The 144,179-nt window shown below is 40.1% G+C and overlaps 1 pseudogene; it reads right to left on the minus strand.

Moving 5' to 3' along the window:
* Positions 1 to 120,940: 120,940 nt before the first annotated feature.
* LOC127092863 (F-box only protein 8-like) lies at positions 120,941 to 122,434 on the minus strand (annotated as a pseudogene).
* Positions 122,435 to 144,179: the final 21,745 nt, after the last annotated feature.

A 144,179-nucleotide genomic window follows, 5' to 3' on the forward strand; every position in this document is an offset into this window, starting at 1 on the left:
GTGTCATAAATGCCAGATTTATGCTGACAAGGTGCACGTGCCTCCAAATCCGTTGAGCCTAATGTCGTCTCCGTGGCCGTTTGCTATGTGTGGCATTGATATGATCGGAAAGGTTGAACCTACAGCTTCGAATGGGCACAGATTCATATTAGTGGCTATTGATTACTTCACCAAGTGGGTTGAAGCGGCCTCTTATACGAACGTGACGAAGCAGGTCGTTGCCAGATTTCTCAAGAGAGACATCATTTGCCGATACGGGGTTCCCGAGAGAATCATTACTGATAATGGTTCTAACTTGAATAATAAGATGATGGCAGAGTTGTGCCGGGAATTCAAGATCGAGCATCACAATTCTTCTCCCTATCGTCCGAAGATGAATGGGGCGGTTGAGGCAGCCAATAAGAATATAAAGAAGATTGTGCAGAAAATGGTGGTAACCTATAAAGATTGGCATGAGATGTTGCCGTTTGCATTGCATGGGTATCGAACGTCGGTGCGCACATCTATTGGAGCAACTCCTTTCTCATTGGTATATGGGATGGAGGCTGTGTTACCGGTTGAGGTTCAGATTCCCTCTTTGAGAGTCCTGATGGACGTAAAGTTGCAAGAGGCCGAATGGGTAAGGACCCGGTATGAAGAGTTAAGCCTGATTGAAGAAAAGAGGCTAGCAGCCATCTGTCATGGGCAGTTGTACCAGCAGAGGATGAAACGTGCTTTTGACAAAAAGGTGCGACCTCGGGTATATCACGTAGGTGATATGGTGCTGAAAAGGATCCTTCCTCCTCAAAACGATCGAAGGGGCAAATGGACACCGAATTATGAAGGTCCATTCGTGGTCAAGAAGGTTTTCTCTGGTGGAGCCTTGTTGTTAACGACCATGGATGGTGAGGATTTTCCATCCCCTGTGAATGCAGACGCAGTTAAAAAATACTTCGTATAAATAGACCCGCTGGACGAAAAGAATAAAATAGTCCAGGCAAAAATGGGCATCCCGGCGAACCGAAAAACAGAAAGAATGGTTCGGGCAAAAATTAGGGATAAAAATGAAAACTGTACACCCGGCAAGTCGAAAACCTGAAAAGGCGACTTGGGCAAAAAAGGGTATCCCGGTGGACTGAAAACCCGAAAGGGCGGTCCAGGCAAAAGAGGGATTGAAACGAACAACTGCGTCTAGCATGATCGTTTGCGCTTTGGTTAAAGCATCATGGATAATACCCGGTAGGGATCAATTGGAATCGTCCTGTTCAGAAGGCAGAAAGCACGGAGAGTCTGAAGACATATGGGGTGTAATCGAGTTGGAACTCGATGAGATCACGGGTTTCACATTGCCATTAGGATAGATTTTTCCTTTTGTGCAATTACCTCTTTTCAGGAATTGCTTCCTTTGTATTGCTCAATTTGAGCCACACTTTTTCAATCAATAAAATGCGTATTCAGTCAAATAATTTTGTTTTTGTTTTTCATTACCGCTTTGATTGCAAAAACATCCAATATTTTTGATAAAGAATCTTGCATTTTAATACATACAGGTTCCTTCCAATGCATGTTTATAAGATTGAAAACTGGAAATCTTATTTGGAAGGTGGAGTGACCCAAGTGTTGGAATCTTGACACGCCTGGGGCACGGTTTTATCTAACGATCTGTTTTGCAGGAACTGTTAGGTATTTCCATTCACTTGCAGGTTGTGATGTGGAAGCTTTTGACGAAACAAATCCCCAGAGAGTTCGCTCAGGAACAAATGAATATGAAAGAATGACGAATACGTTGAGACGTACGGCGATCCTTGATTTTAATCAAGAAGACTCTTCAAAATTGGAAGATTGGAAAGTCTGTAGAAATTCCTCGCAGAGTCCGACCAGGGACGAGTGCATGAAGAAAGGACGGTAGGAAGAGACGACGCGAGACGTCCGACGACCTTTGAAATTAATCAAGAAAACTCTTCAAAGTCGGAAGATTGAAAAGTATGTATAAATCCCAGGAGTACGTTTCTCGTCGAGCACGGAGCGATTTGGAATACAAGATGATGGAGCAGAAAAGGTCCAGACGAGTCTGGGAGTTCTCAAAAGTGGAAAGCTGATACGAGATTAGGAGGTGGATACCATGGTTCGACGAGTCGGTGGGTGTTCTGAACCAACTTTTCTCATTTCCACAGCGTAGTCCCCAAGCAGAATCAGAGGACTAGCTCCCCAGCAGATCCAAAGTCTGTGATTTCCCCAGCCGAGTCAGGATGGTTATGCCAGGCAGGTTTTAATGGTGTTTCCTCGGCAGCCAGGCCAGAAGGTTGCTATTCCCCGAGTGGAGCGGGTTTCAATGAAATATATCTCCAGCAGTGTCCATCCTACCAGTGGATTGGGTGAGTTCCCGTAGCGGACGGATATTTGCATCCCCAACTAAGTTGATTCTACCTATGGATTGCATGGGTTGTCCCCAGCGGAGTGGCATTCGCTTCCCTAGCAGGGTCAGGATGGTTATCCCCAGCAGGTGTCAAATCAATGTTTCCCCAGTCGCCAGGCCTGGAGGTTGCTGTTTCCCCAGAGGAGTATCTGTGAGTATTTCCCCAGTAAAGTCAACAGGTATCTGTGAGGGTTTTCCGAAGCAGAGTCGGGATTGATATCCCTGGCAAGTCAAAAACTGTTGTATCCCCACAGAGTGTTGGTGGTGCTTATCCCCAGCAGTTTCTTGAGCGGATGGGGTGCAAAGGAGGTTCTTCCCCAGCAAGGGTTGCCTTATTCCCAGCAGCAGTGCTTGTTCCCCAGCAGGGTGGAGATCGGAGTATTGACGAGTTCCTCAGCAGAGTGTCTCGTGCTCCCCAGCAGAGTCCCCTGAGGGGGATACCTCTTTATACATTCATCATGTAAAAATAGCATAGCATGTTGCATAGAAAAATAATAAATAGCGTAGCATTTCCATGATTATGGAGCATTACGTAGAAAAATCAATCATGCATCATGGTGCAAGCATAAGCTAGTCTCAAACCGTGGTTACTGTTTGAGAGGTGGTTTTATCCGCAAAGCAAGATGTCACTCCGAGGAGTTCAGCCTCATGATTTGATCAAAGGTATTTCCCCAGTAGTGCGATACTGGAGGAGGTTTTTTCCGTCGTACAGAGATGGAAATATGATGCGATCGGCGCGACTCAAGCCGTGGTTACCGCTTGAAGGTTTGGTTTCGCCGGGTGGTGAAGATGTTACTCTGAGGAGTCTAGCATCATGACGTCAGATCAGCAGTGTTCCCCAGTAGTGCGATATTGGAGGAAATGTTTCCGTCGAACAGAGATGGAAATAAAATCAGAGGACGTTACGCGATCAGCGCGATTCAGGGGTTCAAATGGAGAAAAGGAAATGCTGAGGTATTTTCTGGGGTTCAAATGGAGATTGGAGTTGAAGATTATATCCTGGATGAGGTCCGCAGGATTATCTTCTGTTCATGTGTTACCTTAGACTCTGGCTGAGGCCAATGGAGGTCGTTATAGGTGTCTTCTGAGGAAGAGATACACATGTTACCTTCCTTTGTGAAGGTATACCCTCTGACATGTCGCCCTCAGAGTGGTGTTTGGTGTTATTTCCGACGTTGCCAGCGGAATTATCACGAGAGATTGGAGATCGGGGTTCAAATGGAGAAAAGGAAATGTGGATACATTTTCTGGAGAACGGGGTTCAAATGGAGAAAGGGAGATGTTGCGGCATTTTCTGGAGAACGGGGTTCATATTGGCGATCGCGAGTTATCGTCAGGCGACTGGGGTTCAAAATGGAGAATGGGGTTCATTATTTGGCAAATAGGAGAGCGGGGTTCAAATGCGGTGATCCGAGGATCATTTGCGCAAGAGAAAATTTTGGGGTTCAAGAAAATGGAAAAAATAGAGAAAACTTTGGGGTTCAAGAAAAGCATAAAAAGAAAAAGAATAATAATCCCGAGTGGATGTGTGGTGTTCAGGCCATGGTTATCCCTGTGTTACCATTTATTTTGGTATCCAGGTCGACAGTTGTTTCGGTGATCAGGCCGACTTTCTCCGTTCCAGACGGATTTTTCCTTCAAGATTGTTTCTTTGCCGGTTCTGACAGGCATTGATTAATTATTTTCCCATCAGAGTGCAAATTGTTCGTCTGTTCTTGGTATTCAATCACTCTTCATCCTGATCATCTGAAAGCCGAGGCTATTCATATCGACAGGTTCACAGTGGATTGAATAGGGGCAGCTGTAACACCTCAAAATCTGCCCTCCTCTCTTGGGACTAGCATATCATGTTGCATACCATTTTTAGGTCATTAGGCATTGCATATTGCATATCATGTGGTTACATTGTGCAAGTCATCCTCCTAAGTCTTGATCAGAAGATAAAGAGGTCATGTGCAAGCTAGGGTTTTATGGGACTGGTCATTAATCATCTGAGGATGTGGAGGTCCAAATTAGGGTTTTGTGATTCTCAAAGGAGATTGGTCTTCATCTTGTTTGAAATGATTCCTCATCATCATCATGGTTTGTCATCAGGAGATTCAAGTGTTGAAGCATATTCCTTGAGATTAGGGTTTTGACCACTGGTCAACCCTAATCAGTTGCATTGGGCCAATCAGGGCATGATCAGGAGATGGGATCTATGATGTATGTGGGGATCATTTTGTGATTATATTGAGCTTATGGAAGCTAGGGTTTCATCATTGAGCCATTTCATCAGGAGGTTGGGGCTCAGATTGATCAGTGCATTGCCAAATTCATCTATCAGTTGAAAAAGTCAACTGTGGTCAACTGTGCTTGATTTAATGGATTTGGAGGTGAAAATGAGTTGGATACACTTCATTCATGTTGGAACAAGTGTTATTTGACATTTCAAAGCTCAAGAGTGGAGAAAATCAAGTCAGACAAGAAATTGCCAAAAATAGAAAGTGACTTGTAATGGAAGTTTCCAAAAATGGAAAGTTTTTTACCTCAAAATTACATGTCCAAGGAAGCTTCAAATGAAAATTTGTTCAACATGAAAGTTGTAGATCTTGTTCCAACCTTTCCAAAAAGTCCAAGAACTTGAATTTCCCATGTATGGTTGGCAAGTTATGGTCCATTCAATTTCAAAAATGACCCATAATCAAAGTGGCATAACTTCCACATGGAGTGTCCAAATTGAGTGATCTTTTTATGTGAAAACTCCATTTGACATGTACTTTCATGGTGCATAATTGGAATTCATCAAAAATGGTCAATGCAAAAAGTCAATTTTCAAGTGTACAGTTAAAGATCCAAGGGCAAAATGGTCCAAGTTGAGAAACAATGAGAATTTTGGCATGGGGATTTTTGCAACACCTCACAAATGCAATTTGAAAATGGTTTGAACTGTCATAACATGTTGAGGTTCATTATTTGGTTAAGTCACTTTTGAAATGCACTTGAAATTGTACAAAGTGCCATGACATGTGGAAAATGAAAATTACATGGCCAATCAATGTGGGACAAGTTGCAACACATCATAACTGATATTTAGAGAATGTGTGAGCTGTCATACAGCTGTCATGGGCCCCATAGTGAAAAGACATATTTGCCCTTGCTTAAGAAAATTGCATTTTGCTAATCACATGGCATTTGGTTAATTGGATGATTAGAGCTTGATTAGTTGGAAGTATTTAATCCTAATCCTAACTAACTCTTGATCAGAATCACAATTCACAAAATCTCTAACCAATTTTCCCTCCAATTCTCCAAAAGCTCAAGAACATTCATCAAGCAAAATTCAACAAAACTCTTCCAATTCTCCACCAAAATCCGAAATTCTTTTTGCTTCCTCCTCCAATCATCTTCCTCTCAAACTGTTTTGGCAAGTTGCATCAAGAAACCTCACGAATCTCAACTGTTGCAAAGGAGCTCATCAATGGCAAATTGCAATTTCTCTTGATTCAAGCATCCTCGAGCTGTTCTAACTCCTCCATTCATCTTCTTCAAGCTTCCTCTACATCTGTTTTGGATCATCACGCGCCAAGAACACAAGAACCAACACTGCCATCTCAAGGTACATGAAATTCGAATCTCATGATTTGATGAATGGTTATAGGCGTTTTGAAGTTCATTCCATGTAGATAATCATGCTGCAATTAGTTTTTGGATTGGTGAAACATAGGACGAGTTATTGTGATTTTTAGCTTTGAATGCAAAACCTAATTTGATCGATCCGTGAGCTGTGTTAGGAATTAGGTGAAATTGATCACGTAGTTGAGATCCTCATGCTCAAACCTTTCCAACCATATGCCGTTTGTGAGATTTGGTTGAGAAATGAGCGAAATCGAATTTGGAAGGGAAGAAGCACGTGAACGCGATTTTTCTGGAAATTTCCCCTGCGTTTGATCTTTCAATCTTGCCTGGCCAATTCAAAACATGTTTAGCGCCAATTTGGACCAATCGCGTGCTGACACTGGATAAATGAGGAACGATGTCGTTTTGCCTTGGCCAGGATTATTTACTGAAATGCCACTGAATCCATTTTAATTCAAATAACACTTAAATAATTATTTCAAAAATTAACAAAACTTTAAAAATTCATAAAAAATTAATGCTTAATCCAAAAATAGTGAGACTTTTTTTGATAGATCCCAAATTCTCTCTAGTTTTTTATAGGCATGGTTACAAAAGTTGTGCATGGAGAAATGTTGACCTGGCCTATTGATCTTTGACTTGTGTACATTTTTTGCATGTTTTGCCATAATCATCATGAAATGCTCATACATTTAAAGAAATGATTGAAATTTTTTGTGCTCATTCTGGACATGTTGATGGTGATTTCCATGTAAAGTTTATGATTTTTGGATACCTGATGATTGAGATATGATTTTTTGAATCTAGGTGTGACAATTTGTGTCACACCTAGCTAGGTCAACTTCATGGATTTATTTGCATGACCTATGATTGTTGGATTGGATTGAAATTTTGCATGAGTGATCATTGATGTGTTGAGATAACATGTGAATTGTTCTGGATTTTTCTATGGCATTTTCAAATTGATTGATAATTGTCTTCACTGTATGCTCATTTGGTAACCTTGTGTGACACATGTTGGTATATCTTTTGTAAAATTCTCATATGGTTTTGGATGAAGATGAAATTTGGTATGCTGATTGTAGACACATTGTAGGACATCATGCTTTTGGTCCCATTCATTTCTTAAATGTTCTCACTGATTTATGAATTTTTGAATTGAATGCATGTGTTGATACCTTGAATTGGCTTGAATAATTGTGTCTGGATTTCTTGATTTTCATTGACCTACTTTCTTTTGTCCAATTGAGCTGAAAATTGACATGCTATACCCTGAATATGTCCTGTTTAGGTGTGAATTATTTGAGGATTTTTGGAATTATTTTGGTATGCTTTTGATGGAATTCATTCTGTTTGGACATTGGATGTTGCATTTGACCTAGTTTGTGATGTTTTGGTCATGAAATGAATATGGTGAATGATATGAGCATGGGACCAATTGCATTGGCTTTCTATTTGTTTTAATTTGATTTTGGTTGAGAATTACTTGCGGTTTAGATTTTTTTGTCACCTTTGGACCCTAGGCTTGGCCTAGTGGTCTAGTTTCTCACATTTGGTGTGGATTTTCAGGATGAAATGCATAATGCTCAAGGAGAATGCTTCAAGTCAATTAAATTGAGATTGTTTGGTGTTGTGAACTAATTTGAATTTGTTTTGTAGGTTGTGAAGCTTGGGCTTGAGCTTATAGCTTGCACTTGTGTGCATTAAATTGTGTGGTCTGTATAGATTAACATTTGCTGTTTACTGTTTGTCTGTCTGAGTACTGATGATACTTGATTGATTTCAGGTACATTAAGTTGCTTATAGTTCTTTAAGAACTTGCTTGCTGCTGCTTGGTTTTTAAACCACTTGAGGTAGGACTTCTATTCTTCATGTAGTCTGGAAGACCTGGCCTGTTACTTGGCCAGGCAACTGTCTGAAGTCCTCCTTAAGGGGCGATGTTTGTGGTTGTTTACATTTGTGCCAAGCAGGTAAAGACCTCTATGAGGCAATTGGTGGATCAAAGGGATATGCAATCTATCCCCCACTATTCTGTGAGTCGTCCCTCTGCTCACACGGCTGTGTGTTGATGCATTGGGACACAAACCCAAGATCTTGTGCTGTTGCACGATCGAGTCAGAGTCTTTGAGCGTAGAAGGGTCCCTCCATTTTGGACCCACGCTCCTTTGTCTGAAGCTCTCCCTGGTCAGGGATAAGAGCTGTGAAGTCTAATCTTCACTCACCTTTCATCTGCTTCACCTTAGCCCCGCAATGGCAAGGTTAAGAGCGAATAATACCCATGTACAGATGACTTGCTTCGGTAGTCAAACCCATTGTTTGAGCCTCACTTGACTGGTTATAGTGTGTGGTATGTGAATATTTGTTTGAAATGCTTGTTTTGATCTGTATGCTTGTATGCTTGCTTTCTTCCTGGATAGGATTAGCTTGCAGTTGTGCAAGTAGGTAGAAACCTGAACATAGGGTAATGATGCATGACAACACTAGGCTCGAGTCCAGCTCCCTGGTAGTGTGTCTTCCCTCGGTTTCTGGCTAGATTTTCTTTCCCTTGAGGGGGAACTACATCGCCCTGATCCTTGTTCCAGACGAGGTATGTAGGCAGGAGGTCGAGCGAGACCTCTCCGGGCACTTTTTTCTTTTTGTGTGTGTTTACTTGTCATCTGTTTGTGTGTCAGGATATGGACGTAAGCCCAGCGATTGGCTGTACGTATCCTGATTGTGTTTGTTTGGTTCGGATGCTGACGTAATTCCATCGAGTGGTTGTCGGGCTCCATGTTTGCCATCTGTTTGTGTGTTTTGTGTTGTTTGGCGTGCGTAAGCCGAACTACAGTGGCTCTGATTCTCGTTCCAGACGAGATATGTAGGCATAGGATGCGATGTCCTATCGAGATCCCTTCTCCTAACCCCACCTGCGTTCTCTGTGTGTGTGTGATGTTTAGCAACCTATTCTTTATTTTAGAACGTGGATCCCGTCGAGTACGACGGACGTGAGGGGTGCTAATACCTTCCCCTTGCGTAACCGACTCCCTTACCCTTTCTCTTTGGTCGCGAGACCATTTCCTTTCCAGGTTTCTCTGAGCGTTTCCTTTCCCTATCTTGAGATAAATAACGCGCAGTGGCGGCTCTGTGTTGTGTTTTTATTTGAGTCCCGCCGGTTGTTTTTTCGCGGATGCGACAAACAGCTTACACACTTAACCGTGTTCCATCCAAAAGGGTTGAGAAGACACCATATGAAATATGGAGTGGTAAGAAACCACATATGTCTTACATGAAGATTTGGGGTTGCGAAGTTTATGTGAAATGACAAGTTTCAACTAAGCTTGAGCCCAAATCTGGCAAATGCTTATTTGTGGGGTATCCTAAAGAAACAAGAGGGTATTACTTCTACAATCCTTCTGAGGGAAAAGTGTTTGTCGCTCGAACTGGAGTTTTCCTAGAAAAGGATTTTATTTCCAAAGGAACCAGTGGGAGGAAAGTAGAGCTTGAAGAAATTCAAGAATCACAAAGCATTGATACACCTATGGAGGAATTAGAGCAGGAAACACAAATAGTTGTGTAAGAGCAATCTGCTCAAGTAGAACAAGACCATCATAGGTCAGGCAGGATACGTCACCTACCTGAGAGATATGGATATCTCATAACTGATCAAGGTGATGTATCACTCATGGATCAAGAACGAATATGAGCCTTGTGTCTACAAGAAGGTTAGTGGGAGCATGATCGTTTTCCTGGTATTATATGTAGATGACATAGTACTCATTGGAAACGATATCCCTACCCTGCAACAAGTAAAGTCTTGGTTGGGGAAATGCTTTTCTATGAAGGACCTAGGTGAAGCAGCCTATATATTAGGAATCAGAATCTATAGAGATAGATCACAAAACTGCTTGACCTAAGTCAAAGTACATACACAGACAAAGTGCTGAGACACTTTAATATGCATGATTCCAATGGTTATGTGTTTTGCTTAAATGGTGGCGCTGCGAGCTTGAAAAGTTCAAAGCAAAATACAGTTGTTGATTCTACAACCGAAACCGAGTATATTGCTGCCTCAAGTGCAGCAAAGGAAGCTGTTTGGATCAGGAAGTTCATTAGTGAACTTGGCATAGTCCTTAGCATTGTGGATCCCATTGGTCTCTATTATGATAACAATGGTGCTATCGCACAAGCGAAGGAGCCTAGATCTCACCAACGATCCAAACACATACTTAGACGTTGTATGAAAATATGTAAAGTACCTACACTTGACAATGTTGCTAACCCACTGACAAAGCCTATTGCGCAGCAGAAGCATGATGGCCATACTAGATCAATGGGCATACGGGGTATGCCTGATTGGCTCTAGTGCTAGTGGGAGATTGTTGGTGTAAGCCCTAGAGGCCAATACTTTTTGGTACTTGTATCGAATTAATAAAAGGCTTTTCTTTATTATGATAGATTAATAAAGTCCCTAGAATAGATAGTCCGTTTAATGTATTAAGTGTGACTTAATCATGAGAACACATTAAACATAAGGGCACTATTCTTAAAGTATCTGTAGTCGAGCTTTAATATGAAGTGGGATAACATTAAAGCATTAAGACTATTATGTTTGTAGACTGATGATCACATCTCATGGATCATGGATAAAGAGTTATCAAGTCTTAAACATAGGTATGAATATTAGGAGTAATATTTATACCGGATTGACCCACTATGAGAATACTATATAGAAAGTTATGCAAAGTGTCATAAGTTATTCTCATGGTGATAATAGTGTATTCCACTCTTCGACCTGAAACCACTATGGATCCTAGATGTAGAGTCGAGTGCTTTATTGCTGATCCAACATTGTCCGTAACTGGATAGCCATAAAGACAATTGATGGGTACTCCACGAAGCATGCTGAGGGACATGAGTGACCTAGATGGAATTTGCCCATCCTGCATAACAGGATAAATGTCTATGGGCCCAATATTGAACTGGACAAGGATGACACGGTCTATGCCTTGTGTTCAATATAGACATAAGGGCAAAAGGGTAATTATACACATAAGTATTATCACAGAAGGAATTGTCAGATCACATGACATTTTCGTGTCTTGGGTAGCAGTGATGTGTTGCTAGATACCGCTCACTGTTTATTATGTTAAATACGTGATTTAATATAATTGAAGCCCACACAAGTGGTTCTATAAATAGAACCCTTGTGCAGAAGCATTGATTGCGGTTGCATTATTTTTGTTTTCTCTCTCTCTCTCTCTCTCTCTCTCTCACTCAAAGACTTCATTCGTACCAGCTAGCACTGAGATTGAAGGAATCCATTCGTGTGGACTGAGTAGAGACGTTGTCATCGTTCAACGTTCGTGATCGTTTCGTGGATCTGCATCAAAGGGTTTTGATCGTTACAAGAGATCTGCACCAAAGGTTTCAACCGTCACAAGAGGTAAATATTCTATCACTGATCATGACCATTCGTAAGGATCTCTAAAGGAGAAATTTTAATTTCCGCTGCGTTTTGGGCCGCAATTCTCCTTCACATACCAGATGAGGTACGTAGGCAGGAGGTCTTCCGAGATCTCTCCGGGCACCTTTTTTTCTTTTTTGTGTGTGTTTGCTCGACAGTGGCTAGGCTCGAGTTCCCGACTCCTTAGAAACTTGTTGTTTGTTTGTTCTTGTTGTGTGCTTGGAGTCCGGTATAAGTCCATCAAGTGGCATCTGGTTTCCAGTGTGGGTCTGTTTGGTTCGGAAGCTGATGTAAGTCCAGCGATTGGCATTCGGGTTCCATGTTTGCCTGCTTGTGCGTTTGTGTTGTTTGGCGTGCGTGAGACGAACTACGGTAGCTCTGATTCTCGTTCCAGACGAGATACGTAGGCATAGGATGCGATATCCTAGCGAGCCCTCTTCCTCTTTCCCCCACCTGTGTTGTGTTCAGTGTGTGTGTGTGATGTTTGTTTTAGCAACCTTTTTCTTTCTTTTAGAGCGTGGATCCCGTCGAGTACGACGGACGTGAGGGGTGCTAATACCTTCCCCTTGCGTAACCGACTCCCGATCCCATTCTCTTTGGTCGCGAGACCATGCTTTTTCCAGGTTTACTCTGAGCGTTTCCTTTCCCTCTTTTGGGATAAATAACGCACGGTGGCAGCTCTGTGTTGTTTTTGTTTCAGCTCGCCGGTTGTTTTTCGCGGATGCGACAGCTGGCGACTCCACTGGGGACTTTAGATGTTGACCTGTGCTGGTCCATCTTCCCTAAGCGAGTCTCTCCTAGCGTTCTAGGATAGTTTAGGTTGCTTGTGTTGCTTTATTTATTGCATTTATTATTCTGACTGTGTATATATTTGCATGCATCATACTATCATGTTGCCATCCTCTGTGCAGGTGGTTCCTCTGTTTGGGGTGGGTGTTCTGAGTGGGGCTAAAACCCAGGCCCGAGTATACACCTAGGATTAGTGTGGTCTCATGTTGCCTCCTTCATGTTAGGTTAACATGTTCTTGGCAATGTGATGTACCACAAGCCAGACGAGGTCCATCTGAGAGAGTCCTTCCGAGTGGAGTATTCCACCTTGGTCGGGTTATCTCTTTTGAACTATTGACTCTGGTGACCGATCATTTCCTGGATCTTTGGTTTAGACGATCTTAAGGGAGCTACAATGGCACACCCGAAAGGGCAAACCCATTGAGTATCTCTGCCCGATTGTCGAGACTATTATCCGCCTTAGGGTGACCTGATTAGAATTTACCTGTGAGGGGAGGGTGATTCTTTCAGATGCATGATCAGATGGAGACTTTGATGGTGACTGATGGTTCCGTTGATCAGAGTCATATTTATGAGTCGGATTTATGGTCATTTATTGCTGAGACGCCGGAGTGTTGTCCGTGTTATTTATCAGTGGGGATCCGTTTATTTCAGGATTCCCCGGGCCGATTCAGAGGATTGTGGTTATCTGCTCAGAGATTGTCTGATGATGATGATGGTGTATCTTTCAGTTCCGTTTATTTCGGAATCCCTTGAGTCGGATTTGTGGTTACATATTCCTTCAGATGGTTGTGATCGGTTCAGAGACTGTGATTCAGAGCAATAGATGATCAGATGACTTGGAGGATGGCAATGCATTGCATTCATTCATCAGCATCATCATATCTTGCATTTACCTGCATCTAACACATGTTTATCCATATGCAGGGACATTTTTGATTGAGATCCTGGTTGAGAGACTTTCTGCTCAGATATGAGGACCAATTTGAAAGACGATGTTGTCTACAGCTTCTTTGACCCAGAGATCAGTGTGCTGAAGAATATGATAGCATTGATTACACCCGACCATGTAGGGATGTTTCGAGAGGCATACGGTGGTATTCTGAAGATGGTTTTCAGGCTCACTGACAGCGACAGAAGCGCCATTCATACTCTTCTCCAGTTCTATGACCCGGGTCTGAGATGTTTTGTGTTCCCGGACTATTTGTTGGGGCCTCTGATGGAGGACTATGCTAGTATATTGGGTATGCAGATCCGAGATCAGATTCCTTTCTGTGCCATTAGAGGAGAGCCTGACGTCCTTGGGATTTCCCGTGCTCTTTATTTGAGTCCGGAAATGATCAAGGAGGGTTTGAAGGAAAAGGGGAAATTACCTGGATTTCATTTGAGTTTATTGGAGGCTAAAGCCAAGGAATATGCGGCTGCGGGTAATTGGAAGACGGTTTGTGCTTTGGTTGCTGTAGGCATTTATGGTGTCATCATGTTTCCTAATCAGAAGAGCTTTGTGGACCATAATGCTATCAGATTGTTTATGCAGAGAAACCCTATTCCTACTCTGATCGGAGATGTCTATTACTCAATTCATAACAGGAATGAGAAGCGACGTGGGGGTTTGATCCGGTGCTGTGCTCAGTTGCTATTCAGGTGGTTTATGGGGTATTTGCCTTCCCGAGGTGCTTTTGCTCATCTTGATCCTACTATCAAGTGGTCATTCAGGTTGATGGGTTTGTGGGCCGCTGACATCGCTTGGACTCATAATGGTATGGCTGGACGGGATTTCATATGTAGTTGTGGGAGTCTACCCAATGTGCCTCTTATCGGAGTTCAGGGTTGCATCAGTTACAACCCGGTGCTTCTCAGGAGACAGATGGGGTTTGCTGTAGAGGGTCCTCCTCTCGGGCGAGAGATCCAGGAGTCCTTTTACTTCCCGATTGATGGCAATCAGGCCAAGCTAAGGCAAGTATTGGATGAGTGGCGCGATATTCAGAGAAAGGGTAAAGTTCCTTATGGCAAGGTCAACAGTCGGTATTTTCCTCTATTTGATGATTGGTTGCGGAAGAGGATAGAGCTCACACTTCTACCGTTTCCGGGAGGTGATCCTTGGTGTCCTATGATTGAGGGTCCGAGTTCTTCTGTCAGTATGGAAGAATTCCTCGAGATGAAGAGAGCCAGAGATCAGTTGCTTGCAGAGAAAGCGGAATTGGAGATGAGTGTTGCTAGGATTCAGACGGCTAACCAGGAGGTCAGAGTGAAGATGGAAGATCAAGACAAGCGACATGCCCTGGAAGCAAAGCGCTTTGAGATGGATACTGCCTAATATGGGAAGATCAGCCAAGCCTTAGCGTCATCCACAAGGGAGCACGACATCACTAAGGAGAAGCTAGCCAGAGCAGCAAAAGTCATTGAAGATGAGAAGAGGAGGCAAATCCTCGTGAGAGATCAGAGAGAGGCTAGAGCCAGAGTCCTCCCTGCAGAATGGGAGGCAGAGAAAGCGAAGATCATCGCCGAGAGAGATCATTACATTGCTGAGAGAGATCATTACTTCAGGCAAATGAAGATTCACCAGAAGGAGGTGGGGAGATTACAGCAGGAGAACACCGAGCTCAGGTTCGCCGCAGAGTTCGCGAAGATGGTTGATGAGATAGGGCCATCTGTGGGACCCTCGTCAGGCTAGACCTTTCTTGTTTGTGTGGATTACCGTCAGGCTTGTTGACGGAATTCATTTGCTTGTATTTCTTTCCCGATTCTGGAGACTTGTATCAGCTTGATGTATGGCTTTGGCACTTATTGTGCATTTTGATATGTGATGGTTGTTTTCATTCAGTGATTGATCTTCAAGCTTTATTTGCTTTTCCGTATGCACTCACACAAGCACACACATGGTTGGGGGTATTTTGCTAAATCATATATCTTTGGTTTGTATGATGAAATCAAACGTTGAATGCCAGAATGTTTCTGCCGGATTATTATATGTCTCGATGAAGCCAGGATCAAGAGACAAAGTGTTCCTCATATGGATAAACATTGCATTCATGCATGATCATAATAACTTGTGTTTTATTTTGCAGGTATCAGTTCTAACGTGCTTGATTGTTTCAGGAATCATTGCTCATGCTCGCAGAGTTGTACCTTTGCACTCAACCCGTCCTCACAGATACTTCACGCGACGTAATACTCCCAGACTGATGGATCTCCCGAACACAGATATCCTCGAGCTGAAGGACAAGATGAATTAGCTGATCAACATCATGCAAGGTTTTGCAGTTGGTCAGAAAGCTTTGGCTGACAAAGTTGAGAAGCTCGAGCGGGCTTCAGCGGCAAATAGTGGTGTTAACCTGGATGGTGTCTCCAACCAGGGGCTGGGTGGCTCAAGAGATGGTGGAAAGAGGACAACAGTGCCTGTGGTAACCAATATTGCTGGTGGTTTCGGTGCTGCTGGTGGTCAACCTGGTCAGAATTTGAAAGATAGTCTATTCCCTCCTTTCTTCGGGGCTGATGACGACAGAGAGGAAGACCGAGAAGCTGATCAGTTTTCCATGCACAATGAGCCGTTCGGTCAATACGGTGCCCCGCCACAGAACAAAGAGATACAGTTGCTGGCTGAGAAGATCAAAGCTTTGGAGAGCTATGCCACTCCCGGGGTGGTAAACATGTCAAATATGGGGCTAGTTGAGGGGATTGTGATCCCGCAGAAATTTAAAGCGCCCACATTTGATAGGTACAATGGGAGTTCCTGCCCCGAGACTCATCTGCAGGCGTTTGTCCGAAAGATCTCTACATACACCATGGACCAAACGCTGTGGATGTACTTCTTCCAGGACAGTCTGTCTGGAGGCTCCCTGGAGTGGTATACCAAGCTTAAGTCCTCATATATCAAAAGCTGGCAAGATCTTGGGGACGCATTCTTTAAACAATATCAGTTCAATGCTGATATGGCTCCGAGTCGTACCCATCTGCAGGGTATGTCTCAGAAGAATAATGAAGGGTTTAAAGAATATGCTCAAAGGTGGAGGGAGTTGGCTGCCAGAGTGCAACCTCCTTTGGTGGACAGAGAGATGTCTGATCTCTTCATGGGTACCCTGTAGGGGACCTTTGCTGAAAGGATGGTTGGTTGTCTGGTGACGAACTTTTCAGACATAGTGGTGGCCGGTGAAAGGATAGAGAGCTGGCTGAAGCTCGGGAAGATTCAGGGAAACGCTTCGTCGTCTGGACCGAAGAAATCCTTTGGTAATGGCCAGAGGAAGAAGGAGGGTGATACCAGCGTAGTCTATGCTCAAAGGGGACCCAGTAGGGATCGTTACTTCCAGCACACTGCTGCAGTAACTATTCCTGCTGATAATCAGCATCAGCCTGCACAGCAACAACAGCAATCACCGCAACAACAAAGACAACCATTTCAGCAAAGGCCTCAGAGGGCTGGATATCAAGTCAGGGGGAGGATGAGTGATCGGCATTTTGACAGGCCGCCTGTGACATAATCTTTCCTATTGAAGAAGTTGAAAGATCTGGGGCTGGTACAGTTGAGGACTTTGGCACCTATGAGACCTGATCAAAGGCCAGCCAATTTTGATGAAAATGTCAAATGTGAATTCCATTCGGGTGCTCCCGGGCACAGTGTAGAGGACTGCAAAGCTTTTAAGCACGTAGTCCAAGACCTGGTGGATTCAAAAGCAATCAACTTTGCTCCGTCTCCCAACGTGAATGCTAATCCCATGCTCGCGCATGGTCAAAGGGGGGTGAATGCCATCTCTGAGGAGAATAGAATTGGGCTGTCTGATGTTGATCAACTGAGGACTCCTCTGGCTGAGGTTAAGAGGCAGTTGATGTTGAATGGGGTTCATCCGGGCTGTGGTGATGATTGTACTGAGTGCACTATTTCTGTCAATGGATGTGAACTATTGAGAAAGACTGTTCAGGGTCTGATGGACGAAGGGACTCTCCGGATTGAGAAGGTTGATGGGGGGAAAGATGAGGTCTCCACCATAACGATTTATTTTGACCCGGTGGATTTGTCAACCCTGGCGGAGGCGGCTCCAGTTACCATCACGGTACTTGGACCAATTCCGTATGACAAAGATGATGTCGTGCCATGGCATTATGGTGGAGAAGTGTATTGCAACGGAGAGAAGGTGGAAGACCAGACTGCTAGTGAAACCACCGTTTCAAAGGTGGATAATGCCGGTACCAGTGGTTTCACTCGCAGTGGAAGACTGTTTGCACCTGACGCGTTGAAGAGAGAAGAAGGAGAAAAAGAGAAGAAAGAAAAGGCCGAGGCTTTAGCCAGGGTGAAAGGAAAACAAGTGGTGAATGATAGTACTCCAGTAGTGACACCGGCGCCTGTTGGGTGGGAAGAAAAGCTTGATGATGATGCAGAGGAATTCTTAAGGATCATCAAGAAGTTTGAGTACAAGCTGGTGGACCATCTGCAGCAAACTCCCTCCAAAATATCGATTCTATCCTTGCTGTTAAGCTCTGAGGGACATAGAAAGGCTCTGTTGAAGATTTTGAAGAAAGCCTATGTTCCTCAAGAGATAACCATTAACTAGTTGGAGACAGTAGTGTCCAATGTGCATGCCAGCCATGGGTTGGGTTTTACTGACATGGATCTGACTGTAGATGGAAGAAATCATAATCGGGCATTACACATCGCAATGGAGTGTAAAGGAGTTGTGCTTTCGCATGTGCTGGTTGATACCGGCTCCTCATTGAATGTGTTGCCAAAGAAGGCCTTGGCAAAGTTGAATTGTGACGGGCTGATTCTGACTCCCACTGATCTGATAGTGCGGGCATTTGATGGGTCAAAACGGGATGTATTCGGAGAGGTTGAACTTCCGGTGAAGATAGGCCCAGAGGTGTTTAAGTCGACTTTCTATGTCATGGATATTCAGTCGGCATACAGTTGCCTGTTGGGTCGCCCATGGATCCATGCTGCTTGGGCAGTGACCTCGACTTTGCACCAGAAGCTGAAATACATCTGGGAAGGACAGGTTGTCACCGTCTGCGGGGAAGAAGACATCTTTGTCAGCCACCTTTCATCATTCAAGTATGTGGAGATGGACGGCGAAATATGGGAGACGCCCAGCCAAGCATTTGAAACCGTTAAGGTGGAGAATGCTCTGTTTGCAAAGGAAGAGGAGAAACCGTCCATATCTTCGTACAAACAGGCCGCCGAAGTGGTGAAGAATGGAGAGGCTCCTGGTTGGGGCAGGATGATGGACATCTCCGCCAAGAAGGACCGCTTCGGAGTGGGGTATCAGCCGGGCCGAGGCTCAGGACAAGGCAGAGGACGCTGTACGTCAGTAACATTCACTAGTGCTGGAATGTTGGATCCGGATCACATCTGCATGATGAGTGAGGAGGCTGATAGCGACTGCGAAATTGACCAATGGATAAAGCCGTGCGCACCAGGGATGGGAATCCAGAACTGGAAGGCTGAAAAGATCATCCGGGTCACTCTGCTCGAAGAGTAATATTTTCCTGTTTTCAATTTTATATGCATGAAAGCCATACGTGTTGCCCAACACGTAACGGTTCATTGTAAGGGCCACCTCATGTTCATATTTGCAAGATTTTGCATCATCAAATAAAGGATGTTTTTCAGTTAAAAGCGGTGTTCCCTGTTTTTCACTTATTTTTGCAGTTTAAAAATAAAAACAAAATAAAAATGGCAATGTTTTCATTTTTTCTTTTTAATTTGTCTCACACCGGTTCTAAAGCAATGCATGAATCAACATTCATGCAGATGCGATTCCTCTCTGGATCTCATTGATAACAATCCTGTTACACCCTCATATGACTTCGACAATCCAATCTATCATGCTGAAGAAGAAGACGAAGAAGATTGTGAACTGCCAGGGGAATTAGCCAGGTTGTTGAAACAAGAGGAGAAGGTGATTCAGCCGCACGAGGAACCGATTGAGGTTGTGAATCTGGGTACCGACGAGGTCAAGAAAGAAGTGAAAATCGGGGCTGCTCTAGAGGAAAGTGTCAAGAGCAGATTGGTGGCATTGTTGAAAGAGTATGTCGACATCTTTGCCTGGTCTTATCAAGATATGCCAGGGTTGGATACCGATATTGTTGTGCACAAGCTACTGTTGAGATCAGATTGTCCTCCAGTGAAGCAGAAGTTGCGTAGAACTCGACCTGATATGGCGAGGAAGATCAAAGAAGAGGTGTAGAAGCAGTGGGATACTGGTTTCCTTGCTGTCACTAATTATCCGCCATGGGTCGCGAACATCGTGCCAGTCCCGAAGAAAGATGGGAAGGTGAGAATGTGTGTGGACTACCGAGATCTGAACAAAGCTAGTCCGAAGGATGATTTTCCGTTACCTCACATCGATGTGTTGGTAGATAATACAGCTCAGTTCTCGGTGTTTTCCTTCATGGATGGCTTTTCTGGCTATAATCAAATCAAAATGTCGCCAGATGATATGGAGAAAACAACGTTCATCACACCGTGGGGCACCTTTGGTTACAAGGTGATGCCATTTGGTCTCAAGAACGCTGGTGCTACTTATCAGAGGGCCATGGTGACTTTGTTTCATGATATGATTCATCATGAAATTGAATGCTATGTTGATGACATGATAGCAAAGTCCCAAACGGAAGAGGGACATTTGGGGGATCTGGCCAAGTTGTTCGACCGGCTGAGACAGTTCAGACTGAGGTTGAATCCGAACAAGTGCACGTTCGGAGTGCGGTCCGGTAAATTGCTGGGATTCATTGTAAGCGAAAAGGGAATCGAGGTTGATCCTACAAAGGTAAAAGCAATAAGAGAAATGCTTGAACCGAGAACAGAGAAGGAGGTTCGTGGTTTCTTAGGTAGATTGAACTACATTTCACGGTTCATATCTCACCTAACAGCCACGTGCGAACCAATTTTCAAGTTGTTGAGAAAAGATCAAACGGTCAGGTGGAATAATGATTGCCAAGCGGCGTTTGAAAAGATAAAAGAGTATTTGCAGGAGTCTCCGATTCTGATGCCTCCTGTGGAGGGACGACCGTTAATTCTGTACTTGACAGTCCTCGAGGGGTCTATGGGGTGTGTATTGGGGCAGCATGATGAGTCTGGTCGAAAAGAGCATGCCATATACTACCTTAGCAAAAAGTTTACCGACTGTGAAACAAGATATTCACTGCTCGAGAAAACTTGCTGTGCTTTGGTCTGGGCTGCTCGCCGACTAAGGCAGTATATGCTGGTTCATACCACTTTATTGATATCCAAGATGGATCCAATCAAGTACATCTTTGAGAAGCCAGCATTGACCGGACGGGTTGCGAGGTGGCAAATGATTTTGACGGAATATGATATACAGTATACCTCTCAGAAAGCAATTAAAGGGGTGTATTATCTGATTATCTCGCCCAGCGACCCATTGAGGATTATCAACCAATGAAGTTTTAGTTCCCTGATGAGGACATCTCGAGGTGCTCAAATTGAAAGATTGAGAGTAACCGATCCCGGAGGAGGGGCCGGACCCCGAATCCGAACGGATTCTGATGTCTGATGGGGAGAGTTTAAAGTGAATAAGTTCGTGCTTCCCCGATAACATGTGAATGCACCAACGATGGTGGCTGAGTACGAAGTTGGTATACTGGGTACCGTACTTCGGCGCGTGCATCTACTGGGGCAACGTTTTTCTCACTCAGGTATGGAGTGATATTACCTACTGAAGTTTAGGTCCCATCATGGGGAGTCCTGATGGACGTGAAATTGCAAGAGGCGGAATGGGTAAAGACCCGGTACAAAGAGTTGAGCCTAATCGAGAAAAAGAGGCTGGCGGCCATCTATCATGGGGCAGTTGTACCCAGTGGATGAAGCAGGTTATGGACTGAAAAGTGGGACCTCGTGCGTACCACGTGGGAGATATGGTGCTGAAAAGGATCCTTCCTCCTCAAGACGATCGTGGGGCAAGTGGATATACAGTTATGGATTCCATTCGTGGTCAAGAAGGTTTTCTCTGGTGGAGCCTTGTTGTTGATGACCACGGATGACGAGGTTTTTTTTCCATCCCCTGTGAATGCGGACGCAGTTAAAAAATACTTCGTATAAAGAGACCCGCTGGACGAAAAGAATAAAATAGTCCAGGCAAAAATGGGCATCCCGGCGAACCAAAAACAGAAAGAAAGGTTCGGGCAAAAATTAGGGATAAAAAAGGAAAATTGTACACCCGGCAAGTCGAAAACCTGGAAAGGCGACTTGGGCAAAAAGGGGTATCCCGGTGGGCTGAAAACCCGAAAGGGAGGTCCAGGCAAAAGAGGGATTGAAACGAACAACTGCGTCTGGCATGATCGTTTGCGCTTTGGTTAAGGCACATGGATAATACCCGGTAGGGATTGATCAGAGACGTCTTGTTCAGAAGGCAGAAAGCACGGAGAGTCTGAGGACATGTGGGGTGTAACCGAGTTGGAACTCGATGAGATCACGGGTTTCACATTGCCATTAGGATAGAATTTTCCTTTTGTGCGCAATTACCTCTTTTCAGGGATTGCTTCCTTTGTATTGCTCAATTTGAGCCACACTTTTCCAATCAATAAAATGCATATTCAGTCAAATAATTTTGTTTTTGTTTTTCATTACCGCTTTGATTGCAAAAACATCAAGATATTTTTGATAAAGAATCTTGCATTTTAAGACATACAGGTCCCTTCCAATGCATGTTTATAAGATTGAAAATTTGAAATCTTATTCGGAAGGTCGAGTGACCCAAGTGTTGAGATCTTGACACGCATGGGGCACGGTTTTATCTAACGATCTCTTTTGCAGGTGCTGTTAGGTACTTTCACTCACTTGCAGGCGGTGATGTGGAAGCTTTTGACAAAACAATCCCCGCGGAGTCCAGTCAGGGACGAATGGATGGAAGAACGGTGAAAAGACGGCGAGGACGTACGACGATCCTTGGAATTAATCAAGAAGACTCTTCAAAGTCTGAAAATTGAAAAGTCTGTATAAGTCCCAGGAGTTCGCTCTCCGTCGAGTACGGAGCAGTTGAGAATACAAGATGATGGAGCAGAAAGGGTCCAGACGAGTCTGGGAGCTCTTAAAGGTGGAAAGCTGACAGTGGAGTTGGATGGAGGAATGCCATGGTTCGACGAGTCGGCGGGTGTTCAGTACCAGACTTTCCTCAACTCCCTAAGCAGAGTCAGAATGACTATTCCCCAGCAGATTCAAGGTCTGTGGCTTCCCTAGCAGGGTCAAGATGGTTATCCCCAGCAGGTTTTAGATCAATGCTTCCCCAGTCGCCAGGCCTGAAGGTTGCGATTTCCCCAGCGGAAGTATCTGTGTGTGGTGGTGTCTCAAGCAGAGTTGGGATTGATATCACCCAGCAAGTCAAAGACCGTTGTTTCCCCACAGAGCGTTGGTGGACCTTTCCCCAGCAATTCCCCAAGCGGATCGGGTGCAAAGGAGGTTATCCCCAGCAAGGGTTGCCTTTTACCAGCAGCAGCGATATTCCCCAGCAGGGTGGAGTCGGAGTGTTGACGAGTTCCTCAGCAGAGTGTCTCGAGCTCCCCAGAAGAGTCCCTTGAGGGGGATACCTTTTTATGCATTCATCATGAAAAATAAGCATAGCATATTGCATAATAAATCGCATAGCATTTCCATGATTATGGAGCATTACGCTGAAAAAGTCAATCATGCATCATATTGCAAGCATAAGCTAGTCTCAGACCGTGGTTATTGTTTGAGAGGTGGTTCGCCCAAAAGGAAGATGCTACTCCGAGGAGTTTGGTACTGTATCAGCAGTATTCCCCCAGTAGTGCGGTATTAGAGGAAGAGTTTCTGTCGAGCAGAGATGGAAATGATTGTCAGAAAAGTTTCGGGGTCCAAAAAGAAAAACAAGGAAAACTAATCCCCAGCTAAACGCAAAGTGATTCGTTGGCTAGGGTTGAACAGAGAGTAGCCGGCTCAGGGCTTGTTATCCCCAGCATGGGTCGTTGTGGCACGCGTGCCGTCTCATGTGTCACTATTCCTTTTTGCCGATGCTGACAGGCATGGAAGTTTTCTGGTGTTCGGACCGAGATGGTAGTCAAACCAGTTTTTCGGGTATTCAGACCGATGAGGCACCCAGGTCAGTTTCCGATTTCCAGATCGAAGGAGTTCTCAACAATCAGGACGAAGAACTTGAGGCACCCAGGCCAGTTTCCGATTTCCAGATCGAAGGAGTTCTCAACAATCAGGACGAAGAACTTGTGGCACTCCGGCCAGTTTCTGATTTCCAGATCAAAGAAGCTCACGACGATTAGCTCGATGCAGCTTGTGGCACTCCGGCCAGTTTCCGATTTCCAGATCGAAGAAGCTCACGACGATTAGCTCGATGCAGCTTGTGGCACTCCGACCAGTTTCCGATTTCCAGATCGAAGAAGCTCACGACGATTAGCTCGATGCAGCTTGTGGCACTCCGGCCAGTTCCGATTTCCAGATCGAAGAAGCTCACGACGATTAGCTCGATGCAGCTTGCGGCAATCCAGCCAGTTTCCCGGTATCCAGACCGAAGTGGTATCCAGACCGAAGAGGTGTTCAGACCAAAGTGGCGTTCAGGCTAATTCCCCCAGGTGTCCAGGCCATGGTTATCCCTGCGTTACCATTTATTTTGGTATCCAGGTCGACATTTCTGTTTCGGCATTCCGGCCGACTTTTCTCCGTACCAGACGGGTTCTTCTTTCAAGATTGCTTCTTTGCCGATTCTGATAGACGTTGTTGATTATTTTCCATCAGAGTGAAAATTGTTCGTCTGTTCTTGGTATTCAATCACTCTTCATCCTGATCATCTGAAAGCCGAGGCTGTTCATATCGACAGGTTCACAGTGGATTGAATAGGGGCAACTGTAACACCTCAAAATTTGCCCTCCTCTCTTGGGACTAGCTTAACATATTGCATCTCATTTTGTAGGTCATTAGGCATTGCATATTGCATATCATGTGGTAACATTGTGCAAGTCATCCTCATAAGTCTTGGTCAGAAGATAAAGAGGTTAAGGTTCAAGCCCGAGGGTTTATGGACTGGTCACCAACCATCTGAGGGTTGTGGTTCAAATTAGGGTTTCATGATTCTTCAAGGGGGTTGAGCTTGATCTTGGTTGAAATGGTACATCATCATCATCATGGTCTTATCATCACCAAGAGATTCATTGTTCATGATCAGATACCTTGTGATTAGGGTTTTGACCTCTGGTCAACCCTAATCAGTTGTATTGGGCCAATCAGGGTTTGTCAAGGAGATGGGGTCTATATTGAGATTGGGGATCATCACATGATTATATTGAGCTTATGGAAGCTAGGGTTTCATGTTTGAGCCATTTCATCAGGAGTTTGAGGCTCAAGTTCAACAGTCAAGCTGCAATTCATCTATCAGCCAGAAAAGTCAACTGTGGTCAACTGTGCCTGAAATGATGGATTTGGAGGTGGGAGAGGGCAAGAGACACTTCATTCATGTCCAAAAAAGTTTCATTTGACATTTCAAACATCAAGAATGAAGAAAATAAAGTCAGATGGAAACTTTCCAAAAATTGAAAGTGACCTGTAATTGAAAACTGCCAAAAATGGAAAGTTTTTCACCTCAAAATTACATGTCCAAAAATGCTTCAAATGAAATTTTGTCCAACATGAAAGTTGAAGATCTTGTTCTCACCTTTCCAAAAAGTCTAAGAACATGAATTTCTCATGTGTGATTGGCAAGTTATGATCAAATCATTTTCAAGAAAGGTTGATTTTCAAAGTGGCATAACTTTTGAATGGAAAGGCCAAATTGGGTGATTCTTTTTTGAGCAAGTCACATTTGACATGTACTATCACATTGCATCATCACATTTCATCAAAAATCAACACATCAAAATGGCATTTTTCAAGTGAACCATTTAAAATTTGGTGGGAAAAATAGTCAATTTCAAAAATACAAGGAGTTTTCACACCAAACCAATTCCAACACATTCTAAACATCAAATATGACTTGTGTTGCATGGCATTTTTACTGTTGCATTGGCTGCATTGTGAAAAGGGCATTTTGGCCAATTGTGCATAAAACTTCATTTCATTAATCCACTTGAATTTGCCTAATCTTGATTAACACATTGATTAGCACACCATATAAAGTTCATAATCATAACTGTTTCTCCTAATCACAATCACTTTTCAGATCCAAACACAAAAAATCACAAAATTCTCTCAAATCCTCAAGAACTTTTCTTCAACTTTTTGCTTCGAACCTTGATTCTTCTGGTAGGTACTCTATTCCAATCACCAATTCAGGTGCAAGTGATGATCTGTTGAAGCATTTTTTGAGCAACATCATTGGAAATTGCAACTGTTGGAGCTTGAAGATTCACAAAACAGTTGGAGATTTCGTGGAACTGGAGCATAATTGAGTCATGATCTTCACTTCATTCATCCATTGAAGCATTAATGAACTTCTGTTTTCACCTGTGAAACTCTGAGATTGAAGATTCCATTGCTGCTGTTCTTCAAAGGTCAGATTTCGACTATTACAATTCATGCAATTAGTAGGTGCATCTTGTAGATCTCTTCATGACATGAACACTGAGCTTTGAACCTATTGATTTCATGCAATATTCAATTAGTTATGCTGTTTAGAACTTTGACCTAGGATTTTTCTTTTGCTCGATCTGTGAAGCATGAGTAGATTTAGGTTAAATGCTTGCTAGTTTGATGTTCTACATGATGTGATGATTCGATTGGTATATGGCATGATGATTTTTGTGATGAAATGTTCTTGTTGAATTTCTGGAGATGATGAATGTGATGAAGGTCTCAAGAACGCGTTCCAGAATGCGCTTAGATCCACAATGCCTGGCCTTGTGTTTGAATAGTTGTTTCCCGCGCCCTATAGCCTATCACGCGCTGACACATCACTTAGTGAAACGCAGCGTTTCACTAAGTGGCGCTCTATTTTGGTTTTGGACATGGTTCGATTCCGTGTGATGTATTTGTTTTGCATCATTTTTATTCACATGTCCATATGTTCATCACCTTTGTTTCATTTTTTTTATTTTCTCTCCATGATTAAAAATCCATAACTCCTTCAATTTTGATCCAACTTTGATGCAATTTTTTGTGCCATGCTCCTTGTGATGTGTACTATTTTTTGGTTATTTTTAATCATATTGTGCACGTGTGGAAAAATTAAATGCCTAGGGTTTGGTTGAGTGTGTCTTTTGTGCACCATGCTCACTCTTTCATTCATAAAATGATGAGACTTCATTAGAAATTTTTGAAACTTTGCAAGCATGTTCTAGACATCTTAGGGAGCACTTGGATATGTGATTTGTAATATTTGAGTTCTTGGATTAAGAGTTATGACATGATCTTTGAAGGTGTTACATTTTGTGCCATGCCATGCTTTGTGCAACTTCTTGATTTTATTTTCTATGCTTGTTGAACTTGAATTGAGCTGGATTTTTGCATGAGAATACTTGTGAATGTTGATAATACATGTGAAATTTTTCTGGAATTTTTGAGTCCATTTGCTATTTGATTGGGATTTTATTTGCTGTTTAGTCATTTCTTGACTTTTTATGAGACATGTTTCCATTTGATTTGTGAAATTCTGGTTATTAATTGGATGAATATGAAATTTGGCATGAGTATTGTAGACATCTTGAAGAGAATCTTGGCTTTGGTCTCATTCATTTATCATGTTTGATTGCTGTTTTATGATTGGTTGAAGTTGATGCTTGTTTTGATGCCATATATGAGCTTGCTTGAATTTGTGTTGACTTTCTGAATTTCATTGACCTACTTCCCTTGATCCAAATAAGCTGAAATTTGGTATGGTTGACATGTTATGGATGCTGTTTGATCATGAATTTTTTGAGGATTTATTGAAATGTTTTGGTATTGATTTGATTGTGATCATTCTGTTTGGTCCTTTGAGGTTCTAAATTGCATGTTTGATGCTTTTTCCTTCATGAAATGATAATGATGAATAATATGAATGTGGAACCACTTGGATTGGATTCTTAATTGTTTGATCTTGATTTTGGATAATTTTCACTTGCTGTTTTGAATTTTTCACCTCCTTTTGACCCTAGGCTTGTCCTAGTGGTCTTGTTTCTCATGTCTGAGTTTGCTTTTTAGGTTAAGAAGCAAATGCTTTAAGGAGATTAATGCAAGTTGATTGAGTTTGGTTGCTTGTTGTGAACTAACTTATTTGTTTTGTAGGATGCTTAGCTCACTTGCTTTGGACTTGTGCTTTGCACATGTGATTGATTGTGTTGTCTGTTGGCTCTTATGCTGTTTGTTTTGACTTTGTGGTTGGTATACTGATTATATTTGATTGATTTCAGGTACATTAGTTGCTAACAGTTATTTTTGAACTTGCATTGGCTATTGCTTGGTTGCTTAACCAATAGAGGTAGAATTCTCTAACTCCATGTAGTCTGGAAGACCTGGCCTGTTACTTGGCCAGGCAACTGTCTGAAGTCCTCCTTAAGAGGCGATGTTTGTGCTTGTTTATTTTTGTCCCCAAGCAGGAAAAGTCCTTTGAATAAGGCAATTGGCAGAACCCAAGGGATGTGCAATCCATCCCCTGCTATTCTTGTTGAGTCGTCCCTCTGCTCACACCACTGTGTTGATGCATTGGGACATTAACCCAAGATCTTGTACAGTTGTACAGTTGAGTCAGAGTCATGAGTGTAGAAGGGTTCCCACTTTCTGAACCCACACTCCTTTGTCTGAAGCTCTCCCTGGCCAGGGATAAGAGATGTGAGGCACACCCCTCACTTCCTATTTCATTAGCTTCACCCTGACTCTCAATGTCAGGGTTAAGAGCTAACTTCACCCATCACAGTTGGCTTGCTTTTGCAGCCTAACCCTTGTGTGAGCCCACTTTGTCTGGATATAGTGTGTGCTAATTGTGAATGTTTGCTTTGTTTTGATTGAGCTTGTATGCTTTGTTTGCCTGTTTAGGATTAGCTTGCAGCCTGTGCAAGTTAGCTAGAAACCTTGACTTAGGGACGATATGCATGATAACATCTAGGTTCGAGTTAGTCTCCCTAGTTGTGTCTCCCTCTGTTATCTGGTTAAGCTAGTCTTTCTCCCCTGTTCAGGGGAACTACGTTGCCCTGATCCTCATACCAGATGAGGTACGTAGGCAGGAGGTCTTCCGAGATCTCTTCGGGCACCTTTTTTTCTTTTTTGTGTGTGTTTGCTCGACAGTGGCTAGGCTCGAGTTCCCGACTCCTTAGAAACTTGTTGTTTGTTTGTTCTTGTTGTGTGCTTGGAGTCCGGTATAAGTCCATCAAGTGGCATCTGGTTTCCAGTGTGGGTCTGTTTGGTTCGGAAGCTGATGTAAGTCCAGCGATTGGCATTCGGGTTCCATGTTTGCCTGCTTGTGCGTTTGTGTTGTTTGGCGTGCGTGAGCCGAACTACGGTAGCTCTGATTCTCGTTCCAGACGAGATACGTAGGCATAGGATGCGATATCCTAGCGAGCCCTCTTCCTCTTTCCCCCACCTGTGTTGTGTTCAGTGTGTGTGTGTGATGTTTGTTTAAGCAACCTTTTTCTTTCTTTTAGAGCGTGGATCCCGTCGAGTACGACGGACGTGAGGGGTGCTAATACCTTCCCCTTGCGTAACCGACTCCCGATCCTATTCTCTTTGGTCGCGAGACCATGCTTTTTCCAGGTTTACTCTGAGCGTTTCCTTTCCCTCTTTTGGGATAAATAACGCATGGTGGCGGCTCTGTGTTGTTTTTGTTTCAGCTCACCGGTTGTTTTTCGCGGATGCGACAGCATGCAAATCCATAATCCGCAGGAAAGCTCATGAACACGTAGGAAAATCCGTAGGTACCGGTATGAAGGTCGCATGGAAATTCGCAGGTAATATGCAGCAATCTATGAACACGATGAAGATACTCATGATCTTCATCATCAATTTTCCAGAAAATTTCCAAAGTCTCCAGAAACACGAATTAAGCATGGCATCATGTAAATCTAACATCATACACTAAGAATCAACACACATTCCATCCAAAAACATTATAACATGCATGAATCGAGAAAAATAAGAATCATCAACCAAACTTCAAACTAACATTTCTCACTCAAATTGGCACGGATTCACACGATTCAAAGCTCACAATAACCAGCAATCAAAGATCTATCACATCATATCAATAAAAAGCAAAATTATGAAGGTTGAATTTATGACCTCTTGTAGAACAGTGCTGGAATTGGATGGATTCAAGGACTTGTGATGCTTGAAAACTCTTTTACAATGCTTATGAAGTTAACTGGATGAGAACTGGAGGCTTGGATGTGCACGAATCCTCAAGAATTTGGAGCTGCCATGGATGATGCAAAGCTTCCCTATGCTTTAATGTTTCTCGAATTCCACTGATTCTATGAAGGATCCTGCTCAAAATCAACTCAATAACTAGAATCAAACACGAAAATCCAATGGCAAATGAAGAAATTGGAAGAAAAGTTGAGAGAGAAAATTTGTATTCTAGATCTAGATCTTGAGAAAATGAAGTGTTGTTACAGAATTCTGTTATGTTTTAGCTTAAATACCCTCTCCTAATCCTGTTTAGATTAAGCTCTAATCAAATGCTAAGTGGATTAGGGAAATGGGAGTGTTTGGACAAATTGGCATTTTCACCTTTACATGGAAATGGTTAATGAACAGTGCACGAAATGTAAATGATTTTCACTTAAAAACACATTTTAGAAACAATGGCATTTGCAAAATATCCAAATTATTCACCAATTTTAAATTGTGAAATTTCCCTCCAATATTCAAGTGAAAATGCAAAAGTTCATGTGATGAGAAATGATGCAATGCAATGCAAGATTATGAAATTATAGGTCATGACAAGAATTTAGCAAAAAGAGCCACATGATTTGGAGCAATGGTTTGAAAGTTATGCACTTTTGAAGTTCCATCCACACTTGGCCATGTTTTGATCATATCTCTTCAACCACAAATGAGAAATTGAGGTTCTTGGATATTTTGGAAAGGGGAGAACAAGATCTTCAACTTTCTTGTTGGACAAAATTTCATTTGAAGCTTTCTTGATGATCTAATCTTGAGGAGAAAACCTTTCCATTTTTGGCAATTCCAAATTACAGGTCACTTACTATTTTTGGAAAGTTTTCATCTGACTTCAAATTCTTCATTGTTGATGTTTGAAATGTTAAATGAGGCTTGTATGGGCATGAATGAGGCCTCTCTAACCATCTCCCACTTTCAAATCCATGATTGAACGCACAGTTGACTTGTGTTGACTTTTCTAGGGTTTCAATTGACCTGGCTATGCTCAGATGAGATTCAAGCTTCTATCACTTGAGATCTTGATTCAAAATGATATCATGGTTCATATGAACTCTTGTGAATGATTATGGTGCCCTAATTCTCAAGAATGGCCACCATCTATTGCTCAATGAATGCCTTTGACTGCTTTGACCTAATATTGCTTCATCTGCAAGTAACAAGGTTAGATGACATATTTTTGTACTTTTGGTTAGTAAACAAATGAAAAGAAATGATATACATATGCCAAACATGCTTGGTGATCAAGAACCACTCTCAAAAGATAACCCACCCTTAGGGAAGAAGTCAAGGTGCACAAGGATCCTTGAGGCAATGATATGATATGATATGATGCCATGCGGGATCTTAGGGCCAAAATTAGGGTCTTACACTGTGCTCTGAGGCACACCGTAATGCCTTGTTGAAAATGCTGAATCTAGCTTACGTGCCTCAAGAGATCTCTGTCAACCAATTGGAGGGGGTTATTGCTAATGTGAGCACCAGGCATGGGTTGGGGTTCACAGATTTGGACCTAACGCTTGAAGGTCGCAACCATAACAAGGCCCTGCATATCACCATGGAGTGTAAGGGTGCGGTGTTGTCTCACGTGCTGGTAGACATTGGCTCCTCGTTGAACGTGTTGCCTAAGAAGGTGTTGACCAAGCTTGATGTTGAAGGGGTTGTCCTTACTCCGAGCGATCTGATTGTTCGTGCCTTTGACGGATCCAAACGGTCTGTTTTTGGTGATGTCACGTTGCCGGTGAATATTGGCCCGGAGGTATTTGATATCATCTTCTATGTGATGGACATCCAGCCAGCATATAGTTTCTTATTGGGGCGTCCCTGGATACACGCAGCTGGGGCAGTTTCGTCAACTCTCCACCAAAAGCTGAAGTATGTCTGGAACGGTCAGATTGTGACTGTGTGCGGTGAAGAAGATATTCTGGTGAGTCATTTATCCTCTTTCAAGTATGCGGAGGTGGATGGCGAGATCCATGAAACTCTGTGCCAAGCATTCGAGACCATGGATGTCGAGAGGGTGGCTTTTGCTGAGCAGAAGAAGCCAAGTGCCTCAATTGCATCATACAAGCAGGCTATGGAGGTTGTCAACTCGGGCAATGCAGAAGGTTGGGGCAAGATGGTTGACCTGCCCGTTAAAGAAGACAAATTTGGTATTGGTTTTCAGCCTCTTCAGGCAGAGCAGGATGTTCAGAAAGGGCCGAGTACCTTCGCCAGCGTTGGGCTGATGAATCATGGTGACGTCTTTGCAGCCAGTAGTGAAGACGGTGATAGTGACTGTGATGTGGACAACGGGGTTCGCCCGTGTGCACCAGGGGAGACGATCAACAATTGGACAACAGAAGATGTGGTCCAAGTTACTCTTCAAACAGAGTAATTTTCTTTTGTTTTTTCATTTTGTACAAAACCCTACGTTCTGCCCAAGGCGTAGTGGTTCATTATAGGGTCTCATCATGTTTTTCAGTGATATCATTAATAAAGGACGTTTTGCAAGCAATTTTGTGATCCTTGTCATTCTATTTTTGTTTTTCATTTTTCAAAAAAATAAAAATGGCAATGTTTTTGTTTTTGTGACTTTCTTGAACTCTTTTTTCTAAAATAAAGCATTAAACATGCAGAAGTGATCTTACGGAATCCACTATGAACAGTTCTGTTATGGCTCAATATGATTTCAATAATCCCATCTACCAAGCTGAAGAGGAGAGTGAGGAAGACTGTGAACTCCCTAAAGAATTGGTCAGATTGTTGAAGCAGGAGGAAAGGGTCATCCAACCTCATCAGGAGGAGTTGGAGATTGTTAATCTTGGTACTGAGGACACCAGAAGAGAGATCAAGATCGGGGCTGCTTTGAAGGAAGATGTCAAGAGAAGGTTGATTGAGATGCTGAGAGAATATGTGGAGATATTCGCCTGGTCGTATCAAGATATGCCTGGGTTGGATACCGATATTGTGGTGCATAGACTGCCTCTCAGAGAAGATTGTCCTTCAGTCAAGCAAAAGCTTCGGAGAACTAGTCCTAACATGGCTGTTAAAATCAAGGAAGAGGTCCAAAAGCAGTTTGATGCGGGCTTTCTGTCAGTGACTACTTATCTCCCGTGGGTTGCCAACATCATGCCCGTGCCGAAGAAGGACGGTAAAGTCAGGATGTGTGTCGATTACCGGGATCTGAACAGAGCGAGTCCGAAGGATGATTTCCCATTACCTCACATTGATGTATTGGTTGATAATACGGCTCAATCCTCGATTTTCTCTTTCATGGATGGTTTTTCTGGCTATAATCAGATTAAGATGGCGCCAGAGGACATGGAAAAGACGATATTCATTACACCTTGGGGCACGTTCTGCTATAAGGTGATGCCATTTAGGCTGAAGAATGCCGGTGCCACCTATCAGAGGGATATGACGACTCTTTTTCATGACATGATGCATAAAGAGATTGAAGTGTACGTAGATGACATGATTGCGAAGTCGCAGACAGAAGAGGAGCACCTGGTTAATTTGCAGAAGTTGTTTGATAGACTGAGAAAGTTCAAACTGAGGTTGAATCCAAACAAGTGTACCTTTGGGGTGAGATCCGGTAAGCTGTTAGGCTTCATTGTCAGTGAGAAAGGGATTGAGGTTGATCCAGCAAAAGTGAAAGCTATTCAAGAAATGCCTGAACCGAAAACGGAAAAGCAGGTTCGTGGGTTTTTAGGGAGATTGAACTACATTGCAAGGTTTGTATCTCACCTAACAGCCACGTGTGAACTGATATTCAAATTGCTAAGAAAGAATCAAGCAATCAGGTGGAATGATGACTGTTAGAAAGCTTTTGACAAGATAAAAGAGTATCTGCAGAAACCTCCAATCCTTATACCTCTCGTTCCTGGGAGACCTCTGATAATATACCTATCAGTGACTGAGAACTCGATGGGGTGTGTATTGGGACATCATGACGAGTCTGGTCGAAAAGAGCATGCCATATACTACCTTAGCAAAAAGTTTACCGACTGTGAAATCAAATATTCACAGCTTGAGAAAACTTGTTGTGCTTTGGTCTGGGCTGCTCGCCGACTGAGGCAGTATATGTTGAACCATACCACCTTATTGATTTCTAAGATGGATCCAGTGAAGTACATCTTTGAGAAGCCGCCTCTCACCAGACGCGTTGCCCGTTGGCAGATGATTTTAACAGAATACGATATCCAGTACACGTCGCAGAAGGCCATCAAAGGTAGTATTCTGTAAGACTACCTTGCCGAGCAACCGCTAGATGATTATCAGCCAATGATGTTTGAATTCCCTGATGAAGACATCATGTATCTGAAGATGAAAGATTGTGAAGAGCCTCTTGTCGAGGAAGGACCGGATCCTGATGACAAGTGGACATTGATGTTTGATGGGGCTGTGAATGTGAATGGTCACGGTGTTGGGGCAGTGCTTATCAATCCAAAAGGTGCTCATATACCTTTTTCTGCCAGACAGACTTTTGACGTCACCAACAACGAGGCTGAGTATGAGGCTTGTATCATGGGGATAGAAGAAGCCATAGATCTGAGGATCAAAACTCTGGATATTTATGGAGATTCCGCTCTAGTGATCAACCAGGTCAATGCAGATTGGAATACTAATCAGCCGCATTTGGTTCCTTACAGAGATTACACCAGAAGGATATTGACGTTCTTCAAGAAGGTGAAGTTGTATCATGTCCCCCGGGATGAGAATCAGATGGCTGATGCCTTGGCTACTTTGTCTTCTATGATCAAAGTTCATTGGTGGAATCATGTGCCACATGTTGTGGTGAATCGACTCGAGAGGCCTGCGTATGTGTTTGCAGCCGAGTCTGTTGTTGATGAGAAGCCGTGGTACTTTGATATCAAGAATTTCCTCAAGAGTCAGGAGTATCCTGAAGGTGCGTCGAAAAATGACAAGAAAACCCTGAGAAGGCTAGTTGGAAGCTTTTATTTGAATCAGGATGACGTGTTGTACAAGAGGAACTTCGACATGGTTATGCTCTGATGCGTGGATAAACACGAAGCAGACATGTTGATGCAGGAAGTGCACGAAGGATCTTTTGGTACCCATGCTGGTGGTCATGCAATGTCTAAGAAATTGTTGAGAGCCGGTTATTACTGGATGACTATGGAATCCGATTGTTTCAAATACGCTCGGAAGTGTCATAAATGTCAAATCTATGCTGATAAGGTGCATGTACCACCAAGCCCTCTGAATGTCATGAATTCGCATTGGTCGTTCGCGATGTGGGGCATTGATATGATTGGGAAGATTGAGCCTACTGCTTCTAATGGACATCGCTTCATCCTGGTTGCGATTGACTACTTCACCAAGTGGGTGGAAGCAACTTCCTATGCTAATGTTACCAAACAAGTGGTTGCCCGGTTCATTAAGAAGGAAATAATCTGTCGTTATGGGGTTCCTGAGAGAATCATCACTGATAATGGTTCGAATCTCAATAACAAGATGATGAAGGAGCTTTGCAGAGAGTTTAAGATTGAACATCACAATTCTTCTCCTTACAGACCGAAGATGAATGGTGCTGTAGAGGCGGCGAACAAGAATATTAAGAAGATTGTGCAGAAAATGGTCGTGACATACAAGGATTGGCATGAGATGCTGCCTTTCGCTTTGCATGGGTACCGTACCTCAGTACGTACATCGACCGGGGCAACCCCTTACTCCCTTGTGTATGGTATGGAAGTAGTCCTACCTGTTGAAGTGGAGATCCCTTCTCTGAGAGTCTTGTTGGATGTCAAGCTTGATGAAGCCGAATGGATTCAAACAAGGTTTAACGAGTTGAGCCTTATCGAAGAGAGGCGGTTAGCAGCTGTGTGCCATTGGCAGTTGTATCAGAGAAGGATGAAAAGAGCCTTTGATCAGAAAGTGCGTCCTCGAAGCTATCAGACTGGTGATCTAGTTTTAAAGAGGATCCTGCCTCCCGGTACAGATAACAGGGGTAAATGGACTCCTAATTACGAAGGTCCATATGTTATAAAGAAGGTTTTCTCCGGCGGAGCCTTGATGCTTACAACTATGGATGGTGAAGATTTTCCGTCCCCTGTTAACTCAGATGTAGTCAAAAAATACTTCGCGTAAATTGACCCGCTGGACAAAAAAAATAAAAGAGTCCAGGCAAAAAAGGGCATCCCGGCGAACAAAAAAAAAAAGAAGAGAAAAGGTTCGGGCAAAAGTTAGGGATAAAGAATGAAAAGATTGTACACCCGGTAAGTCGAAAACCCGCAAGGGTGGCTTAGGCAAAAATGGGTATCCCGGTGGATTGAAAACCCGCAAGGGCGATCCAGGCAAAAGAGGGATTAAAGCGAAGACTACAGTCTGAGTTATCTGTACTTCATCGCGCTTCATCGTCTACCATCTCCGAAGGGTATGATCGGTTCAATCATTCTTCTCAGAAAGCAAGGAACTTGGGGAGAAAGTTGATGATCTGTGAGTCATAATAGAATTGGGAAATAGTGGATGCCGTGTTCACATTGCCATTAGGATAACTTATTTTCCTTTTGTGCGCAATTACCTCTTCCTAGGAATTGCTTCCTGATGTATTTGCCTTTTCAGGCCCACTTTCAATCAATAAAAGTCGTTATTCATATAAATTGCTCTTGTTTTTATTTTTACTGTTTTGTTTGCAAAAACGTCCGAATTTTTGATAAACATTGCATGTAAAAATATGAAGGCTAGAAAATAACGTGCAGAAAGATAAAACATTTGAAAATCATTTTGAATGTTGAGGACACTTGAGCGTATCTTGTCCATGCAATCCCCTGGGGCATATTTGTCGTGCCGTTTTGCAGGTTATCATCTTTGACTCTTGGCTGAAGCAGATAAGCCACGGATGGTTCAGGGATGTTGTTAAGCACTGTCTATAGTGAGAGGATGGGGATGTTTCCCCAGCATATTCAAGATCAGAAATTCCTCAGCAGGATTGAGGATGTTTCCTCAGCAGGATTGAGGATGTTTCCCCAAGCAAGTCGGAAAGCTATTAGAACTATTTTACCCTGCAGAGGCGTCTATGGATAGTTTATCCCTCAGTAGCAGGTCAAAGGCTATTCTATCCTCAGCAGGTCTAAGGATTTTTTTACCCCCAGCTAGTCTGAAAATGGTCAGCTCCCCGTTGAGTCTGAAGAGTGTTAATCCCCACCGAGTTGGAGGGTTGTATCCCCAGTGTTAGTGAGTGGTTTATTCCGCAGCCGTCGGGTTTGAAGTACTGTTTCCCCAGCATGGTCTGGTCTTTTATTTCCCCAGCAGGGTTGTGAAGGTTTTACTCTAGCAGATCTCTCGAGCAGAGGTTTGTGTTGATGGTTTTCCCCATCAAGTTCCCCGAGTGGATCGGATTTGGTGAAAATTATCCCCAATAGAGTTTATTCTGCTTGTGGATTGGCTATCCCCAGTAAGTCGCCATTGGTTGTTTCCCTAGCGGAGTCCCCGAGTGGATTGGATTCGGTGAAGGTTGTCCCCGGTGGGATCCTTTCCCCAGCAGCAATGCTATTCCCTGAGTGAGAAGTTGGTGTTACTTCCCCGCAGAGTATTCCTCAGACGGAGTCTCCCCACAGAGTTAGAGAATCTATTCAGTTGGTGCTACTTCCCCGTAGAGCAATCAGTTTGCTCCCCAGCAGAAGTTCATCATTTGCATTTTGCATGTAGTAATCATTGCATCCTCAAAACGCGTAGCATTTCCATTCAATATGGAGCATTACGCCATAGAAAAATTCAAACATATGCATTCTTGTGTTAAACCTAATCAGACCATATCCCCGGCAGAGGCGGATCGTGTTCAACATCTGTACAGCACGCTTGCTACAGTTGCTCCTGACAGTGTTCAGGATTGATATTCCCCAGAGAAGTTCATTTCCATCACCCGTCCGTGAAAGGGAAGCTTGATCCTCCCCAGTAAGATCCCCAACAAGTGTTTAACCTTACCTTGACATATGCAGATGTCCTCCCTGTGATACCGGTAAGTGTCATGTCAGCACCCGTGTGTGTTCTTTCCTTGGTGTCAGTAAACACCATGGTTTCGGTGTCGGTAAACATCGATTTCCACCCCAGTCATCGGTAAATGTCTGGTCGTCTTTTTTTGATGTCAGTAAACATCATCTTTCGATGTTCGTAACATCTTTTCCTTCCCCAGTGAAGTGTTCACCTCCCCGTTGGTGTCGATAAACGTTGAGTTTTTCCCATTCGTCCGTTGACGTTTGGTTACATATCTTCATCCCAGTCATCGGTAAATGTCTGGTTGTTCCTTTTTGATGTCGGTAAACATCATCTTTCGATGTTCGTAACATCTTTTCCTTCCCCAGTGAAGTGTTCACCTCTCCGTTGGTATCGATAAACGTTGAGTTTTTCCTATTCGTCCGTCGACGTATAGTTATATCTCTTCCCCAGTGAAGTGTTCACCTCTCCGTTGGTGTCGATAAACGTCGAGTTTTTCCCATTCGTCCGTTGACGTCTGGTTGTATATCTTATTTCCCAGTCATCGGTAAATGTCTGGTCGTTTTTGATGTCGATAAACATCATCTTTCGATGTCGGTAAACATCGAGTCTCATACCAGTCATTGGTTAATGTCTGGTTGTTCCCCAGCCAGAGATCCCCAGTAGAGTCGTCGGTAAACGTCTTGTCTGGTTCCAATCATAAATATCTTTTTCCTCCCCAGTTGGAGCGGCCATCGGTAAATGGTCTCGTCTCGCTTCGATATCGGTAAATATCGAATCCCCAGCCAGCAACCATCGGTAAATGGTTTTGCTGAAGTTGATATCGGTAAATATCAAGTTGTTTTGAAGCCACCATCGGTAAATGGTCCTGCTTCTTTTTGAATATTGTTTCCTAGCAGCCATCGGTAAATGGTCTCGCTGAAGTTGATATCGGTAAATATCAAGTATCCAGTTCTCCGCTAAGTAACCATCGGTAAATAGTTTCGCTTTCCTGAAGATATTGCGCAGCCGCCATCGGTAAATGGTCTGGCTTTTCTTTGTATCATATCCCGCAGAGTGCAAATTTCTACGGTTCTTTGGTATTCAATCCCTGTTTACCTTGAACGTCTGGTAGCCGTTGCTCTCATCCATTCAGGTTCCCAGTTGATTGAATAGGGGCAGCTGTAGCACCTCAAATTTGCACCTCCCATTTGTATATACATTTCATGTTTAGGTCATTAACATTGCATTGTCATTGCATAGTCTATTACATGTCATCAGTCAAGACTGGTCAAGAGATTCAACAGTGCAAGGCAACAAGAGCATTTCCCATGAGATCAAAGCCCTAGGGTTGGTATAATAAACTTACATGACCCAAGGATCATTTTGAAGTGGTTTGGCCAAGCATTTAAGGCTCAGAACTCATCAGTCCATGTGCAAATCATCTGAGGCCCTGAAAAGTCAACAGAAGTCAACTGCAAAGTCAACTGTGGATTTGGAGGTGGGAAAGGGTTAGAGATGCCTCATTCATGTTAAAACAAGTCTCATTTGACATTTCAAACATCAACATTGAAGAATTTGAGGTCAGGTCAAGACTTTCCCAAAATAGCAGGTGACCTGTAATTTGAAATTTCCAAAAATGGAAAGATTTTAGACCAACTTCAACTCAAGATTACGTCATCAAGAAAGCTTCAATGAAATTTTGTCCAACATGGAATTTGAAGATCTTTCTCTCCCATTTCCAAAAAAGTCCAAGATCATGGATTTCTCATGTGTGGTTGAGGAGATATGGTCCAATCATGGCAAAGTGTGGTTCAAACTTCAAATGGGCATAACTTTCAAACCAAAACTCCAAAATGAGTGGTTCTTTTTGCACTTTGATCCTTGTAACATGTATTTTCCAAGCATACCATCACTTAACATGAATTTCATTTGCATGGCCTTTGGTTTATTCATGAAGTTTTGGGAAGAAAATTGTATAACTTCATGTTGCATGATCATGGACATACCAAACCAATTCCAATATGTGCATGAACTCATTTTTAGTGGTTTTGGGCCTTGAACATGTACTGTTCACGTGCATGGGGGTGCATGAAGTGGAAAATGCATTTTTACACTTACACCATAAAATGGATTAACCTCATTTGCATTTGGCCTAAACAGTTCCTAAACATGATTAGCATTGAGTATAAGTACTTAACCCTAACTGTTTTGGATCAAAAACACATTTTCAGATCTAGAATCACAAATTCTCCAAATTTTTCTCTCACATTTTTTCCAAAATTATTCAAGCAAGAACACTTTGCATTGATCCATTCATCATCCTGAGGTGCTGTTGAGTAGAATTGGACGTGGAAGCAGAGGAAATCGTGGCATTATTGTTCATGTTCATAGCTTGGAGCATCCATGGCAGTTGAAGATTGAACTGAATTCGTATGCATAGGAGCTTCTAATTCATCACCAATCACATCCACAAGCATCATAGAAGATTCCTGGACCTTCACAAGCATTGAAACGAGCTGATTCCAATTACTGTTCTTCAACAGGTCAGAATTCGAGTTCCTTATTTTTGCAAATCCTTGTGATATTCATGTAGAGCATGGTTTAGTGATGATGCTGATATAAAATTTGATTGAATTGGTGCTGTTTTGAGTTAGTTATGGTCGATTGAAGTTTTGGTGTTAAATCTTTTTCTCTTCGATCCGTGCTTGTATTGATGTTTTTGCATGAATTAGTTGTTGATCTTTGATGTATGTGGCATGACGAGTTGATTGGTATAGAAATTATTGATTTCTGGGCACATTGTTGAAATCTGGAAATTTCCAGATGAAGATCTTCATGATCTTCATCGTGCATGCATGAAGATTCATACGTTTCCAGAAACTGCTAGGGTTTTGCTACGGTTTAGCTAGGAAATTCATGCAATTGGCTACGAATTCTGGAATGCGCTTGTGCTTAGGGTTCACGTGCCAAAACGCCATCGTTTTGAGGGCGCGCGCTGGGAATTCAAAATTGGTGCCGGTTCGAACCTGGCTGGACACATTTCCATATTGCCTTGCATTTTCTCACTATTCCCTTCATTATTTCATGCTTGCTCCATTTCATTTTTCAAATTTTCCATGAACTTCTAAAATTCACCATAAATTGAAAAATGATCCATTTAATCTCCAATTTTTTGCATCATGATCCTTATGTTGTCTAGTTTTTTGTGATTATTAAAATGCAAATTGTGCTTGGCTGGAAAAATGTTTTGTCCTAGGGTGATTGCACATGTATACATGTTTGACCTTGCCTTGTTCTTTGCATCATAAAATGCTCAAGATTGATCCATTGCTTCTGAAATTTTGCATGCTATTTTTAGACATGTTGAGTGATGTTTTGGCTTTAGTTTGAGATTTTTACCATGATCCATCTCTGTTTTACACCTATGCTAACTTGGTGTGACAATTTGTGTCACACATGTGCTTGTCTTGACTTATGCTACGTGATTGCCATGCCTAATGATGTCCAATACCTCTGATTTTTTGTGTGATGACCATGTGATATGTCTTGTGTACTCTTGATTTTTGCCTAGAGTTTTTGAGCTATTTTTGATTTAACGTGCATTTGTTTCTTCTGATGTCTCAATTTGGTCACAATTTGCATGCCTTGCCATGTTTTGTTCATGAAATGAATTTGGTTATTGATTTTGGTATGGGACTTTTTGAGATGTGTTCTTGATTGAATGAAGATGATTCATGTTAAATTTCAAGTTCTGTTTTGAATGTTTGACCCTCTTTTGACCCTAGGCTTTGACCTAGTGGTTTGGACTCACTGTTTGGATTGTGGATTTCAGGTTCAGATGCACATTGCCATGATTGGAGTGGCTCATTCATTTGAGTTGATTAATTGATTGATGATGACTAACATTGTGTTGTTTTGTAGGCTTTGAAAACAAGTTCATTTGTGTTGGGCCTTATGGCTTGCCCATTGTTACCGGATGCTTTGCCTGTCTGTTTATTAGGGCCTGATGATTGTTGTCTATCTGTTTGTTTGAACTGTGTACTGATTGTCTGGTTGTTTGCACAGGTACTTTAGTAGCTATAACTCATTGCTTGAGTTTCCTAACTTGGCTTGTGGTTTGCTTACCACTTAGGTATAACTCTCTGACTTCATGTAGTCTGGAAGACCTGTCCTGTTATGTGGGCAGGCACCTGTCTGAAGCCCTCCTTAAGAGGCAATGCTTGTGATTGTTTATCTTTGTGCCCTGTACATATCAAAGACCTCCTAAGTGAAGAGGCATTGGCAGATACAAGGGATGTGCAATCCATCCGCTGCTATTCAGTTGAGTCATTCATCCTGCTCACACCACTGTGTTGATGCACTTTGAATCAAAACCCAAGATCCATGTTGTGTCAGTCATGTGGAGTAGAGTCCCATATTCTAGACTCCCACACTTTCATTGTCTGAAGCTCTCCCAGGCCAGGGATAAGAGCTGTGAGGTCTTACCCTCATCTCCATTTCATCTGCTTCACCCTAACTCTCAATGTTAGGGTTAAGAGCTAACACCACCCTTTTCCAGTGGCTTGTTTGTCGAGGTTGACATGAACCCTTTACTAAAGCCTAGCCTTGTATGAGCCCACCTGTTTGCATATACTGTGTGTGCTTGCTTTTGTGCTTGTGATTGTTTGTGCTGTTTAGGATAGCTTGCTCCCTGTGTAAGTTAGATAGAAACCTTAACATAGGGATCGTATGCATGACAACTTCTAGGCTCGAGTCGTAGTCTCCCTAGTAGTTTGTGTCTCCCTTTGTCTCTGGTTAGGTTAGTCCTTTTTCCCTGTTAAGGGGAACTACGTCACCCTGATCCTCATACCAGATGAGGTACGTAGGCAGGAGATGAGCTGATATCTCCGGGCAACCTTTTTGTTTTCAACCCCTTTGTGTTGAGTTGGAGTCTGACATAAGTCCAGCGATTGGCAATTGGTTTCCAGTGTGGGTTTGTGGGTTCGGAGTCTGATGTAAGTCCAATGATTGGCATTCGGTTTCCATGTTTGCCTGTTTGTGTGGAGTCTGACGTAAGTCCAACGATTGGCAGTCGGTTTCCTGTCTGTGTTTTTTTTGGCGTGTGTTAGCCGAGCTACGAGTGCTCTGATTCTTCTTTGGTCAAAGAAGATACGTATGCATAGGATGCGACATCCTAGAGAGCACGTTTCCCCTTGTCCTGAACTACGTCGACTCTGATGTCTGTGCCTGACAGACTACGTAGGCCCAGGATGCGATATCCTGCCGAGTTAGTTTCTTTGGTCTTTCTGTGTGTTCTTCCAGCCTTGTGCAGTTTGTGAGCAGTTTCTAGCAACCTTTATCCTTTCTTTTGAGCGTGGATCCCGTCGAGTACGACGGATGCGTAGGGGTGCTAATACTTTCCCTTCGCATAACCGACTCCCGATCCCATCTCTCTCTGGTCGCGAGACCATGTCTGTCCCAGGTTTACTTCGAGCGTTTCCTTTCCCTCTTTTGGGATAAATAACGTACGGTGGCGGCTCTGTTGTTTTGTTTTCCCGCCGGTTTTTCGCGTAATGCGACAACTACCAGTTAATTGTACAAGAATTTTGAAATTACTTTCGAAAATTTTGTATGCAAATTTAATTCAAATTTTGAGCAGGGGAACTTTTAAAATTATGAAATTAAGTGGGATTCCAGGTATTAAAAAATGGATGACATATTAAATCTTCCTTCCTTGGTCATAAAGGTAAGGCATAACTGCCCATTAACTCTACAACATTGACCCAAACGAGCGTCTATAAATACTTCTCTCCTAAAGAAAAATGGGACTTTAAATCATCATACATATCTTTTACAACCCTAAAGAGTATCACATTTACAACAACCATAATACACGACTGGCATAATAGTCTGATTGCTATCAAGCATCGTCGGTCACTAGTGTAGCGGTAAAATTTTTGAGTTTAAGTTATTGATTAACATAACACATAAAGCAAGAGTCGTCATCGCACATTTATTATTTCCAATATAAAAAGGGAAAAAGTACGAACAAAACCCAAAGAAAATTTAAAAAAAAACTAATAAAAAGATATAAGGGTCTGGTGGTTATGTATGCAAAGTGAATGTATGAGCACCCTAAACATCTATGGTACTCCATGGGAACCTCTTTTAAAATATTCACTTTTTAGTTTTAAAAAAGGTGTTGTTTGAAAAATATTGGAGGGATGGGAAAAGAAATAATTTTCTTAATTTCTGTGTTTGCCAAGACTTTTGAAGTCTCATGCCTACGTACCAACAAAGTGTAATGGAGGATCAAAACCTCATAGTTCGTGGTAAAAGTAACAAAGATGTTTGTTTTGATTCATTTTACTGAAAAGGTATTTTGTCATTTTAATGAGAATACTCAACTAGTCATCCACAAGTATGAGAACTTTGCATCAACATGAGAAGAGCTCTAACTTGGATAAAGATCCATAAGTATGCCACTAACTCTCTTAGATGGTGTAGCGAGGTATTCGTTACCTTTAGATTTATTGACTAAATCAAAAGTAAGCATACAATTCGAGTCTCCACCACACTTCTATTCATCCAAAGGAAAGGTTAGAAAGCGAACAAAAACCGAGTAAGAAGTTTTATCAAATCAAAAACTAATAAAAATGTCAGAGATCTGGGTAAGGGGGTTGGTGATGAAATGGGAAGGTTTTAAGCACCCAAAACATCCTTAGTACTCTAAGGGAGCCCTTTTTGCAAGTGTGTATTGTAGGTTGGTATTTGTGAAAAGATTTGTGCAAACAAGGTTGGGGAGATGAGAAAATAATATACATATTTACAATTTTTGTTGTTTGAATCGATAAACCTGTAGCGGGGTATTCGTTACCATTAGATTTATTGACTAAATCCAAGGTAAATCATACAAGTCGAGTCGCCACCGCATTTCTATTTATCCAAAGGAATGGTTAGAAAGCGAACAAAAACCTAAAAGTTTTATCGAATAAAAAACTAGTAAAAATGTCAGAGATTTGGGTAAGGGGGTTGGTTATGCAATGGGAAGGTATTAGGCACCCAAAGCATCCTAGGTACTCCTAGGGAGCTCTTTTCACATTTGTTGTAAAGGTTGTTGTTTTGTGAAAATTTATTTGTGCAAACATGATTGAAGGGATGAGAAAAGAATATACAAATTTATTTACATTTTGTGTTTGAATGGATGAACCCATTGCCTATGTACCATCTTAAAAAAGATTAGGATTAAAACCTCGTAGTTCGGGGTAGAAAAATTCAAAATAAGTGAGTGGATTGATTGGTCCAAAAGCCTTAAGGTCTTTTGTTATCCAAGGAAGAAAAATCAACCTAAAACCACAAATCCACCATGTGAGGATAGCTTCAACATGCTAGTGAGGGGTTAACCCTATAATAAGTATGGAAGACTCATTGTCCATCACTAAGGATAAAGGTGAGTATTATATCTACCTCAAGGATAACTCAAACCTAATAGCTAAAGGTTATAAATATTTGATTAAGAAAGTGGCCATTGGAACCACAAAAAGTATTTGAATGGGTTATATTTACCAATTAGAAGTATTTACAAAAATATGGTTAAAGTGGATTAAAAGGTTCAATTCAAAATAAGTGTTATGAAAAATAAGTTTGAAAATCAAAAGCATAAGGCTTAGGTTTCTATCTTGGAAAATAAGTGTTAATGTTTGCACAAAAAGTTTTGGCTTGGGTTAGAGTGTAGAGAAGAAAAAGAAGGGCTAAATTCCTAAACATACAAAGAGGTAAGGGATAAGAGAATAAAACCAAATTAGGAGTTCCTCCCTTGAGATCATATTGATGATCCAAGTAGCTCCCATCCTTTGGAATAAGTCACAAGCAAATATCTCAAGAAATTAAGCACAGGTAATCGGAATTAACCTCCAGACGGTATCCCACAAATAAAGTGGAATACCACACGAACTATCCCTTCAGGAGTCATATGATCCCTCACACAAATTCAACAAACAGGTTAGCAATAACAGGTAAACAATGCATGGATGTGGTGTAAAATATATCATAATCAAACACGAAAACGGATCTGAGAACAAACAGAAAAAACTAGCTACTGTTACGCTCGCTACTGCTTCGCTTAGCGAGGTGCTAGCGAAGCTTCGCTACATGTTCGCCTAGCGAAGGTGCTAGCGAACGACTGCGAATTCTGGATTTTTCTTTGATAACAGTGCGATTTCAGAAACCCCAATCCCTATGGTCCTCATTTCAGAAATCATGTGATTAAACATTCAAGGCATAGGTTTCACCCATTCATGCATATGCGAAACCTAACGATATCCACACTTCCAAATTCAAACATAATACATCACACATTTAGAACATTCAAATTGAAGGCGTAAAATAATGGGAATAGGGAAAACTTGATTGGAGAGCTTGATTGAAAGTGAGTTGCACTCGTGAGGTTTACAAAACAATCTTTAGGGTTTATGTGAGGCAGAGGTGATTCTGTGCAGTTGAATTCCCTTCAGGGTTTGGAGGTTGCTCTGAGTTCTCTGTCAGGTAGTCTCTCTCTGATCTTCTGATGAATCCCTGAATGATTGAATTCTGCCTCCGAATTCCTGAATGATTGAATTCTGCCTCCGAATTCCTGAATGATTGAATTCTGCCACCGAATTCCTGAATGATTGAATTTTGCCTCCGAATTCCTGAATGATTGAATTCTGCCTCCGAGTTCCTGAATGATTGGATTATGCCTCCGAATTCCTGAATGATTGAATTATGCCTCCGAATTCCTAAATGATTGAATTCTGCCTCCGAATTCCTAAATGATTGAATTCTGCCTCCGAATTCCTGAATGATTGAATTCTACCTCCGAATTCCTGAATGATTGAATTCTTCCTCCGAATTCCTGAATGATTGAATTTTACCTTCGAATTCCTGAATGATTGAATTTTTCCTCCGATTTCCTGAATGATTGAATTCTGCCTCCGAATTCCTGAATGATTGAATTCTGCCTCCGAATTCCTAAATGATTGAATTCTGCCTCCTCTTTTTTCTCAAGTGAAGCCTTGGTATTTATAGACTGAATTTCGTGGCTTTGTGGGCTTGAACTGGATGCCACCTAGGCCCAAAATTCTGCTGTTATATTTTTAACGTGTGGTCTTCGCTTAGCGAAGGATTTGCTCGCCTAGCGAGCATGGCAGGTCAGATTCGCTTAGCGAAGGATTTGCTCGCCTAGCGAGCATGACAGATCAGACCTTCGCCTAGCGAAGAATTGGCTCGCCTAGAGAGTATGACAACTGAGGAATAGACTTTTACTTCTTCCAGATTAGCGCTTTGACTGATGAATAAACCTCATTTGGTCATGTTGGAAGTAACTCACGTCATTCTCTTATGTTGATTGATCACCCAAACAGAACCCACAAAGCGTCTTGGATGATACTCGAACTTCAAACAAGATTTTACTGACATATTTTTGTGCTTTTGGTTAGTAAACAAAATGAAAAGCAATGATATACAATTCAAGCATGCTTGGTGATCTCAAACCAATCACAAGAAGTCCCATCCAAAGGCAAAGGGAACCAAGATGCTCATGATCCTTGAGGCTGTGCAAATGCAATGTTATGATGCCATGAGGGATCTTAGGGTCAAAATTGGGGTCTTACAGATGCCCCTGTTTAAGGTCATTCTATCCGGAGAAGGGAAGGTTAAAATCTTCGTCTCGACGAGGTAGAATGGGCTTAAATAATAACAAAGAGACGAATTTTGGTCCCTAAGAGACCTCATGATGCAAATATATATATGAAAAAGGAATAACATTCTGTGGCGATATGTGTCCAAAAAAAAAAAATTTGGAGAGACTGACAATCCATATGAGTAATTCACTCCATGGGATAGAGACTCTGGGACTCTCATGGGGATAGAAAAAAGGTAAAATGCATGAGCAGGTCACGACTCAAAGCTTGGGGAAAAGATCCAAAAGGAACAAATCCAATGGAGAGACCCTACCTGATTCAAAGATGCATGTATTGGGGAATATACCAATACAGCAGGAATTAAACACAACAGGTACTTCGGATAAAAATCTGGACTCAGGTTGGGGAAAGATTTGAACAAAATATCCCTGCCGGGGAAATGCATATATTGGGGAATATGCCAACACATCAGAAATTATCCATGATGGATACTTCAGATAAAAATCCGGACTAGGATGGGGACAATCCACTAAGGGACTGCGCTGGGGATGTCCAAAAGACTCTCCTGGGGAAGCAGCAATGACGAGGTATTACCGGTTACTGGGTAATAAACTCAAAGAGGCATGTGATCTGAAACACCGGCATAAGGGTGACAGATATCAAAACTCCAAAACATCTGAGGAAGACCTAAAAACGTATATTTCAAACTCAGGGATTCTGACTCCACAGGGGGACCAAAAGTCATAATTGGGAGCAGAAAGGAAGGAACACCAGAGATACCGGTTACTGGGCATATAATAGGTGACCAACCAAGGCGTGAATTGGGATCTGAGAAAGACCTAAAAGGTATATTTCAACTCAGGGGTTCTGACTCCACAGGGGGACCAAAAGTCATAATAGGGAGCAGAAAGGAAGGAACACCAGAGATACCGGTTACTAGGCATATAATAGGTGACCAACCAAGGCGTGAATTGGGGAATATTTCCAAGACACTCATCATCCAAAAGAGGGCTAAAAGCATACTCGATTATAGGATGGTTATTTGAATCCGTAAAGGGGACACGGATCTTACTCAACTGGGGAAGAACAAAAGACTTCGACCAAAGAGCGCATGAGATACATTATCTATTACCGTCAGAAAGTAGATAATATACTCGCATGGACGATTATCCACAACCGGTTACTGGGTTAATAAAGGATAAATCGGCCGAAAAGAAAAGGTATCGGGATACCAAGACTAGGTACATAATGATGACCAAATCAGGAGAGAGGAAGGAACACCAGGGATACCGGTTACTGGGCATATAATAGGTGACCACCCAAGGCGTGAATTGGGGAATGTTTCCAAGACACTCATCATCCAAAAGAGGGCTAAAAGCAAACTCGATTATAGGATGGTTATTCGATTCTGCAAAGGGGACACGAATCTTACTTAACTGGGGAAGAACAAAAGCTTCGACCAAAGAGTGCATGAGATATATTATCTATTACCGTCAGAACATAGATAATATACTCGCATGGGCGATTATCCACAACCGGTTACTGGGTTCATAAAGGATAAATCGACCGAGAAGAAAAGGCATCGGGATACCAAGACTAGGTATATAATGATGACCAATTCAGGAGAGAAACAATCGTTACCAACAACAGGGTAGACGAGAGATGACTCGCCGGGGATAAATCGCGTAATCAGGGCAATTATCCCAGCAAATAAGGGTATATTAACACCGAATATTGGATGAAGACAATTGTCAAGGAGGGGATTACACCTACCGGATACTGGGTAGGAAACCACGGAAAAGTAACCATCATCAATTACGATGAACAAAAGGTTAACTCTGCAGGGGAAAGTGAGTAGGGTTTACAACTGCCGGTATAAGGGTAGAAAACCACAGACTCTAACGGGGATACAAATAGGGTTTACAACTACCGGTATAAGGGTAGAAAACCGCAGACTCCGCCGGGGATAATATGAATAATTACTAATTACTGAGCAATTATTCATTTACCACGGGGAAGAAAAGGAAACAGTCATAAGACGCCAATCTAGGATCAAACCAGATAGGCACACTGAATCAAGAATTGTCCTAGTGAGGATATAACTCAATAGGGCAACCCATCCCAATATATGTGTTGGGAAGGAACAGAAACGAACATCATCCACGAGGATATATCTCGGTGGGGAATATGGAAGAAAGGATAACGCTTTCTTCCTATGGAGCTGACTCTATATGGAGAGATCAGACACACTCATCTGCTTGGGGAAATATATCGCCAAATAGCAGGAGACAACAAACAACGATATATGGCAAAAATGCAACATGATTATATAAACGTTTTAATTATGCATGTATATGCGTGATTTATGTATGATGAATGCTGACAAACAGATATATCTAACACAAACAGGTCTAGGGATCAACCACCCGGTACTACATCTCAAAATAAAGAGCCAGGATCACTGGAGAGTATCCAATTTGCAGAGGATCAGAGATACCAGGAAACAACAATATCTCTGCAGGGGATGAATCATCAGTCATTCCAGTTGGGGACAGGGAGTTATCACAGGCAAAGTCCACTACACCAATAACTCTACTGGGGAATCTATCCGAGGAGATAAAGGAGTTCTGGGGACCAACCACCAAATATCGAATCTTCCAAAAAGATCACATCTGCTGAGGAGGAAAGATCACTACTCTGCTGAAGGGAGGAGAGGTGAATCTCATCAAGCACTCCACTCGGTAGGATAATCCACAAAAGGTTCCGGAGGGAGAAGATACAGTCATGCCAGGAATATGAACAAATGTCTTACCCTGTTGGAGATCATACCACCCTTGGGAGAGCACTGGGGATCTCCTAATTATCTTTCTATCATTGTGAATGTTCACTTTGTTTAAAAACAAGTTATGAAATTTTTTATTGTTTAAAGCAATGATATTTTCTGAATCAAAACATGTAAAACATTTGTTGAATAGAAACAAATAAGAGTGCAAATAATTGGATAAAGGCTCAAAATTATTTAATGGAATGGTGGTCTGCAAATGGCAAGACTCCATAGATATTTTCAAATTTGAAATTGGTGATATATATTAGAAGAGGGCTACATTGAACATAATGACCATTTCTCCACCAATTATGAATCCGATGTATTTGGAGCTTCAGTTGATAATGAGCAAGGATCTCTGACGGACGACAGTTGTAGAACAAAGTCTTGTCAGGATGCAGTTACTTGCCAAATCCCCTAATTTTTGCCTAGATTGCCCCAGGATGAGGTACTCAATCTAGCGGGATACATATATCATTATTATATATTTTTTGTGTCTCTAACTTTTTTAGGCGAAGTATTTCTTGACTGCATCTGAATTCACAGGACGAGTGAAATCTTCCCCATCCATAGTTGTAAGTATCAAAGCACCGTCTGAAAAGGCTCTCTTAACAACATACAGACCCTCATAGTTCGGAGTCCACTTGCCCCTGGAATCGGGCGCGAAAGACAAAACTTTCTTGAGCACAAGGTCACCTTCTCGGAACACACGAGGCTTGACCTTCTTATCAAAAGCTTTCTTCATCCTCTGCTAATATAACTGACCGTGGCACATGGCAGTCAATCTCTTTTCTTCTATCAAGTTCAGCTGGTCATAACGACTCTGAACCCATTCAGCATCAGTCAACTTGGCCTCCATCAAGACTCTCATTGATGGGATCTCCACCTCTACTGGGAGTACCGCCTCCATGCCATAAACAAGAGAGAAAAGGGTTGCCCCTGTTGAAGTGCGGACAGATGTACAATAGCCATGCAAAGCGAATGGCAACATCTCATGCCAATCTTTGTACGTAACAACCATCTTCTGGATAATTTTCTTGATATTCTTGTTAGCAACTTCAACATCCTCATTCATCTTGGGTCTGTACGGAGAAGAATTATGATGTGCAATCTAGAATTCACTACACAACTCTTTCAACATCTTGTTATTCAAGTTAGATCCATTATCAGTAATGATTTTATCTGGCACACCATAACGGCATATGAGTTGATTCTTGATAAACTTCACGACCACCTGCCTGGTCACATTTGCATACGACGCCGCTTCAACCCACTTGGTGAAGTAATCAATTGCTACGAGAATAAATTTGTGTCCATTGGACGCTTTCGGCTCTATCATGCCAATCATGTCAATTCCCCACATGGAGAAAGGCCATGGTGATGAGATCACATTCAAAAGTGTCTGGGGAATATGAATCTTATCAGCATAAATCTGACACTTGTGGCATTTCTTCACAAATTTGCAGCAGTCAGACTCCATTGTCAGCCAATAGTAGCCTGCTCTCAACATCTTTCTAGCCATGGCATGTCCATTGGAATGAGTACCAAATGAACCCTCATGGACCTCAGTCATCAACAGGTCTGCTTCGTGTCTATCCACGCATCTGAGAAGAACCATGTCAAAATTTCTTTTGTAAAGCACTTCGCCATTGAGGTAGAAACTGCCTGACAATCTCCTCAAAGTCTTCCTATCTTTTACAAATGCCCCAGGCGGGTAAATCTGGCTCTGAAGGAAACACTTGATATCATAATACCACGGCTTATCATCTTTTACTTCTTCAACTGCAAATACATGTGCTGGTATGTCCAAGCGCATCATGGTGATATTGGGGACTTCATTCCATAATTTAACCATAATCATTGAAGCAAGCGTAGCAAGAGCATCTGCCATCCGATTCTCATCTCGAGAAATATGATGGAAGTCAACCTCAGTAAAGAACGTTGAAATCCTCCTCGCATAATCTCTGTATGGAATGAGGCCATGCTGATTCGTTTCCCATTCACCCTTAATCTGATTAACAACGAGGGCTGAATCACCATATACATCAAGATGCTTGATCCTTGGATCAATACATTCCTCCAATCCCATAATACAGGCCTCATACTCAGCCATATTATTCGTGCATTTGAAAGTTAGCCTTGCTGTGAAAGGAATATGTGCGCCCTGAGGAGTAATAATCACGGCCCCAATACCATTTCCATACTGATTTACAGCGCCATCAAACACCATACTCCATCTGGAACCAGGCTCTGGCCCTTCATCAAGTGTAGGCTCATCGCGATCTTTCACTTTCAAATACAGAATTTCCTCATCCGGAAAGTCATACTGAACTGACTGATAATCTTCAATAGGCTGATGTGCCAAATGGTCAGCCAAGATACTACCTTTAATAGCCTTCTGAACTCGATACTCAATATCATACTCAGATAACAACATCTGCCAACGGGTAATTCTCCCTGTTAAAGCAGGCTTCTCGAAGATGTACTTGATTGGATCCATTCTGGATATCAACCAAGTCGTATGATTTATCATATACTAGCGTAAGCGCTTAGCAGCCCAAGCCAAAGCACAACATGTCTTTTCAAGCATTGAGTATCGAGACTCACAATCAGTGAACTTCTTACTCAGGTAGTAAATAGCATACTCCTTCTTCCCTGATTCGTCTTGCTGCCCAAGGACACAACCCATCGAGTCTTCAAGAACAGTCAGATACATGATCAAAGGTCTTCCCTCTATAGGCGGAGACAGAATCGGAAGCATACTCCTTTCTTTAATATTGTCGAAAGCTTACTGGCAATCCTCGGTCCAATCATGGGACTGATCTTTCCGGAGGAGCTTGAATATAGGCGCATATGTGGTAGTCATGTGGGATATGAATCTGGAGATATAATTCAAGTGGCCAAGAAAACCTCGGACTTGCTTCTCAGTTTTGGGCGCAGGCATCTCTTGTATTGCTTTGACCTTTGCAGGATCAACCTCAATACCTCTTTCACTAACAATGAAGCCCGATAACTTGCCAGAACGGACTCCAAATGTACACTTGTTGGGATTCAGATGAAGCTTATATTTCCTCAAACGCTGGAAAAGCTTCAACAAATGCTCTACATGTTCAACTTCCGTTCTTGACTTAGCAATCATATCGTCAACATATACCTCAATCTCCTTGTGCATCATATCATGAAACAAGGTGGTCATAGCTCATTGATACGTGGCTCCGGCGTTCTTCAAACCGAAGGGCATCACTCGATAACAGAATGTTCCCCAAGGTGTGATGAATGTTGTCTTCTCCATATCCTCGGGTGCCATCTTATCTGATTATATCCGGAAAATCCGTCCATAAACGAGAAGACATTGAATTTAGTTGTATTGTCGACCAACATATCAATATGTGGTAGAGGGAAATCATCTTTCGGACTAGCTTTATTCAAGTCTCTATAGTCCACACACATCCTGACTTTTCCATCTTTCTTAGGCACGGGCACAATATTGGCCACCCATTAAGGATATATAGAAGTCATCAGGAACCCCGTATCAATTTGCTTCTGAACTTCCTCTTTGATCTTCACTGCCGTATCAAGATGAGTTCTTCTGAGCTTCTGCTTTACAGGCATGCACTCAGGCTTTAGAGGTAGGAAATGTTGCACAATATCAGTATCTAGACCAGGCATGTCTTCATACGACCAAGCAAAGATGTCAACATATTCTTGTAGCAACTTAATCAACCCCTTCTTAACAGATTCTTCCAGAAGTGCCCCAATCTTTACCTTTCGCACACAATCTTCAGACCCCAAGTTAACTGTTTCCAGATTCTCAAGATGCGACTGAATGATCTTCTCTTCATGCTCAAGTATCCGGGTGATCTCATCAGGAATCTCTTCAACATCATCTTCCTCTGCCTCAAATACAGGGAATTCAAAATTGGGAGATGGTGTTGGGTCATTATGTTCAATGGGTTTAGGAATCACCCTGCATAATGATTTTTGGATATGAAAAGCTTTAGAATTCAAACAAGGCAAATCATTATGCATATGAAAAGATCGATTTTATTTTATTTTTTAGGGTTTTATGTGATCACCAATTTCATGCAAAACAAAAAGGGAAAAAATGGGAAAAACAAACATTTAGCATGAATTTATTGAATGAAAATATCATTTCTTTATGTTGCCAACAATGTCATCACTCCTCCTTTTGGCATGGGAGAAGGGTTTTTAAACAAAGTGATCATTATGTTGACTTATGGACAACTGTTGGAATATCCACAGCGACCCAATTGTTGCAGACCCCTCCAGGGATGATGAAATTGCCAGAATCCTCTACATCTTCTTCTAAAACGGCAGCAGCCTCCTCATCTAGACCGTTGTGGATGAAACCTCCACTATTGAATAACCCTTGCTTGTTGAAAGTAACAGAAGAAAAACCTATGCCAACCCGGGATTTATTGTCTTCTATCTTGATCATTTGCCCCAAACCAGCAGTTGCACCACGCTCAATGGCTAACTTTGCATCTTTGTAGGAAGCAAATGAAGGATTTCTCTTCTCAATAGGCTCAGCAATAGATAAAGCTTGGAAAGGAGTTCCAACTTCAACCTCAGCATCTATATAAGAGAAGGAAGACAAATGGCTAACCAGGAGAGCCCTTTCTCCTTCAGCTCGCGGTTCTCTTGCCCTAAGTGCTCCATCAGTCTTGAAGTGTTGGCTCTAGTGTAGTACCGGTGAGTCAGCTTGTCTTCAAAATAAATGAAGAGCACAGAGTTAGACCACAGGGCAAGGGACCGGAACAAAACCTGCTTATGCGTATGATGCATGCAATGTTTGTGCATATGATTTGTTTTTTATTTCAAAGGAACTTTAGAGTTTTATTTGCAAATTATGGAAATATTAAGCATTTTATCACATATGGAGATTGTCGCATTACGCGAAAAACCGGCGGGAAAACAAAACAACAGAGCCGCCACCGTGCGTTATTTATCCCAAAAGAGGGAAAGGAAACGCTCGAAGTAAACCTGGAAAAGACATGGTCTCGCGACCAAAGAGAGATGGGATCGGGAGTCGGTTATGCGAAGGGAAGGTATGAGCACCCCTACGCATCCTTCGTACTCGACGGGATCCATGCTCAAAAGAAAGGATAAAGGTTGCTAAAACACTGAACACAAACTGCATACACTGGCTGAAGAGAGACACAGAAAACAAAAGAAACTAACTCGGCAGGATATCGCATCCTGGGCCTACGTAGTCTGTCAGGCACAGACATCAGAGTCGACGTAGTTCGGGACAGGGGGAAACGTGCTCGCTAGGATGTCGGATCCTATGCATACGTATCTTCTTTGACTGAAGAAGAATCAGAGCACTCGTAGCTCGGCTAACACACGCCAAACAAAACACACACAGGAAACCGACTGCCAATCGCTGGACTTATGTCAGACTCCACACGAACGGGCAAACATGGAAACCGAATGCCAATCGCTGGACTTACATCAGACTCCGAACCAACAAACCCACACTGGAAACCAAATGCCAATCGCTGGACTTATATCGGACTCCAAGCACACAACAATAGGATACGGAATGCCAATCGCTGGTCTTACATCCATCTCCTAACACACACGAGAAGGAACACACACAAAAAGGAAAAGGATGCCCGGAGAGATCAGCTCATCTCCTGCCTACGTACCTCGTCTGGTATGACGATCAGGGCGACGTAGTTCCCCTACGCAGGGAAAAAGGACTAGCCTAACCAGATACAAAGGGAGACACAAACTACTAGGGAGACTACGACTCGAGCCTAGAAGTTGTCATGCATACGATCCCTAAGTTAAGGTTGCTATCTAACTTGCATAGGGAGCAAGCTATCCTAAATAGCACAGGCAAAGCAATCATTCACACAAATAACACACACTATATACAAACAAAAGTGGGCTCACACAAGGCTAGGCTTTAGTCAAGGGGTCATGTCAACCTCGACAAACAAGCCACTGTATCATAGCTCTTATCCCTGGCCTGGGAGAGCTTCAGACAAATGAAAGCGTGGGAGTCCAGAACGTGGGACTCTACTCCACATGACTGACACAATGTACAAGGATCTTGGGTTAATATCCACAATGCCTCAACATAGTGGTGTGAGCAAAGTGGATGACACACTGACTAGCAGGGGATGGATTGCACATCCCTTGTATCTGCCGATGCCTCTTCACTTAGGAGGTCTTTTGATATGTACAAGGACAAAGATAAACAAACACAAGCATTGCCTCTTAAGGAGGACTTCAGACAGGTGCCTGCCCACATAACAGGACAGGTCTTCCAGACTACATGAAGTCAGTGAGTTATACCTCAAATGGTTAAGCAACCAAGCAAAGTTCAAAGAACTATAAGCAACTTATGTACCTGAAAATAATCTAACACAATCAGTTTACAACTCAAAAGAATCAAACAGACAGACTAATGGTCAATAGTCAACAGACATAGTCAAACAGACAAACAAGCAATGCTTCAAGATGCAAGGCACAAGCTCAACTCAAAGGAGCTAAAAGCCACCTACAAAACATGTCAAGATTAGTCAACATCAACCAAATAAACCCACTCAAGCAATGTGAATCAATCCTCTCATGGCCATATGCTTCTTATCCTGAAAACAAAGCTCAAACATAAGCACAAACCACTAGGACAAGGCCTAGGGTCAAAGATAGAGAAATAATTCAAAACAGAACATGAAAATTGGCATGAATCAATCTCAATCAATTAATAACACCATCCAAAAGGTCTCATGTCAATAGCATCAACCAAATTCATTTCACAAATCAATCATGGCAAGGCATGCAAGTTGAAAGCTCATTGAGTCAACAGAATGAACAAATCCACATCAATTCAAAAATGGTTCAATAAATCTCAAGAAAAATCATGGCTAAACAGAACACACAATATGAGCAACACACCAAAAATCAAGGCATTTGGACAAGTTTAAGCATGGCAATCAAATTCCATAAGGCATGGCAAGCACAAACAAGTTCAAATAGGGCACCAAATGCTACATCAACTTAGTCCAAGCCTAAAATAGAATTCAAACATGATAAAGACCTCCAATCAAAGCCACAACAAACTTCAATATGTCTAGAATCAATGTGCAAACGTTTAAGTTCATATGATAAATCATAAGCATTTCCCAAATCATTGAAGTTCAAGACTATCCAAAAGCTCACAAATGACAATCCAGAAAAGAAAATCCCAAACAAATCAAAAATGAATCCAAAAATTCCACAAAAAATCATGACCAATCACAACACCCGCAAAAAGCATCATACAAAAAATCACATCATTTGGCATTTATTTGGCATGGCAAAGAAATTCATCAAGTTGAGCAAGCAAAGGTGTGACACACATTGTCACACCTACCTTAACATGAGCATATCTCAACAACCACAAATGAGAAAAAACGCAACACCACAATGTCCATCAAGCTGTCTAGTTTAAGCATACAAAATTTCAAAGGCATTGGATTAAAACTCATCATTTCACAAAGCATATTGCAAGAAAGGTACAAAATAGCACATGCATACAAAAACCCTAGGTCCAAATTAATTCCAGCCAGGCACAATTTGTGAAAAAATGCTCAAAAAATAGTAGACACAATAAGGAGCAAGATGCAAAAATACACACATTATTTGGATGAGTATTTATTGAGTTATGAATTTTCAAAGTGAAGAAAAAATTAAAAAAATCATGAAATAGCATGGCATGAATGGCATATGGATGAATGAAATAAAATGTAAAATGCATATTGGAATTGTCCTCGGCCAGAATCGAAGAGAGTACACATTTGAATTGAGCGCTAGTTAAGTGAAACGCACCGTTTCACTTAACTGAGGTGGCAAGGCTGTGCGCTCGGGACCAATCAATACGCCACACATACATTACGTGGACCAATACATGTTCATTAACACAAAACCGCATGCAACACACGCTGAAACGGATCAAATGGAATTCTGGAAACAAAAACCCTAGCATCTTCATACACCTTCATCGTGTTCATACCAGCCAAGAACAAAAGTGTCCAGAAATTCAAAATACGCACATCATTGGACTCATCTTCCATCATACATTAAGGATCAAGGCTTGATTTGTTCTAATTCATCTTATGCTCAAAGATCCGAAGTATTCAAGCTTCATGTGTCAAACTTAGATCTAGCATATCTAACTCGTTTCTTCATGAAAATTGATGATTTAAAGCTCAGTGTACTCAGTGATGAAGGATCTACAACATGCATATAACAATTTCATGAATTATGAGAGTCGAATTCTGACCTTCAAGAAGATGCAGAAGTGGAACCAGTGGATTTAGGTCTTGAAAAGCATAAACAGATGATCCTTAGCTCTTATATGATGGAATGGATGAAGAATGATAGCTCAATCTTTCACGACCTAGCCAGAATTTCCAACTGCCATGGATGAGTGTGAACTTCAACAGCTTCAAATCTGCACGAAACTTGATGGATCTTGCTTCCAAAATACTCAATTATGCTTGTGGATGATGAATCAATCAAGAACAAAGCAAGATGTTTGAAGAAAATTGCAAAAGTTTGAGAGAAAAAGTGTGAAGAAAAATTTCAGAACTGAAAATGTGATGATGTTAATGCCATTTTCTGTTAGGATTAGCTATATATATACTCTGTTAATCATGTTGCTAATCATAATTATGCCAATGCAAGTGTTATTAGTGAGATCAAGGTGTAAAAGCAAATTTGCAAATGCACCTTATGCATGAGATTGCAATGTAACAGTACATGAATGCCTTTGGAAATCACTTGAAAAACCTGTTTTGAACCAAATGCAAATGTTGCCATGTGAAAACAATGAGCCAAATTCAAATTATAACTTTCCCTCCAAAATTCAAATGAAAAGTCAAATATTTTTGTGATATAAATGCATGGCTTATGATGCATGAATTGGATAGTACATGTCAAGAGAGAAATGTTGCAAAAAGAACCACTTCATTTGGCCTTATGGTTTAAAAGTTATGCACTCTTGAAGTTCAAATTCCTTTGGCCATGATTGATCCATATCTTTTCAACCATACATGAGAAATTCATGTTCTTGGACTTTTTGGAAAGGGGAGAACAAGATCTTCAACTTTCATGTTGGACAAAATTTCATTTCAAGCTTTCTTGGTTATGTAATCTTGAAGAGAAAACCTTTCCATTTTTGGCAATTTCCAATTACAGGTCACTTACTATTTTTGTAAAGTTTTCATCTGACCTCAAATTCTTCAATGTTGATGTTTGAAATGTCAAATGAGACTTGTATGGACATGAATGAGGCCTCTCTAACCATCTCTCACCTTCAAATCCATGATTGAATTGACAATTGACTTTGATTGACTTTCTAGGGTTTTAGATGAATTGCATCTTGACTGATGATCTCTGAACATCCAACCTTTGGCAAAATCACTTCAAAATGATCCCTAGGTCATATGAACTCAATGAACCAACCCTAGGGCTTTGCTTCCATGGAAAAATGCACTTGCTTGCTTGCACAACTGGATCTCCTGACCAGCTGACTGATGACTTGCACTAGGCAATGGACAATGCAATGCTATGCAGTGGACAATGCAATGCTAATGACCTAAAATGAAAATGTATGTACAAAATGGGAGGTGCAAATTTGAGGTGCTACAGCTGCCCCTATTCAATCAACTGGGAACCCGAACGGATGAGAGCAACGGCTGTCAGACTTTCAGGGTAAACAGGGATTGAATACCAAAGAACCGTAGAAATTTGCACACTGTGAGGATCCAACGGTAACTTCAACCGGGATCTGATGTTTATTACTGGGGATTTTGGTTTTTTTCTCTCAAAGGTACAACTAGACGTCAACGGACGACTAGGAAAAACTCGACGTTTATCGAAACCAACGGAGAGGTAACCAATCATTAACGAATGAATGGAAAGAGATACAACCATACGTCAACGGACAACATGGGAAAAACTCGACGTTTATCGAAACCAACGGAGAGGTAACCAGACATCAACGGATGAATGGGAAGACTTGACCAGACGTCAACGGACGAACGGGAGAAGCTCGACGTTTATCGACACCAACGGAGAAGGAGAAGCTCGACGTTTATCGACACCAACGGAGAAGGAGAAGCTCGACGTTTATCGACACCAACGGAGAAGGAGAAGCTCGACGTTTATCGACACCAACGGAGAGAGGTGACCAGACATCAACGGATGAATGGGAAGACTCGACCAGACGTCAACGGACGAACGGGAGAAGCTCGATGTTTATCGACACCAACGGAGAAGGAGAACCTCGACGTTTACCGACGACTCTACTGGGGAACGACCAGACATTAATGAATGACTGGGGAATATGATATATAATCAGACGTCAACGGACGACTGAGAAAAACTCAACGTTTATCGAAACCAACGGAGAGGTAAGAAGACATCAACGAGTGACCTGCGGGGAAACAACCATACGTCAACGGACGACATGGGAAAAACTCAACGTTTATCGAAACCAACGGAGAGGTAAATTCTACTGAGGAAGATGCAACCAGACGCCAACGGACGACTAGGAAAAACTCGACGTTTATCGAAACCAACGGAGAGGTAACCAGACATTAACGAATGACTGGAGAAAGACAGAGGGTGTTATGAAGATCGAAAGATGATGTTTACCGACATCAAAAGAAGACCAGACATTTACCGATGACTGGGGTGAGACTCGATGTTTACCGACACTGAAAGAATGGTGTTTACCGACACCAAGGAAAGACGACCAGACATTAACGAATGACTGGGGAAAATATTCGATGTTTACCGACACCGAAAGAATGGTGTTTACCGACACCAAAGAAAGACACACGCGGGTGCTGACATGACACTTACCAGTATCACAAGATGACATCTATATCAGGGCAAGGCTAAACCAACGGATGAGGAAATAAACCTCTCTAGGGGGTATCAATCCTGAATGCTGTCAGGAGCAACTGTAGCAAACGTGTCATACAGACGTTGAACAATGATCCGCCTCTGCCGGGGATATGGTTTGACTAGGTTAACACATGAATGCATATGTTTGAATTTTTCTATGGCGTAATGCTCCATATTGAATGGAAATGCAACGCGATTTGCGGATGCAATGATCATTATATGCCAAATGCAAAGGATGAACACTCCGTTGGGGAGCCAAGAGATCAGATACTCCAACTCTGTGGGGAGACTCTTTTGAGGAATACTCTGCAGGGAGTAACACCGACTTCTCACTCATGCTGGAGAATAGCACCGCTGCTGGGGAAAGGATAGACTCCGCTGGGGACATCCTTCATAAGATCTAATCCGCTCGGGGACTCTGCTTGGGAAATAACCCATAGCGACTTCGCTGGGGAAAGCTGCTAGTCCACAGGGAGGATAAACAATGCTGGAGATAACTTTCCGAACCTGATCCACTCGGGGACCTGCTGAGGAAAATCATCAACACAAATTTCGACTCGGGAGATCTGCCAGGGGAATATCTTCACAATCCTGATGACAAGCACACATGACCCTACTAGGGAAAGGCCCATACCACTCTGCTGAGGAGAGCATAACTCTGTTGGGGAAAATATCACACCAGACCCTACTGGGGACAAACATCCACGACCCTGCTGGGAAACAGCGCTCACGACCACGCTGGGGTTAACAGCGCTTCAACTCAGGCTGCTGGGGACTAGGACCACTTCACTGATACCTCCGCAGGGGAACATAGCTCTGATAGCTTCCATACTTGCTTGGGGAAAAATCTGCTGGGGAATAGAAGGCACTATCCACAGACGTCTCTGCAGGGGAACATAGCTCTGATAGCCTCCATACTTGCTTGGGGAAATATCTGCTGGGAACTCGTCCTCACAGATGACGACCTGCAAAACAGCATAACAAACATGCCTCAGGGGATGCGTGGACAAGATATACTCAAGTCTCCTCAACATTCAAAATGATTTTCAAATGTTTTATCTTTCTGCACGTTATTGTTTAGCCTTCATGTTTTTATATGCAATGTTTATCAAAAATTCGGACGTTTTTGCAAACCAAACAGTAAAATAAAAACAAGAGAACTATTTATCTGAATAACGACTTTTATTGATTGAAAATGGGCCTGAAAAGGCGAATACATCGGGAAGCAATTCCTAGAAAGAGGTAATTGCGCACAAAAGGAAAAACCTATCCTAATGGCAATGTGAACACGGCATCCACTATTTCCCAATTCTGTTATAACTCACAGATCATCAGTTTTCCTCCCAACTTCCTTGCTTTCTGAGAAGAATGACTAGACCGATCACATCTTTCGAGATGGTAGACGAATGAAGCGCGATGAAGTAAAGATAACTCAGACTGTAGTCTTCGCTTTAATTCCTCTTTTGCCTGGATCGCCCTTTCGGGTTTTCAATCCACCGGGATACCCATTTTTGCCTAAGTCGCCCTTACGGGTTTTCGACTTACCGGGTGTACAAATTCTTTTTCATTTTTATCCCTAATTTTTGCCCGAACCTTTTCTTTCTGTTTTTTGGTTCGCCGGGATGCCCTTTTTTGCCTGGACTCTTTTATTCGTTTTTGTCCAGCGGGTCAATTCATGCGAAGTATTTTTTGACTACATCTGAGTTAACAGGGGACGAAAAATCTTCACCATCCATAGTTGTAAGCATCAAGGCTCCACCGGAGAAGACCTTCTTCACAACATATGGACCTTCATAATTAGGAGTCCACTTGCCCCTGTTGTCTGTACCGGGAGGAAGGATCCTCTTCAAAACTAGATCACCAGTTTGATAGCTCCGAGGACGCACTTTCTGATCAAAGGCTCTTTTCATCCTTCTCTGATACAACTTCCCGTGGCACACAGCTGCTAGCCGTCTCTCTTCGATAAGGCTCAACTCGTTAAACCTTGTTCGAATCCATTCGGCTTCATCAAGCTTGACATCTAACAAGACCCTCAGAGAAGGGATCTCCACTTCAACTGGTAGGACTGCTTCCATACCATACACAAGGGAGTACGGGGTTGCCCCGGTCGACATACGTACTGAGGTACGGTACCCATGCAAAGAGAAAGGCAGCATTTCATGCCAATCCTTGTACGTCACGACCATCTTCTGCACAATCTTCTTGATATTCTTGTTAGCCGCCTCTACAGCACCATTCATCTTTGGTCTGTAAGGAGAAGAATTGTGATGTTCAATCTTAAAATCTTTGCAAAGCTCTTTCATCATCTTGTTATTGAGATTCGAACCATTGTCAGTGATGATTCTCTCAGGAATCCCATAACGACAGATGATTTCTTTCTTGATGAACCGGGCAACCACTTGTTTGGTAACATTAGCATAAGAAGCTGCTTCCACCCACTTGGTGAAGTAATCAATCGTAACCAGGATGAAGCGATGTCCATTCGAAGCAGTGGGTTCAATCTTCCCAATCATATCAATGCCCCATATTGCGAACGGCCAAGGCGAGTTCATGACATTCAGCGGGCTTGGTGGTACATGCACCTTATCGGCATAAATTTGACACTTATGGAACTTCCGAGCGTATTTGAAACAATCGGACTCCATAGTCATCCAGTAATAACCGGCTCTCAACAGTTTCTTTGACATTGCATGACCACCAGCATGAGTACCAAACGAACCTTCGTGCACTTCTTGCATCAACATGTCTGCTTCGTGTCTATCCACGCATCTGAGCAAGACCATGTCAAAGTTTCTCTTATACAACACATCATCCTGATTCAAATAAAAGCTTCCAGCTAGCCTTCTCAGGGTTTTCTTGTCATTCTTCGACGCACCTTCAGGATACTCCTGACTCTTGAGGAAGTTCTTGATATCATAATACCACGGCTTCTCATCAACAACAGACTCGGCTGCAAACACATACGCATGCCTCTCGAGTCGATTCACTGCGACATGTGGCACATGATTCCACCAATGAACTTTGATCATAGAAGACAAAGTAGCCAAAGCATCAGCCATCTGATTCTCATCCCGGGGGACATGATACAGCTTCACCTTCTTGAAGAACGTCAGTATTCTTCTAGTGTAATCTCTATAAGGAATCAAATGCGGCTGGTTCGTATTCCAATCTCCATGGACCTGATTGATCACTAGAGCAGAATCTCCAAATATGTCAAGCGTTTTGATCCTTAAATCAATGGCTTCTTCTATCCCAATGATGCAAGCCTCATACTCAGCCTCATTGTTGGTGACATCAAAAGTCAATCTGGCAGAGAAAGGTATATGAGCACCTTTTGGATTGATAAGCACTGCAATAACACCGTTACCATTCACATTCACCGCCCCATCAAACATCAATGTCCACTTGTCATCAGGATCCGGTCCTTCCTCGACAAGAGGCTCTTCACAATCTTTCATCTTAAGATACATGATGTCTTCATCAGGGAATTCAAACATCATCGGCTGATAGTCATCGATTGGTTGCTGGGCGAGGTAGTCTGACAGAATACTACCTTTGATGGCATGCTGCGACGTGTACTGGATATCATATTCTGTTAGAATCATCTACCAACGGGCAACACGTCCGGTGAGAGCCGGCTTCTCAAAGATGTACTTCACTGGATCCATCTTAGAAATCAACAAGGTAGTATGGTTCAACATATACTGCCTCAGTCGGCGAGCAGCCCAGGCCAAAGCACAGCAAGTTTTCTCAAGCTGTGAATATTTGATTTCACAGTCGATAAACTTTTTGCTAAGGTAGTATATGGCATGCTCTTTTCGACCAGACTCGTCATGTTGTCCCAATACACACCCCATCGAGTTCTCAGTCACTGACAGGTACAAGGATTGGAGGTTTCTGTAAATACTCTTTTATCTTGTCAAAAGCTTTCTGACAGTCATCATTCCACCTGATTGCTTGATTCTTTCTCAGCAATTTGAATATCGGTTCACACGTGGCAGTTAGGTGAGATACAAACCTTGCAATGTAGTTCAATCTCCCTAAGAACCCACGAACCTGCTTTTTTGTTTTCGGTTCAGGCATTTCTTGAATAGCTTTGACTTTTGCTGGATCAAACTCAATCCCTTTCTCACTGACAATGAAGCCCAACAGCTTCCCAGATCTCACTCCAAACGTACACTTGTTTGGATTCAGCCTCAGTTTGAACTTTACCAATCTGTCAAACAATTTCTGCAAATTAACCAGGTGCTCCTCTTCTGTCTGCGACTTCGCAATCATATTATCCATGTACACTTCAATCTCTTTGTGCATCATGTCATGAAAGAGAGTCATCATAGCCCTCTGATAGGTAGCACCGGCATTCTTCAGCCCAAATGGCATCACCTTATAGCAGAACATGCCCCAAGGTGTAATGAATGTCATCTTTTCCATGTCCTCTGGCGCCATCTTAATCTGATTATAACCAGAAAAACCATCCATGAAAGAGAATACCGAGGATTGAGCCGTATTATCAACCAATACATCAATGTGAGGTAACGGGAAATCATCTTTCGGACTCGCTCTGTTCAAATCCCGGTAATCGACACACATTTTGACTTTGCCATCCTTCTTCGGCACGGGAACGATGTTGGCCACCCACGGGGGATAGGTCGTTACTGACAAGAAACCAGCATCGAACTGCTTCTGAACCTCTTCCTTGATCTTAGCAGCCATATCAGGACTCGTTCTCCGAAGCTTCTGCTTGACCGAAGGACAATCTTCTTTGAGAGGTAGTCTATGCACCACAATATCAGTATTCAACCCAGGCATATCTTGATAAGACCAGGCGAATATCTCCACATACTCTCTCAGCATCTCAATCAACCTTCTCTTGACCTCTGTCTTCAAAGCAGCCCCGATCTTAATATCTCTTCTGGCGTCCTCAGTACCAAGATTAACAATCTCCAACTCCTCCTGATGAGGTTGGATGACCCTCTCCTCTTGCATCAACAATCTAACCAATTCTTTAGGGAGTTCACAGTCTTCCTCACTCTCCTCTTCAGCTTGGTAGATGGGATTGTCGAAATCATACTGAGCCATAACAGAACTGTTCATAGTGGATGCCATAAGATCACTTCTGCATGTTTAATGCTTTATTTTAGAAAAAGAATTCAAGCAAGTCACAAAAAGAAAAACATTACCATTTTTATTTTTTTGAAAATGAAAAACAAAAATAGAAAGACAGGGATCACAAAATTGTTTGCAAAACGTCCTTTATTAATAATAACCATTGAAAACATGATGAGGCCCTATAATGAACCACTACGTCTTGGGCAGAACGTAGGGTTTTGTGCAGAATGAAAAAACAAAAGAAAATTACTCTGTTTGAAGAGTAACTTGGACCACATCTTCTGTCGTCCAGTTGTTGACCAACTCCCCTGGTGCACGCGGGCGAACCCAGTTGTCGAGATCACAATCACTGTCACCATCTTCACTGCCAACCGTAAAGACGTCACCGTGATTCATCAGCCCAACGCTGGTAAAGGTACTCGGACCTGTCTGTACACCCTGCTCCGCTTGCAAGGGTTGATAGCCAATACCAAACTTATCCTCTTTGATAGGCAAATCCACCATCTTGCCCCAGCCTTCAGACTTTCCAGAGTCAACAACCTCCTTGGCCTGCTTGTAAGACGCGATTGAGGCACCCGGCTTTTTCTGATCAGCAAACGCCACCCTCTCGAGAGCAACAGTCTCAAATGCCTGGCACAAGGTTTCATGGATCTCGCCATCCACCTCTACATATTTGAAAGAGGATAGGTGACTCACCAGAATATCTTCTTCACCGCACACGGTCACAATCTGACCGTTCCAGACATACTTCAGCTTCTGACGGAGAGTTGACGAAACTGCCCCAGCTGCGTGAATCCAAGGACGCCCCAGTAGGCAACTATAAGCTGGCTGAATGTCCATAACATAGAAGATAATGTCAAACACCTCCGGACCTATCTTCACAGGCAAGGTGACTTCACCAAAAACAGACCGTTTGGATCCGTCAAATGAATGCACAATCAGGTCACTAGAAGTGAGCACAACCCCTTCCACATCAATCTTGGACAGGATCTTCTTGGGCAACACGTTCAGCGACGAGCCCGTGTCTACCAGCACATGAGACAAAACAGCCCTCTTGCACTCCATGGTGATATGCAAGGCCTTATTATGATTTCGCCCTTCAGGCGTCAGGTCCAAATCAGTAAACCCCAAACCATGCCTGGTGCTCACATTTGCAATAACACCCTCGAGCTGGTTGACAGAAATCTCCTGAGACACGTAAGCCAGATTCAGCATCTTCAACAAGGCGTTACGGTGTGCCTCAGAGCACATAAGCAATGAGAGGATAGAAATTTTGGACGGAGTCTGATTCAGCTGATCTACATACTTGTAGTCACTCTTCTTGATTATTTTCATGAACTCCTCCACATCCTTCTCAAACGAGCCACCAGGCACCTCCGTCTGAGCGGGTTCTTCATCAGCCACAGCCTGCTTGCCCTTAGCCTTGGCAAGAGCCTCGGCATTGTTGTCTCTTAAAGGTTGTAGAGCAAACAAACGTCCACTTCGAGTAAAACCTCCTGGTCCACCAACATTGTCCACAACTGGACTTGCAATCACCACAGGAGTTCTACTAGGTACACCAATAGTCATAGGCGCTTGATTGGTTGGCCTGACCCGATTCTCATCCCTTCTGTTGCTGCGATAAGCGTTGTCATATTTCCAAGGCACGACCCTACTATCCACAACAAGTCCTCTACCTGACACAGCAATAGTAGTTGGAGTATTGACGGTTACTGGTGCAGAAATAGTGACAGGAGTACCACTCGTCGCAGGCGCACTAACTCTCTGGCCACGTCCTTCAGACAGTGTGAAATAGATAGTGACGGTTGACATACCCCACGATCTCTGACAGCCCGACTGAATTGCAAACAGCCCTCATCCATCAAACCCTGGATACCAGCCCTTAACCACTCACAACCGTTTTCTGATTCAGCACAATCAACACAGCCCTGATCACAGCCCGGGTAAACACCCCCACTCAAAAAACGGCCCTTCACGACCAACAAAGAGGTCTGAACATCATCAATACTGATCACCAGGTCCTCAGCTTGACCATCTTCAATATTATTCACTCGGTGCGCACCATGCGGCGGCATAGGGTTATTTACAACATTCGGCACAGGAGCAAAATTGATAGTTTTGGCGTCAATTAGGTCCTGGACTTTATGATGAAAAGCCCGGCAGTTTTCAATGTGGTGCCCCGGAGCACCAGAGTGAAAGTCACAACGCACGTTGGCATCATACCCAGGCGGTATTTTTGTCAATGGTGCCATTGTACGCAACTCAATAAACCCTAACTTGAGCAGTTCGGGTAGCAATTCAGCGTAAGTCATCGGTAAAGGGTCAAAACGTCGATCAGGCATCCTCTGCCTCGGCTGATACGGACGTTGCTGTTGTTGTTGTTGTGGCGGTTGTTGTTAAACCCTCTGTTGTTGCGGTTGTTGACGTTGTTGAGGTGCCGGAATGGTCACAGCAGCAACCTGGCGGTACTGATTTCTGTTCGGAGTTCGGCGGTGTTGCACAGCATTAGTCTCACCCTCTCTTCGGCGAGGTGCCCCAGCAAAAGGATTCTTGGACGACGAGGAACCAACATCATGAATCTTACCAGCCTTAATCAAGCTCTCTGTCCTCTCTCCGCATATCACTACATCAGAAAAACTACCGAATGGGCAGCTTCCCATCCGGTCCATAAAAACACCCTACAGCGTGCCAATAAACATATCAGTTAACTCCCTCTCCAGCATAGGGGGTTGTACTCTAGCAGCCAGTTCACGCCACCTCTGGGCGTACTCCTTGAAGCTCTCACCGGATTTCTGACAAAGACTCTGCAGCTGAGTCCGGCTAGGCGCCATGTCCATGTTATGTTTATACTGCCTCAAGAAGGCCTCACCCAGGTCCCTCCAGCAACGGATAGAATCTCTCTTGAGTTCTATGTACCAGTCCAAGGAAGCTCCAGATAAGCTGTCCTGGAAAAAATACATCCACATCTTCTCGTCATCGGTGTAAGCAGAGATTTTCCGATAATAGGCCTGCACGTGGGTGCGAGGGCAAGAAGTACCATTGTACTTATCAAACGAGGGTGCTTTGAATTTGTGGGGGATCCTTAACCCTTCCACCAACCCCATGTTGGTCACATCGAAACCCAGGGAATTCTGGCATTCCATGGCTCTTATCTTCTCAGCCAGGGCATCCACTCTCTGATCCCTTTCCTCAACTCTGACAACATCATCATCCTCGCTCAGCAGTGTGAACATATCCTCTTGTCAATCAACGATAGGAGCAGGATGACGAATAGGAGCCCGGGTAGCTCTGGCATTGACAGTCTCTGCAGCAAGAGGCTGTCCGTTGATTCTGATCCCCCTTAACTCATCACCTACAGCATAGTCATTGGCGGGAGCAACAACATTAACATTCTCATGAACAGGGACACCCACTGGCGAGGCAAGGTTGGACGTCTGAACCACAGTCTCTTGTCTTTGGGCTAAGGCACGCAGCTCCTCTTGCCCTTGGACAACACCTTGCATCATCGTCATAAATTGGGCCATGTTCGCCCTCATCTCAGCTAGTTCTGCCTGAACTTGGTCCATGTTCCTCTGATGGTTGAGTCTGGTTGAATACCGATGCGGTCTTTGATCAGCTATCCTGCCTAACACAGGAACCAGAGTGAGAAGTCACGAGCAAGAACACCTGTTATGCAAAATGATATGAGTATGATGCTAATGCATATGATGCCAATGATATGATCATTTCTCAGGCATTGAAAGAGCCTGATTCATCTTCGAAAGATGGCAACCTGCAACAAGAAAGCATAGAAACAACATACACAAGAGTGATGAGTACAAGGTAAAACCAACAGTCTCCTCTATAAATGAGCAACAGGATCATACAACAATGTCAACAAAGATCCGAGTAAAACAAATTACAACAATGAATCCCATCCAACAGGCCTGGGGTGATTCTCAACATAAAGATCAGAAATACAAGCTAAGATAAATGACTTCCAGGAATGAGCGTCTTCAAGTAGTGACACTGGTCTATCAACAGGTCACACTCTGAACATTCTGGTAAGGGAGTGATCTTCTCCTTCAACTGTCTTCTAAGCTCCACAAGTTCTGCTCCAAGTTGAGTCTCTGATGCATGTCTCAAGTCAACTTCCTTCTTCAACTGGATATCTTTGTCTCTGAGTTGCTTCTCCAAGTCTCTGATCTTCTTCTGATAGCTGGCTTCAGCTCTCTGCAACCTCAAACACTCTCGGTGTTCTGCATTCAGAAAATTCTCCATCTCTTCATAAGATCTCTTCTTGCTCCTTACTCCACCAACATCTACACTCTGGATGTCTCTGAGTTGATGAGTCAGGTTCAACCTATCAGCTTTGGCTTGATACAACTCCATCTGGGCATCTTGTTCTCTCTCCTTCAACCTGCGATTCTCCATCAGGGCTTGCTTGTACTGCTCAGCGGGTACACTCTCAGCGAGGATCAAAGGTGGTTGCACTTGCAAAGGATTCATCCTATCATAGGGCAATAACAAAGTCTCCACTCTCTTCTTCACCCAATCAGTGTAGTCATGCATAGCAATGGCAAACTTCTTCCCTAAGACAGCTCCATCCTTAACACCAATAGACTTCCAAGCTCTTCCTACCTGCTCCAATCTAGCAGGGTCACTCCGCTTCTCAAAATACACACTCTCGACTATCTCAGCATCAAATGGTCTTCCATTCATCACGAACCCCAACTGGCGAAGAGAGAGAACTGGATTGTAATTGATGCAACCCTTAGTTCCTATAAGTGGCACATTCCGGTAAGACTGCCATCTGATATCATATGAGGTAAGAGACATAACCCTCTGAGTCCACTTGTGAGTGCTCTGAGCATCCACAAAAGGTCCACTGACTGGCAGGAGAGACATGAACCATCTGAGCAAAAGTGGGAGACAACATCTGATAGCTCCACCCTTACCATGCCTACTGTGAATAGCATAGTAAGTGTCAGCTAACAGAGTTGGAACCGGGTTTCCTCCAAGAAATATAATGACTGCAGCATAGTCCACAAAGTTGGGCATACTCGGAAACAAAACAATCCCATAGATCATGATGGCCAACTGAGCATGAAAAGCTTCCCAATTCCCCTTCTCTGCTTCCTATCTAGCTACCCTCAACAGAAACTTCAAAGGCAAACCCACAACATCCCCATTGGACTTCCAAATATCACTGACTTCTTTGATACCCAAATGGAGAGCTCTAGCAACAACTCTGAAATCAACCTCCTTAGGCACATCTAAGAAAGGAACCTGATACCGGATAGGAACATTCAACAAGATGGAGTACTCCTCGAGAGTAGGCGCCAACTGATAATCCTGAAAGGTGAAACAACGAAGCTCTGGGTCGTAGAACTGAAGAAGAGTCTGCAACGACACTGGATCAACTACCATCTTCAACAGTGTCAGAATATCCCCATACTGATCAACAAACCCCTTCTGATTACCACCAGTCACAAGATTGCTCAACTCTATCAGAGGCGTCAAAGGCTCACGGTGAAAGCTGTAGGAACAAGTCTTTCGCTTCAACTCTGGGACTGTTGCCATCTCTATCAGTGAATAGGCTCTGGAATGTACCTGAGCAATGATATGCATGCAGAGATTAGCTTTTTTCTTTTTCTTTTTTCCCTTTTTTTTCAATCTTTTTTTATTGCGTATTTTTTTTGAAAATAAACATGCTATGATGCAAATGATGCAGACAAGACTGGCAGGCTGTGCATCTCAGAACACAGGATCAAAGCTCCGGCTTGAACGCGGAACCACAATTCATCTGAAACCCAAAGTCATCTGAACCCAATCTGAGGAACCAAGTCACCAACAGGATCACAAGTCACCAACAAGTCACCGATAAGTCACCAACTGTACCTGTTATAATGATCATTCCCTCCCCACTCACGGGTGTCATCTAGGCCAAGGTAAGGTCGAGAGAAATGCAGCATAAATAACCCTTTCATAGAATATCATCATGTACACACCCGAAGTATGTAACGATAATACCCCATCAGAGTATGAACTGCTCGTGATATCAATGTTCCGCTAAGTGGCGCAATACCACCCGCTTCCCATGAATCACTATATTCCTAGGTGTCCTAGATTTCACTCATAGCCTGGGTATTAGGCCTTTTACCTCATGTAACTCCTGTAACACCCTTCTAAAATACCCCAATAATTAATTAAACAACAAAATATGAATCAGAGTAGATATGCAATTTCAGGGTGTCACACTTGACACTTCACACCAATCACCCAAATAACTTGTCATGCTCATTTATTAATCAAAATAAAACATTGCACAATTCGCAGCGGATAAAGATCTAACAACATGCAAACCATGTAACACATTACATGTAAAATTGTTCAACAACCAAAAATGAAAACAAAGTAAAACATCCCGTCCCGATGTTACATATACCAGAGCATGACCCACTAAGGAACTACACTAGACTCCAAGCACTAGCTTCTACTCAATCACTGCTCGTTACCTGAAACATAGTTGTAAGGGTGAGTTCCTCAATCGATATAATAAGCATTATAAAATATCATGTAATGCTAAGTAAATTAACACATTCATCACCCTAATCAGATCACACATTCAGCAACGGCAACATCAACTCAAAATCATACTCAACACAAACACAAAACACACGTATAATATTGGAATACATCCATTCATATTATACGCCATACATACATTATGCAATGAGACTCCATGCATGCGGTACCGAATATTCGTGAACACATAGTTCAACCTCACCGATCAAACCCAGATACGGCTACCAAGCTCACTAGTCCCACTCATTTGAGACCTAGTGACTCACTCACTAATTCCTCACCATGGGAATTAGCTACCACCACAAAGGCTATGCCATGCACGCTAAATCACCTAGCATGCAAACACCAACAACAATCCATAATAACTCACTCACTAATTCCTCACCATGGGAATTAGCTACCACCATAAAGGTTATGCTATGCACGCTAAATCACCTAGCATGCAAACATCAACAACAATCCACAATGGACATATGCTCACACTCTAAGCCATAAACAGTCCATCATACATCATACATACATCACACTCCAATCCACAATAGATATATTCACAGCATTATGCATACCATCATACATCATCAGCATATTTATCACAGAATCATATCATGTCATGTCAAATAGTAAATCACAGCATTAGCACACTCTACTAATACCTATACTGCTCAAAACAACGGGAAATGATCCCTACTATATCATACACCAATATAGGCCAATCGTCAAATATGTACACAATATTTGAATATCAATTTTCCACTTTTCAAATAGTGCTAACCGGTTAACGCCCTGGGTTAACCGGTTAACGCAAAACAGAAAGCGCTTCCTGGCAAATTTTAACAGTGTTAACCGGTTAACGCCCTGGGTTAACCGGTTAACGCAAGACAAAAATTAATTCTTTTAATTATCATAACACTGTTAACCGGTTAACGCCCTGGGTTAACCGGTTAACGCAAAACAGAAAGCTGTTCCTGCGCTAACACGAAACAGAATGCAGATTTCCCCGCATTTTTCGTCGTTGGAGGACTTCTGGACCTCCGATTTCGATTCCGTAAAAAGCTACACGTCCAGAAAATTACGACTCACCCAAATATAGATTCAATTACAGTTTTAACATAATTTGTTCATCACAATTTGCAGCATTCATCATCCCAATTAGGGTCAATTCAATGGCTTATTACTACCCATTACATGTTAACCCATAATACCCATTAAACGACGATAAATCCCCCTTACCTGAGTTAATCCGGCAAATCCTTTAACCTCAAGCTTTTCCCTTCTTCAACCCTTGTTCTCTTGCTCTTCCTCTTTGCCCTTTTCCATTTTTCAATCGCTTCTCTGTTTCCACGTAAAAACCCTTTTTACCAAATGGGACTCTTTATATGAATTCCAACATCGCTCCAAATCCAACTTTATTATTCCAATAATAATAATCCAAAAATATTCCAATTATTTAATTAAATTAATAAATATACTAATAATAATATATATGAATGGTTTATCTTTTATTTTGAAAAATAATACCCTCTCATTCATATTATCATCATAATATACTATTAAACTTAAATTAAATAATTATCATATTTTATCGGGGTGTTACAACTCTCCCCCACTAAAAGAGTTTTCGTCCTCAAAAACAGACCTCAAGCGAATAACTCTGGATAAGACTCCTTCATCTGACTCTCCAGTTCCCAAGTCACATTGCCACCTGCTGGTCCTCCCCAAGCTACCTTTACCAAAGCAATCTCTTTACCCCGCAACTGCTTCAACTCTCGATCCTCGATCCTCATAGGTGATGTTTCAACAGTCAGGTTATCTCTCACCTGTACATCATCTACTTGGACCACATGCGACGGATCAGGAATGTACCTCCTCAACTGAGACACATGAAAAACCTCATGCAAATTCGCAAGTGACGGCGGTAAAGCGATACGATAGGCTACCTCCCCTATCCTCTCCAAAATCTGATAAGGACCAATAAATCGAGGTGTCAATTTCTTCGACTTCAAAGCTCGACCAACCCCAGTTATCGGAGTAACACGAAGAAACACATGATCTCCCTCTTGAAACTCAAGTGACTTCCTCCTCTTGTCGTGATAACTCTTCTGACGACTCTGAGCAATCCTCATCTTCTCCTGAATCATCTTAATCTTTTCCGTAGTTTGTTGAACAATATCCGGTCCAACCACAGCACTCTCACCGGACTCATACCAACATAAAGGTGTCCGACATCTCCTACCATACAAAGCTTCAAACGGTGCCATACCAATGCTCGAATGAAAACTATTGTTGTAGGTAAACTCAATCAAAGGTAAATAACAATCCCAAGCACCTCCCTTTTCCAAAACACAAGCCCTCAAAAGATCCTCCAGTGACTGAATCGTCCTCTCAGTCTGACCATCAGTCTGCGGATGATATGCAGAACTCAATCTCAGCTTAGTTCCCAAAGCCCTCTGCAAACCTTCCCAGAACTTCGATGTAAATCTAGGATCTCTGTCTGAAACAATACTCGACGGAATACCATGCAAACTTACAATTTTCTCAATATACAACTCAGCTAATCTCTCTAACGGATAATCCATTCTGATCGGAATGAAATGAGCCGATTTTGTCAATCTGTCAACAATCACCCAAATAGCTTCAAAATTCTTAATTGTCCTCGGTAAAACAGAAACAAAATCCATACTGATACTATCCCACTTCCACTCTAGAATAGCCAACGGTTGCATTAGCCCGGACGGCTTCTGATGCTCAATCTTTGACTTCTAACAAGTCAAACAGGAATAAACAAAACTCGCAATTTCTCTTTTCATTCCCGGCCACCAAAATAACTTTTTCAAATCATGATACATCTTCGTAGCCCCAGGATGAATACTCAGGCCACTACGATGTCCTTCCTCAAGAATACTCTTCTTAAGCTCGGTAACATCCGGAATACACACCCGATTACCAAATTTCAAAACACCATTCTCATCAACTCTGAATTCACCATCTTGACCTTGATTCACTAGAGTTAACTGATCAACCAAAAGAGCATCGGATTTCTGGCCCTCTCTAATCTCATCCAGAATACCACTCGTTAACTTCAACATTCCCAATTTAACACTATTGTGAGTACTCTCACACACCAAACTCAAGTCTCTAAACTGCTCAATTAAATCCAATTCCTTAACCATTAACATAGATATCTGCAATGATTTCCGACTCAATGCATCAGCCACTACGTTTGCTTTACCCGGATGGTAATTCAAACCAAAGTCATAATCCTTCAGAAACTCTAACCATCTCCTCTGTCTCATATTCAGCTCTTTCTGATCAAACAAATACTTTAAACTTTTATGGTCACTGAAAACCTCAAATCTTGACCCGTACAAGTAATGCCTCCATAACTTCAGAACAAACACCACAGCTGCCAACTCTAAATCGTGTGTCGGATAGTTCCTCTCATGAACCTTCAGTTGTCTCGAAGCATAAGCTACAACCTGTTTATTCTGCATCAAAACACCACCCAAACCCAACAATGAAGCATCACAGTAAACCTCAAATGGTTCCGACGGACTTGGTAATATCAGAATAGGAGCAGTAGTTAACCTTCTCTTTAACTCTTGGAAACCTTCTTCACATTTTGAGTCCCAAACAAACGCTTGCCCCTTTCTAGTCAACATCTTCAACGGTAACGCCAACTTAGAAAGTCCCTCAATGAATTTCCTATAATAACCTGCAAGTCCAAGAAAACTCCTTATCTCAGAAACTGACTTCGGAGCTTCCCACTTAGATACCGCTTCTATCTTAGAAGGATCAACAGCAACACCACCTCTTGAAACCACATGACCAAGAAAACTAACCTCTTCTAACCAAAATTCACACTTGGACAGTTTAGCAAATAACTTCTTTTCTCGTAGAACTCTTAAAACCACTCTCAAATGTTCACCATGTTCTTCTTCAGATTTCGAATACACCAAAATATCGTCAATAAACACCACAACAAACTTGTCTAGGTACGGATGGAAAATCCTATTCATATACTCCATAAATACCCCAGGCGCATTAGTCACACCAAAAGGCATTACAGAATACTCATAATGTCCATACCTTGTTCTGAAAGCAGTCTTCTGAATATCCTCAGTTTTCACACGTATCTGATGATACCCCGATCTCAAATCTATTTTGCTGAACACACTCGCACCAACCAACTGATCCATCAAAACATCAATCCTCGGCAAAGGATACCGATTCTTGATCGTCACTTTATTCAGTTGCCTGTAGTCCACACACAACCTCATAGGACCTTCTTTCTTCTTAACCAATAACACTAGTGCGCCCCACGGTGACACACTCGGACGAATAAATTTCTTATCCAACAGATCTTCCAGCTGACTCTTCAATTCAGTTAACTCAACAGCAGACATACGGTACGGAGCCATCGATATCGGCCTAGCACCAGGTACCAAATCAATCGAGAACTCAACTTCACGCTCTGGCGGTAATTCATTCACTTCTTCAGGAAACACATCAGGAAAATCACACACCACGGCTAGATCGCAAATCACCAGTTTATCTTTAGCCTCCAAAGTCGCTAACAGCATAAACAACTCTGCCCCATCTGCTACTACCTCATTCACCTGCCTTGCTGATAGAAACAAACTCTTTCCTTCCTCAATCTCAGGAAAAATCACAGTCTTATCAAAACAGTTGATATAAACTCGGTTAAACACCAACCAGTTCATACCCAGGATAACATCAATCTGCACTAGTGGAAGACACACGAGGTCCATCCCAAAGTCTCTACCAAAAATACTCAAAGGACAATTTAAACAAACTGAAGTAGTAGTCACTGAACCCTTCGCAGGAGTATCAATCACCATACTCCCATGCATCTCAGATATCTCTAATTTAAGTTTCACAGCACAATCCAAAGATATAAAGGAATGAGTCGCACCTGTGTCAATAATAGCTACAAGAGGAAAGCCATTAATATAACACGTACCTCGGATCAAACGATCATCTGCAGAAGTCTCAGAACCCGATAAAGCAAAGACCTTGCCTCCCGACTGGTTCTCTTTCTTCGGCTTAGGACACTGTGGACTGATATGACCCACCTCTCCACAGTTGAAACAAGTCATAGTCTTCAACCGGCACTCTGCAGCCAAGTGACCACCTTTTCCACACTTGAAACACTTCTTCTCAGTACTGGTACACTCATGGATACGATGTCCAGCCTGACCACATCTGTAACACTTAGCAGGGGCACTGGAGTCTCCCCCACTAGGTCTCTTCATCCCACTCTGTCTCTGGAAACCTTTGCCAGCTGCATACGGTTTTCCACGATCGTTCTGATTCTTGCCTTTCCTATCAACCCTCTGCTGATAGCTCTCCGCTCTGGCCTTGGTATCCTGTTCAAAGATCCTGCAACAGTCAACCAGGTCAGAAAACACTCTGATCCGCTGATACCCAATAGCCTGCTTGATCTCGGGACGTAACCCGTTCTCAAACTTCACACATTTTGAAAATTCCCCAGTAGCCTCATCATAGGGAGTGTAATACTTCGACAACTCTATGAACTTAGCAGCATACTCAGTAACAGACCGGTTGCCCTGCTTCAATTCTAAGAACTCTATCTCTTTCTTTCCTCTGACATCCTCTGGAAAGTACTTCCTTAGGAATCTCTCTCTGAACACCGCCCAAGTGATCTCAACACTCCCAGCAGCTTCCAACTCAGTGCGGGCAGCAACCCACCAATCATCTGCTTCCTCTGACAGCATATGCGTACCGAACCTGACCTTCTGGTTATCGGCACACTCAGTCACTCGGAAGATCCTCTCGATCTCCTTCAACCACTTCTGAGCACCATCTGGATCGTATGCTCCCTTGAACATTGGAGGATTGTTCTTCTGGAACTCACTCAGTTGACGAGCAGCTCCCAATCCCACAACATTCGGATTCCCTCCAAGTACTCCAGCTAGCATACCCAGAGCCTCAGCAATCGCAGCATCGTCTCTACCTCTTCCAGCCATTTCTATTCAGAAAACCCAACAAGCTAAAACAATAAGTACTGATAGGGTTACACAACACCTATCACATACAGGGAAACAGAATAATTACGACTCGACTCGACCGACTATGCTCTGATACCACTAATGTAACACCCTTCTAAAATACCCCAATAATTAATTAAACAACAAAATATGAATCAGAGTAGATATGCAATTTCAGGGTGTCACACTCGACACTTCACACCAATCACCCAAATAACTTGTCATGCTCATTTATTAATCAAAATAAAACATTGCACAATTCGCAGCGGATAAAGATCTAACAACATGCAAACCATGTAACACATTACATGTAAAATTGTTCAACAACCAAAAATGAAAACAAAGTAAAACATCCCGTCCCGATGTTACATAGACCAGAGCATGACCCACTAAGGAACTACACTAGACTCCAAGCACTAACTTCTACTCAATCACTGCTCGTTACCTGAAACATAGTTGTAAGGGTGAGTTCCTCAATCGATATAATAAGCATTATAAAATATCATGTAATGCTAAGTAATTTACCACATTCATCACCCTAATCATATCACACATTCAGCAACGGCAACACCAACTCATAATCATACTCAACACAAACACAAAACACACGTATAATATTGGAATACATCCATTCATATTATACGCCATACATACATTATGCAATGAGACTCCATGCATGCGGTACCGACTATTCGTGAACACATAGTTCAACCTCACCGATCAAACCCAGATACGGCTACCAAGCTCACTAGTCCCACTCATTTGAGACCTAGTGACTCACTCACTAATTCCTCACCATGGGAATTAGCTACCACCACAAAGGCTATGCCATGCACGCTAAATCACCTAGCATGCAAACATCAACAACAATCCACAATAACTCACTCACTAATTCCTCACCATGGGAATTAGCTACCACCATAAAGGCTATGCTATGCACGCTAAATCACCTAGCATGCAAACATCAACAACAATCCACAATGGACATATGCTCACACTCTAAGCCATAAACAGTCCATCATACATCATACATACATCACACTCCAATCCACAATAGATAGATTCACAGCATTATGCATACCATCATACATCATCAGCATATTTATCACAGAATCATATCATGTCATGTCAAATAATAAATCACAGCATTAGCACACTCTACTAATACCTATACTGCTCAAAACAACGGGAAATGATCCCTACTATATCATACACCAATATAGGTTAATCGTCAAATATGTACACAATATTTGAATATCAATTTTCCACTTTTCAAACAGTGTTAACCGGTTAACGCCCTGGGTTAACCGGTTAACGCAAAACAGAACGCGCTTCCTGGCAAATTTTAACAGTGTTAACCGGTTAACGCCCTGGGTTAACCGATTAACGCAAGACAGAAATTAATTCTTTTAATTATCATAACAGTGTTAACCGGTTAACGCCCTGGGTTAACCAGTTAACGCAAAACAGAAAGCTGTTCCTGCGCTAACACGAAACAGAATGCAGATTTCCCCGCATTTTTCGCCGTTGGAGGACTTCCGGACCACCGATTTCGATTCCGTAAAAAGCTACATGTAACACCCTTCTAAAATACCCCAATAATTATTTAAAACAACAAAATATAAATCAGAGTAGATATGCAATTTATGGGTGTCACACTTGACACTTCACACCATTCACCAAAATAACTTATCATGCTCATTTATTAATCAAAATAAAACATTGCACAATACGCAGCGGATAGAAATCTCACAACATGCAAACCATGTAACACATTACATGTAAAATTGTTCAACAACCAAAAATGAAAACAAAGTAAAACATCCCGTCCCGATGTTACATAGACCAGAGCATGACCCACTAAGGAACTACACTAGACTCCAAGCACTAACTTCTACTCAATCACTGCTCGTTACCTGAAACATAGTTGTAAGGGTGAGTTCCTCAATCGATATAATAAGCATTATAAAATATCATGTAATGCTAAGTAATTTACCACATTCATCACCCTAATCATATCACACATTCAGCAACGGCAACACCAACTCATAATCATACTCAACACAAACACAAAACACACGTATAATATTGGAATACATCCATTCATATTATACGCCATACATACATTATGCAATGAGACTCCATGCATGCGGTACCGACTATTCGTGAACACATAGTTCAACCTCACCGATCAAACCCAGATACGGCTACCAAGCTCACTAGTCCCACTCATTTGAGACCTAGTGACTCACTCACTAATTCCTCACCATGGGAATTAGCTACCACCACAAAGGCTATGCCATGCACGCTAAATCACCTAGCATGCAAACATCAACAACAATCCACAATAACTCACTCACTAATTCCTCACCATGAGAATTAGCTACCACCATAAAGGCTATGCTATGCACGCTAAATCACCTAGCATGCAAACATCAACAACAATCCACAATGGACATATGCTCACACTCTAAGCCATAAACAGTCCATCATACATCATACATACATCACACTCCAATCCACAATAGATAGATTCACAGCATTATGCATACCATCATACATCATCAGCATATTTATCACAGAATCATATCATGTCATGTCAAATAATAAATCACAGCATTAGCACACTCTACTAATACCTATACTGCTCAAAACAACGGGAAATGATCCCTACTATATCATACACCAATATAGGCTAATCGTCAAATATGTACACAATATTTGAATATCAATTTTCCACTTTTCAAACAGTGTTAACCGGTTAACGCCCTGGGTTAACCGGTTAACGCAAAACAGAACGCGCTTCCTGGCAAATTTTAACAGTGTTAACCGGTTAACGCCCTGGGTTAACCGATTAACGCAAGACAGAAATTAATTCTTTTAATTATCATAACAGTGTTAACCGGTTAACGCCCTGGGTTAACCGGTTAACGCAAAACAGAAAGCTGTTCCTGCGCTAACACGAAACAGAATGCAGATTTCCCCGCATTTTTCGCCGTTGGAGGACTTCCGGACCTCCGATTTCGATTCCGTAAAAAGCTACATGTAACACCCTTCTAAAATACCCCAATAATTATTTAAAACAACAAAATATAAATCAGAGTAGATATGCAATTTATGGGTGTCACACTTGACACTTCACACCATTCACCAAAATAACTTATCATGCTCATTTATTAATCAAAATAAAACATTGCACAATACGCAGCGGATAGAAATCTCACAACATGCAATCCATGTAACACATTACATGTAAAATTGTTCAAAAACCAAAAATGAAAACAAAGTAAAACATCTCGTCCCGATGTTACATAGACCAGAGCATGACCCACTAAGGAACTACACTAGACTCCAAACACTAGCTTCTACTCAATCACTGCTCGTTACCTGAAACATAGTTGTAAGGGTGAGTTCCTCAATCGATATAATAAGCATTATAAAATATCATGTAATGCTAAGTAATTTACCACATTCATCACCCTAATCATATCACACATTCAGCAACGGCAACACCAACTCATAATCATACTCAACACAAACACAAAACACACGTATAATATTGGAATACATCCATTCATATTATACGCCATACATACATTATGCAATGAGACTCCATGCATGCGGTACCGACTATTCGTGAACACATAGTTCAACCTCACCTATCAAACCCAGATACGGCTACCAAGCTCACTAGTCCCACTCATTTGAGACCTAGTGACTCACTCACTAATTCCTCACCATGGGAATTAGCTACCACCATAAAGGCCATGCTATGCACGCTAAATCACCTAGCATGCAAACATCAACAACAATCCACAACAACTCACTCACTAATTCCTCACCATGGGAATTAGCTACCACCATAAAGGCCATGCTTTACACGCTAAATCACCTAGCATGCATACATCAACAACAATCCAAGATAGACATATGCTCACACTCTAAGCCATAAACAGTCCATTCACAATTGCATACATAACAGATACATTCACAGCATTATGCATACCATCATACATCATCAGCATGTTTATCACAGAATCATATCATATCATGCCAAATAATAAATCACAGTATTAGCACACTCTACTAATACCTATACTGCTCAAAACAACGGGAAATGATCCCTACTATATCATGCACCAATATAGGCCAATCGTCAAATATGTACATAATATTTGAATATCAATTTTCCACTTTTCAAACAGTGTTAACCGGTTAACGCCCTGGGTTAACCGGTTAACGCAAAACAGAACACGCTTCCTGGCAAATTTTAACAGTGTTAACCGGTTAACGCCCTGGGTTAACCGGTTAACGCAAGACAAACAGCAATTTTTCATAATTCATAACAGTGTTAACCGGTTAACACCCTGGGTTAACCGGTTAACGCAGAACAGAAAGTTGTTCCTGCGCTAACAACGAACAGAATGCAGAATTACCCGCATTTTTCGCCGTTGGAGGACTTCCGGACCTCCGATTCCGATTCCGTAAAAAGCTACACGTCCAGCAATTTACGACTCACCCAATTATAGATTCAATTACAGTTTTAACATAACTTATTCATCACAATTTGCAGCATTCATCATCCTAATTAGGGTCAATTCAATGGCTTATTACTACCCATTACATGTTAACCCATAATACCCATTAAACGACGATAAACCCCCCTTACCTGAGTTAATCCGGCAATTGATTCTTTGACCTTCAACAATCGTGAATTCTCCTCTTGAGCCCTAGCCTCTTCTTCTCCCTTTCTCAGTTTCTTCTCTTTCTCCCAATGTTACGTGTTCTATGCTTTCACGTGAAAACCCTTTTTACCAAATGGGACTCTTTACTGATTCCAACTTTATATTCCAATAATAATAATCCAATAATATTCCAATTATTTAATTAAATTAATAAATATACTATTAACTTAAATTAAATAATTATCATATTTTATCGGGGTGTTACAACTCTCCCCCACTAAAAGAGTTTTCGTCCTCGAAAACATACCTCAAGCGAATAACTCTGGATAAGACTCCTTCATCTGACTCTCAAGTTCCCAAGTCACATTGCCACCTGCTGGTCCTCCCCAAGCTACCTTTACCAAAACAATCTCTTTACCCCGCAACTGCTTCAACTCTCGATCCTCGATCCTCATAGGTGATGTTTCAACAGTCAGGTTATCTCTCACCTGTACATCATCTACTTGGACTACATGCGACGGATCAGGAATGTACCTCCTCAACTAAGACACATGAAAAAACTCATGCAAATTCGCAAGTGACGGCGGTAAAGCGATACGATAGGCTACCTCCCTTATCCTTTCCAAAATCTGACAAGGACCAATAAATCGAGGTGTCAACTTCTTCGACTTCAAAGCTCGACCAACCCCAGTTATCGGAGTAACACGAAGAAACACATGATCTCCCTCTTGAATCTCAAGTGACTTCCTCTTCTTGTCGTGATAACTCTTCTAACGACTCTGAGCAATCCTCATCTTCTCCTGAATCATCTTAATCTTTTCCGTAGTTTGTTGAACAATCTCCGGTCCAACCACAACACTCTCACCGGACTCATACCAACATAAAGGTGTCCGACATCTCCTACCATACAAAGCTTCAAACGGTGCCATACCAATGCTCGAATGAAAACTATTGTTGTAGGTAAACTCAATCAAAGGTAAATAACAATCCCAAGCACCTCCCTTTTCCAAAACACAAGCCCTCAAAAGATCCTCCAGTGACTGAATCGTCCTCTCAGTCTGACCATCAGTCTGCGGATGATATGCAGAACTCAATCTCAGCTTAGTTCCCAAAGCCCTCTGCAAACCTTCCCAGAACTTCGATGTAAATCTAGGATCTCTGTCTGAAACAATACTCGACGGAATACCATGCAAACTTACAATTTTCTCAATATACAACTCAGCTAATCTCTCTAACGGATAATCCATTCTGATCGGAATGAAATGAGCCGATTTTGTCAATCTGTCAACAATCACCCAAATAGCTTCAAAATTCTTAATTGTCCTCGGTAAACCAGAAACAAAATCCATACTGATACTATCCCACTTCCACTCTGGAATAGCCAACGGTTGCATTAGCCCAGACGGCTTCTGATGCTCAATCTTTGACTTCTGATAAGTCAAACAAGAATAAACAAAACTCGCAATTTCTCTTTTCATTCCCGGCCACCAAAATAACTTTTTCAAATCATAATACATCTTCGTAGCCCCAGGATGAATACTCAGGCCACTACGATGTCCTTCCTCAAGAATACTCTTCTTAAGTTCGGTAACATCCGGGATACACACCCGATTACCAAATTTCAAAACACCATTCTCATCAACTCTGAATTCACCACCTTGACCTTGATTCACTAGAGTCAACCTATCGACCAAAAGCACATCGGATTTCTGACCCTCCCTAATCTCATCCAGAATACCACTCGTTAACTTCAACATTCCCAATTTAACACTATTGTGAGTACTCTCACACACCAAACTCAAGTCTCTAAACTGCTCAATTAAATCCAATTCCTTAACCATTAACATAGACATATGCAATGATTTCCGACTCAATGCATCAGCCACTACGTTTGCTTTACCCGGATGGTAATTCAAACCAAAGTCATAATCCTTCAGAAACTCTAACCATCTCCTCTGTCTCATATTCAGCTCTTTCTGATCAAACAAATACTTTAAACTTTTATGGTCACTGAAAACCTCAAATCTTGACCCGTACAAGTAATGCCTCCATAACTTCAGAACAAATACCACAGCTGCCAACTCTAAATCGTGTGTCGGATAGTTCCTCTCATGAACCTTCAGTTGTCTCGAAGCATAAGCTACAACCTGTTTATTCTGCATCAAAACACCACCCAAACCCAACAATGAAGCATCACAGTAAACCTCAAATGGTTCCGACGGACATGGTAATATCAGAATAGGAGCAGTAGTTAACCTTCTCTTTAACTCTTGGAAACCTTCTTCACATTTTGAGTCCCAAACAAACGCTTGCCCCTTTCTAGTCAACATCGTCAACGGTATCGCCAACTTAGAAAATCCTTCAATGAATTTCCTATAATAACCTGCAAGTCCAAGGAAACTTCTTATCTCAGAAACTGACTTCGGAGCTTCCCACTTAGATACCGCTTCTATCTTAGAAGGATCAACAGCAACACCACCTCTTGAAACCACATGACCAAGAAAACTAACCTCTTCTAACCAAAATTCGCACTTGGACAGTTTAGCAAATAACTTCTTTCCTCGTAAAACTCCTAAAACCAATCTCAAATGTTCAGCATGCTCTTCTTCAGATTTCGAATACACCAAAATATCGTCAATAAACACCACAACAAACTTGTCTAGGTACGGATGGAAAATCATATTCATATACTCCATAAATACTCCAGGCGCATTAGTCACACCAAAAGGCATTACAAAATACTCATAATGTCCATACCTTGTTCTGAAAGCAGTCTTCCGAATATCCTCAGTTTTCACACGTATCTGATGATACCCCGATCTCAAATCTATTTTGCTGAACACACTCGCACCAACCAACTGATCCATCAAATCATCAATCCTCGGCAAAGGATACCGATTCTTGATCGTCACTTTATTCAGTTGCCTGTAGTCCACACACAACCTCATAGTACCTTCTTTCTTCTTAACCAATAACACTGGTGCACCCCACGGTGACACACTCGGACGAATAAATTTCTTATCCAACAGATCTTCCAACTGACTCTTCAATTCAGTTAACTCAACAGCAGACATACGGTACGGAGCCGTCGATATCGGCCTAGTACCAGGTACTAAATCAATCGAGAACTCAACTTCACGCTCTGGCGGTAATTCATTCACTTCTTCAGGAAACACATCAGGAAAATCACACACCACGGCTAGATCGCAAATTACCAGTTTATCTTTAGCCTCCAAAGTCGCTAACAGCATAAACAACTCAGCCCCATCTGCTACTGCCTCATTCACCTGCCTTGCTGATAGAAACAAACTCTTTCCTTCCTCAATCTCAGGAAAGATCACAGTCTTATCAAAACAGTTGATATGAACTCGGTTAAACACCAACCAGTTCATACCCAGGATAACATCAATCTGCACTAGTGGAAGACACACGAGGTCCATCCCAAAGTCTCTACCAAAAATACTCAAAGGACAATTTAAACAAACTGAAGTAGTAGTCACTGAACCCTTCGCAGGTGTATCAATCACCATACTCCCATACATCTCAGATATCTCTAATTTAAGTTTCACAACACAATCCAAAGATATAAAGGAATGAGTCGCACCTGTGTCAATAATAGCTACAAGAGGAAAGCCATTAATATAACACGTACCTCGGATCAAACGATCATCTGCAGAAGTCTCAGAACCCGATAAAGCAAAGACCTTGCCTCCCGACTGGTTCTCTTTCTTCGGCTTAGGACATTGTGGACTGATATGACCCACCTCTCCACAGTTGAAACAAGTCATAGTCTTCAACTGGCACTCTGCAGCCAAGTGACCACCTTTTCCACACTTGAAACACTTCTTCTCAGTACTGGTACACTCATGGATACGATGTCCAGCCTGACCACATCTGTAACACTTAGCAGGGGCACTGGAGTCTCCCCCACTAGGTCTCTTCATCCCACTCTGTCTCTGGAAACCTTTGCCAGCTGCATACGGTTTCCCACGATCATTCTGATTCTTGCCTTTCCTATCAACCCTCTGCTGATAGCTCTCCGCTCTGGCCTTGGTATCCTGTTCAAAGATCCTGCAACAGTCAACCAGGTCAGAAAACACTCTGATCCGCTGATACCCAATAGCCAGCTTGATTTCGGGACGTAACCCGTTCTCAAACTTCACACATTTTGAAAATTCCCCAGTAGCCTCATCATAGGGAGTGTAATACTTCGACAACTCTGTGAACTTAGCAGCATACTCAGTAACAGACCGGTTGCCCTGCTTCAATTCTAAAAACTCTATCTCTTTCTTTCCTCTGACATCCTCTGGAAAGTACTTCCTCAGGAATCTCTCCCTGAACACCGCCCAAGTGATCTCAGCACCCCCAGCAGCTTCCAACTCAGTGCGGGTAGCAACCCACCAATCATCTGCTTCCTCTGACAGCATATGCGTACCGAACCTGACCTTCTGGTTATCGGCACACTCAGTCACTCGGAAGATCCTCTCGATCTCCTTCAACCACTTCTGAGCACCATCTGGATCGTATGCTCCCTTGAACATTGGAGGATTGTTCTTCTGGAACTCACTCAGTTGACGAGCAACTCCCAATCCCACAACATTCGGATTCCCTCCAAGTACTCCAGCTAGCATACCCAGAGCCTCAGCAATCGCAGCATCGTCTCTACCTCTTCCAGCCATCTCTATTCTGAAAGCCCAACAAGCTAAAACAATAAGTACTAATAGGGTTACACAACACCTATCCCGTACAGGGAAACAGAATAATTACGACTCGACTCGACCGACTATGCTCTGATACCACTAATGTAACACCCTTCTAAAATACCCCAATAATTATTTAAAACAACAAAATATAAATCATAGTAGATATGCAATTTAAGGGTGTCACACTTGACACTTCACACCATTCACCAAAATAACTTATCATGCTCATTTATTAATCAAAATAAAACATTGCACAATACGCAGCGGATAGAAATCTCACAACATGCAAACCATGTAACACATTACATGTAAAATTGTTCAACAACCAAAAATGAAAACAAAGTAAAACATCCCGTCCCGATGTTACATAGACCAGAGCATGACCCACTAAGGAACTACACTAGACTCCAAGCACTAGCTTCTACTCAATCACTGCTCGTTACCTGAAACATAGTTGTAAGGGTGAGTTCCTCAATCGATATAATAAGCATTATAAAATATCATGTAATGCTAAGTAATTTACCACATTCATCACCCTAATCATATCACACATTCAGCAACGGCAACATCAACTCATAATCATACTCAACACAAACACAAAACACACGTATAATATTGGAATACATCCATTCATATTATACGCCATACATACATTATGCAATGAGACTCCATGCATGCGGTACCGACTATTCGTGAACACATAGTTCAACCTCACCGATCAAACCCAAATACGGCTACCAAGCTCACTAGTCCCACTCATTTGAGACCTAGTGACTCACTCACTAATTCCTCACCATGGGAATTAGCTACCACCATAAAGGCCATGCTATGCACGCTAAATCACCTAGCATGCAAACATCAACAACAATCCACAACAACTCACTCACTAATTCCTCACCATGGGAATTAGCTACCACCATAAAGGCCATGCTTTACACGCTAAATCACCTAGCATGCAAACATCAACAACAATCCAAGATAGACATATGCTCACACTCTAAGCCATAAACAGTCCATTCACAATTGCATACATAACAGATACATTCACAGCATTATGCATACCATCATACATCATCAGCATGTTTATCACAGAATCATATCATATCATGCCAAATAATAAATCATAGTATTAGCACACTCTACTAATACCTATACTGCTCAAAACAACGGGAAATGATCCCTACTATATCATACACCAATATAGGTCAATCGTCAAATATGTACACAATATTTGAATATCAATTTTCCACTTTTCAAACAGTGTTAACCGGTTAACGCCCTGGGTTAACCGGTTAACGCAAAACAGAACACGCTTCCTGGCAAATTTTAACAGTGTTAACCGGTTAACGCCCTGGGTTAACCAGTTAACGCAAGACAAACAACAATTTTTCATAATTCATAACAGTGTTAACCGGTTAACACCCTGGGTTAACCGGTTAACACAGAACAGAAAGCTGTTCCTGCGCTAACAACGAACAGAATGCAGAATTACCCGCATTTTTCGCCGTTGGAGGACTTCCGGACCTCCGATTCCGATTCCGTAAAAAGCTACACGTCCAGCAATTTACGACTCACCCAATTATAGATTCAATTACAGTTTTAACATAACTTATTCATCACAATTTGCAGCATTCATCATCCTAATTAGGGTCAATTCAATGGCTTATTACTACCCATTACATGTTAACCCATAATACCCATTAAACGACGATAAACCCCCCTTACCTGAGTTAATCCGGCAATTGATTCTTTGACCTTCTACAATCGTGAATTCTCCTCTTGAGCCCTAGCCTCTTCTTCTCCCTTTCTCAGTTTCTTCTCTTTCTCCCAATGTTACGTGTTCTATGCTTTCACGTGAAAACCCTTTTTACCAAATGGGACTCTTTACTGATTCCAACTTTATATTCCAATAATAATAATCCAATAATATTCCAATTATTTAATTAAATTAATAAATATACTATTAACTTAAATTAAATAATTATCATATTTTATCGGGGTGTTACACTACACGTCCAGAAAATTACGACTCACCCAAATATAGATTCAATTACAGTTTTAACATAATTTGTTCATCACAATTTGCAGCATTCATCATCCCAATTAGGGTCAATTCAATGGCTTATTACTACCCATTACATGTTAACCCATAATACCCATTAAACGACGATAAACCCCCCTTACCTGAGTTAATCCGGCAAATCCTTTAACCTCAAGCTTTTCCCTTCTTCAACCCTTGTTCTCTTGCTCTTCCTCTTTGCCCTTTTCCACTTTTCAGTCGCTTCTCTGTTTCCACGTAAAAACCCTTTTTACCAAATGGGACTCTTTATATGAATTCCAACATCGCTCCAAATCCAACTTTATTATTCCAATAATAATAATCCAATAATATTCCAATTATTTAATTAAATTAATAAATATACTAATAATAATATATATGAATGGTTTATCTTTTATTTTGAAAAATAATACCCTCTCATTCATATTATCATCATAATATACTATTAAACTTAAATTAAATAATTATCATATTTTATCGGGGTGTTACAACTCTCACCCCAACAGAGAGACAACACAACACAGCCAACACAGATGAATATGAATGAATGCAAACATAAATGCAAACAATAAATGCAAACAATAAATACATGAATGCAATAAATGAAACAGCAAAAGCAACCAAACCCTAACCTAGAGAGCGCTAGGAGAGACTCGCTTAGAGAAGATGGACCAGCAAGAGGTCAACTTCTCTATATCCCCAGCAGAGTCGCCAGCTGTCGCATTACGCGAAAAACCGGCGGGAAAACAAAACATAAGAGCTGCCACCGTGCGTTATTTATCCCAAAAGAGGGAAAGGAAACGCTCGAAGTAAACCTGGAAAAGACATGGTCTCGTGACCAAAGAGAGATGGGATCGGGAGTCGGTTATGCGAAGGGAAGGTATTAGCACCCCTACGCATCCGTCGTACTCGACAGGATCCACGCTCAAAAGAAAGGATAAAGGTTTCTAAAACACTGAACACAAACTGCACAAGCTGGCTGAAGAGAGACACAGAAAATAAAAGAAACTAACTCGGCAGGATATCGCATCCTGGGCCTACGTAGTCTGTCAGGCACAAACATCAGAGTCGACGTAGTTCGGGACAGGGGGAAACGTGCTCGCTAGGATGTCGCATTCTATGCATATGTATCTTCTTTGACTGAAGAAGAATCAGAGCACTCGTAGCTCGACTAACACACGCCAAACAAAACACACACAGGAAACCGACTGCCAATCGCTGGACTTATGTCAGACTCCACACGAAAGGGCAAACATGGAAACCGAATGCCAATCGCTGGACTTACATCAGACTCCGAACCAACAAACCCATACTGGAAACCAAATGCCAATCGCTAGACTTATATCGAACTCCAAGCACACAACAATAGGATACGGAATGCCAATCGCTGGTCTTACATCCATCTCCTAACACACACAAGAAGGAACACACACAAAAAGGAAAATGGTGCCCGGAGAGATCAGCTCATCTCCTGCCTACGTACCTCGTCTGGTATGAGGATCAGGGCGACGTAGTTCCCCTACGCAGGGAAAAAGGACTAGCCTAACCAGATACAAAGGGAGACACAAACTACTAGGGAGACTACGACTCGAGCCTAGAAGTTGTCATGCATACGATCCCTAAGTTAAGGTTGCTATCTAACTTGCACAGGGAGCAAGCTATCCTAAACACCACAGGTAAAGCAATCATTCACACAAATAGCACACACTATATACAAACAAAAGTGGGCTCACACAAGGCTAGGCTTTAGTCAAGGGGTCATGTCAACCTCGACAAACAAGCCACTGTATCAGGGTGATGTTAGCTCTTAACCCTAAGATTGAGAGTTAGGGTGAAGCAGATGAAATGGGAAGTGAGGGGTGTGCCTCACAGCTCTTATCCCTGTCCTGGGAGAGCTTCAGACAAATGAAAGCGTGGGAGTCCAGAACGTGGGACTCTACTCCACATGACTGACACAATGTACAAGGATCTTGGGTTAATATCCACAATGCCTCAACACAGTGGTGTGAGCAAAGTGGATGACACACTGACTAGCAGGGGATGGATTGCACATCCCTTGTATCTGCCGATGCCTCTTCACTTAGGAGGTCTTTTGATATGTACAAGGACAAAGGTAAACAAACACAAGCATTGCCTCTTAAGGAGGACTTCAGACAGGTGCCTGCCCACATAACAGGACAGGTCTTCTAGACTACATGAAGTCAGTGAGTTATACCTCAAATGGTTAAGCAACCAAGCAAAGTTCAAAGAACTATAAGCAACTTATGTACCTGAAAACAATCTAACACAATCAGTTTACAACTCAAAAGAATCAAACAGACAGACTAATGGTCAACAGTCAACAGACATAGTCAAACAGACAAACAAGCAATGCATCAAGATGCAAGGCACAAGCCCAACTCAAAGGAGCTAAAAGCCACCTACAAAACATGTCAAGATTAGTCAACATCAACCAAATAAACCCACTCAAGCAATGTGAATCAATCCTCTCATGGCCATATGCTTCTTATCCTGAAAACAAAGCTCAAACATAAGCACAAACCACTAGGACAAGGCCTAGGGTCAAAGATAGAGAAATAATTCAAAACAGAACATGAAAATTGGCATGAATCAAGCTCAATCAATTAAGAACACCATCCAAAAGGTCTCATGTCAATAGCATCAACCAAATTCATTTCACAAATCAATCATGGCAAGGCATGCAAGTTGAAAGCTCATTGAGTCAACAGAATGAACAAATCCACATCAATTCAAAAATGGTTCAATAAATCTCAAGAAAAATCATGGCTAAACAGAACACACAATATGAGCAACACACCAAAAATCAAGGCATTTGGACAAGTTTAAGCATGGCAATCAAATTCCATCAAGAATGGCAAGCACAAACAAGTTCAAATAGGGCACCAAATGCTACATCAACTTAGTCCAAGCCTAAAACAAAATTCAAACATGATAAAGACCTCCAATCAAAGCCACAACAAACTTAAATATGTCTAGAATCAATGTGCAAACGTTCAAGTTCATATGATAAATCATAAGCATTTCCCAAATCATTGAAGTTCAAGACTATCCAAAAGCTCACAAATGACAATCCAGAAAAGAAAATCCCAAACAAATCAAAAATGAAACCAAAAATTCCACAAATATCATGACCAATCACAACATCTACAAGAAGCATCATACAAAAAATCACATCATTTGTCATTTATTTGGCATGGCAAAGAAATTCATCAAATTGAGCAAGCAAAGGTGTGACACACATTGTCACACCTACCTTAACATGAGCATATCTCAACAACCACAAATGAGAAAAATGCAAACTCAACACCATAATGTCCATCAAGCTATCTAGTTTAAGCATACCAAATTTCAAAGGCATTGGATTAAAACTCATCATTTCACAAAGCATATAGCAAGAAAGGTACAAAATAGCACATGCATACAAAAACCCTAGGTCCAAATTAATTCCAGCCAGGCACAATTTGTGAAAAAATGCTCAAAAAATAGTAGACACAATAAGGAGCAAGATGCAAAAATACACACATTATTTGGATGAGTGTTTATTGAGTTATGAATTTTCAAAGTGAAGAAAAAATTAAAAAATCATGAAATAGCATGGCATGAATGGCATATGGATGAATGAAATAAAATGTAAAATGCATATTGGAATTGTCCTCGGCCAGAATCGAAGAGAGTACACATTTGAATTGAGCGCTAGTTAAGTGAAACGCACCGTTTCACTTAACTGAGGTGGCAAGGCTGTGCGCTCGGGACCAATCAATACGCCACTCATACATTACGTGGACCAATACATGTTCATTAACACAAAACCGCATGCAACACACGCTGAAACGGATCAAATGGAATTCTGGAAACAAAAACCCTAGCATCTTCATACACCTTCATCGTGTTCATACCAGCCAAGAACAAAAGTGTCCAGAAATTCAAAATACGCACATCATTGGACTCATCTTCCATCATACATTAAGGATCAAGGCTTGATTTGTTCTAATTCATCTTATGCTCAAAGATCCGAAGTATTCAAGCTTCATGTGTCAAACTTAGATCTAGCATATCTAACTCGTTTCTTCATGAAAATTGATGATTTAAAGCTCAGTGTACTCAGTGATGAAGGATCTACAACATGCATATAACAATTTCATGAATTATGAGAGTCGAATTCTGACCTTCAAGAAGATGCAGAAGTGGAACCAGTGGATTTAGGTCTTGAAAAGCATAAACAGGTGATCCTTAGCTCTTATATGATGGAATGGATGAAGAATGGTAGCTCAATCTTTCACGACCTAGCCAGAATTTCCAACTGCCATGGATGAGTGTGAACTTCAACAACTTCAAATCTGCACGAAACTTGATGGATCTTGCTTCCAAAATACTCAATTATGCTTGTGGATGATGAATCAATCAAGAACAAAGCAAGATGTTTGAAGAAAATTGCAAAAGTTTGAGAGAAAAAGTGTGAAGAAAAATTTCAGATCTGAAAATGTGATGATGTTAATTCCATTTTCTGTTAGGATTAGCTATATATATGCTCTGTTAATCATGTTGTTAATCACAATTATGCCAATGCAAGTGTTATTAGTGAGATCAAGGTGTAAAAGCAAATTTGCAAATGCACCTTATGCATGAGATTGCAATGTAACAGTACACGAATTCCTTTGGAAATCACTTGAAAAACCTGTTTTGAACCAAGTGCAAATGTTGCCATGTGAAAACAATGAGCCAAATTCAAATTATAACTTTCCCTCCAAAATTCAAATGAAAAGTCAAATATTTTTGTGATAAAAATTCATGGCTTATGATGCATGAATTGGATAGTACATGTCAAGAGAGAAATGTTGCAAAAAGAACCACTTCATTTGGCCTTATGGTTTAAAAGTTATGCACTCTTGAAGTTCAAATTCCTTTGGCCATGATTGATCCATATCTTTTCAACCATACATGAGAAATTCATGTTCTTGGACTTTTTGGAAAGGGGAGAACAATATCTTCAACTTTCATGTTGGACAACATTTCATTTGAAGCTTTCTTGGTTAAGTAATCTTGAAGAGAAAACCTTTCCATTTTTGGCAATTTCCAATTACAGGTCACTTACTATTTTTGGAAAGTTTTCATTTGACCTCAAATTCTTCAATGTTGATGTTTGAAATGTCAAATGAGACTTGTATGGACATGAATGAGGCCTCTCTAACCATCTCCCACCTTCAAATCCATGATTGAATTGACAGTTGACTTTGATTGACTTTCTAGGGTTTCAGATGAATTGCATCTTCACTGATGATCTCTGAACATCCAACCTTTGGCTAAATCACTTCAAAATGATCCCTAGGTCATATGAACTCAATGAACCAACCCTAGGGCTTTGCTTCCATGGAAAAATGCACTTGCTTGCTTGCACAACTGGATCTCCTGACCAACTGACTGATGACTTGCACTAGGCAATGGACAATGCAATGCTATGCAGTGGACAATGCAATGATAATGACCTAAAATGAAAATGTATGTACAAAATGGGAGGTGCAAATTTGAGGTGCTACAGAGATATCTCATCAAATAATATCTGGGAAAAGAAGTGCAGCATCGTCAATCATATACAAGGAAAATAATCATCTTAAGGATCCCTAGAAATAATCATCTAAAGCTCGGGACACAAGAAGATAAGATGCGCGAAGCCTCTTCACCTCCCTCTCGTAGGCTACCTCCATATCGGCCTTCTCTTTGGCGAGTCGATCATACCTCCTCTTCCAGAACTTAGAAGACTGAGGAAGTAGAGAAGTCCATACATCATCAGGGTCATCAATAACCTGATGCTCAAGAAACTCAATCAACGCATCCTTCTCCTTAATCTGCTGAAGCAACTCTTCACGTTCACGGATCCAGGCACGTGAACGGTCTTCGTGTCTCAACTCCTCTACTCCTTGATTATGGAGGGTTGAAGGCCTAGCCATAATCATAGGTGTAGGTCTCGGATACTCGTAAGGCATGAGATACTCAGACGCTCTCTTCCTAACCCAAACAGTGTAAGGCTCCAAAGCGATGCAATTCTTAGGACCCAACTCTTTTCTTCCTTTCTTATGAATCTTGCGCCAAGCGCGGACCATCCTAACTTTCAAACCTTGGGGATCTTTACCCTCCTGAAAGAATACGCCTTCTAACAGAATGTTATTAGGTTTATCCTTTAGGGAGAACCCAAGCTGACGACGTGCCAAAACAGGGTTGTAGTTAATCCCACCACATGTACCAAGAAGAGGTACATTGGAGAATTCGCCACAAGAGTCAATAATCTGCACACCCTCATACACGCGATTGTACCAAGAGATATCATCATTAGTGAGATACATAAGTCTCGTGGACCACCGTAGACATTCCTTGTTCTCCTTGAAAGTGACCGTATGAGGTAAGTGAGAAATAAACCACTTATACAACAGAGGAAAACAACACACAATGGTGCCACCACCCTTTGCATTCCTCATATGCAAAGAGAAGTAGGTATCGCCCAACAGAGTCGGAATGGGATTAAGAGTAGAGAAGATCCTAATAGCGTTCACATCCACAAACTTGTCGATGTTGGGGAATAATACTAGCCCATAGATGAGAAGTACAAATATGGCCTCAAAGGCGTCCTCACTCATGGCCTTCCCATACATAGTAGCTTGAGCAATGAAGAGCTCAGAAGGGAGATCTTGAATTCCTCCTTTGGTAGTCATATGAGCACCAACTAGATATTCATCTATGTGTAACATGTCAGCTATCTCTTGAGAAGTAGGAATACTCTCCAAGCCACTGAACAACAACTGGTCTAGAATAGGTATACCCACAAGGTAAGCATACTCCTCAAGGGTAGGCAAAAACTGGAAATCCGGAAACGTGAAGCAACGATACAAGGGGTCATAAAACTGCACCAATACACTCACCAATCCTTCATCCACCTGAGTAGTCAGAAGAGGAAGAAGCTTCCCAAAACGAGCCTTGAAACCCAAAGGATCTAATACATAGGATGTCAGATTCCTTAGCTCTTTCAAATCTGGTTGCCTGAAGTTGTACTTCTTTGTATTCATTCTTTGTCTTTCCATGTCTGAAAATTTTGCAAATAAACCCCTTAAGTTCCTTGAAAATTTTCTTATTTATTGATGATATGGATGCAAATGGGTGCATGAATGCATGAATGCAACAATCACACTCAAGGATCAAGCAAAGCACACTAAACAAAGGCCATGGGATGGATCATGTTATCCTTAATATCAATCATCCATTTTGGTGGATTATGGTTTACACCTTATCAACACCCAAGTTCCATTGATATTAAGGATTCATGAACGGATCAACCATGAATCAAGGGTTTGTTGTAAGTCACGAGCATGGAGTTTATGTTAAGAACCACCCAAAGGGAATGTACTAAGGTTTAAACCTGCCAAACATGTTCTACAAGAGGTTCCCATAGTCATCATCCCATCTTTTGGATATTATTGGAGAAACGACTACTCGTATTCCAAAAATATTCTCAAGAGAGACTCTTATGAGTGTAGTATCGCGTAACAATCGTATCAAATCTTACACTTGAACGACCTTCGCACTACATCCTAAGAATAGGCCAAGATGGGTTTGGTAAACTAAGGTCCTTGGCTTCTAAGGTCTATATTGGAAAGAGTAATGTCTAACCACAACTTACTTGTGTGACATTATTGATCCCAACATGACCTCCACCAAGTGAATGGACTTGCAATTCAACTTGCTAAGGAATAACTCCACACAAGTCGACAAGACTATGCCATTCTCCTATCATAAGTGCACTCGAGTCCGGGTATAGAACTCATCTCACGAAGATCACCAAGCACACAAGGAATTAATATTCAAACAATTCAATCATTACATACAATACAATAATCCCAAATTGCACAAAAATATGTCACAAAAAAAAATATACAATACAATACAACAAATATGAAAAGTAGGCAAAACCCACTAGGGTGGTACGATCCCCAGCAGAGTCGCCACTTTTCTGTAGCAGGGTATTCGTTACCATTAGATTTATTGACTAAATCCAAGGTAAATCATACAAGTCGAGTCGGCACCGCACTTCTATTTATCCAAAGGAATGGTTAGAAAGCGAACAAAAACCTAAAAGTTTTATCGAATCAAAAACTAGTAAAAGTGTCAGAGATCTGGGTAAGGGGGTTGGTTATGCAATGGGAAGGTATTAGGCACCCAAAGCATCCTAGGTACTCCTAGGGAGCCCTTTTCACATTTGTTGTAAAGCTTGTTGTTTTGTGAAAATTTATTTGTGCAAACATGATTGAAGGCATGAGAAAAGAATATACAAATTTATTTACATTTTGTGTTTGAATGGATGAACACATTGCCTACGTACCATCTTAAAAAAGATTAGGATCAAAACCTCGTAGTTCGGGGTAGAAAAATTCAAAATAAGAGAGTGGATTGATTGGTCCAAAAGCCTTAAGGTCTTTTGTTATCCAAGGGAGAAAACTCAACCTAAAACCACAAATCCACCATGTGAGGATAGCTTCAACATGCTAGTGAGGGGTTAACCCTATAATAAGCATGGAAGACTCATTGTCCATCACTAAGGATAAAGGTGAGTATTATATCTACCTCAAGGATAACTCAAACCTAATAGCTAAAGGTTATAAAAATTTGATTAAGAAAGTGGCCATTGGAACCACAAAAAGTATTTGAATGGGTTATATTTACCAATTAGAAGTATTTACAAAAATATGTTTAAAGTGGATTAAAAGGTTCAATTCAAAATAAGTGTTATGAAAAATAAGTTTGAAAATCAAAAGCATAAGGCTTAGGTTTCTAATTTGGAAAACAAGTGTTAATGTTTGCACAAAAAGTTTTGGCTTGGGTTAGAGTGTAGAGAAGAAAAAGAAGGGCTAAATTCCTAAACATACAAAGAGGTAAGGGATAGGAGAATAAAACCATATTAGGAGTTCCTCCCTTGAGATCATATTGATGATCCAAGTAGCTCCCATCCTTTGGAATAAGTCACAAGCAAATATTTCAAGAAATTAAGCACAGGTAATCGAAATTAACCTCCAGACGGTATCCCACAAATAAAGTGGAATACCACACGAACTATCCCTTCAGGAGTCATATGATCCCTCACACAAATTCAAAAAACAGGTTAGCAATAACAGGTAAACAATGCATGGATGAGGTGTAAAATATATCATAATCAAACACGAAAACGGATCTGAGAACAAACAGAAAAAACTAGCTACTGTTACGCTCGCTACTGCTTCGCTTAGCGAGGTGCTAGCGAAGCTTCGCTACATGTTCGCCTAGCGAAGGTGCTAGCGAAAGACTGCGAATTCTGGATTTTTCTTTGGTAACAGTGCGATTTCAGAAACCGCAATCCCTATGGTCCTCATTTCATAAATCATGTGATTAAACATTCAAGGCAGAGGTTTCACCCATTCATGCATATGCGAAACCTAACGATATCCACACTTCCAAATTCAAACATAATACATCACACATTTAGAACATTCAAATTGAAGGCGTAAAATAATGGGAATAGGGCAAACCAGATTGGAGAGCTTGATTGAAATTGAGTTGCACCCGTGAGGTTTACAAAACAATCTTTAGGGTTTATGTGAGGCAGAGGTGATTCTGTGCAGTTGAGTTCCCTTCAGGGTTTGGAGGCTGCTCTGAGTTCTCTGTTAGGTAGTCTCTCTCTGATCTTCTGATGAATCCCTGAATGATTGAATTCTGCCTTCGAATTCCTGAATGATTGAATTCTGCCTCCGAATTCCTGAATGATTGAATTCTGCCTCTGAATTCCTGAATGATTGAATTCTGCCTCCGAATTCCTGAATGATTGAATTCTGCCTCCGAATTCCTGAATGATTGAATTCTGCCTCCGAATTCTTGAATGATTGAATTCTGCCTCCGAATTCCTGAATGATTGAATTCTGCCTCCGAATTCCTAAATGATTAAATTTTGCCTCCAAATTCCTGAATGATTGAATTTTGCCTCCGAATTCCTGAATGATTGAATTCTGCCTCCGAATTCCTGAATGATTGAATTCTGCCTCCTCTTTTTTCTCAAGTGATGCCTTGGTATTTATAGACTGAATTTCGTGGCTTTGTGGGCTTGAATTGGATGCAACCTAGGCCCAAAATTCTGCTGGTATATTTTTAATGCGTGGTCTTCGCTTAGCGAAGGATTTGCTCGCCTAGCGAGCATGGCAGGTCAGATTCGCTTAGCGAAGAATTGGCTCGCCTAGCGAGCATGACAGATCAGACCTTCGTCTAGCGAAGAATTGGCTCGCCTAGCGAGTATGACAGCTCAGGAATAGACTTTTACTTCTTCCAGATTAGCGCTTTGACTGATGAATATACCTCACTTGGTTATGTTGGAAGTAACTCACGTCATTCTCTTGTGTTGATTGATCACCCAAACAGAACCCACAAAGCGTCTTGGATGATACTCGAGCTTCAAGCAAAATATGTTACTGACATATTTTTGTGCTTTTGGTTAGTAAACAAAATGAAAAGCAATGATATACAATTCAAGCATGCTTGGTGATCTCAAACCAATCACAAGAAGTCCCACCCAAAAGCAAAGGGAACCAAGATGCTCATGATCCTTGAGGTTGTGCAAATGCAATGTTATGATGCCATGAGGGATCTTAGGGTCAAAATTGGGGTCTTACAAAACCCATTACCTACGTACCATCACAAAGGTAGGATCAAAACCTCGTAGTTCGGGGTAAAAATCTCAAAGATTGGTGAATTGATTTGTCAAAAGCCTTAAGGTCTTTTGTTATCAAAGTGAGAAAACTCAACCTAAACCCACAATCCACCATGTGAGGAGAGCTTCAACATACTAGTGAGGGATCCACCCTATAATAAGTATGGGAGACTTATAGTCCAATCACAAAGGATAAGGTGAGGTTTTCATCAACCACTATGATAACTCAAATCAATGACTAATGTTTATGAAAAAGTTTTAACAAAGGTGGCCATTGGTGTTGGTGTAAGCCCTAGAGGCCAATACTTTTGGTACTTGTATCGAATTATTTATTAATAATAAAAGGCTTTTTCTTTAATATGTTTGTTTAATAAAGTCCCTGGAATAGATAGTCCGTTTAATGTATCAAGTGTGACTTGGTCATGAGGTCACATTAAACATAAGGACACTATTCTTAAAGTATCCGTAGTCGAGCTTTATTGTGAAGTGGGATAACATTAAATCATGAAGACTATTATGTTTGTAGATTGATGATCACAACTCATGGATCATGGATAAGGAGTAATCAAGTCTTAAGCATATGTATGAATATTAAGAGTAATATTTATACCGGATTGACCCGCTATGAGAATACTATATAGAAAGTTATGCAAAGTGTCATAAGTTATTCTCATGGTGATAATGGTGTATACCACTCTTCGACCTGAAATCACTATGGACCCTATATGTAGAATCAAGTGCTTTATTACTGATCCAACGTTGTCCGTAATTGGATAACCATAAAGACAGTTCATGGGTACTCCACGAAGCATGCTGAGGGACATGAGTGACCTAGATGGAATTTTCCCATCCTGCGTAACAGGATAAATGTCTATGGGCCCAATATTGAACTGGACAAGGATGACATGGTCTATGCCTTGTGTTCAATATAGGCATAAGGGCAAAAGGGTAATTATACACATAATTATTATCACAGAAGGACTTGCCAGATCACATGACATTTTCGTGTCTTGGGTAGCAGTGATGTGTTGCTAGATACCGCTCACTGTTTATTATGTTAAATACGTGATTTAATATAATTGCCAACGCCGCAAAAACATATAGGGTCACACACAAAGGAAGGATTAATGAGAGATAGAGTAATTAAGGGATATTGTAATGTACGGTTCCCTTAAGTAGAATACAAAATATGGTCAGGTACCAAATACTTAAGTGATTTTGGCATATTATGAGATATGGGCCATATACACTTGAGTGGGTTTTTTAGCTTGCAGCCCACACAAGTGGTTCTATAAATAGAACCCTTGTGTAGAAGCATTGTAAGCAAGAAAGAAGTTTTGCAATTTCGTTTCTCTCTCTCTCTCTCTCTCTCTCACTCAAAGCTTTCATTCGTAGCAGGTAGCACTGAGATTGAAGGAATCCGTTCGTGTGGACTGAGTAGAGACGTTGTCATCGTTCAACGTTCGTGGTCGCCATAAGAGGTAACGATTTTATCACTAATCATGCCCATTCGTAAGGATCACTAAATGGAGAAATTTTTTAATTCCGCTGCACCTTGGATGGCAATTCTCCTTGAGTGGTATCAGAGCCTGGTTACGAAACCATGAATCTGATAACTGTTTATTTTCTGTATTAATACGATTAAAGACAGAATGAATCAAAGATTAAATTGAGATCGATCAAGTTATATATAAGATATAAGTAATCCTGATGCAAAATACATTATAGATGATATAGTGTTCTTGTTTCGTTCATTCAAACACTCAATGGTTGTTTTCCTTTGAGAGATCAATGACCGTTTGCTTCTTGATCCGATATTAGTATGGTGAAGCAATGACGTGTTGATCAATCATACTGAATCAACAATCGAGATGTGTTTGACGGTCTGAAATTGGTGCATCAGGGTTAGTGACGGCACAAGGGTTGTGTTGTCAGAGAGTTATGCGATTGGGGTTGTGACTGCACAAGAGTTGTGCTTTCTAAACACTTTTCGAACAGTGTTAACCGGTTAACGCATATGGTTAACCGGTTAACGCGAAATGGAATACAACTTTCTAACTGATTTTCAAACAGTATTAACCGGTTAACGCATATGGTTAACCGGTTAACGCAATACGAAATATATTTTTTTCAAACAGTCTTAACCGGTTAACGCATTTGGTTAACCGGTTAACGAAAGACAGAAAGCAAATTTTGAACAGATTTCAAACAGTGTTAACCGGTTAACGCATATGGTTAACCGGTTAACGCAAGGCAAAATTCATCCGTTCGGCTAACTCTGTGTAATGTGATCGGTCGTCGAGATTTAATTTGGTTTTAATTGATTAAAAGAATTAAAATTGATAATTATAATAATATGTTTATTATTGTTTTGTGGTGATCGGTTATGGCCTTAGTTTTCCTTTATTTTGTTTTGGGTTTTAAAATACGACATGCGTGTCGTGCCTCTCTTTTAATCTCTCAATGTAACTTCTTTTCTCATCTCACTCCCTCGTATGTAAAACGAGTTTCTTTTATGTAATGTAATGTTATGAAGAAAGCAAAGAAGTCAATGCCAAAGGAGGACAACCTTGTAGATCTTGCTTGGAGAAGCTTAGATCGTTATTAGGTTAGCTTAGGTTCTCTCATTGGCTTGGGAGAACAACTACGCTAGGGGCCATAACTGTTTCATTATGTATGTATGTATGTTGATGCATGTGAATGTATGTTGATGCATGTGAGAAACAATTTATATGATAAATAAGTTGGTGAGATCAGAAAAATTGCAATTCCCTCAAATTAAATATTAAGTTTATGCTTTCCAAGTTTTAACACTCATCAAGACTAGTATCGGATAATGTAGGTTTCGCCTACGCGAGGTGCATGTTCTATATTAGTAAGGTGCGATGGGATAATTGTAATATCCAACTGCTAAAACGATGAGTCAAACTTAATTATAATAATATTATATATGTTTAGAAGCAAGAGTTGGGAATGATCCATATGATGGATTGGAATAAGGAGTTATTCACCCAACTGAAATTTTTGAGAGTTGTATGAGATACAATTGGAAGGAGTTCCTACCTAAATAACCTAGTTTTGTGTAATCCGCCTACGCGGACTTAGAACGAAGTGAAATATGGATCTCAACCCACTAGAAAATCTTCCAACAGGATTTTCCGAATCAAATGACGAGGGTAATTTATTTTGAGTAAAATAGTGGGACATATTTAATTAAAGGCCTAATTAAATATGTCAATGATACTTATATTTTCATTAATCCTTATATAGATTACCATGACAACAAACACCTCTAACAAAATCTTGCGATCTACCCTTGACAAGGAAAGATTGTCTGGGACAAATTTTCTAGATTGGTACCGAAAGCTGAGGATTGTCCTAGAACATGATAAAGGGAAAGGCAAGGAAGTTGCCAAACCAAAACCCACTATTGCTGCTTTGAAGCCTAGTGGAGGCATAGCAAAAGAAGGCACCTGCTTCGATTGCGGTAAGACCGCACACTGGAAGAGAAACTGCCCAAAGTACCTAGAAGATAGGAAGAATGAAGTAGAGACTTCAACTTCAGGTATTTTTGTTATAGAAATTAATTTATCTACTTCTTCATCATGGGTATTAGATACTGGATGCGGTTCTCACATTTGTACAAATGTGCATGGACTAAAAAGGAGTAGAGATTTGGCAAAAGGTGAGTTGACCTACGAGTTGGCAATGGAGCAAAGGTTGCTGGCTTAGCCGTAGGAACTTATGAATTGACTTTACCTAGTGGTTTAATAATTCAGTTAGAGAACTGTTATTATGTACCTGCAATTAGCATGAGTATTATTTCCGTTTCTTGTTTGAAGAAGTTTGGTTTTTCATTTATAATAAAGAGCAACTATTGCTCAATTTATTTGAATGATATATTCTATGCTACTACACAAATGAACAATGGACTATATGTCCTTGATCTTGAAATTCCTATTTATAACATTAATACTAAAAGGATGAAACCTAATGAGTTAAATCCAACTTACCTTTGGCATTGTCGATTAGGCCACATAAATGAAAAACGCATTTCCAAACTCCATAAAGATGGACTCTTGGACTCTTTTGATTATGAATCATATGAGACATGAAGATCTTGTTTAATTGGAAAGATGACAAAGTCTCCATTCACAGGAAAAGGTGAAAGAGCTAATGATCTTTTGGCCCTCATACATACTGATGTATGTGGACCACTGAACATACCAGCCAGAGGAGGTTTTCAATACTTCATCACATTTACTGATGATTTCAGTAGATATGGTTATGTGTATTTAATGAAACACAAATCAGAGTCCTTTGAAAAGTTCAAGGAATTCAAGAATGAAGTACAAAACCAACTAGGTAAGAATATTAAAACTCTTCGATCAGATCGAGGTGGTGAGTATTTAAGCCTAGAGTTTGATGACCATCTGAAAGAGTGTGGGATCCTATCCCAACTTACTCCTCCTAGAATACCCCAATGGAATGGTGTATCTAAGAGGAGAAATCGAATCCTGTTAGACATGGTCCGATCCATGATGAGTCACGCCGATCTTCCAAGCTCCTTTTGGGGACATGCACTATTGACAACAGCTTACACACTTAACCGTGTTCCATCCAAAAAGGTTGAGAAGACACCATATGAGATATGGAGTGGTAAGAAACCACATATGTCTTACATGAAGATTTGGGGTTGTGAAGTTTATGTAAAACGACAAATTTCAACTAAGCTTGAGCCCAAATCTGACAAATGCTTCTTTGTGGGGTGTCCTAAAGAAACAAGACGATATTACTTCTACAATCCTTCTGAGGGCAAAGTGTTTGTCGCTCGAACTGGAGTTTTCCTAGAAAAGGATTTTATTTCCAAAGGAATAAGTGGGAGGAAAGTAGAGCTTAAAGAAATTCAAGAATCACAAAGCATCGATACACCTATGGAGGAATTAGAGCAGGAAACACAAGTAGTTATGGAAGAGCAACCTGCTCAAGTAGAACAAGACAAGCGTAGGTCAACCAGGATACGTCACCTACCTGAGAGATATGGATATCTCATAACAGATCAAGGTGATGTATTACTCATGGATCAAGATGAGCCTGTGACCTACCAAGAGGCCATAACTGGTCCTGAGTCTGGGAAGTGGCTAGAAGCCATGAAATCTGAAATGGATTCCATGTACACAAACCAAGTTTGGACCTTGGTAGAGCCTCCTGTAGGAGTTAACCCTATAGGATGCAAGTGGGTCTTTAAAAAGAAGACTGACATGAATGGTAAGGTACATACCTATAAGGCAAGACTGGTTACAAAAGGATATAAACAAATTCATGGTGTTGACTATGATGAAACCTTTTCACCAGTTGCAATGCTTAACTCTGTTTGGATTTTACTTGCTATTGATGCATATCATGATTATGAAATATGGCAGATGGATGTCAAAACAACTTTCCTTAATGGGAGTCTTCTTAAGGATGTGTACATGACACAGCCTGAAGGATTTGACATACCAGGAGAAGCCCAAAAGATATGTAAGTTACAAAGATCAATCTATGGATTGAAGCAAGCTTCCAGAAGCTGGAATCTTCGTTTTGATGAAACGGTAAAACAATATGGATTCATCAAGAACGAAGATGAGCCTTGTGTCTACAATAAGGTTAGTGGGAGCATGATCGTTTTCCTGGTATTATATGTAGATGACATATTACTCATTGGAAACGATGTCCCTACCCTGCAACAAGTAAAATCTTGGTTGGGGAAATGCTTTTCTATGAAGGACCTAGATGAAGCAGCCTATATATTAGGAATCAGAATCTATAGAGATAGATCACAAAAACTGCTTGGCTTAAGTCAGAGTACATACATAGACAAAGTGCTGAGACGCTTTAATATGCATGATTCCAAGAAAGGGATCGCATGAATAAGATTCCATATGCATCTGCAATAGGATCTATCATGTATGCCATGTTATGTACTCGACCAGATGTCTCGTATGCTTTAAGTGCAACGAGTAGGTACCAATCTGATCCTGGTGATGCCCATTGGTTAGCTGTTAAGAATATCCTTAAGTACTTGAGAAGGACTAAGAAATTATTCTTAATATATGGAGGTCAGGAAGAGTTGGCTGTAATTGGTTACACCAATGCTAGCTTCCAGACATATAAGGATGACTTTATATCGCAATCTGGTTATACGTTTTGCTTAAACAATGGCGCTGTGAGCTGGAAAAGTTCAAAGCAAGATACAGTTGTTGATTCTACAACCGAGGCCGAGTATATTGCTGCCTCAAGTGCAGCAAAGGAAGCTGTTTGGATCAAAAAGTTCATTAGTGAACTTGGCATAGTCCCTAGCATTGTGGATCCCATTGGTCTCTAGTGTGATAACAATGGTGCTATCGCACAAGCTAAGGATCCTTGATCTCACCAACGATCCAAACATATACTTAGGCGTTATCACCTCATTCGAGAGATAATAGATAGAGGAGATGTGAAAATATGTAGAGTACCTACACTTGACAATATTGCTGACCCACTAACAAAGCCTCTTGCACAACAGAAGCATGATGGCCATACTAGATCAATGGGCATTAGGGGTATGCCTGATTGGCTCTAGTGCTAGTGGGAGATTGTTGGTGTAAGCCCTAAAGGCCAATACTTTTGGTACTTGTATCGAATTATTTATTAATAATAAAAGGCTTTTTCTTTATTATGTTTGTTTAATAAAGTCCCTCGAATAGATAGTCTGTTTAATGTATCAAGTGTGACTTGGTCATGACGTCACATTAAACATAAGGACACTATTCTTAAAGTATCCGTAGTCGAGCTTTATTGTGAAGTGGGATAACATTAAAGCATGAAGACTATTATGTTTGTAGACTGATGATCACATCTCATGGATCATGGATAAGGAGTTATCAAGTCTTAAGCATAGGTATGAATATTAAGAGTAATATTTATACCGGATTGACCCGCTATGAGAATACTATATAGAAAGTTATGCAAAGTGTCATAAGTTATTCTCATGGTGATAATCGTGTATACCACTCTTCGACCTGAAATCACTATGGACCCTATATGTAGAGTCAAGTGCTTTATTACTGATCCAACGTTGTCCGTAACTGGATAACCATAAAGACAGTTCATGGGTACTCCACGAAGAATGCTAAGGGACATGAGTGACCTAGATGGAATTTTCCCATCCTGCGTAACAGGATAAATGTCTATGGGCCCAATATTGAACTGGACAAGGATGACATGGTTTATGCCTTGTGTTCAATATAGGCATAAGGGCAAAAGGGTAATTATACACATAATTATTATCACAGAAGGACTTGTCAGATCACATGACATTTTCGTGTCTTGGGTAGCAGTGATGTGTTGCTAGATACCGCTCACTGTTTATTATGTTAAATACGTGATTTAATATAATTGTCAACACCGCGAAAACCTATAGGGTCACACACAAAGGACGGATTGATGAGAGATAGAGTAATTAAGGGATACTATAATGTACGTTTCCCTTAAGTAGAATACGAAATATGGTAAGGTACCAAATACTTAAGTGATTTTGGCATATTATGAGATATGGGCCATATACACTTGAGTGGGCTTTTTAGCTTGCAGCCCACACAAGTGGTTCTATAAATAGAACCCTTGTGTAAAAGCAATGTAAGCAAGAAAGAAGTTTTGAAATTTCGTTTTTCTCTCTCTCTCTCACTTAAAGCCTTCATTCGTAGCAGCTAGCACTGAGATTTAAGAAATCCGTTCGTGTGGACTGAGTAGAGATATTGTCATCGTTCAACGTTCGTGGTCGCCACAAAAGGTAACGATTCTATCACTGATCATGCCCATTCGTAAGGATCACTAAATGGAGAAATTTTTTAATTCCGCTGCGCCTTGGATGGTAATTCTCCTTCAATTGGAACCACAAAAACAACTTGAAGTGAGTTGTATTTACAAGTTAGAAGTATTCACAAAATGAGGTCAAAGTATGGTTAAGATTCATTTACGGTGAGTATTAATGAAAAGAGTTTGAAAAATCAAAGGCATAAGGCCTAGGTTTCTAATTTGAAAACAATGTCAAAGTTTGCACAAAGTGAGTTTTACTTGGGTTAGAGTGGAGAGAAGAAGAGAAGGGCTAGTCCTAAACATGAAAAGATAAGAGAAGAGATAAAACCCTTGGAGTTCCTTTTCTTGAGATTATAAAGATGATTCAAGATGCTCCTTTCCTTTGGACTTAGTAATCAACTCAAGCAATCAAAGCAAATATTATATTCAAGCTCCTAGGATCTCCATTTGGCTTGTCTCTCTTAACTTGGCTATTCATGACAATGGTCCTTCTTACTATATCAAGATGGAATCCCTATCACACAAGAACAAACATCAAAAAGTTCACAACACAATAAGAGAAATGGACAAAGAATGAGTTTAGATTAGGGGTCCTTTGAAGTCAACTTTTAAGATTTAGCATTCTAAAGACATGAAGCCTAGTTGCTCTTCAACAAGTTTAGCATTCTAAAGGCATGAGGCCTAGTTCCTCTTGAACTCCTTTAAGCATAGGTAAGGTCCTAATTCTAAGTCCTTTCTCCTTTTTGCATTGGGTTTACACAAACAAAGACATAACAATCACAAAGCCACAATATATTTATATACAATAATGAGCTCAAATGAGCAAAAGGAAAATGACATAAACATAAAATATGAGCTCAAGTGAGTAAAGGGAAAAGCAATATGAATAAATGAGCAAGAATTAAAGTGCATTAAAGTAAATTGCAAGAAATTAAATGCTCAAATTAAAGTTAGTAGTTAATGGTTATGTTAGTGTGTCATAAGACAATTTAGCGCTATGTTAAGCAATCGTAAGTGGACTAGTGTAGTAGTCACACCTATCTGAGGCCGGTCAATAAAACTATAGGCAAATAAACACAAGTTAGAGATCATGACTAGTAAGCCAAGCTCCTACAACTTGCCATGCCCAAAGAAAAGAAGAAAACCTTGTACGGATCTTAGGTTTTTTGCTTGACCAAGAAGCAACCTATCTTGGACACAAGGCAACTCACTTGATCTTTGGTCAAATTGAGTTTGATTTGGATCAATGAAGTTTAAGCCTCTCATATGTCAAGACTAACCACAAATCGTTAACTCATTGGCCAAAAGAAAAAGAAGAAGAAAAGAGATGAAGATGAAATGAACAAAATGAGAATTCAAATGGCATAATCAAAACACAATGATCAAATGTGAATGAAATCATCATCAACCAATGTAAAACAGAAGAGAAATGAAGATTAGAAGTCAACAAAGTCAAACATATTTTTGGTATTTTTTGGAATTAAAATAAATGCAAAATTAAAATGGTTAAAATATGGTCAAACCTCAAATTCAATTCAAATCAACTTCAACAAGTCCAATTGAATCATCATAGATCTAACATGGTCAAACAATATTCGACAATTTTTTTCAATATTTTTTGAAAATAGAAACTATTTTAAAATAATTAAAAACCAAAGAGAAATAACACAAATGAATTAAAATCTCAAATAAATCTCAAATCAATTAAGAAATTGATGAGAATATTTTTCATAGACTTATCATGATCCATATGTGTTAAGAAAATATTTTTGGAATTTTTGAATATAAAAAAGTATTTAAAATGAATTAAAAACTATTAAAAACAAAATACTTCACAATTTTTTTAAAATTGAATCACAAAAATATTTAAAAATCATATTATGAAACTAGATTTTTCAAGAAAATTTTTAGTATTGGTCTCATATTTTTGTGATTCCAAATAAAATAGTTATGAATTTTTGAAATAAAAAGGAATAAAAGAAAATAAAATAGAAATTAGAAAATGCCAAAAATCCAGGAGCGTTGGAAGGAGATCCAAGGGATCAGACTCAACCACGTGGGGATGGTGGTGGAAACCACCATCTTCTCCGGTGGACCAACCATCTCCGACCACCAGTTGAAGGTTTTTGAACCTCAACCAAAATACACGAGCCAGGTACGAAAATGAAGTTGAGGTGATGTACATCACCCCTGTAACCTTGGATTGTCCTCAAGATCTCTATCAAGTGAGAAATCTGAGCTTGGACATCCAGGTATGCAAACTGAAAAGCTTCAAAACATGAAATCAAGACCACCACTAGCCTGACATTTGCTTGAGGACTTCAGAAAACCATTTGAACACAAGCAATTCACATTGTATGATGAGATTCAGATCAAAACAGTTAAATGATAAACCTTTGAAGTGCAGCTTTAAACAACACGATCTGCTCCAATTCTTACTTCCACTTTGATCAGGAGATGATGATGATGCAAGGCTTAGGAATTGGAACTTGAAGATTAACTGATTGTGTTGAAATTCAAGTTTGAATTTGAGAAATAAAAAATCAGAATTCCTTTAGTGAGGTTGGGTTTTGATTTCAGCAGAGCTTCAGATTGTCTTAAGGTTGAATTTTGAATGAGGGAGGCATTGTATTTATAGCTAAAGCTGATGCCAAGAGGGAAAATACTCGTGTGCATGAAGCTTTGGGTCCTCCATGCATGGGCCTGTACAGGCGCATGTGAGGCCCAAAATCAAGTGGAATAACATGGTGATATCATACCAAGTTGAAATGGACGTGCATTCTGAACTGCATTGGCTTGTGCATGAAAATTCAAAGTGAATTGCATAATTGGGCATAGATGTTCACCTCTTCGAAAGTCACACATAGAAAATCCAAACATAGGCCTGTGAGTAATGGTTGGAAAGGTCTTGACATAAGGACCAAAATCTATGTTGGGCAAAAATCCATTTGGAGTTTGGAAATTTGTGAAAACTGGCCTTGAAGTTTGAGGTATAAAACATGTATAAGTTCTCTTAGAATTTTTTTCCAAAAGTGACCAATTTCAAGCTCTTATGTTTTAATTTACATTTCATCAACCCCAAAAATCCAATAGTATTGGTCAAATAAAAGTCAAATCAACCATGACCAAGCCCAAACAGAAAGTCAAACATCACAAGATCAATTCAATGTCTCAACAGTATTTTTAAACAATTAAACAATTAAAAATCAATTTTAAAATGAATTAAAATGCATTTTTAAATGGACAAAACCTCAAATCCCTTCAAAACACCAAATAAATGGGAAAGGGATTTATCCTAGGTCAAAAAAGGGCAAAGGACCTTAGACAAAAAAATTCACAATTTTTGGAAAGTCAGAAGTATTTTAAAATATTTAAAAATAAGTCAAAAATCAATTAATTTAAAAAAATATCAAAATTAATCCAAAAAATGATTTTAATTCAAAATGTGGAAGGGGAAAATATTTAAAGATTTTTGGTGAAAGTCCCATATTTTTTGGATTAAGAATGAATTTAATATCAATTAATCAAAATAATTGGTAATCAGAAGCGAAGGCCAAAAATATCTGAAGGCCACAAGCACGCGCTCCATCATGCACCACAGTCAACGCGTGTACACGCTTGGTAATCAAAAGTGAAGGCCAAGATTAAAACATTTGGACATGATGAAATGGTTGAGAAGGCACCAAAAATTGGATGACCTTCATATCACAAAAATTGAGCAAGTTATGATTCATGGAAGTTGACCTTCTAACTAGGGCATAAATAAAATGATCTATAATCGTTCACCATAAAAAATGACTTTCCAAGACAAATTAAATCTTTATGACAACATGAAAGTTGTTTGGAATTTCATAAAGAGTAAAGTTTCTCTTGGAATCATTTTCATATGATAAAAATTGTAGGAGATAGGGTCTAGAGAGCCCCAATTTTGACTAGTTGACTTTCTCTGGTCAACCTCTTTGAACCAACTTGCAAACTTGAAGTTATTTTGATCTTTGGGGCTCATGGAGAATCATATATTCTTGAGGTGATGTATAATGAAGTATCCTATAATATCTTTGATCAATTGATGATAAAAACTTGTTGAGGAAGTCATACAAGATACCCAGATGAATTAGGGCTTCCAAGGCAAACAAGCTTCAAACTTTTGAGGAATTATTGATCAAATTGGAAAATGAAGAACATGTAGATCCATATATGATTATTATAACCATTTGAACCTTTCCCTTATTGATCTCTTAAATTGAGGGTCTCAAACCCTAGTTGTGAACTTGGTGGGGGCACAAATGGACACACACCTACAAAGGTACACATAGACATATTTTTGGTATTTTGGTTAGTAAACAATGAAAAATAAAGTATGATACATCAAAATTACTTGGTGATCTATCCCAATACAAACCCAATAAATGAGGGGTGAGGAGGATACCAAAGTGTGATCTCAAAGCCAATGCAGATGATGAGATAACATGAGGGATCTTAGGGACAAAATTGAGGTCTTACAATCACGACTAGTGGATAAAGGTTACACTCAGTCTTATGGTGTAGATTATCAAGAGACAATTACGCCAGTAACCAAGCTCAACACTTGAAGGATACTTTTGTTACTAGAAGCAAACCAATGTTGACCTCTATTAGAATTTTATGTGAAAATGATTTCCTACATGGAGAGGTTTTAGAAGAAATTTAGTCCTCGGGAGCTTCTATTAACTGATGGTAAAAATTAGTCTGCCCTTTGCCGAAGGATTCGTGTCTGAGGGATTGTGTAGTGTTATATTTGCAAATACCCATTCCTAGGGAGATAGCTTAGGATCACCTTAGAAAATGGGAGACGGTGAAAGGTCTCCTGAAGGGAGGCATCACCACGCCCTTACACTTTCCTTGCCCCTGGGAGAAGAAACATTGGATAAGACATGTCTTGGATAATGGAAAAGTCAAGATAGTTACTGACCCATGTATCCCTTGGGAATAGGAATTCAACTTTCTACCTTTTGACTGGGTGGGCGATGACCTTTTCCAAGAAAGCCATAGGAATCAAGAAATCCTATAAATACCCCATCTTTCAAGTGGGGAGAGGAACTCATACATGCTTACTACTATCCATTATTACTCTGAGATCACTTCGCTCCTAGTAACCTTAATGACATTCATAGATAACATACATTTTAGTAAATATTGCTCTATTTACGTCTCGGGCTCTACGTTAGTCACTATTGCTCAAACCAGGACTATGAGTTGATGTTCAGGCCATAGATTGTTCGATGTGGGACTGTTAACACCCCTTCCCAGGCCCAAGATTTACGTATGGGCCCTAGAACTCAATGGTGGGTGGTCCAATGGATCTTAAACCAGACCGTATACCATCTTTAGAACTTGTGGTTGGGACTAACTCATCCCTACAAAACCGAGTTGTAAGGTGAGGATTGTCCCTACTTGAAAACACTTGTAAAATGAGACTCTTAATATTAAAAAATACTTGTAAAGCACAAAAATACATGTAAAGCATAGTAGCAGTATCACTCTAGTAAGTTATTATAGTTATTAATAAGTTTGATGTAAACATAGCAAAATGGGTGAATAGAAGGTCCTAAACTTAAGGAATGCAACAAACATGCAAAGAAGTTACCACACAGGGACATGTTTGGACACTACACCAACGAGAACAGTTACATGCTGGCTGAAAGTAATGTCTACTCGTTCATCTTCATCTTCATACATGTTGCTCATGTACCTTCCCTCCTTAGGTGAAACAATTTAGATTATCAAATGGAAAAAACTATCGCTCTACTCACGGAATTATGCACAATTCATACTACTTGAATTCCATTTGCTACCTGTGGACTGTGATAGTTTCCTTCCATAATCTGTAATGGTTTTATGTTATCTTCTATCCAAAGATCGGATGATTCTCGAAATTGTTCACAAATTCCAAGAACTAGGCTGTTTAGAAGAGATTTATAAGTGCTTTTCACTAAAAATGAATTGTTTAAGTACATTTTTGTTGTAAGATAATTCAATCGTATTTTATGAACTAAACCATATTATTTATTTAGATTAGGCCTTGTCGTGTTGACCTCTAACATGAATCCTTTCAACTAAGAATATGAATTGGCACATGATGATGTGGATGGTGAATGTTGCTTGTTGTGTCACAGGTCTGCACTAATTTTTAAGTGAATGAAGCTATGCAAATGATTTAAGCATAATTTCAAAACTCTTGAGAATCTAACTTAACACGTTGCTATCTTCTTTTTCTAGGTTAGAGAAATGTTTTCTTCTTGTATATATATATATATATATATATATATATATATATATATATATATATATATATATATATATATATATATATATATATATATATATATATATATATATATATATATATATATATATATATATATATATATATATATATATATATATTTTTTCAAAAAATTCTTAAAAGCCAATTTTTTTTAGTAATTTGCTTTTGAATACAATTATTTTTATGTTTAATGGTACTATGAATTCAACAACTCTTTTTTTTTGAAAATTTGGAGCCCGGTTAATTTAACTTTTAAAAATTATTATTATAATAAAAAAAAAATTATGGAAAAATAATTAAAAAACAATTCATAAAAGATTTAAATGTAAATTAAGTTCAAATAATTTTTAAAATGCTAATTTAAATATTTTCTTATTTTATTAAAACTTATTTTGGATTTTAATATTTTTTTTAAATTATTTAATTTTGAAGTCATTTCAAATCATTTTTCATAAATATCATTTTTGAGATACAATTTTAGTCTAAATTATAATTACGATTATATTTTAATTTTTAATAACGTACGTCTATATTATAATATATCAAAACTAGTCTTTAAATTTAGAAAAAATAAATATAAATAAAATTTATAATATTTTGAAAACCAATTTTATAAATTTTATTTTTGACAAATACAAAAAAAAAAAATTAAAGCTAAAACAGACCCTTCATTTGATTTAGATTTTCTGAAAAATCATTCTAAAATGTAAATCAAACTGAATATTATTCATTGATTCTGAATTTTTATCTTTAAATTTAATTTAAATGAATTAATATTCAAACTAAATAAACTCATTGTACCTCTATTATAGTAAGTATATATTTAAATTAATTTTGGTGAAAACAGATCAAACAACCTGATTATAAAAATTATTTTTAAGGAAAAAAAGCAAATATTTTTTAATAAAAGATAATGAGTTTAGTGGATGTCCAAGGTCATTGTTATTTTTAATATAAACTTTCTATATGTGAATTTCTTAACTTGTACCTCAAGAACACAAGTTAGCATTAATTTTTTTTATATAATCTCTCAATAAAAAATCACTAATTTATTAAATTATTTAATTTTGTTTTAAATAATAACATAATTTGATGAGATTCACACCTCGTCATTGAATAACGGTATAAAATTATTTTTTATTATGAATATATATATATATATATATATATATATATATATATATATATATATATATATATATATATATATATATATTATATATATATATATATATATATATATATATATATATATATATATATATATATATAAAGAGTTTGAAAAATCAAAGGCATAAGACCTAGGTTTCTAATTTGAAAACAATGTCAAAGTTTGCACAAAATGAGTTTGACTTGGGTTAGAGTGGAGAGAAGAAGAGAAGAGCTAGTCCTAAACATGAAAAGATAAGAGAAGAGATACAACCCTTGGAGTTCCTTTTCTTGAGATTATAAAGATGATTCAAGATGCACCTTTCCTTTGGACTTAGCAATCAACTCAAGCAATCAAAGAAAATATTATATTCAAGCTCCTAGGATCTCCATTTGGCTTGTCTCTCTTAACTTGGTTATTCATGACAATGGTCCTTCTTACTATCTCAAGATGGAATCCCTATCACACAAGAACAAACATAAAGAAGTTCACAACACATTGCACTACTCTGGGCTTTTAAGCAGAGTATGATGTTTGAATCGAGGACCATATTGTTTCCAAACTACCGAGTTTGATCAAGTCATTGCTTTTTATATGCAAAAACAGTTGAATGAGCGTGCAACATGTCTGGTTGATTTTTTGCGCCGCGACAATGTAGTATTTGATTCAATACCCCAAATTCTTCAAAGTAACGGTTCATTCCTAGTTTATTTTGCAAAGCATCAATATGTTGACTACTTCTAAATCATCATAATCGCTATCATCATCATTACTTTTATCAATGACGAAGATTTTTATAATGACAGCGATGGAGATGATTTAATTTCTCAACAAATTTGATGTTTTGCAATATAAATTAATAGAGAACGAACAATTGCTTTGAAGAATTTGGGGCAATAAACCAAGTTCTATGTTTTAAAGAGCGATATAGATGAATTATGAGATGGATGCAATTCGAAAATCAGGTATGATCTAAGTTGCATTTCAAATATTACTTAATTTTTGGACTATTATTTTCTAAGTCAGTTTAAATGAACGCATGTTCAATGAAGGGAGTGAAACAAACAATCTACATACATTATAATAAACTCAACAACAATATATACATCAATAAAACAACAACAACAACATACCTTTTCCTGAAAAAATTCATGGAATAATTTGAAGTTGATTTACTTTTTGTTGCCATGAAGAAAAAGTACAAGGCATATAAAACTTCCAAAAATGATTCATACTTCTTCTACTATTTCTCCATAGCAAAACAAAAAATTTATGAACCACACCCATAATATGAGTTAACCTATTTTGGAAATATAAACTAGCATTAATATTATAATATAACAAGCAACAACAAATCATTAGGGAAGTAAATCATGCCACACAAAAAAGAGGCATGTTAACATAAATAAGCAGTACACTGTAAAATGAAAACCACAACATAACTACCATTAACATTGTAACATAATAAGAAACAACAACCAACACTACATTGTTAACCCCAAAAGGAAGTAAATCATGCAACGACAAAAAGCAACATGTTAACAACAACTAACAACAACTACCCATAACAAATAAAAAACTTTTCAACAACAACAACTAACAACAAATCATGTAAAACATAACAAAGTCTTCAATCTTCATGCCTAGTTGAACTCGTGCAATTCTCAAGGTCTTCATCAGATTCAAAGTTAGTTACATCCAAATTCATAAGGTCATTCGCAATAGCTTCTACCTTCTTCATCTTTTCAGGGTTAAGATTCCTGAAATGAATCTTCTTATTGTCCGTTCCGTCAGAAGGTACAACAACAAAAAACATGAACTCTCGAACAAGGAAGAAGTAGAATACCTTTATATATGAAGCGGGAGCTAATGACGAAGAAGAGATAAAATGGGTGCTAGGGTTTTTATGTGATAGATACGGTGATATTGTCAAGAAGCGAGATCTAATTCGCTTATATTATAAATAAGTAAACAATTTCACCATGTTTGTTTTAAAAAACCGTGATGAATGTAATGACTTTCACAACGGTTCTCACTATCAACCGTGGTGATAGGTATTTCAATTTTAATTTATATATTATAGTTATAAGGACAACACCAATTATAAAGAAAAAGTATCAAATTGTTGGATCTGAGATTCGAACTGTGTCACTCCATAAATGTATAATCACGATTTATTAGTTTGACGGTAACGCAATGTATTTTCGTAAATATAAATAAAAAATCGCATCCACAATTGAGGTATTACCATGGTTAACAAACAGACCGTTGAAGTTTAGTATGACGAAAGGTCTATTCTGTAGTAGTTATGATCCACGTAAGCCTCATATGGATGCTATAGAGACGATATTAATATATTTGAAATCCACTCTAGCTAAAGGAATATTGTTCTCAAAACAAAGGTCACTTGAGGGTAGAAGGCGAAGGTGGCGAGAAACACAAAAAAGAGGGGGTTTGGATTGGTTTTATAAAACAAAAGCTTTTTCAAAACCAACTCAATCAAACAATAACACGAACAAGAAAATTAAAAAAGTTATTTTTATACTGGTTTGCTGATAAGGAAGATACCTCCAATCCACCCTACCAAGGTGATTTTTCCTTCTCAACAAGGACTTAATCCACTATAATCGAAACTGATTACAGACACCATAAATACAAACCGTCTTTGTCGTCTTGAGTCTATTTTACTAAAACCTAGTCACTCAAGGAAACCACTCAAACAACTTTGAGATTTACAAGTGTGTGTTTACAAGTATTGCATCTAAGGAAGAAGATTAAAACAAGTTAAATACAATGAATATCTTCACACGATAACGAGAAAAAACTCTTGTGTGTTTATAAAAACTATACACATAAATAATATGAACTTCAGCAAAAGTGTGTGTATGAGCGTAATTTTAGTGTAGTGAATTAGAAGCTTCTTCCATTATTCCAAACCTCCTTTATATAGGAAGTTGAAATATCAGTTGGAGGGTAGAATTGGAATAGCAAATTGTTGTTGTCTCTTTATGCAACGATTTACATATAGGAGAAAAAATGGTACAATAGTGGAAACAAGGGTGCTCTTGTACTGTGTACTACTTTTCTGATGTAAAACCTTTTGATCTTATCTTCTAATCTTCAGAGAGTTCTAATGAAATGATATTGAAGCATGCTTAGAATGATTAAGAGACTAGTTGACAAAATCTTTAGAACCTCGGTCTTTAGAGTCTTGACACAGTTCCTCAGAATTTGGTCTTCAGATCTTGTTCTTCATAATCTTCAGAACTTGAGCGGAGAATCTTGAAGGCTGACAATCCTCCAGAGACTATTGAATCAGAGTCATAGTCATAAGCTTTAGCACAAACACTCATCAAAATTGTTGTCTAAGAGCTTTCTAGAACTCAACAACATCTTGTAAGGCACTTGTATCTCTTCAGAGTCAGAGTGTGTTGATTCCAGAATTTGATGACGTCACACGTCATTTCTTTAGAGTCAGAACATGTTAGCAAAAGTTACACACTAGATAAAAACCATTAGTGTAGAAAATTATTCTCTAAGAAACAATGCATTGTTATCATTAAAACTAAAGGCCAGATGCATAACAAAATATTATACTTACACAAGGATACACAGATGTCGATTGGGCAGGTTCAGCAGATGATAGAAGATCTACCTCATGATATTTCACCTTTGTAGGAGGGAACCTTGTAACTTTGAGGAGTAAAAAGAAATTGGTAGTAGCTAGATCAAGTGGTGAAGTAGAGTTTAGAGGTATGGCACTTGGAATGTGTGAACTGTTATAGGTAAAAAGTGTATTGTCTGACTTGGGTTTTGATCCAAAAGAGGCTATGAGTTAGTATTGTGACAATACATCTGGCATATAGATTGCTTATAATCTTCTCCGACATGATTGGACAAAACATGTTGAAATTGATAGACATTTCATCAAGGAGAAATTTGAAGTTGGGACAATTGGTTTTCCGTTTGTAAGATCTGAGCAATAATTATCTGATATGCTCACTAAAGGAGTAGCAAACGAGGTGTTTAACGAATCTCTATTCATTTTGGAAATGTGTGACATCCATGCACCAACTTGAAGGGAACTTCATATGCATTGCATTTTCACTTAATATGTGTGTGGGAAGTTATGACTATATTTCATTGAGTCTTCAATGGCAACCTGGCTACTGCAGGAAGAGCGATATTAAAAGCACACGTCAACTGTAGAATGAATGCCATCAACTATAGAATGCCTTCATCTTGTGGCAACTTATTTTCATGGAAATTATAATTATAATGATGATGTAATATATATTGCTTCCGTATAGATATACTAAATAAAAAGGAAGCAACTATGAATGATTTATCTATTATGAAAGACATTAATTAGTGTTTATTTATCTATTTTACAACCGATTAATTAGTGTTTATTTATCTATATTGAAAGCTTTTATTTTTCTTTTAAAAACAGTTGAATAACCATCGACAGTTATATTGGTACCCATTTCCATACCATAAAATCAGCACAAGGAGTACTGGATTTTAAAGATGCAAAATACACACATTGTTTTCATATAGAGATATGCATCAGTATCATGAAGAGTTACACAATGTTTATTCCTAAAACTCAAGATGATAGAAGTCAAGTATATATGTTATGGTCTTCACTACCTGCATTTCAGCATATTCACGCTCTTAAAAATGAAATAGAGACATAATCAGTTTGCAAATTAAAAAAGAGTATACAATTCTTACAAATGAAATAGAGACATAATCAATTTGCAAATTAAAATTAAATTGATAAAACAAGATCCATATCACCAACTGTCTTCTTAAATTGTCAAATACATGAAATAATAATTATGAATTTCTGAAGTTGACAAATCACTTTGTATACATGGTAAAAATCCTAATAACCATAGCAATATACCTCCGGGTGAAAACAAAAAGAGAAAAAAAAAACTAGTTACTTGATCCTCCAATCGAAAGAAGACTTTCCTTGTAAAGTCCGATATAACAACAATAATCTTCTCCTTTAATCCCAAGCTCCTCAATAATTTGGGTGCTCAAATCAACATAGGCTAGCTCATCATCTATTTTTCTAAAAAACATGTATCCCTTCTTCCCAAATCCAATTGGGGGCCAGTCAATGGAAGGCATGGGACCACAAATAAATAGTTTGATCCATGATTATTTCACACCGAGTTCACCCAGAATAGATATGTGAAAAATATTATTCTTGTCATGATTTATGATAAAAGCAATTGATCCATTTAACGCCGTCAAGTGTCCATCATCCAAATCAGATCTTTCATCAATGGGTGTTGTAAAGAACACCTCATGACTCATGTCAAATGACATCATAAATATTTGATCATGTTTACCCGTAACCAACCAATGACATGCACCATTCATGTACAATTCCTCCCCATAAAATGCGTTACCAACATACCAGTTAGCCATATCGTCCATGTGGAGTATCTTCCAAGAATTATTTCTTAGACTATATATCTCAAAAAAGGAGAAATACATTATACCTTGTGGTGGAGGAGAATCAGGGTCATAGTCATTACAACTTGAGCTATCAAATGTTACATATTGAATCACCTTAAAGTCATCTCTTACTTGGTCATAACCAAACCCATGAAAGTCATGAAACACGCGAAGGCGGGGGTGTTTTGGTACAAGCTCATCGGGGCTAGGAGGAATGACAACGAATTCTTCGATAGCTGGGTTCCACAATACATATTTGACCTTATTAGAATCTCCCCCTTCATAATTTCTCCCGATACAAAAAATACCGTTAACACTTGTTTTTCCCAAAATATTAAGATAAAAGTCATCCTCTTGAAATGGAGGTGGCAAAGTTAATTTGATTCTACTATCGAGCAAATGCAATTCAGGATGGTAACGATCAGCACAATCACGTTTAAATATGAGAAGATATGTATGATGATTGTCGGAATTCCTATGAGATATGAAATGGTTGCGGAACATATTAATGAAATGAGAATTTTCAAATAAAATGGACCATGATTTGCGTACACAACCAAAACGCTTCAATGATTTAATGGGAAGTTTTGAAAGAACATGGAAGGCAACATCATCGTCAATATACTTTCTGCTAACCTTTGAATCAGACCACTTGTTGAACGGCGGTGATAGCTTTTGCTGATAATCCATGAACGAGTTGAACGGTGATGATTTCTTCTGTTGATAATCCATGGTCGAGTTGAACGACGGTGATTACTTCTACAAATAATCTATGGTCAAGTTGAACGATGGTGATTGCTTCTGCAAATAATCCATGGTCGAGTTGAACGGTGGTGATAGCTTCGGCTGATTCCGCTTAAAAAGAGAGGAAATTTCTTCAATCGATACCGCTGTTGCTTGTGTTTTCTTCTAGGTTAGAGAAATGTTTTCTTCTTGTGTTATATATATATATATATATATATATATATATATATATATATATATATTTACTCAAATGACCTATTTTTTCAAAAAGTTCTTCAAAGCCAATTTTTTTTTAGTAATTTGCTATTGAATACATTATTTTTATGTTTAATGATTCTATGAATACTACAACTCTTTTTTTTTTTTGAAAATTTCGAGCTCGGTTAATTTAACTTTCAAAGATTATTATTATAATGAAATAAAATTTTATGGAAAAAAATTAAAAAACAATTCATAAAAGATTTAAATGTAAATTAAGTTCAAATAATTTTTGAAATGCTAATTTAAATATTTTCTTATTTTATTAAAACTTATTTTGGATTTTAATATTTTTTTAAAATTATTTAATTTTGAAGTCATTTCAAATCATTTTTCATAAATATCATTTTTGAGATACAATTTTTAGTCTAAATTATAATTACGATTATATTTTAATTTTTAATAACGTATGTCTATATTATAATATATCAAAACTTGTCTTTAAATTTAGAAAAAATAAATATAAATAAAATTTATAATATTTTGAAAACCAATTTTATAAAATTTATTTTTGAAAATACACAAAAAAAAAATTAAAGCTAAAACAGACCCTTCATTTGATTTAGATTTTGTGAAAAATCATTCTAAAATGTAAATCAAACTGAATATTATTCATTGATTCTGATTTTTTATCTTTAAATTTAATTTAAATGAATTAATATTCAAACTAAATAAACTCATTGTACCTCTATTATAGTAAGTATATATTTAAATTAATTTTGGTAAAAACAGATCAAACAACCTGATTATAAATATTATTTTTAAGGAAAAAAAGAAAATATTTTTTAATAAAAGGTAATGATTTTAGTGGATGTCCACAGTCAATATATATTTTATAAAATTATTTTTTTAATTGTTATTTTTAATATAAACTTTCTATATGTGAATTTCTTAACTTGTGCCTCAAGAACACAAGTTAGCATTAATTTTTTTTATATAATCTCTCAATAAAAAATCACTAATCTATTAAATTATTTAATTTTATTTTAAATAATAACATAAATTGATGAGATCCGCACCTCGTCATTGAATAATGCTATAAAATTATTTTTTTATTATAAATAATTATATATATATATATATATATATATATATATATATATATATATATATATATATATATATATATATATATATATATATATATATATATATATATATATATATATATATATATAAAACATTGTATCGAGAATTTTAAATTTCCGATAGTTCAAAAAAGTTGGATTTTTTTCCTAATTTTTAGAATTTCCAGTGATATGTAGGAAATTTTGAAATTGCGGTAATTAACTAATTTTTTGCTTTTTTTTTTCATTTAGCAGTGAAGTCTAAGGGAAAAGACCACACCATTGCAGGCATGCCCACATATAGAGAGACATCCCAGGCTAGGGCTGCTGAGGTAGAGTCTTTTCAACTACGGGTTAGACGAGTAGTTTCAACCGGTTCACATTGGAAATGGTTGGCTAAGTAGGGGCAGATATGTGCACCCCGTAGCACCCGATACCGAGAGAAGTGGGGTCATTCAGAAGCTGGAACTCTATTGGAGGTGCAACACCATTGAAGTAAACTTCTTCCTTAATTAAAAATTGACGAAGGGGCATTTTGAGATGTTTTTCTCAACAACAAATGATCTTTATTTATACAACTTTAAAATCATTCTTGACCACACAAAACGGTCGGTATTATCACAGTCGTCCAAAACTGTCTTCAAAATCCTAACCGTTGCAAATCTTATAAAATTGCACTAATCGAAATTTCATATTGGTTGAAATTTTCGGTATAACATAATACTTTTTAAAAATACCTGTAAAATTTCAAGCGTACCGAATTTTTTTGTAAATTCTAGCATTAATTCATACCCGAAATTCTGAATACACTAGCAATTAACTGTACCAGAAATTTGAAATTACTTTCGAAAATTTTGTATGCAAATTTAATTCAAATTTTCAGCAGGGGAACTTTTAAAATTATGAAATTAAGTGGGATTCCAGGTATAAAAAAGTGAATGACATGTTAAATCCTCCTTCCTTGGTCATAAAGGTAAGACATAACTGCCCATTAACTCTACAACATTGACCCAAACGAGCGTCTATAAATACTTCTCGCCTAAAGAAAAATGGGACTCTAAATCATCATACATATCTTTTACAACCCTAAAGAGTATCACATTCACAACAACCATAATACACGACTGGCATAACAGTCTGATTGCTATCAAGCATCGTCGGTCACTAGTGTAGCGGTAAAAATTTTGAGTTTAAGTTATTGATTAACTTAACACATAAAGCAAGAGTCGTCATCGCACATTTATTATTTCCAAAAGAAAAAGGGAAAAAGTACGAACAAAACCCAAAGAAAATTAAAAAAAAAAACTAATAATAAGAGATAAGGGTCTGGGGGTTAGTTATGCAAAGTGAATGTATGAGCACCCTAAACATCTATGGTACTCCATGGGAACCCCTTTTAAAATATTCACATTTTAGTTTTAAAAAAGGTGTTGTTTGAAAATATTGGAGGGATGGGAAAAGAAATAGTTTTCTTAATTTTTATGTTTGCCAAGACTTTTGAAGTCTCATGCCTACGTACCAACAAAGTGTAATGGAGGATCAAAACCTCATAGTTCGTGGTAAAAGTAACAAAGATGTTTGTTTTGATTCATTTTACTGAAAAGATATTTTGCCATTTTAATGAGAATACTCAACTAGTCATCCACAAGTATGAGAACTTTGCATCAACATGAGAAGAGCTCTAACTTGGATAGAGATCCATAAGTATGCCACTAACTCTCTTAGATGGTGTAGCGGGGTATTCGTTACCTTCAGATTTATTGACTAAATCAAAAGTAAGCATACAATTCGAGTCGCCACCGCACTTCTATTTATCCAAAGGAAAGGTTAGAAAGCGAACAAAAACCGAGTAAGAAGTTTTATCAAATCAAAAAGTAATAAAAATGTCAAAGATCTGGGTAAGGGGGTTGGTTATGAAATGGGAAGGTTTTAAGCACCCAAAACATCCTTAGTACTCTAAGGGAGCCGTTTTTTCATGTGTGTATGGTAGGTTGGTATTTGTGAAAAGATTTCTGCAAACAAGGTTGGGGAGATGAGAAAAGAATATACATATTTACAATTTTTGTTGTTTGAATGGATAAACCCATTGCCTATGTACCATCACAAAGTTAGGATCAAAACCTCGTAGTTCGGGGTAAAAATCTCAAAGATTGGTGAATTGATTTGTGAAAAGCCTTAAGGTCTTTTGTTATCAAACGGAGAAAACTCAACCTAAACCAACAATCCACCATGGGAGGAGAGCTTCAACATACTAGTGAGGGATCCACCCTATAATAAGTATGGAAGACTTATAGTCCAATCACTAAGGATAAGGTGAGGTTTACATCAACCACTATGATAACTCAAACCTATGACTAATGTTTATGAAAAAGTTTTAACAAAGGTGGCTGATAACACTAAAATTTACCGTATTTTCGACTCCGATTTCACATACATTCTAGTTGTTTTACTATCATTTTGTTCTGTTATTGCTATTTTTTCCTTTGTTTTCAGGTTTTTACTTTAATCGGAGCCCCGATCGAGAAAAGGAGCGAAAAAGAGCCAAAAACCCTAAAAATCAGCATTTTGTACTTATGTCCTACCCAATGGCGGGCGCCACAGACCCTGCCATGATGTGTCCAAGCTCAACTTCCCTCAACTCCCACGCTCTCCACTACATCCACTAAGGCGCCTCACTTTGGCCTTGTGGCGGGCGCCATGGCCTTGTGGAGGGCGCCACAAGAGGAAAACAGTTTCCCTCCCATTTTCAAGTTGAAGGGCATCCAAGTCATTTCCATCTTTTTACTTGCTTATAAATAGAAACTCGAATTCACTTTTACAATCATCCAAACTTAGAGCAGAGGCAAACTCAGAGCAACTTTGTTTCACTTAGGCATATATTCAGTTTTATAAAGTGGTAATCGCTTCGCATTGGAATGTTACCACAATTGTGTAATCGAGTCTGTGATAGAGTCTGTAATCGAGTTTGGAGCACTTTGGAAGGAAGTTAATCCTGCCGCCATTTTCATTTCCGCTTTGCAATTTATTCAACCCTCCGATTGGAGCAGGTTTTTATTACTTGTCTTTATCTTATTTATTTTCCCGCACTCGCTTTACTTTTATTTATTTCCTCGCACTCTCTTTACTTTTATTTATTTCCCGCACTCACTTTAAATTATTTATTTCCCGCACTCGCTTTAAATTATTTATTTCCTCGCACTCGCTTTACTTTCATTTATTTTCCGCACTCGCACTACTTTTATTTACTTTCCGCACTCGCACTACTTTTATTTATTTTAATGCACTTTTACTTTACCATGTCTAGCTAAATTTATAAGGTTAGAATGTAAGGATCGTAATTGAACCAGTAATCCGTACAATCGTTCGTAGAAACACTTAAGGGCTATTTTAACTTTCAACTTAAGTTTTCCCGCACTTCAATTCCGTTGGGTAAGATCGAAAGCCGTCCAACGTCTTTTTAAACTTAATTGTTTTTAACTATTTCAAAAACAGCTAAAGCGCTTTGTTTAGTTCATTAGGAGATTTTAACATTAAGAAGAAAAGAGATTTGAAAACTATTTTCGGACGCGTTTATAAGTTTAGAGTCTGGTTCTTGAGAACCTCTTTTGGTTAAGAAATCCAGGTTATAATAATTTTCAACTTAGTCAAGATACTATATTTCTTAAAAATAGGTTTACTACTCTAACGCAATGCGCGCCTTTTTATAAGTGACAATAAGAGGGTTTGATTAGGGAGTACAACTCGGTTCTGAATACGTGAAAGCGACAATTCCTGTTAAATTAGTTCTTTTCAAAGTAGAAAACATTGCCCATAAGTAGTTCTATTAGCAAGTACTTGGATTATCAATTGATTACGTGAATTACATTCGACCTTGTCTTTATTAATTATATCCGAAACTTTACTTTTCATTGCACACTACAAAAACACCTATTTCGGTTGCCTTTGATAAACACCATAACAATAGATAATGATAGATTGACACTTGGTCTTTGTGGATTCGACAATCTTTTATATTACTCTGGCGCATTCGTATACTTGTGAACCCCGCATCAAGTTATTGACCGCATCAAGTTTTTGGCGCCGTTGTCGGGGACCAATTTCGTCAAATTTCATTTTCCTGTTGTTATATCGTTTAGACTTAGGCTATTTCCCGCTGGTCAATGCGAAGAACTCGCAGCACCGGAAGTTTAAGCTTAGTATACCCTCTGGCGGAACCTGAATGTTACGCTCGCGCACGTTTATGCTTTCATAGAATTAAGAGAGCTATGACCGAAGATCAAAACCAAAGACCTCTTAAGGATTTCGCTCAACCATCTAATGAAGAACCTAGTTCTAGTATAGTAAACCCAATCATACCAGCTAATAATTTTGAACTTAAACCATCCTTGTTGCAACTAGTGCAACAGAGACAATTCGTAGGTCTCGCTACTGAGAACCCAAAAGCAACTAGGAAGGATCATTTCCCTTTACCATTTATAGACCAGATGTTGGAGCGTCTAGACAGAAACTCTTACTTCTGCTATCTAGATGGATACTCTGGATTCTTCCAAATACCTATCCACCCCGAAGATCAAGAAAAAACTACCTTTACATGCCCTTATGGAACTTTTGCCTACAGACGAATGCCATTCGGCCTCTGTAACGCCCCAGCTACTTTCCAACGATGCATGATGTCAATCTTTGCAAATTACCTAGATGGTATCATGGAAGTGTTTATGGATGATTTCTCGGTTTGCGGATTTGATTTCCACAATTGTCTTGCTAACCTTGAGAAAATCCTGGAGAGATGCGTGGAGGTGAACCTCGTGCTAAACTGGGAAAATTGTCATTTCATGGTGACCGAAGGAATAGTTTTAGGACATATAGTTTCCGAAAAAGGTATAGAGGTAGATAAAGATAAAATAGAATTTATAGAAAACCTAAAACCCCCAAAAACCATCAGAGAAGTCCGAAGCTTTCTTGGACACGCTGGATTCTACCGGCGTTTCATTAAAGACTTCTCCAAAATAACCAAACCTTTAACCGGACTTTTAATGAAAGATGCTAAATTCATTTTTGATGAAAAATGTAATGACACATTTAATCTTTTAAAGCAAGCATTAGTATCGGCACCCATTATGAAACCACCTGATTGGTTTGAACCTTTTGAGATAATGTGTGATGCTAGTGATTACGCAGTTGGAGCCGTTCTAGGACAAAGGAAAGATAAAAAATTACATGCCATTTATTATGCCAGTAGAACCCTAGATGCTGCCCAGCTTAACTACGCAACAACTGAAAAAGAATTACTCGTTGTAGTTTTCGCTATAGAAAAATTTAGATCTTATCTAGTAGGAGCAAAAATTATTGTTTACACCGATCATGCTGCCATTCGTTACCTATTAAGTAAAAAAGATGTCAAGCCCAGGTTACTCCGATGGATTCTATTACTACAAGAGTTTGATTTAGACATAAGAGATAAGAAAGGCATTGAAAATGTAGTAGCCGATCACCTTTCTAGGCTAGAACATCTAAAACCAGAACTAGTACCCATAAATGATGATTTCGCCTATGATAGACTGATAGCTAGAGTAGAAACCATTGAAGGTAATAACCTAGATCCTTATGAGCACCCCCAAAATTCCTTAGCAATAAGTAACATACCCTGGTATGCAGATTTCGTTAATTACCTAGCTGCTGATATAGTACCCCCTGATCTTGACTACCACCGCAAGAAGAAATTCTTCCACGATGTGAGAAACTTCTATTGGGACGAACCGCTCCTTTTCAAAAGGGGTAAAGATGGCATTTATCTCCGTTGCATCCCAGAAGAAGAGGTAAATAGTATTATCGAGCATTGTCATTCTGCACCTTATGGTGGACATGCGAGCACCTCTAAGACATACGCCAAGATTCTTCAAGTTGGCCTATTATGGCCTACCATGTGGCGTGATGTCTATGCTTGCATTGTCAAATGTGATAGATGCCAACGCACTGGAAACATTTCAAGACGTGATGAAATGCCTCTAAGAAACATTCAGGAAGTAGAACTCTTTGACGTATGGGGTATAGATTTCATGGGACCTTTTCCACCATCCTTAGGAAATAGGTATATCTTAGTAGCTGTAGACTATGTGTCTAAGTGGATTGAAGTTATAGCTGCACCCACAAACGACACTAGGGTAGTAATCAAACTATTTAAAAACTATATATTCCCTAGATTTGGAACACCACGTTTAGTCATAAGCGATGGAGGATCACACTTTATATCAAGAATATTTGACAAACTTTTAAGAAAATATGGAGTTAGGCATAGAGTAGCAACACCATACCACCCACAAACTAGTGGCCAAGTAGAAGTATCCAATAGGGAGATAAAACAAATCCTAGAGAAAACCGTTTCTATTTGTAGGAGAGACTGGTCTCAGAAGCTTCAAGAAGCATTATGGGCCTATAGAACCGCTTTCAAAACCCCTATAGGAACTACTCCTTATCAACTAGTTTATGGAAAATCATGTCACTTACCGTTCGAATTAGAGCATAAGGCCTATTGGGCCATTAAAACTTTGAATTTAGACTACTTAGCCGCTGGAGAAAAGCGTACCCTAGACATTCATAAACTAGAAGAACTTAGACAATCTGCCTACGAGAATGCAAAAATATATAAAGAGAGGACAAAAGCCTATCACGACAAAAGAATAGTAAAGAAAAACTTCAATGTAGGCGATTATGTTCTTCTTTTCAACACTAGGTTACGACTCTTCCCTGGAAAGCTACGTTCAAGATGGACTGGTCCTTTCGAAGTATCCAAGATTCTGAGATCCGGAGCCGTAGAAATCAAGAACCAAACCTGCAGCCCATTCATTGTAAATGGACAAAGACTGAAGCTCTACGAAGGAGGAGACATTTCAGCATACTACTCAAGCCACACCCTAATTGATCCACCAATTCCTACTACTACAGGTGTATAAATTCTAATCGTCAAGCTAATGACGTTAAACAAGCGCTGCATGGGAGGCAACCCATGGTTTTTGTTTCATTTTACTTTTTCGCATTTATTTATTTTTATTTTATCATATTTTCCATTGAGACTAAGATTTGAGTGGTTTGTATTTTCAGGATCACTTTCTTAATTTTTACAGGATGCAGGATTTTGATGACATGCACGTGGCCTATAAAGATAATGCTCAGAGGGAGCACTACATTGCTTTGTATCAGCGCCCTATGGCACCCACACGTTATCCTGATCATCACTGTATGGAGACACTGGGTATCGAGCCGAGTATCCCATTCCTTAGCCACCAGCTTCACTGGGACGAGTTTGCTGATGACTTGAGTAACACATATAGGAACCTGACTTTGGAGTTTCTGAATTCATTCGACTATGACCCATATTCTGGACCAAATGGGTATGCTGCTTTCAAGCTTTTCGGAGTTGAGTATTCCTTCATCCAGAAAGAGTTCGGCGACTTATTGGGTTTCCAGACCACTCCTGATGCTATCCCGGAGACACCTATGGGATATTTTCTGGGTAAGGAGGTGGATAAGTTTTGGAGTGATATATCGGGTGGCGGAAGCCAAGATCCATCTACGCAGCTGTCTCATGTCATACATAACCCAGCCTTCAGATACTTTCAGATGATATTAGCACATTCCTTCCTAGGAAAGCCGGATGCAGAGACATTACTGAGTGAATAGGAGATCTTCCTATTATTTTGTGCATCCCAGTCTCGCCCAGTAGCATGTGAGAACTTTTTATTATACAGTCTCAGTGGTATCTCCAGATCCACCGAAGGAGTCATCCATGTTGGCAGAATCATCACTCAGATTGTTGTCGCTTTAGGTCTGTCTCGCAAGCTGTTACATCTTCGGACCTACTGCGGGTACACTACCATGGACATCGACTTCTGTTTGACCAGAGGGTTGATGAGGAGAGCCTCTTTCCACCCATGTCAGTTCTGATTGCTAGTCGACAGCGAGGCTATCCATTACTTCACACTTCCAGATCCTATAATGACCAGTGTGCATGATCCAGCGAATTGGAGTTATGCTCTTGAGGGCTAGGGAGATACCGTTGAGGAACCGAGATCACCACCCATTGCTGAATACACGCCTACACCACCATCTCCCAGAATCATTATTTTCTCTAATAATCTTTCGTTGCAGACACCCGACATCTGCACTCAGATTGTTGAGTGTCGTAGAGAGATTGAGTGCTTAGACAGGAGGTGGCAGACTTCACTTTACAGATGGGAGTGTCTGATCTCACCCATGCTACTGAAGTCGACTGTCTATATCAGGAGATCGCGGAGCTCAAGCAGGAAATCGCCATGCTCCGTGGATCCACTCAGGAAGATGACATCCCTACTATATGATCTCACCACTCCATCTTATTTTATCTCTCTTTTCTATCTTTCTCGTATTTACATAACTCATTTTATATTATCGCATTTGGAATATTATATAAACTACTACTATACATTAGTATTTCTATTTTTATCTATATATGTTCTATGTTTATTTTATTTGCATTTTATTTTTTCAGTTATTTATTTATTTATATTTAATTTTTGTTTTTGTTTCAATTTCTTTTTATTTTTTGTTTTTACCTATATAAAAGTATGCAAGTCAAAGATACTAGGAGAATCACAAGACAAATGCTATCTAAACCCCTCAAAGCCAAAAGACAAGCGAAGCCCAAACCAAAAGACCAAAAATCCGGCCCAGCCAGATTTTTTCCTTGTGGCGCCCGCCATAGACCCTGTGGCGCCCGCCACAGCATCTGTAAAAGGTCGGGGCAGAACCCCTTTCTTCACCATTTTTGCAACTTACAACCTCCCAAACCCATTTTTTCACCTTGGAAAAACATCCTTGAACCCACAAAAAGCTCATACTTTTATAACCACCACACAAATCATTATTCCAATTTCCATTTTCGATTTCATCCATCAGATTTTGTAAAAATCCAACCTTTTCCCAAACCACTTCATCTTCTTCATCAAATTTTCAAGGGCTTTCAAATGGAGTTTAATGGATTCATTCTTCGAGGAGGGAAACCGGGGGATCGACAAAGAAAAATCATTGAACGGTTGCAAAATCGGGAAATTCTCCCGACAAGGTATGTTGACGAAGACTGTCTCTACACTTTAGGTATCTATCATAGCATATTTAATTTATTAGATAATTTAGGTTTGCATAATTTCTTTTCCAACAAAGAACCTACCTATGAGCGGTTGACAATTGAATTTTCGAGTTCCCTAATTTATATTGTCAACCCTAACACTGCTAGCATAGTTGGTACTGTCAAATTTAGAATGTTTGCTGTTGAATACCAATTCAGTACCGACGAACTAGCCAGCTTGTTAGGGATCCCTCATGGGGAAGGTGCTATTTGTGAGGCCCCTTTGGATTCCGAATAGTCTGTTGAGGTATTTTCCTTCTAGGAGCGTTTATCAAACACTTCCATAAACTCTTTTGAAGGAGTTCTTGCCTCAACTATCCATAACCCGGCCATCAGAGTTTTTAGATATCTGTTGGCATGCACTATTTTTGGCCGAGAGAATCCAAATAAGGTTAATGCTAAAGAGCTTCTATTTTTACAAGGAAGCCTCACAAATAGACGTATTAATTCGGTCCCGTTCATGCTTGCTCATATGAATCTAACTTTGAATAAAGCGGGACCGGTTTCTTTTGGTGCACTGATTACATCTATTGCTCAGGCACTAAACCTGAACGATGAGATGGCTACCCTAAACCCCTAACCTCCTCGCACAATTAACCTAAATTTTTTGAGAGATATGAAACTATGTCGTTCGAGGAGAGAAGGAGGCTATATGCTTATGGTTCATGGTGTAACACCCCGATAAAATATGATAATTATTTAATTTAAGTTTAATAGTATATTATGATGATAATATGAATGAGAGGGTATTATTTTTCAAAATAAAAGATAAACCATTCATATATATTATTATTAGTATATTTATTAATTTAATTAAATAATTGGAATATTATTGGATTATTATTATTGGAATAATAAAGTTGGAATCAGAAAAGAGTCCCATTTAGAAAAAAGGTTTTTCACGTGAAAGCAGAGAAGAAACTGAGAAAGGGAGAAGAAGAGGCTAGGGCTCAAGAGGAGAATTCATGATTGTTGAAGGTCAAAGAATCAATTGCCGGATTAACTCAGGTAAGGGGGGTTTATCGTCGTTTAATGGGCATTATGGGTTAACACTGTTATGATATTGGAAAAATTATTGTCTGTCTTGCGTTAACCGGTTAACCCAGGGCGTTAACCGGTTAACACTGTTAAAAATTTCCAAGAAGCACATTCTATTTTGCGTTAACCGATTAACCCATGGCGTTAACCGGTTAATACTGTTTGAAAAGTGATTTTCTGAGCTGTTGTTGTGCAGTTTTGGTCGTTCAGCTGAGTGATGTAATTTAGCTGATGTATGATATAGTAGGGATCATTTCCCGTTGTTTTGAGCAGTATAGGTATTAGTAGAGTGTGCTAATACTGTGATTTATTATTTGGCATGACATGATATGATTCTGTGATAAATATGCTGATGATGTGTGATGGTATGCATAATGCTGTGAATATATCTATTATGTATGCAATTGTGGATGAACTGTTTATGGCTTAGAGTGTGAGCATATGTCCATTGTGGATTGTTGTTGATGTTGCATGCTAGGTGATTTAGCGTGCATAGCATAGCCTTTATGGTGGTAGCTAATTCCCATGGTGAGGAATTAGTGAGTGAGTCACTAGGTCTCAAATGAGTGGGACTAGTGAGCTTGGTAGCGTGCATAGCATAGCCTTTATAGTGGTAGCTAATTCCCATGGTGAGGAATTAGTGAGTGAGTCACTAGGTCTCAAATGAGTGGGACTAGTGAGCTTGGTAGCCGTATCTGGGTTTGATCGGTGAGGTTGAACTAAGTGTTCACGAATAGTCGGTACCGCATGCATGGAGTCTCATTTCATAATGTATGTATGGCGTATAATATGAATGGATGTATTCCAATATTATACGTGTGTTTTGTGTTTGTGTTAAGTATGATTATGAGTTGATGTTGCCGTTGCTGAATGTGTGATCTGATTAGGGTGATGAATATGTTAATTTACTTAGCATTACATGATATTTTATAATGCTTATTATATCGATTGAGGAACTCACCCTTACAACTATGTTTCAGGTAACGAGCAGTGATTGAGTAGAAGCTAGTGCTTGGAGTCTAGTGTAGTTCCTTAGTGGGTCATGCTCTGGTATATGTAACATCGGGACGGGATGTTTTACTTTGTTTTCATTTTGGTTGTTGAACAATTTTACATGTAAGGTGTTACATGGTTTGCATATCCGCTGCGAATTGTGCAATGTTTTATTTTGATTAATAAATGAGCATGACAAGTTATTTTGGTGAATGGTGTGAAGTGTCAAGTGTGACACCCTGAAATTGCATATCTACTCTGATTCATATTTTGTTGTTTTAATTAATTATTGGGGTATTTTAGAAGGGTGTTACATTAGTGGTATCAGAGCATAGTCGGTCGAGTCGAGTCATAATTATTCTGTTTCCCTGTACGTGATAGGTGTTGTGTAACCCTATCAGTACTTATTGTTTTAGCTTGTTGGTTTTTCAGAATAGAGATGGCTGGAAGAGGTAGAGACGATGCTGCGATTGCTGAGGCTCTGGGTATGCTAGCTGGAGTACTTGGAGGGAATCCGAATGTTGTGGGATTGGGAGCTGCTCGTCAACTGAGTGAGTTCCAGAAGAACAATCCTCCAATGTTCAAGGGAGCATACGATCCAGATGGTGCTCAGAAGTGGTTGAAGGAGATCGAGAGGATCTTCCGAGTGACTGAGTGTGCCGATTACCAGAAGGTCAGGTTCGGTACGCATATGCTGTCAGAGGAAGCAGATGATTGGTGGGTTGCTGCCCGCACTGAGTTGGAAGCTGCTGGGAATGCTGAGATCACTTGGGCGGTGTTCAGAGAGAGATTCCTGAGGAAGTACTTTCCAGAGGATGTCAGAGGAAAGAAAGAGATAGAGTTCTTAGAATTGAAGCAGGGCAACCGGTCTGTTACTGAGTATGCTGCTAAGTTCACAGAGCTGTCAAAGTATTACACTCCCTATGATGAGGCTACTGGGGAATTTTCAAAATGTGTGAAGTTTGAGAACGAGTTACGTCCCGAGATCAAGCAGGCTATTAGGTATCAGCGGATTAGAGTGTTTTCTGACTTGGTTGACTATTGCAGGATTTTTGAACAGGATACCAAGGCCAGAGCGGAGAGCTATCAGCAGAGGGTTGATAGGAAAGGCAAGAATCAGAATGATCGTGGGAAACCGTATGCAGCTGGCAAAGGTTTCCAGAGACAGAGTGGGATGAAGAGACCTAGTGGGGGAGACTCCAGTGCCCCTGCTAAGTGTTACAGATGTGGTCAGGCTGGACATCGTATCCATGAGTGTACCAGTACTAAGAAGAAGTGTTTCAAGTGTGGCAAAGGTGGTCACTTGGCTGCAGAGTGCCGGTTGAAGACTATGACTTGTTTCAACTGTGGAGAGGTGGGTCATATCAGTCCACAGTGTCCTAAGCCGAAGAAAGAGAACCAGTCGGGAGGCAAGGTCTTTGCTTTATCGGGTTCTGGGACTTCTGCAGATGATCGTTTGATCCGAGGTACGTGTTATATTAATGGCTTTCCTCTTGTAGCTATTATTGACACAGGTGCGACTCATTCCTTTATATCTTTGGATTGTGCTGTGAAACTTAAATTAGAGATATCTGAGATGCATGGGAGTATGGTGATTGATACTCCTGCGAAGGGTTCAGTGACTACTACTTCAGTTTGTTTAAATTGTCCTTTGAGTATTTTTGGTAGAGACTTTAGGATGGACCTCGTGTGTCTTCCACTAGTGCAGATTGATGTTATCCTGGGTATGAACTGGTTGGTGTTTAACCGAGTTTATATCAACTGTTTTGATAAGACTGTGATCTTTCCTGAGATTGAGGAAGGAAAGAGTTTGTTTCTATCAGCAAGGCAGGTGAATGAGGCAGTAGTAGATGGGGCAGAGTTGTTTATGCTGTTAGCGACTTTGGAGGCTAAAGATAAACTGGTGATTTGCGATCTAGCCGTGGTGTGTGATTTTCTTGATGTGTTTCCTGAAGAAGTGAATGAATTACCGCCAGAGCGTGAAGTTGAGTTCTCGATTGATTTGGTACCTGGTACTAGGCCGATATCGATGGCTCCGTACCGTATGTCTGCTGTTGAGTTAACTGAATTGAAGAGTCAGTTGGAAGACCTGTTGGATAAGAAATTTATTCGTCCGAGTGTGTCACCGTGGGGCGCACCAGTGTTATTGGTTAAGAAGAAAGAAGGTACTATGAGGTTGTGTGTGGACTACAGGCAACTGAATAAAGTGACGATCAAGAATCGGTATCCTTTGCCGAGGATTGATGATTTGATGGATCAGTTGGTTGGTGCGAGTGTGTTCAGCAAAATAGATTTGAGATCGGGGTATCATCAGATACGTGTGAAAACTGAGGATATTCAGAAGACTGCTTTCAGAACAAGGTATGGACATTATGAGTATTCTGTAATGCCTTTTGGTGTGACTAATGCGCCTGGGGTATTTATGGAGTATATGAATAGGATTTTCCATCCGTACCTAGACAAGTTTGTTGTGGTGTTTATTGACGATATTTTGGTGTATTTGAAATCTGAAGAAGAGCATGCTGAACATTTGAGAGTGGTTTTAGGAGTTCTACGAGAAAAGAAGTTATTTGCTAAACTGTCCAAGTGTGAATTTTGGTTAGAAGAGGTTAGTTTTCTTGGTCATGTGGTTTCAAGAGGTGGTGTTGTTGTTGATCCTTCTAAGATAGAAGCGGTATCTAAGTGGGAAGCTCCGAAGTCAGTTTCTGAGATAAGGAGTTTTCTTGGACTTGCAGGTTATTATAGGAAATTCATTGAGGGGTTTTCTAAGTTGGCGTTACCGTTGACGATGTTGACTAGAAAGGGGCAAGCGTTTGTTTGGGACTCAAAATGTGAAGAAGGTTTCTAAGAGTTAAAGAGAAGGTTAACTAGTGCTCCTATTCTGATATTACCAAGTCCGTCGGAACCATTTGAGGTATACTGTGATGCTTCATTGTTGGGTTTGGGTGGTGTTTTGATGCAGAATAAGCAGGTTGTAGCTTATGCTTCGAGACAACTGAAGGTTCATGAGAGGAACTATCCGACACACGATTTAGAGTTGGCACCTGTGGTATTTGTTCTGAAGTTATGGAGGCATTACTTGTACGGGTCAAGATTTGAGGTTTTCAGTGACCATAAAAGTTTAAAGTATTTGTTTGATCAGAAATAGCTGAATATGAGACAGAGGAGATGGTTAGAATTTCTGAAGGATTATGACTTTGGTTTGAATTACCATCCGGGTAAAGCAAACGTAGTGGCTGATGCATTGAGTCGGAAATCATTGCATATGTCTATGTTAATGGCTAAGGAATTGGATTTAATTGAGCAGTTTAGAGACTTGAGTTTGGTGTGTGAGAGTACTCACAATAGTGTTAAATTGGGAATGTTGAAGTTAACGAGTGGTATTCTGGATGAGATTAGAGAGGGCCAGAAATCCGATGTGCTTTTGGCTGATAAGTTGACTCTAGTGAATCAAGGTCAAGGTGGTGAATTCAGAGTTGATGAGAATGGTGTTTTGAAATTTGGTAATCGGGTGTGTATTCCGGATGTTACCGAACTTAAGAAGAGTATTCTTGAGGAAGGACATCGTAGTGGCCTGAGTATTCATCCCGGGGCTACGAAGATGTATCATGATTTGAAAAAGTTATTTTGGTGGCCGGGAATGAAAAGAGAAATTGCGAGTTTTGTTTATTCTTGTTTGACTTGTCAGAAGTCAAAGATTGAGCATCAAAAGCCGTCTAGGCTAATGCAACCGTTGGCTATTCCAGAGTGGAAGTGGGATAGTATCAGTATGGATTTTGTTTCTGGTTTACCGAGGACAATTAAGAATTTTGAAGCTATTTGGGTGATTGTTGACAGATTGACAAAATCGGCTCATTTCATTCCGATCAGAATGGATTATCCGTTAGAGAGATTAGCTGAGTTATATATTGAGAAAATTGTAAGTTTGCATGGTATTCCGTCGAGTATTGTTTCGGACAGAGATCCTAGATTTACATCGAAGTTCTGGGAAGGTTTGTAGAGGGCTTTGGGAACTAAGCTGAGATTGAGTTCTGCATATCATCCGCAGACTGATGGTCAGACTAAGAGGACGATTCAGTCACTGGAGGATCTTTTGAGGGCTTGTGTTTTGGAAAAGGTAGGTGCTTGGGATTGTTATTTACCTTTGATTGAGTTTACCTACAACAATAGTTTTCATTCGAGCATTGGTATGGCACCGTTTGAAGCTTTGTATGGTAGGAGATGTCGGACACCTTTATGTTGGTATGAGTCCGGTGAGAGTGCTGTGGTTGGACCGAAGATTGTTCAACAAACTACGGAAAAGATTAAGATGATTCAGGAGAAGATGAGGATTGCTCAGAGTCGTCAGAAGAGTTATCACGACAAGAGGAGGAAGTCACTTGAGTTTCAAGAGGGAGATCATGTGTTTCTTCGTGTTACTCCGATAACTGGGGTTGGTCGAGCTTTGAAGTCGAAGAAGTTGACACCTCGATTTATTGGTCCTTATCAGATTTTGGAGAGGATAGGGGAGGTAGCCTATCGTATCGCTTTACCGCCGTCACTTGCGAATTTGCATGAGGTTTTTCATGTGTCTCAGTTGAGGAGGTACATTCCTGATCCGTCGCATGTGGTCCAAGTAGATGATGTACAGGTGAGAGATAACCTGACTGTTGAAACATCACCTATGAGGGTCGAGTATCGAGAGTTGAAGCAGTTGCGGGGTAAAGAGATTGCTTTGGTAAAGGTAGCTTGGGGAGGACCAGCAGGTGGCAATGTGACTTGGGAACTTGAGAGTCAGATGAAGGAGTCTTATCCAGAGTTATTCGCTTGAGGTATGTTTTCGAGGACGAAAACTCTTTTAGTGGGGGAGAGTTGTAACACCCCGATAAAATATGATAATTATTTAATTTAAGTTTAATAGTATATTATGATGATAATATGAATGAGAGGGTATTATTTTTCAAAATAAAAGATAAACCATTCATATATATTATTATTAGTATATTTATTAATTTAATTAAATAATTGGAATATTATTGGATTATTATTATTAGAATAATAAAGTTGGAATCAGAAAAGAGTCGCATTTAGAAAAAATGTTTTTCACGTGAAAGCAGAGAAGAAACTGAGAAAGGGAGAAGAAGAGGCTAGGGCTCAAGAGGAGAATTCACGATTGTTGAAGGTCAAAGAATCAATTGCCGGATTAACTCAGGTAAGGGGGGTTTATCGTCGTTTAATGGGCATTATGGGTTAACATTGTTATGATATTGGAAAAATTATTGTCTGTCTTGCGTTAACCGGTTAACCCAGGGTGTTAACCGGTTAACACTGTTAAAAATTGCCAAGAAGCGCATTCTGTTTTGCGTTAACCGATTAACCCATGGCGTTAACCGGTTAACACTGTTTGAAAATTGATTTTCTGAGTTGTTGTTGTGCAGTTTTGGTCGTTCAGCTGAGTGATGTAATTTAGCTGATGTATGATATAGTAGGGATCATTTCCCGTTGTTTTGAGCAGTATAGGTATTAGTAGAGTGTGCTAATACTGTGATTTATTATTTGGCATGACATGATATGATTCTGTGATAAATATGCTGATGATGTGTGATGGTATGCATAATGATGTGAATATATCTATTATGTATGCAATTGTGGATGAACTGTTTATGGCTTAGAGTGTGAGCATATGTCCATTGTGGATTGTTGTTGATGTTGCATGCTAGGTGATTTAGCGTGCATAGCATAGCCTTTATGGTGGTAGCTAATTCCCATGGTGAGGAATTAGTGAGTGAGTCACTAGGTCTCAAATGAGTGGGACTAGTGAGCTTGGTAGCGTGCATAGCATAGCCTTTATGGTGGTAGCTAATTCCCATGGTGAGGAATTAGTGAGTGAGTCACTAGGTCTCAAATGAGTGGGACTAGTGAGCTTGGTAGCCGTATCTGGGTTTGATCGGTGAGGTTGAACTAAGTGTTCACGAATAGTCGGTACCACATGCATGGAGTCTCATTTCATAATGTATGTATGGCGTATAATATGAATGGATGTATTCCAATATTATACATGTGTTTTGTGTTTGTGTTGAGTATGATTATGAGTTGATGTTGCCGTTGCTGAATGTGTGATCTGATTAGGGTGATGAATGTGTTAATTTACTTAGCATTACATGATATTTTATAATGCTTATTATATCGATTGAGGAACTCACCCTTACAACTATGTTTCAGGTAACGAGCAGTGATTGAGTAGAAGTTAGTGCTTGGAGTCTAGTGTAGTTCCTTAGTGGGTCATGCTCTGGTATATGTAACATCGGGACGGGATGTTTTACTTTGTTTTCATTTTGGTTGTTGAACAATTTTACATGTAAGGTGTTACATGGTTTGCATATCCGCTGCGAATTGTGCAATGTTTTATTTTGATTAATAAATGAGCATGACAAGTTATTTTGGTGAATGGTGTGAAGTGTCAAGTGTGACACCCTGAAATTGCATATCTACTCTGATTCATATTTTGTTGTTTTAATTAATTATTGGGGTATTTTAGAAGGGTGTTACACATGGTGTAACCATCCCGTCTGTTGTTTTACCATGCACTAGACGTACATACGTACGAGATGAAAGGAAATGGACCTACGATTTAGAAGCTCCACCTGTTTTAGGTCCTCTTCCTCCTAACATTCCTGATGAGGCGGGACCAGACACTGATGATGAATATATGATCGGCGAGAGAGATCTCCCGTACCCCATGTGTTCCCCCATCAGCCTTCACCACCACACACCGCACCATTTTCTTCTTCTGCAGGTACCACTCATGGCTTCTATATTACAGAGGAGATGTGGCGTGACCACATGGCTAGAGAGCAAAGGCGTGACGACCTACTCTCTACCATCCAGCAACAATTGACGGATAACATGAACTTCATGCAAGAGTCGCAGCGGAGGACAGACAGGTCCTATGACGCTGTTCTACAGTCCCTGCAAACGATCACAAATACACAAGCCCGTCAACAAAACTACCACCAGAGACACATGGAACTAATTGAAGCCACTCAAGGTTCCATTATTGGTCACCTTGGAGAGGTGAGGACCTCTCAGGATGCCCTGATGGCGAGGATGGATCAGAGAGATCATCGTCGTACCCGATCCTGTCGTCCACCTCAGGATGGCGAGGGCACTAGTGGTCAGCAATAGGTTGTCAGGTAACTCTTCCCTTATCTTATTTCGAAACATTGGGGACAATGTTCGATTTAAGTGTGGGAGGAGACTCTATCGTCTTTTCTTTATTGATTTTCTCGTTTTTCCTTTATCGCTTTTTCTTTGTTGTTTTTAGATAGTTTATTTATTGTTATTTCCTTTTAGTTGTTTATTTTGTTTTTTTTAGTATAATGCATGAGTCTGACGAGTCACCAAATATAGTAGATCTTTAGTACAATCCTACCTCCCCATACCTTTAGCCCCACCGAAATTTTTTTGCAAAAGAAATTAGTGTTATTCCGAAAGTTTTTAGGTTTTAAAGACATGTTTTGAGTAAGGATGCGGTGACTTGGGAGAACTTTGTGAAACATCAGTATCTGTTTTAGCACCATAAGCTTCGTAAATATAGGAATCATTCCCGAAACCCCATATACCATGGCCTTAATCATCATTTCCGTATAAGTCCTTAGTAGTTTATCTCAGCAGTCAGCTTCGGCCTACGCATCCTCTACGTAGGGGACCGATGCAAATAAGTGAATGATCCAGAAAAACAAAAAAATAAATAAATAATAAAAGAAAGCAAAAAGGCAACTCCGGTATAGGTGACCCTCACAAAGTCATTTAAACCAAAGAATTGTAAAAAATTGCTACAAAAAGAAAAAGAAAAAGAAAAAGAAAAGCAGTACCCACTTTTGGTTAGTTCAGAGGTACCTGGCACTGAACTCGGTAGGGCGGATTACGATCCGATCCCCCACAACTACAGTTGGGTCCAATAAAAGGGTTTACACATATTTATGTGCCAGAAACCCCATGCTCTGATCATAATCACTAACAGGTCACTCTACTATGAAGCATGTACGGATAACGGGCTTAATGTGATTGCGCCCGAATGAAAAGGACATAAAAAGAGATGAAGAGGCAGGCCTAAGTATTGTGGGATAATATGGGTTGGTTAATATAGGGATGAAGTTTATGTCTGTATTTGCAGATTAGTGTCATCATGATACCCTTAGTTCACTCAGTTAGTACCTATCACTGCATCCTGACATGAACTTAGAATTTTTACCTGAAGCACTCGTTTACACAAATTTTCTTTTATGAGCTTTTTAATGTTTTACTTGAGGACAAGCAAAGGTTTAAGTGTGGGAGAGTTTGATAACACTAAAATTTACCGTATTTTCGACTCCGATTTCACATGCATTCTAGTTGTTTTACTATCATTTTGTTGTGTTATTGCTATGTTTTCCTTTGTTTTCAGGTTTTTACTTTAATCAGGGCCCCGATTGAGAAAAGGAGCGAAAAAGAGCCAAAAACCCTAAAAATCAGCATTTTGTACTTATGGCCTACCCAATGGCGGGCGCCACAGACCCTGCCATGACGTGTCCAAGCTCAACTTCCCTCAACTCCCACGTTCTCCACTACATCCACTAAGGCGCCTCACTTTGGCCTTGTGGCGGGTGTCATGGCCTTGTGGCGGGCGCCACAAGAGGAAAACAGTTTCCCTCCCATTTTCAAGTTGAAGGGCATCCAAGTCATTTCCATCTTTTTACTTGCTTATAAATAGAAACTCGAATTCACTTTTACAATCATCCAAACTTAGAGCAGAGGCAAACTCAGAGCAACTTTGTTTCACTTAGGCATATATTCAGTTTTATAAAGTGGTAATCGCTTCGCATTGGAGTGTTACCATAATTGTGTAATCGATTCTGTGATAGAGTCTGTAATCGAGTTTGGAGCACTTTGGAAGGAAGTTAATCCTGTCGCCATTTTCATTTCCGCTTTGCAATTTATTCAACCCTCCGATTGGAGCAGGTTTTTATTACTTGTTTTTATCTTATTTATTTTCCCGCACTCGCTTTACTTTTATTTATTTCCTCGCACTCGCTTTACTTTTATTTATTTCCCGCACTCACTTTAAATTATTTATTTCCCGCACTCGCTTTAAATTATTTATTTCCTCGCACTCACTTTACTTTCATTTATTTTCCGCACTCGCACTACTTTTATTTACTTTCCGCACTCGCACTACTTTTATTTATTTTAATGCACTTTTACTTTACAATGTCTAGCTAAACTAATAAGGTTAGAATGTAAGGATCGTAATTGAACCAGTAATCCGTACAATCGTTCGTAGAAACACTTAAGGGCTATTTTAAATTTCAACTTAAGTTTTCCCACACTTCAATTCCGTTGGGTAAGATCGAAAGCCGTCCAAAGTCTTTTTAAACTTAATTGT

This window comes from Lathyrus oleraceus, chromosome 6, assembly GCF_024323335.1.
Source record: "Lathyrus oleraceus cultivar Zhongwan6 chromosome 6, CAAS_Psat_ZW6_1.0, whole genome shotgun sequence".
NCBI classification, from domain to species: domain Eukaryota; kingdom Viridiplantae; phylum Streptophyta; class Magnoliopsida; order Fabales; family Fabaceae; genus Lathyrus; species Lathyrus oleraceus.